Source organism: Alosa alosa, chromosome 18 (assembly GCF_017589495.1).
Source record: "Alosa alosa isolate M-15738 ecotype Scorff River chromosome 18, AALO_Geno_1.1, whole genome shotgun sequence".
NCBI lineage: Eukaryota > Metazoa > Chordata > Actinopteri > Clupeiformes > Clupeidae > Alosa > Alosa alosa.
In genome coordinates this window covers 21,750,369-21,864,675 of record NC_063206.1, presented here as the reverse complement: position 1 = coordinate 21,864,675, position 114,307 = coordinate 21,750,369, and the positions used below count along the sequence as shown (strand labels likewise).

At 41.8% G+C, this 114,307-nt stretch overlaps 3 protein-coding genes and 1 long non-coding RNA gene across 8 annotated transcripts in view; 3 read left to right on the top strand and 1 right to left on the bottom strand.

Moving 5' to 3' along the window:
* lrrc1 (leucine rich repeat containing 1) overlaps positions 1–24,787 on the top strand; it is a 35,829-nt gene extending 11,042 nt beyond the window's left edge. The window contains exons 3-14 of one of the 2 annotated variants that reach the window (XM_048269620.1): positions 255–333; positions 1,317–1,406; positions 8,192–8,248; positions 8,512–8,575; positions 8,867–8,941; positions 9,651–9,792; positions 11,811–11,929; positions 12,991–13,074; positions 17,353–17,468; positions 18,852–19,024; positions 22,664–22,803; positions 23,167–24,787. In XM_048269620.1, the coding sequence (XP_048125577.1) occupies positions 255–333; positions 1,317–1,406; positions 8,192–8,248; positions 8,512–8,575; positions 8,867–8,941; positions 9,651–9,792; positions 11,811–11,929; positions 12,991–13,074; positions 17,353–17,468; positions 18,852–19,024; positions 22,664–22,803; positions 23,167–23,325 (1,298 nt within the window). In that variant the 3' untranslated portion in view covers positions 23,326–24,787. Of the gene's footprint in view, positions 1–254; positions 334–1,316; positions 1,407–8,191; positions 8,249–8,511; positions 8,576–8,866; positions 8,942–9,647; positions 9,793–11,810; positions 11,930–12,990; positions 13,075–17,352; positions 17,469–18,851; positions 19,025–22,663; positions 22,804–23,166 lie in introns of both variants that reach the window. The other variant, XM_048269619.1, reaches the window with a different exon arrangement.
* A 3,321-nt stretch (positions 24,788–28,108) lies between these two features.
* LOC125311278 (tyrosine-protein phosphatase non-receptor type 13) lies at positions 28,109–31,830 on the top strand. Its single transcript, XM_048269175.1, has 7 exons — positions 28,109–28,351; positions 28,533–28,754; positions 29,404–29,493; positions 29,840–29,917; positions 30,546–30,866; positions 30,981–31,079; positions 31,642–31,830. Exons 1-7 carry the CDS (start codon positions 28,109–28,111, stop codon positions 31,792–31,794), a joined length of 1,206 nt encoding a protein of 401 aa, XP_048125132.1. The 3' UTR covers positions 31,795–31,830.
* An 8,205-nt stretch (positions 31,831–40,035) lies between these two features.
* Positions 40,036–71,194, top strand: LOC125311536 (muscular LMNA-interacting protein). Of its 4 annotated transcripts, none has more exons than XM_048269699.1 (12): positions 40,036–40,282; positions 44,724–44,849; positions 45,789–45,929; positions 46,601–48,184; positions 48,726–48,797; positions 49,502–49,582; positions 49,693–49,779; positions 49,897–49,956; positions 51,100–51,150; positions 56,933–56,977; positions 57,179–57,307; positions 70,600–71,194. In XM_048269699.1, the coding sequence occupies exons 1-12, from the start codon at positions 40,247–40,249 to the stop codon at positions 70,810–70,812; spliced, it is 2,625 nt and encodes an 874-aa protein (XP_048125656.1). In that variant the 5' UTR covers positions 40,036–40,246; the 3' UTR covers positions 70,813–71,194. The 4 variants fall into 4 exon arrangements, with proteins under 4 accessions (XP_048125656.1, XP_048125657.1, XP_048125658.1 ...); XM_048269701.1 differs by lacking the exon at positions 40,036–40,282 and adding an exon at positions 43,454–44,315; XM_048269698.1 differs by lacking the exon at positions 40,036–40,282 and adding an exon at positions 43,454–44,386.
* Positions 71,195–97,730: 26,536 nt separating this feature from the next.
* LOC125311987 lies at positions 97,731–102,250 on the bottom strand. The gene is made up of 3 exons (XR_007196547.1): positions 102,190–102,250; positions 100,678–100,730; positions 97,731–97,845 (listed from the first exon to the last, which is right to left on the bottom strand). It is a non-coding gene; the product is annotated as an uncharacterized LOC125311987 (long non-coding RNA).
* Between the last annotated feature and the right edge of the window lie 12,057 nt (positions 102,251–114,307).

The window sequence follows — 114,307 nt, the reverse complement described above, 5'->3', positions numbered from 1 at the left end:
CTCAATCTTGTTTTCTCTGCCACCGGAAGTGCCTTATGAATGCACATGTTTGTTTATGCAGTTGAAAGGGTCTATAGCCTTGTCTTTTGTCTGATGTTGTTTTTTGTTTGTTTGTTTGTTTATTTATTTATTTATTTGTTTATTTATTTGTTTCACCTTATTACAGTTCAACCCATCTCTGTCGTGAATAGTCATGGGTGCTGTGTTGGTGTGCCATCCTAACGTGATTGCTGTTTTTGCTTCTTGGCACACAGACATCATGGAAATCCCTGAAAGCATTTCATACTGTAAAGCTCTCCAAGTAGCTGACTTCAGTGGAAACCCACTAACAAGGTAATTAACAAGAAATATCATGCTGCTGTCGCTGTTGTTGTTATTTGTTGTTGTGGTGGTTGCATATGTAAACATGCAACATTCTGACCAATTATACTTGGGTTGCTTCCAGACCCTGAATAATTTGTAACCCTTGACGAAGTTGAGCTTTCAGTTTTTCAGTTAAACTTGCCCGTTTTCTGTGGGGCTTAAAGTTGTGGTTTGTTGGTGGCTGGCCTGGTACTGTCATGGTGACTATAACTAGGGACAGAATTGCTTCATACTTAATAAAATACCCCTCTAATAAAACACATTCCTCTGTTTTAGATTTTGTGCAATATGTTAATGTTTGTCCTTATCCATGCAAGAATCTTTATACAAAGAAATGCTAAATCAACCTTTCCCCTTAGTTGTTTTAACTGGCATTCTAATAGAATTAAAATGCTTAGTGGGTCACCCTTAATGCATTTTTTTTTTCATTGAATTTACGGTGCCCCAATTTGTATGTGGGTTTTCCCATAAATGTTAGTCATTGCTGAGCGTGACCTTGTCTCTGTGGTCTACTTAACCCATCCAGTAGCGTAAGGCTTCAGTCTGATTGGCATTATGATTACTTAATGATATGCATGCTTTCAGACGTGCCAGTCAGAACTCACAGAGACTTGGAAATGGCGCCACGCCTGACTAAACATGTACAAGCACACGTTCTGCACATACACACATACCCACATGCATACGCCCTGCTATTAATGGGCTCAAGATAAAGACTAGTAGGATTTGGGGACTTGCAAAATATCATCCTCTCTTTTGGTCAACAAAGAATTAAAAGCTCATGCGAGTCTGCCAGGAATGTGTGTTATTTACATTAAGTCACTCAGTATCAAGTTTACAAACTGATTTTGAGCTGTGAAATTGGTCTCCTGTCTCATTATGTGTGTGTGTGTGGGGGTGGGGGGGTGCAGCCATTTGAAATAAGCATTGGGACTTCTGTTCTTCTTTTGCAGATTGCCAGAAAGTTTTCCAGAGTTGAGGAATTTAACTTGCCTCTCCATCAATGATATTTCTTTGCAGACCTTGCCAGAAAACATAGGAAAGTAAGTTTGCTTTTGCTCTCACTCTCTGTCTCCTCTTTCCCATGGCTGATTCTGATTGCCTATGCTGGAAGAATTACTGTAATAATGCTCATGTGAAATTGCAGGAAATGTTTTCAAAATCATTTCTAAATTTCCGCTGCGTCAGAAGAACTAGTATAGCGTCATCAGTGTGGTATGCTACCAGAGTAGTTCAGCTAATCAGGGTCTTTTGAGGGTTGCAAAAATGGCTCCCTTTCTGAAACTCATAAGTAGGCTTTCTGCCGTTGTCATTAGTTGCATTTGTATTTTAGTCGCAGGAGTTGCTCTCGGCTGTCTCATGCTGCCGTTCACACACAGTTTCACTCGTTGCAGTTTCAGGTCAACAACAGCCGTTGCTCCAGCATGACTGTACCTGCCTTTGTCCCAGAACGTGTACAGAATCTCCCCTCTGTTTACGGATTGCCACGTTGCCATTTTTGTCAGTGCCAGTTCTCTTCTTTCTCGAATGCTCTCTGCGTAGCGCGTCAAACCCGTGAAGGGCTGTGAACGGCGGTGGCGGACGTTGTCCACTTGTCTGTCAGTCTGTTTTCCTTCTCTCTCTCCCCTCCTTCCTCTTTGTGTGATTTGTCGACCCTGTTCATTTCCTCTTCAATTTCCTCCTTGCTCTTTGTCCTGACTTTGTGTTGTGACCAGTGTTGGGTACAGGCTGCTCGTCCCAGGCCACGGATAGATAAGATAGAAACTAACGCCGAACGCAGAGCTGACTACCAGGCCAGGGGCCTGTAATTTGTTGCTAAACAGGAGATTTAGTCTTGCTGCTAATGGGTTTATGTACAGATGGACATATGGCTTTGCTTCATATTTTTCACCACTGCCTGTGTAAAAAGAAGGTTAGTGTTTGGTGAACAGCAGTGTAGGTTGGCATGTTATGATTGTTTTGAATCTGGATAGGTCTCGACTTGACATGCTTGATAACAACAGCAGGTCTGCACTATTGGCTGATTGGCTAGCTTAAAAATGATGAACATGGGGCTGATGAGAGAATTTCAGCTGATTTTCACAGAACAAAAAGGTGCTTCCATGTCCATGCCTCCATGTGTCTGGAGGTGGTGAGGAAATAAGTATAAGTATATATACTCTTTTGGTCCCGTGAGGGAAATTTGGTCTCTGCATTTATCCCAATCTGTGAATTAGTGAAACACACTTAGCACACAGTGAACCACACAGTGAACCACACAGTGAGGTGAAGCACACACTAAGGGCTATGATATGGTCCCGCGTCTGCGTCCTGCGCATGTGGCACTGTTGAGCGCTTGATGAGAATTGCGTCATTTTTTTGCATCGCGCCACGCTTTTGAGGCTTAATCGAAAGTTAAGACCGCTAGCCACTTTTAACGCTAGACTGCACATGTGTAAAACGGAACTGCTGTAAACACTCCCCTCCAGTAGGTGGACCACATAGAAGAACAACACTTAAAACTAGAGACAAACCTAGACAGAAGAAGACTTGTTTGGTTACCATAACAACGATGGAGCAGAGCGCCTGTCCTCGCACAGCTTGCCTGGCTATCGAGTTATGTGAAACACCACGACATGGAGTCAACTTCGACCGATGTAAAGCCAAAATCCACAGATACAGATTCTTTAACATTATCTTTATTCTTCAACATTATCTATTAACGGTTACTTTACCATCTATGGTGTAGAACCCAAAGTATTTCAAGATACCACATTTTAGATGAGTTGGGGACGTAATTGTCCGCTCAGGCTGGCTGTTCTGTGCATTATCTTCCATTTTCGAAACAGGGTGGCTGCATGGGCTCTGGCTCCAGTCATTATTGTGGCTACTGGCTATTATTGGCTTGATTTGGTCATGGGCCCTGGATCATAGAGCACTGGATGAGATGGCAAACAATAAAATAAAAAACAAATCATAGATCGTGTCGATGTTCGAATAAAGTGACAGCCCTACTCCCTGCATAGAGAGCTGACATGACTTTGGATTAAATGCATCTTTAAAAATGAGCGTACTGAACAATGCTGAAATCAAATCGTGAAACCCAGTAACACTTGTTGATCGAGATGCATTCTCGCCTGTTCCTCATTATCACCTACTCCTGAACAATGCTGAACTCAAATCTCGAAACTAGCCTGTCAACACCGGATAATGCGTTATCATAATAATAATTGAAGGAATGTAACCTAGGCTACCTCTCGCTCTAGATGCACCCATTATCACAGTGAGACATTAACACATTATGAACACAAGAGTTAGGCTACTTCAAAACTTTTATTGACATGTCATAATTACAGGTTTTTGGTTCATACTTTTTGGTATGAGGCAGGTGTGAAGACTCAATACAAATTTAATTGAGGACATCTGTACGCACAACTCTTTCTTACCATGGCACTGCTGTGTTTAGAAAAATGTCTTTACTTTGTATCGCACCAACATTGCTGCCCGAGCTGCCCTCACGGCACCAAGTCACTCAGCTATAAGTAGCCTAATAAGCAAGTAAGCTATAAGCAAGTCTCTCAGCTATATTAACAGGTGTGCTGTGTGTGTTTGTGTGGATGATGAATGCAGCGTTGCGATTGACTAACTTATCAAACTTCCCAGCAGACAGGCGAAAGTACTCGTGGTGCTTCTCATCTAACAGCCGCATCTTTTGCACATAAGTGTGGAACACTCCTTCACTAGCTCTTCCTTCGTTCAGTGCTCACACATCCCACCTTCTTCTTTTCTTCAGGCGTTTCAGGCTTCTTTGGTGGTTGTGTCCTACTTTCAGGCTCGACGCACCACCCCAGTTGGTGGGGCAGAGTATCACAGTTAATCCGTGAGGCGCGCAGGCGCTAACCTTAACGATCTAAGCGCATTCAGGACAACAGAAATTGGACTCATGTACTCGTCAAAAATGACGCACGTCTTCGACACGCGCAAATGTGACGGAGGAGTATACCCTTTTCTTTAATCCTGACGCAGTGAGCTGCCTGCTATAGCGACGCTCGGGGAGCAGTGAGGGGTTAGGTGCCTTGCTCAAGGGCATTTCAGCCGCTTCTACTGGTCGGGGATCGAACCGCAACCTCTGGTTACAAGCCCGGCCCTAACCAGTAGGCCACGACTGCCCCAAATGCACTAAACTAAACTGATAAACAACTTGAATTTGCAATGACCAAAGCATAAATCATGTGAATGAACGTAGTTCAGCTAATCAGGGTCTTTTGAGGGTTGCAAAAATGGCTCCCTTTCTGAAACTCATAAGTAGGCTTTCTGCCGTTGTCATTAGTTGCATTTGTATTTTAGTCGCAGGAGTTGCTCTAGGCTGTCTCATGCTGCCGTTCACACACAGTTTCACTCGTTGCAGTTTCAGGTCAACAACAGCCGTTGCTCCAGCATGACTGTACCTGCCTTTGTCCCAGAACGTGTACAGAATCTCCCCTCTGTTTACGGATTGCCACGTTGCCATTTTTGTCAGTGCCAGTTCTCTTCTTTTTCGAATGCTCTCTGCGTAGCGCGTCAAACCCGTGAAGGGCTGTGAGCGGCGGTGGCGGACGTTGTCCACTTGTCTGTCAGTCTGTTTTCCTTCTCTCTCTCCCCTCCTTCCTCTTTGTGTGATTTGTCGACCCTGTTCATTTCCTCTTCAATTTCCTCCTTGCTCTTTGTCCTGACTTTGTGTTGTGACCAGTGTTGGGTACAGGCTGCTCGTCCCAGGCCACGGATAGATAAGATAGAAACTAACGCCCGAACATGAGAGTTGACTACCAGGCCAGGGGCCTGTAATTTGTTGCTAAACAGGAGATTTAGTCTTGCTGCTAATGGGTTTATGTACAGATGGACATATGGCTTTGCTTCATATTTTTCACCACTGCCTGTGTAAAAAGAAGGTTAGTGTTTGGTGAACAGCAGTGTAGGTTGGCATGTTATGATTGTTTTGAATCTGGATAGGTCTCGACTTGACATGCTTGATAACAACAGCAGGTCTGCACTATTGGCTGATTGGCTAGCTTAAAAATGATGAACATGGGGCTGATGAGAGAATTTCAGCTGATTTTCACAGAACAAAAAGGTGCTTCCATGTCCATGCCTCCATGTGTCTGGAGGTGGTGAGGAAATAAGTATAAGTATATATACTCTTTTGGTCCCGTGAGGGAAATTTGGTCTCTGCATTTATCCCAATCTGTGAATTAGTGAAACACACTCAGCACACAGTGAACCACACAGTGAGGTGAAGCACACACTAAGGGCTATGATATGGTCCCGCGTCTGCGTCCTGCGCATGTGGCACTGTTGAGCGCTTGATGAGAATTGCGTCATTTTTACGCCATGCGTCACGTTTTTGAGGCGACCGAAAGTTAAGACCGCGCGTCACTTTAACGCGTAGACTGCACATGTGTAAAACGGAACTGCTGTAAACACTCCCCTCCAGTAGGTGGACCACATAGAAGAACAACACTTAAAACCTAGAGACAAACCTAGACAGAAGAAGACTTGTTTGGTTACCATAACAACGATGGAGCAGAGCGCCTGTCCTCGCACAGCTTGCCTGGCTATCGAGTTATGTGAAACACTACGACATGGAGTCAACTTCGACCGATGTAAAGCCAAAATCCACAGATACAGATTCTTTAACATTATCTTTATTCTTCAACATTATCTATTAACGGTTACTTTACCATCTATGGTGTAGAACCGATTGACTAACTTATCAAACTTCCCAGCAGACAGGCGAAAGTACTCGTGGTGCTTCTCCTCATCTAACAGCCGCATCTTTTGCACATAAGTGTGGAACACTCCTTCACTAGCTCTTCCTTCGTTCAGTGCTCACACATCCCACCTTCTTCTTTTCTTCAGGCGTTTCAGGCTTCTTTGGTGGTTGTGTCCTACTTTCAGGCTCGACGTACCACCCCCAGTTGGTGGGGCAGAGTATCACAGTTAATCCGTAGTGCGCAGGCGCTAACCTTAACGATCTAGCGCGCATTCAGGACAACAGAAATTGGACTCATGTACTCGTCAAAAATGACGCACGTCTTCGACACGCGCAAATGTGACGGAGGAGTATACCCTTTTCTTTAATCCTGACGCAGTGAGCTGCCTGCTATAGCGACGCTCGGGGAGCAGTGAGGGGTTAGGTGCCTTGCTCAAGGGTATTTCAGCCGTTCTACTGGTCGGGGGATCGAACCGGCAACCCTCTGGTTACAAGCCCGAAGCCCTAACCAGTAGGCCACGACTGCCCCAAATGCACTAAACTAAACTGATAAACAACTTGAATTTGCAATGACCAAAGCATAAATCATGTGAATGAACGAGGTGCATTCCAACACTCAATACTCCCAACACCATGAATTTATTTGCACATAAACTGATATCAGCATCACCAGTGGGACAAAATGAGGAAAATGTCAGATATTGATAAAAATCCAATACATCTGCATCAAGTACGTTTTGGTGGAAGAAAACTATCCACTTTAAGATGGCCTTCAGAATCCCCAGAAGCCTTTTAATCTGGAACTGAATCCTGTCATTGACGAGATATTATTTCCCCCCCTCTCAGTTAATCCGTCATCTGCTGCTTCCAGAGTTAGTTTTCATTTGCTTTCCTACCGTTTTGGGCATAATCAAAGACCTGAAAAGCTGCTTTGCGATATTGGTTTACTACAGAAGAGGAGTGTTTAAAGACTTTGCAATCCTTTTTCCCCTGCTGGCCATTTGAAAGAAAAATGTGTCACTATGTTAATACATTCTGCGGTCATCACTATTTATTTCTTTATTTTCCATGCATGTTGTTATCTTAATTATGTTTGCTATCATTTGGTTTACTGATATCGATTGGCCAACACATTTTATTTGCTTGTCCCAGGGAAGCATCTATGCATCTCCAGACTCATGAACAGATTAATTTAAAAAGGCAGCCAAGAATTCAAAGTCTATCTATTATGAACTATAGTGTGGGTTGTGGTGCCATTTAGTTGACTCATCACTGTCTTGCCCATGGTGTTAAATGAGCAAATTGGTTTTGTGTAGTTATTAAATTAAATTAGTTTTTGTTAGACTTTGGACATTGTCTATCAGTCAGATTAGGGCCCAGTATTTAAAGAAATTGGTGATGGCACACTTACTGTACTGTAACTGACTAACTATTTGAAATTTGTGCAAATACATTTGGCTTGTATTTTGTGGAACCGTCTCTGTCAGTAGTATTACTGCTATAGCCAGTGCCCAGTGGTCATCTATATTGAGGTAAGTGGGGATGTTGTCATGTCAAGTCGTTGAGTCACCCGCAGCTTGAAGCAAGGCTCATTTTAACGGAAAAGTGGTTCTAAAACATTACATAATACAATGTGAAAGAAATCCAGGATTTGAACCTAGAAAAATGTTCACCCTTTTCAACTTTCGAGTAAGCTTTGGTTTTCCTCTCTGGTGCCAAAACTGATTGTGGTCTTCTTAAGTGGCCCAAATATGATTAAGCTTGGTTCCTTCCTGTAGCCTAGGTCTTCAGTGGTATGAATAAACAGAAAAGGGCTCGGTCTTTTCCCCCTCCAAACTAATTTACCCAATTTAAATGTGGTGTGGCCTACTTTCACCCTGCGCCAAATGTGTCACTTTTATGAAGCTAACTTTGGAGGTAAATGTTTTAGATAGCATTTCTGTACATGCAAATGAAGGCCTTGTGATGTTGTGGATTTAACAATTCTGTCAAAATGTTATGTTAACTCCATAAACATGGACCAAAACCTTTGCTCATCTAAATAACACAATATCTGATGGCTTCATGTGTACATAACTAACCCATTGCCTTTTTTCACAGCCTTGGTAACTTGATATCACTGGAACTCCGAGAGAATCTGTTGACATATTTACCAGAGTGAGTATGTGATTACTGTCATGTGTCTCTGAGTATGTGTGGACAGGAACATTGTTTTTTTTGTTGTAATGGTCTCCTCAGGCATCTGAGATATGTCTCCAGTCTGAGATGTGCGAGTTTGTCAAGTCTGCATGTGTCCATGATTCCGCAATGTTTTCATGTCGTCCATGTCTTCAGTCATATATCAGATTTGGTTAGGAATTATTAATTGAAAATTGACAAGTTTTTCCAACAACAATTCGCTTTGTGTTTTGCTTATCTAGGTCTCTGTCGCAACTTGGTAAACTTGAAGAACTGGATCTAGGGAACAATGAACTTTATAACTTGGTAAGTCCATTTCCTAAACTCAAATACCGTTTAACAGTCTAACAGGTGAGCCCCCCCCCCCCTTTTACAGTGTCTTTGAAAAGGAAGTCATTTGTTTTCTTGTCCAACAATAAAAATAACAATAATACACCTCTCTGTGTGTGCTTGCTCTGTCTGGAACACCAGGGTACAATGGAATGCGGCTGGGCCTTTTGCATGCGTTCAGCTCCGCATTCCTGTTTGCGTCGGTGCCAGTCACCTGGTTCTGTTGCTCTCTTATACTGACCCTGTCAAACCTCCCCTCCTGTTTAGCCCGAGACAATAGGCTGTCTTGTCAGCCTGAAAGACCTCTGGCTGGATGGGAACCAGTTGGCTGAAATTCCAGCGGTAAGGGATTCCTGAAATGTGTTGCTGCTGAGGTGTGTGTGCGTGTGTGTGTGGGGGCCAGGGTTCATAGTGATGTATGTGGAATGTCATCAGGGCTGATGGCCTTGTGTAATACGTAACTTCTTGTCACCATTTTTTTCTGTTAAAACGTTTTACACGTGTTTTATTCAGATTCAGTAAAAGGTTTATTTTATAATTATAATCTGCTTATATGAGACTCTGGTCTGGTTATGAGCGGCCTCCTAAATCAAACGCGATCTCTGCAGCACTCCTAATATTAAATCACTGTGGCGGTACCTTCATCACTGCTTAGCAACCCAACCAGTATAGTATTGTCTGTAAACTGAAATACTTAACTAAGTCAGGCAATGCAGCTATTTGTGTGAGAGGGATCAATACTCCCCATTAGTAGCTAGAAGAGTGGTATGTATGGCCATGTAACAGGGTGTCGACTATCTGTTGGAGATCTGTTGTGTAATGTATAGTTCACTGATGGCTTTTCACCACATTACAGTGCAAAGTGTTCTCATGGACTACTTTTATATTGTTATTGTAGCCTGTGTGTCCATACAAAGCACATTCTACCGATTGGTCTGTGCATTATTGATAGACTTCAGTAAATTCCTATGCAACAGCCTACACAGACATGGCTGTTCAGAAAAAAACATTATGGGATACAGGAGGACTGTTTGGCTGTTTCCTCTAGGAGATGGGCAGCATGCGGAACCTGCTGTGTCTGGACGTCTCGGAGAACAAGTTAGAGCGCCTCCCGGAGGAGCTGAGCTGCCTGCACTCCCTCACTGACCTGCTGGTGTCCCAGAACCTCATCGATGTGCTGCCAGAAGGCATAGGTCAGTGTGTGTGTGTGTGTGTGTGTGTGTATATGAGTGTTTGTTTATGCATTCTCTCACAAGTGCACAGCATGGTAGTGTAGTGTGGATTGTCATCTCTAGTTTTAATATTGGATTGCGTTGGTGTGTGTGTGTGTGTGTGTGTGTATGTCTGCGCTTTGGAGTGCTGTGTGTTAGTGTGTATTTGTTATTATGAATCCTCTTACATGTCCACAGCATGTGAGTGTGAGTAAGTATGTAAATGGGGGTTTACCCTGACTCACTCACTCAGTCACCAGTTCGCATCAGAAAAGCAGTTGGAAATGATGAAGATGTTGACTGTGTGTGTGTGTGTGTGTGTATATGAGTGTTTGTTTATGCATTCTCTCACAAGTGCACAGCATGGTAGTGTAGTGTGGATTGTCATCTCTAGTTTTAATATTGGATTGCGTTGGTGTGTGTGTGTGTGTGTGTGTGCATGTCTGCGCTTTGGAGTGCTGTGTGTTAGTGTGTATTTGTTATTATGAATCCTCTTACATGTCCACAGCATGTGAGTGTGAGTAAGTATGTAAATGGGGGTTTACCCTGACTCACTCACTCAGTCACCAGTTCGCATCAGAAAAGCAGTTGGAAATGATGAAGATGTTGACTGTGTGTGTGTGTGTGTGTGTGTGTGTGTGTGTGTGTGTTTTCTGTGTGTGTGTGCATCTCCAGCCCCCATTCCCCACCGAACACCATATCTGTGTCCATTTCTTTTATACTGCTCCCAGTGAAGTGTCCACATTTCTGAAACCAAACCAGCAAGGGGAATCCCAGGGTGGAAAGAAAAACATGCCTCTATCAGGCTGTGAATGCAGGAAGTGCACTTGTGTGGTTTGCTAAAACCAGGATCTGCCATGAGGTTTCCGCTACTGAACCAATCAACTCCCAGTATGGAACGCGGCCTTGAGCTGTGATTGACACTAACTTGTCTCTCTGATCCACCTCATCCTGTGTGATTGTGATCTGTCCTCACACAACCCCCTCTGCTCTGCTGCCTGTCTGATATTAACATAATCTGTAATATAAACGGCTGATACGCAGCTTATGCATTTTCTGTATTTGTATTAGTTCTCAGAATTTAGCTCAGTCGAAGGAAAGCACAACTGATTTGCTTTGGGATTTGAGAGACGTGAGAGACAGAAATACGGAGAAATCTCCTACGCTGGAGGAGTCACTGTCCTCCTCCTGCCCAGTCACCGTGTGTGTGTGTGTGTGTGTGTGTGTGTGTGTGTGTGTGTGTGTGTGTGTGTGTGTTTAATTTACACTGACAGTGTGGAATCATCTGTCCTCCCACCCCTCTTAGTGGTGAGAAGGAGCAAGAGAGGCAGGCACAGGTCACTCTGAGTCACAGACGACACAGCATGCATGAACAATGATGGGACGCGTTTGAATTTTTAACATTAAAATGTGATATAATCTCGATTTGTGCATAAGCACTTTTTGAAAACTTGGTCTTTGTCAGTGACCGCGAGTTGATCTAATGGCCATAACCTCAAGCTGTTTTTCCTTTCAGTTAAACAATGTAAGTGGCTATGAATGAACTAATGTCTCTGCTGTGCTGTCACATTCACTTGGAAGCGAACCACACACTGCAAAAACTGTTATAATTTTATATTAACCTAAAACAAATCTAGTTGGTATTGTTTTTAGTAAGATTCTCTTAAACATTTTCTTACCCCATGGACAGATACATTTACTTAGAAGATTTTGGCTTATTTGTATTTAAATAAGTTTATGAGAAAGCTCAAAGTAAGTGTCTTTATACTGAAAACAATACCAACTAGATTTATTTGTTATCTTAATATAAGATTATAACACTTGGTTAGATATCAGTTTTTGTAGTGTATTTGTTGATCTGGAAGCATATTTGTGGATCTGGAAGCATATTTGTGGATCTGTTGTCCTTAGAGTGGCCCTCAGAGTTCTTCTAAACAACAAATGTTGTTTTCTCTTCTCATTGGGTGTTTGTTTGTTGTTTGTGTCGCTCTTGTCCTCAGGCAAACTTGGAAAACTCTCCATACTGAAAGCAGACCAGAACCGACTGATGAAGCTCCCAGAGAGCATTGGCAACTGTGAAAACCTCACCGAACTCGTGCTCACGGAGAACCAGCTACAGGTGAGGCCGCCTTGACTCTCTCCCCCACATGACTTCAGGACTGTGTCTCACAGCCATTTCATCATAAGTCATTAAGTGTCAGTGAACATGACTTGCCTTACTTGTTTAGTAGTAGAAAAAAACTGTCTTTCTGTCTTTCACATTAATCCTACAACTTTTTTTCTTTGTTGTACAACTGAAAGTTTAGTTGTTAGTTTATTAGTTTGGTTTGGTGAATGTTAAGGGCTTTTTTCACTGGTATTAATATCAAGCATGATATTTGAATGATTTGTAATTATGAAAAGTATTTTAAATGACCTAAAAAAAATGAAATCAGATACGATTTTAGTTCAGTTTTCTAATGATTATTATGCCGTATTGTTGGCTGGTGAAATGTCAAAAGATGACCTGGCTGTCATTTAATATGGATATGTTGTATGTGTGATTCCCATAGAACAGCAGCTTGGCTGGATAATATGCCAATGGTGGAATTAATTTGTTAGTACTAATTAGTTCCGAGATTCCTCTGCTGCTTGCCAAAGAATTCCAATCTGCTTTGTTTTTCCGTGTAGACTGAGCCCCCCCAGTCCCTTCTGCTGACGACTCCTGTGCAGAATCGTTAGGGCCTTATTTGATTAAGAGCGCAGACTGATTCATTAGAGAACCAGGAAATGGCATCCACCGACAAAGCGCTCTGGGAGCTCACTCAGAACAGCCGCCGTGAGCAAAACACGATGGCCCAACGTCGACTAGGCTTGTCAGTTATATTGAACTGGGCAGCTGTCCTCTCCCTCTCTCCCTCTCTCCCTCCCCTCTGTGGTCTCCACTTCCTGGTCTCGTTCGTTCGTGAGGCCTGTTAACAGTGGGTGTCCAGAGGAAAGCCCCAGCTGACCTATTAGACCTCTTCATCCTCATCAGTTGCCTAGTAATCCTCAGGGTGTGGGGCGAGCCTTGCAGGCCCTTGTGCTGCGTCCACTGTGAGCATGCGCGTGTCGTTTCTATAGGGGGCTCGCTGTAGAAGGTGTCGTTTCTTTGTGGGCTCATCACGTTCTTAACTCTATCCCCCCCCCCCCTCTTTACAGACTTTGCCCAGAAGTATTGGAAAGCTGAGGAAGCTGTCAAACTTCAACTGTGATCGGAATCGCCTGACTTCGTTGCCCAAAGAGGTATGTGTGTGGATCTTTTGCAGATGTTGTCTATACCTCATGTAAGCCCCTCACCTCATGACCTCTGCTTTGACAACTGTGTGTGTGTGTGTTGGCATAATTGTAATGCAGTCATGCAATTTCATTTCACACAAATCAGACATTTATCACTACGTAGCACTGATCCTTTACAGTTTCTTTTCTGCAAGATTAATATAATCAAGATAAGCGTAGGAGTGCTTTCCCTCGAATTTGTGAGGCAAGTGCAAAGAAACACACAACTTGTTTTGTACATCTCCTTTCTGAAGTTGGCCCGCTATTTTTCAAATCACTTGAGAGATGAGTGGCGGGCATTCGTCCTGTAGCGGCGTGCTGTAATCAAGTCACAACGCCCACCTCTCGGGCATCTGGAGTGGTGTCGGCCATTGTTTGTTCCTGCGTCAGGCACGTGGGATTCAAGGGGAAGCGATGCGCTGCTTCTCTGGAGATATCAGATCAACCCTTGTGCTCGTAAATGTTTTGTTGTTTTGCCTACCATCTGAGATTTCAGTGATATGAAACCACAGACAAGACAGATGGGCTCCAATTTGATGTTGGAAGATTTATTTGGATTTGTAAAACCTGAATTGTTGGCTTTTTGGGCAGATATCAAGCAATCTTCAAACCAAACTCATTTGATGTGTATCGTTTCCTCCTAGTCCTCTGGGCAGCAACAACACCTGTTTATTGGGAGTGGTAGTTGGTGTGTTGGCAGAGAGAGAGAGAGAAGTTTTGAGAGGAAAGTTCCAGAACACAAGAGTCCTAGTTGTTTAGGTAATACCATCTGAAGGGAGGTCTGTAGAATGACAACCGACCCCCCCCTCCTCCTCCTCCCCCAGAAAACATCCATGATGCTTGACCATGTCCCATATGGAGCTGTTTAACAAGCGTCCTTAAGACCTGAAAAATACATTTAAATATAATATAAATGTAAATCCGGTTTATAGGCCAAATATACTTGCGTATACAAGGAATTTGGTCTCTGCATTTATCCCATCTGTGAATTAGTGAACACACAGTGAGGTGAAGCACACAATGAGCACACAGTTAGGTGAAGCACACTCTAACCCAGAGCAGTGAGCTGCCTTGCTACAGTAGCGCTCGGGGAGCTGCCTTGCTCAAGGGCACTTCAGCCATGGATGAACTGATGACTTTATACTAGAGGTCCCATTAACCGTGTTGAAGTCATGTTTTATTTAGTTTATATTATTTACATAAGACAGGGGTGACCAACTCGCCTTTAGAGCCATGTAGTACTAATCCCTATAACTGGGGGTTATATTGTTACATAAAGTAAAACAGTTGTATGAAAGTCTTGTATCTCTACATAAAAGAAGATGCAGTTTTTCTTTTTTTAACAAAGTTATTGTTCACGTGAGTCATCTTTGTAGACTATGCATGTTGTGCAGGACCAAACGAAGGAGTTAGTTCTGTGCTCTGCCTCTGCAGAATAACAACCCTGACCTTTGGCAATCCGCAGATACTTTAATCCAGAATGATTTACTGCATACAACACATGCCTTTGTGTGTGTGTGTGTGTGTGTTTCTCTGTCTTCCTGTGAAGGAGAACATCTAGAACAGATACTTTGTCACGTCAGTTTTTGTTTGATTTGTAAATCTAGTTGAGTATATTAGATCAAGCTATTTTCAAGTTCCAAGTGGTTTTCAGAGTGCTCAGTTTGTGTTGTTTGTCATTGAGCTTCAGATAATGGCAAACAGCTGGGGGTCTTTAGCTAGAACACAGTGGTTGTGTGTGTGTGTGTGTGTGTGTGTGTGTGTTTGTGATGGTGCAATCCATTTATCCAATGTGCTCGTTTTACGAGTAGTAAGAAAGTTACGCACAATTACACGATGGCACGCCCCCCTAAGCTTGTCTGACGAAAATCGATCTTGTACAAGTCAAAGTACTCCCAGTTCACGGCGAGTTCTTACGACAAGAAAGTTACGTCATTTCACAAGTTACGAGTTGTCACAAGCTGTCAGCATGTACAAATGGAACGCACGATAAGTGTAAATGAGTGAGAGAAAGAAAGATACAGTCAGTGTACAGACAAAAAGGGACACAGTTAAGTCCATGAGAGGGGATAGTGTTTTTGGTCCCCTGGTTGGTCTTTCCAGTTCAGTGGTAATTCCTTTAGTGCCCTCTCTGTGCCAGCTTTTGACTGTGATTGCGATCAAGGCTACCTTGCTTTGTGCTGGTGCCGTGGCACTAACGACTGTACTTTGGTATTAGCTTTGCATTGAAGCAATAATCGAGCCATACCCTGAAGGTTAACAAGTAGCCTATGAAATTAATCGTCTTTCTGAAAATGATGAAGGTCAAACATTGAAGGGTTGGTCTGAAATAGATTATGTTTTGGTAGCCTTGAGGTATTTCAATTGGTATTTTACGTGTCTGTTCCCTCGTTCAATCCAAAGCGTGTTTTTCCTTCAGTTTCTTGAGTGTTGCACCAGTGAAGGAGAGAGAACAGACTGTGGTTAAAGCATAATCTGAAAGGCTCTTTTCACACGGACACACAGTGCCTTTGTGTCGGATGTGCCGAAGGCCCTGTCTGTGAGTGAGGGAAGACCTCACACTCCACACAGTCTCCAAAGTGACCTAAACTCAGTAGCCACTGTCTAAGCCGCTGTAAGACAGAGCAGAAAGACCCTTGGAGGAAGTGCAGTTGTCACAGGCTGGCTACACCAGGCACGTAAATGAAGCGCCCCGTTTGCGGAGTGTATGATGCAACAATAAGCTTCCACTATAATCAGTGGAACTGGCTACACCAAACGTGAAATGAGGAGCGTGCACTTGAAAAAATTAGACCAGTCTTCTAAATGTTTACACTGCGTGAACAGAAAGCTTCAGTTATGTCAGTTATGTAGCCTGCCTATCAGAGTTCACGTTTACAACCATTTCCCGCCTATTAACCAAGGTCCATACATTGATTTTACAAAATGTCTTCAGCTATGGCGTTAATACACAGGGGTGGGGTATACATGGGAATCAATGTATTTCTTCTCTTCACGCAATCCGATATATTGGACTATTGGACTACAGGTGCAGCCAATACATGGTTATGTTTTGTTTTGTTTTATTTTCATTAAGCACTGTCCTGCGATTTATATGCAATGCAGCTAATACCTACACACACACACACTACCTTACTACCTAGCAAATTGAAAGGTGTGCATCTGTATTATAAGTCACTTTGGAAATATAAACTAAATGTATTTTCATGATAACATGTGGAGGATGTTTTGAGTTGGGTATATCAGAGAGCCTAAACAGCTTTGTCGTGATTTTAAAGCATCTGTGAATCTTCTGGCTAAGCTTTATGGCCATATGTTCACAAAGTCATGTGAGCGTTTGTGTCATTTGTTTCTGTGTTACACATCTTTTGGGGGTCACCTTTGGCAGATTCCATTGAATGACTCGTCAGTATTCTTCTCCAACTCTGTCAGCGCCTTTTGGTGTTTATGTCCTCCTCCAGCATGACACTAATTCCACTCCCCCACGTCACCCTCCACTGCTCTCTTGTTTATTTGTTCATTATCAATTTGTTTTTGTTGTTTTGGTGGTGTTTGTATTTGTTGTTTGTTTCTCTTGGATCACTGCTGTTTTCTGGTTTCTGGGAACCGTGGCTTGTAAGCAGTTGTGTTTTTCCCCCATTCAACACCTTTTATCTAACATGTATTGATCCTGTGTAAAACGGAGGTAGTCTCTTTCTGTGTGTATGACGGTGTGACCGTGTCGGGGTGCTTCCCTGTCTAATGCGATGTTGATTGCTGTCTGGACTCTCCCAGGCCATTAGCATTGCTTTATACCACAACTAATTGCCCCTAATGTCAGCCTCACGGTCATTGTCAAGCCCATATTGATGCCCGGTCAACCTGGCACCCTAGATAAGTGGTTACGGATGCAGTTTTGCTAAGTCTATTTGGGCTAAATGTTTTCAGTTTATGCCTCTATACATACCGTATTTTCCGGACTATACGTTTCCTCTTCATGACACATTTTTTGACTGGTGCAACTTATACACCGGTGCGCCTTATAGTCCGGAAAATACGGTATATATATTTATGTATTTATTTAATGCCATAACTAATCTACTCATTTAGTCAGTCGTCATTTACTTGCTTGTCACACCAATTCATTCATTATTGAGTCACTCATTTTTTATTTTATTTTATTTCTTCTGCTTGCACTCTGCACACTGCATGTAGGCTAATGCTTTGAAATGTTTTTTTGTCTTGTGTTCTTTTCTCTTTTGGCAGATTGGTGGCTGCAGCAGCTTGAATGTCCTGTGTGTGCGTGAAAATCAATTGAAACACATTCCCTCCGAGCTGTCGCAGGCTACTGAGCTGCACGTATTTGATGTGTCTGGAAACAGGTGGGACGCCACAGATACTGATTAAACCACCCGTCCGCAATGTCGCCCCAACCCACTGTCCACACCCCCACCCACCCAATCACAACTTTCATCCAGGGTCGACAAACCAGGCCTGGGTTTCCCCCTGAGCTCATTTGCAGAGATCATTTCCTGACAGTCCGGGGTATTCTGAGGGGAAGTTGATAACGCACCCTAGAGACTCTGCTGATTGTAGTGGAAATGATGCTGTCTTGATGCCAGGGGTTGATCTGCCATATGTGACCTAAGGCCTGGCCGGCTGGCAAATCCCTGTCGCGCCGCGGTATTGTGTTACGCCATGTATCAAGGCTTACCTGAGCTGCCCATTTGGAATGCAGAATAGTGTTTACACACAAAGGCTTTTGCTTTTGAGTCTTATAAAGGCGATTAGTAAAATCTGAAAAGACTAGTTACAAGTTCTACAGTTGTACTTTGGAATGGACACTGGGGGGGATGAGAAGTGGGCCTTGTCTAGTCTGACACGCTTTATGGGAAAAAGAGCTTTGTGTCAGAGACCTCCACGACTAACACACACACACAGGGAGAATGAGATGCGTCGCTGGAAGGGTATACAAGGCGTTGCTTTGTTCTCATGTGTTTGTAATGGGTTGACGCTTTAAGAATGAGAGCGTTTTTGCTGGGAGGACTTGTGCTCTGATGACAGAGAGACTGCCTGATGGGGTGGCTGTCTCTGCTCAGCCTTTATGCCAGCTCAAGGTGATTTTGTGTTAGGGAAGCCATGAGAGTGTTTGAAAGTTCTGCAGTTTGATCATAATAAATACTGGAATACTGGGATATTCATTGGGTTGGATTAGTGTATTATGCAAAAATGAACAAATAGGCTGCAAATGCACTGTCAGTAGTGCAGCCATGAAAAGAATGTAAATCTCCTCTGACATTGTGAAAAATACACCAATATCACCCTGGACCACATTGCTGCTGAGACAATGGAAATTGGATACTTTGTTTGCATAATGATATTTTAAAAGTTGAAAAAGTTTTGGTTGCTAGAATATGGGACTATTGGTTTGCATGTTTGGTTTACTGTGATAGAGTATGAATACTGTGATACTTTGGCGTCTACATTATATGAGTCAATGTTGCGTTCGCATGTCTACACAGTATATTTATACAGTTAGCAAACAGAAGTAAAAGTCAGCGGTCTGCATCCTGGTATATGGTCTATGAGATTTTGGTAACCCTACCCTGACTCATGTTCAATCTGTGCCATCCATTCTTTCTCTCTTTCTCTCTGTCTTGTTCTCTCTCACATACTCTGTCTCCCTCCCTCTCTTTTTCTCTCTCTCTCTCTCTCTCTCTCTCTCTCTCTCTCTCTCTCTCTCTCGGCGTCTCTCGCCCCTGCAGGCTGGCCTACCTACCCCTGTCCCTGACCACGCTGCGCCTCAAAGCGCTGTGGCTGTCTGAGAACCAGTCCCAGCCGCTGCTCACCTTCCAGACGGACGTGGACCCCGAGTCCGGGGAGAAGGTGCTCACCTGCGTGCTTCTTCCGCAGCAGCCTTGCGAGCCCGACAACAAAGGTAAGACGCCCCACCTGACCCCACCGCCACTCCGCCTGCTTAACTGGCCCCACAGCGCCATAAGGAAGGCCAGGACTCTTTGCTAATTCCAGTGCTACCTGTCTTGCACTTGTATCTCCCCGTTTATTTGGAAGTCACTGTAGATAAAAGAGCTGTCTGAATATAGTAAAAATAATCATTAGTATACTCCTCTTAGGCTGTACACATGTGGTTCAGTTATTACATTCTTTACTGTATGGCTCAGTTTTGCCCTGCCGTAGACAATAGTGACTTCCGCGTCTGTGAAAAAAGGCTCTTCAAAAAAGGTAAGGCCCTCTACTGGATCGGTCCTGTTGGTGGCACTGTTGGCGTTTGGCCCTGCTGCGTGTGTAGCGGCCGAGTTCGTTCCCCTCATTGTAATGGATTTCCAGCCTTCCATGCAGCGATGGCACCCTCCGCTTGCCCTCCCTCCCGCTGGCCTTGTTGTGATTCTTTGTTTGGCTTCTTGTTTAATGGATTCCGCTTAATACCAGGAAGCAGTTGGAGGGGCTCTTCAGGATGTCGCCCTCTCCAAGCAACAAGGTCTGCCTGTTAAGCGGTCTTTTTATGAGGAAGTTGAGGCGTGCGGTGGGGCTGGAGAAGCCAACAAGAAACAGCCTCACATAATAAACTTCACAGACACACTCTTCCCTTCCCTACCAGGATGTACAAGGACAAGGATGTGTCGGGACAATGCAAGTGAGGATAGCAGCAGGCCTAAATAGTCAGATCAAGTAAAGTAGGGGGAGGCCGCTTTATGCAAGAATTCACTTTTATTTGCACAAACAATGTGCAAGGACAAGAATGTAGGCATGTCATGAACAAGGTCACGATGTGCTGTGAGTTTTTTTTTGAAAGAAGGACATCGCAGAGTATTGTGTGGTGTGTGTAATTCATAATGTGTCAGGATGTGTAGTTCAGATGTAATTCTTTAAGCAGTGGATCTCAAACCTTGTCTGTCATTCACCATTTGGGAGGGGGGTTAAGCCCCATCTGGCCCTCATCGCCCCAACAAAATCAATTTAAAAATGTCAAGTGTCTTTGTGATTTGTTGGCGCTCATGCTGCCTGCTGCCAGCGGTTGGTTTCAGACATAAAACACACACAGATATTATGGTATATACGATATTTTCTTTTCGCCTGGTTTTTGGTTAATATCGGTCAGCATTGTCTTTCTCCGCTGGGGCTGAATCACCTGCTATCTTTGTCTTCCATGTCACAAATTTATCCATTCTGTAACGTTATGCCCACTGCTGTCTCTTTGTGAACACCATGGTGTAAAACGTTGTTTATTGTTCCACTGCAGTTAACATGACGCCGTTAAATCATTACTTGGTTCCATGTCAGATTTCCTCCTGGTCCCCTGGATTGGTTTTCATTTATGTGTATAAAGGACTCTTAAGGACCTTGTTTGTGTGTGGCGTTGATAAAAATGGACACAAAGACGACTTTCCTCCCATTCGTTGTGCCCCACCAATGATGACCCTATTCCCTTTCGGTCCCCGTAACACTGACGGACATCGACCTGAGTTCCTGTCGTCAACTGTTTTGCTGTCCCCTTTAGCAGAGTTGCCCAGCAGCCACGGCAAAGACAATCAGTGAAGCAGCGGACAGCTAGCATTAATTTCAACTTAACGTTGCACATAAGTGTAGCCGTAAGTGTAGTGAAGCGTTGTCTAGAGAGCAATCTTCCCCTAAACGCAGGAGAGATTTTGACCTAACTGCACAAGCTCTGAGGCTGCCAAGAGGAGGATGCTCTCCTAAATTATCATATACTAATGACGCCGATAGTCGTCTCCCACTGATTGCAGTGCTTCAAGCCACACTCAGGCAGCTGAGCAGTAATTGCTTCTAAAGCCGCTGTGTGTTTGCTGACGGGGTTCGTTGTAGAGCAGGGGCGCCAAGGCCCAGGTGTGTGTGTGTGTGTGTTGGTGTGCAGCTGATGGTGTACTGTCAAAACGACTCGGCCTCTATCACCCATGCACTTGTGATGCGTTTCTCTCTCACATACACAAACGCACACGCACACGCACATGCACACACGCACACACGCACACACGCGCATGTCCACGGATTGCTCGGCCAAAGAGGCTTAGCAGTGACTGGCCCAGAGCCATTGAAAGCTCGCCGCTCGACGCAGACACATTTGACTCCGGCTGGGTCGCCAAATTCGGTGCCTTATCCAATTGGGATTATAGTAATTATTTTATGCCCCCAGCACCCACAATCCCTCTGACTCCAGGTCAGCATATCAGTTCATCAAGTGCCCAATGAAATGCGAGCCACACTGTTTGTCTGTTGGTATATCTCTTCTCTCACGCCCCTGTAGCCAGGATGTGTTTCTCCGCTGCTGGCAGAGTCATCCGTGACTCCCGCCCCCTTGTGTGAGTGTGAGGCTGTGCGGGGCTTGCAGAGGTCAAGTCAGCGCGGGTAAGATTGGGGGTTGGGGGCAGATAGACTTGCAATAAGCCTGTGAGTAAGCAGGGATTTGAAACTGTGATCTGGCATCCCGCACCCTCTCTTAGCCACTGCCGGCTTGCAGGGTTAGTTAGGGTGATAAAGAGAGGCAAGAGGTGCCTGAGTGCAAGGCCTCTCTCTCTCTCACCCCCCCTTTCTCTTATTCCTCTCACTTATTCCCTCTCTTACCCCCTCCCTCTTGTCTCTCTGTCTCTTTTTAACACATTTCACTCTCTCTCCCTCACACACACACACGTCTCCCACCCTTATTATGGTCTTTATAAACAAATCCAGCCAGGCTTTAAGCCTGTATGCAGTCAGGCGTAGCTTGGTTTGCACTGAGTCCTCATTTGTGACACACACACAGACACACACCCTCGCTCACTCATTGCAGAGCTCTGCATTAAAGCATCCTCAGTGGGGTTTAATGTGGTGGCTAAGCAGGTTGAGATTACTGGTGCCTGGCCTGCCACCCTGACCTGATCCTCTGGGCTGTGGTGTGGTCAGACCTGGATAACCTCATGCCATGCCGTGCCGTGCCGTGCTGGCCTGTGCTCTGCTCTGGCGTGGTGGGTGACTGGCAGGTGTGCTATGTTTAGGTTTAGCTAATCACTCTGTGCTGAACTGGCTGTGTTTTTGTTCAAAGCTGCACCATGCAAGTGTTCGACCATAATATAACAGCTTGGAAGCCATTTTGATGGTAAATGAGCTTATAATATGGAGAATTGATTGTGCACCTAGCATAGCTGGCAGCGCCTCGCAGGCAGAAAACCAGCCTTGACATTTGGCTGACGGCGAGCCGAAGACGTCTTGTGAAAATCATAAAACGTTATCTGGTTAGTAGATATAGCTCTTTGGAGATTGCCTTTGCCTGTGGCTAGTCCTTGGGCTCCAAAACAAATGCACATACACCGGTGTCTAGGGGTAAGGGCTCAAGCCGTGAGAAGTATTTACAACAGCAAGGTAAAATATTCTCTAGGGGTAGTTGTTATGTTGTTTTCAGACATTGTGTTTACAACACAACAACAACACGTTCCATATAAAGCTGTTCTAGACACTCAAAGTGCTTCACAGGTTTAGGCCGTGATGACCTTGTGCTGGGCTGGACTTTGCTAATGTAGACTTGAGTTTGACCTCAGGTTGTGTTTTTTTTTGTCACGCGCAGGCCTGGATAACCTGGCCCGGTGTGGTGGCCTAGAGAGCCTGGTGACCGACGTGGCCGACACCACTTGGGACGATCGAGCTCAGAACAGGATCAGTGCCATCCGCTTCCTGGATGACGATGAGGACGAGGACGATGAAAAGGTGGGTGTGCTGAGTGTATTCTGCGTTGTGCTTGAACACACTCAAGGTTATGACAAAGCAATGCAAGAGATATCGCTGTGTTAGATGAGGATGTGGACATATTTATGAATGGGGGTGCCCTGATGGGGACTGTGAGTTTCATGTCACTCGTGTCAGATGTGTTTTTGATGTCACTTAGAATGTCATTTGGATGTCACTTTGAATGAATGAATGAATGAACGAATGATTGAGGGGCGGTAAATTAATGAATGAGTGAATTAATCAGAGGATACGTGCTTCATTTGAATATCAACTGGCTATTTTGAAGTATGGCCTGATCTGATGTCTTGTGTTTTCCCGATTGTTTTCTGCCCTGCTCTACAGGGAACCTTGCTGCGTCGAGCAACGCCTCACCCTGGCGAGCTGCGGAGCATGAAGAAAGCCGCCGAGAACCTCCGCAACGACATGAACGCTGCCAAAGGCCTGGACTCCAACAAAAACGAGGTCAATAACGCTGCTGACCGCGTGACCACGTCTGTGTGACCTCCTCCTCCTCCTCCTCCTCGCTCGCCTCTTGCTCTTGTGCTCTCCTTACCTCAGAGATGTCTTTTACCTCTTGTGTCTCTTGCCACTACTCCCCCGCAACACGCCACAACTTGCCCCGCCCCCCAATCCTCCCCAATCCCTGCTCGTCCTGCTGGACTCATCATGCCTCCTCCAGCCCCCCCTGCGGATCAGAACGGAGACTTCCATGGCTGTCTCAGCCCCCTCATCACTTCGTCCCATTTGGATTTGGCCACCATGCCTCCACGGTCTATGTGCCTTCTCAAAATGTCCACAGCAATAATCTGCACAGGTGTGCTTCTTTTTTAATGTGTGTGTGTGCGCGTGTTTGTATATTTTAAAAGTCTAGTGCTCTTAATTTTTTGTAGAGATGGTAAATAGGTGCACTATTTAAAGTCTTACCATGCGATAAATGTCAAAAATCTTAAATATATATATATAAAAAAAATAGAATATATATATATATATATATATATATTCTATTTTTTAAGACACTGGGTGGACACTTGATTTTTTTGGGGGGGATGTATAAAACCCAGGCTTTTTTGGACCTACTGATTTAAAAATTATTGTATAGTTATTTGTGAATATTACTTTTATACTTTTGGCAGCTGTGATGGTGTAAATTTTAAAAAGTGTATAGCAGGTTTCTTGATCAAAGGCAGAATTTAACTGTGTACACAAAAGTGGGCACAAAATAACTATTTTGAAAAGAAGAAAAAGTAAAAAACAAAATCCAAAAAAAAAAAATATCTTTATTTTTTAACATCTTCTTTGAAAGTCTTGATGGCCTCAACACTTCTCTTCTGGTTCATTAGTCTTTGTTTCTCTGCTTAGATGTAAATACAGCGTGTGTTCTTAAGGGCTAACAGAACACACTGTGAAATTTCCATTACCACTCACAGCCACTAAAATGGAGGCAAGTGTGAAGGCCGTCTGACTCACTCTCTCATCGCGCCTCTCTATTTTCCTTTAGTTTTTATAATCATGATTGACAGCGGCCACTACATTTTTGCATATGTACTTTATCTCATGTAGAACCGGTACACTAAAGATGGTTTTGTAATAAAATGATGTACATTTTATACTTTGTATAGTTATGATCTCAGAAAATGCTGTTGTCATTAATATAAAATGCACTTTTGCAAGGGTTTCTTACACTTTATCAAAACGGCTTATTCTTATGGTACACTACAGACTTAAATTTTACTTTGTATTTTTAACAGTATACAGGAGTGATTTATGGACATTTTTTTTCTTTTTTTAATGATTGAATTTTTTTTCAATGATCAAGCTGCACAAAGCCAATCTCAAATAAGCACAACCTTTGTGCTTAAAAACTTGGACTTTTAACCACTGATACAATAAAATGGATTTGTAAAACCACAAATTATGATTTTGTTTTTTACTAGGAATCAATAAAAGCCAACGTCTTTCCTTAGGTTATTGTGAATTTTTTTAAAATTAAAACAATAATGTAAATTATATTGTTCCGAGGTAAAATTGGATGCGCTCGTATGTATCCTCTGCAGGAACATAATCAAAACATCATCTCCTGGACCCTCTCATATCTTACTTTGATTCCACTCGGCCTAAGACACTGAGATATCCACTCCCATCTTTTCATCAATCCCATAATAATCTCTGCCAGGACAAGCCCATGGGATATCGGAATGAATAGTATTCCGCTGGCATTACTTGGTTACGTCTGAAGTGTCTGATGAGTTGAAAGGCCATCAGACGACCTCCTGGAACAATCTGGAACGTCCATTCAGCATTGCAGCTTTAGTGTTGTGCTGTGACCTTGCATGCTTTTCAGACCTTTTCTGTTGACCTCTGTGTTGTCTCGTGTGTGAAATGCTCCATGTCAAACGTGTTGTAAAATAATGTATGTACTATGTGGGTGGGTGGGTGGTGAGAGGTTAATGTTAAATGAAACTTTAATGTTTCATGTCACAAATGTGCATAATCTATCCTTTTTGCATTTCCAAGCATTTACAAAGTGATTCTTGTATTTTATACTGTAGAAAGAAAATATGCAGATTGATACAAGAATTGTGATTTATGCACATAGGCATGCTAAGTGTTTTGTATCTGATGACCAATCAGATACAAAACCATTTTTTTTATTATTGATTCAAATAATATTTGTACAAATATTTTGTGACCAGATAAGGACTTTTTGCCTCAAGTATTGAATATATGTCTGTGGATTTTCCAGAAAGTCACTTCAAATGGATTCAGGGATTCAGACTACACACATTATATGCACACTAGTACATGCACAGTATATTACATTATTTAGCATTTTAGTGCCTTGTAAACTATGCAGACTTTTAAAATTCAGACAATTCATTCAGATCGTACTGATGTATGCGCAAGGCTGTAGGCAATTTGGAAATATTGTTTTTATGTGCTGTACCGCCCTACATTTGAAAAGCCAAATCATGCTCACAGAGAGAATGAGTAGACTTTTATCGACTAGTCTCACAAATTGGTGGCCTAATCTTCTATGTAGCACTCTTGCGCTTGGGAGTGCCGGTGGTTGTGTCCCTGAAGGTCTTTTTCTTAAAGGTCTTCTCTCCTATGGATTATTCCAGAAAGTCTTCGAGTGCCTGATGTGTACTTTCTTCTGATTAGTCTCTGAAACATTTAAAAGGAATTAGGGGACCACAGTTAAATATGTTGTCAAGAACAGGAATACCTGAAATACACCTTTGAAATGTCAAGGTAAAATGTCATTGTCATGTTTAACTTTTCAGTTACCTTTTAGCTTTTCCCAAAATGTCACTGCAGTTAAATGCTCTCATTTTCCAAAGCAGATTTAGAATGAGCTCAAAGGCATGTTCAGGAGAGTGGATGCAATTTTGAATTGTGCTCTCCAGTTTTTTAATGAAACCTTTTTAGGTATGGTTTCTTGAGAAGGTAAGTCAAATGCTACATACTTAACTGAAAATATGACTTGTCAAAAGACCGTAGGTGGGTAATGGCTGACTGAATGGGTCAATTTGGTCATGAAACAACTTGACATATTAACAACTCATGATCTGATGTTTTGTAGGACTACATACCCCACTACATGTGAGGTATTCTCAGGAAACAAACCACGGGACCCTCACCCTTCCCTAACGAAAAAGAACTACAGGAATCCTGTAGTATTTTGAGACTATAGAAGTACTAAGACTAGGAACCAGTATAGAGGTTAGATATAGAGAATATTATAGAATATACACTACAGATCTATTCTAGTCTCTTATCTTCTCTTGGTATTAGTTCTTAATTAGTTCCCACACTACTTACATTTTTGTAATCTTAGCTCCTCTAACACCAATATAGAACTATGTTGGCCTACAGAGCCACACAACACTCTTCCATGGCTTGCATTGTATATTGATATACAGTGGCCACACATGGTAAAATGTGGTATTACAAGAGAGCCGACTCAGTGCTAGCCGATTTAGGCTACATGCTAACTTCAGTGGATATCTAAAGAACACAAAGCTTAGGTCTTTTTGCATTTTGACAAACTATAACTGCAGTTTTTTCACAGTACAATGCAGTTATACCGCAATAATATTTCCAAAATCTCCAATAATATGTCAAAAATGTTGTATGTCTGCAGTAAAATACAGTAGGCCTAGGCTATAGTGCAATGCAGTTTTTCATGTCCAAAATATTGCATTTCCTGCATAAGAACTGCAAATACTTCCTCCAAAACTGTAGTTTTGACACTTGAAGTAATGCAGTTATTTTCTGTAGTCTAAGGGATTTTGTAGGCTACCCTTATATCCACCACATCCTGCCAGCCATTTTTGGTGAAAGATGGCTGGTGATCAACCGCAAATGTTTAAATGTACCCTTTATTTATACTGATATGGTAAGTTTAAGTACAGTATACTGTGTAGGACCTAGTCCTGCGTATCACGTAGACTACACGGAGGTAATGTAGGCTATAAACTCCAGGAATTTCATCAGTCCCCAAACTGGCCAGCCTAGTTTTAAACAATCTATTTTTGTAATAATCTGTAGCCTATTATGATTTGACATTTAAAGGCATGTACTTTTTAATGTAGCCTACGATTTTTTTTTTGCTTTGAGTGTCTATTCTATAGTGTTTGATTTTAGAAATTAAAAGGAGACAATACAGATGGAAGTGAATAGAAATAATTATTCCTGCACATGGAGTTGACAAGCAAACAATGTGGCTGACCATGTGGAATTTCTACTGCTCACTGTTGGTCCAGAAGAACATATCTTCCATAAAGTGCACATGCATTTTGCTAGATGAATGACTACACTGATCCATTTAGTCAACTAACTGCACTGTCTTGTATCTTGGAACGATAGCCCTAATTGTTTAGCCTACTTTAGAATGTAAAGGCAAGGGTCAGGATCTAAAACTCTAGGCTACTAAAACTATTTCCTAATGGGCGCGCTTTAATATTTTCCAATCAGTTGAATTTTATTGTGAAGTCACAATTTGTTATCATTTAGGCTAATAGGACCTTCAGACTGATATTGGTTGCCAATAGCGTCATCATGCAGCTCCATAACTCATGTAAAATGTCATAGGCCTACTGCAATTTCGAACTGCAGCGCAGCCGCACTACTTCAGTATAGCAGCTTCCTCCTATCAGGTAGACTAGACACACTCGCTCGCATCATGAAACCGATTTGGCCCAAATATGGCTCATCCATGAAAGGTGGTTCTCCCATGCTTGACTGGAGTTGTTAATTTCTCCCCGCGACCCGATGTGATGTAATGTGTTCTGCCTCACAGGGGGCCAGAGCCGCTAAGACCGCTGTGAGCAGCGGGAACGGTAGCAGCGGCAGCAGTAGCAGCAGCATCGTCAGCCACACCTGGACGCTCCCCAGCCTGCGCTGGGTGACGGGCAAAGAGCCTCAGCAAAGCGCCCTCGCCCTCAACCACAACAGCGTCAGTGACGGCATCAGGGGACGCAACTCCAACCCCGACAAAGACCCGGCAGAGTCCGGCACTGACGAAGTAAGGTTACTCTCTGTAGAAGACAGTGACAGTTTTGTCACTGGCTAGTAGGCAGTTCATTCTCTTTACATTATGTTGATAATGAGGCAGCCAGGGCTTGGTTGTCTAACTCTATTACGTATACCTAAAAAAATCCATAGGCACTGTCAAAACTAACTCTCTCTTGTCCACCACATTCTAGAACATGACTGGTCACTTCTCCGAGGCCAAAGCATCTGGCCGGGGCCTCAGACATCACCGGGGCGAGCTCCACCAGGACAGCAGGAAGCTCCCGAGGTGCCGGGCCATGATGTCAGCCCTCTGTCACCACGGAGACGTGGCCCCAGAGCCCCCTGAGGGCAGCGCCCTTGTGCCTGAAAAGACTGTGTTCAACAAATCATTCATCTCCCAAGTGCCATTAAGAGTAAGGGGCGGGATGTCTTTTTTTTTTTTTACTGCTTTCAGTCAGGAAAGAGAGGAGTTAGATCCCTTGCTCACAGGCCCCCAGACCCTGAAAATACCTCAGGGGCCTCTAGGTCTAGGGTGCTGAAGGATGGTGGTGATACCACTACCAGGGCTTAGCAGAAATTGTGACAGAAGCCTTCCATTAAATATATATAAATCTTGAATCATTTTTTTTTTTTTGAATATGTCAGATAGGGACAGAGATATCTCTTTAAGCCACCTTGACCCCCTAAGGAAAGGATCTAGGTCTGTGCAAGCAATCATCTATCTATAATTTTAGAAATGAAAAGGGCTCTGGACAAAAGGGGAAAGGTAAAGGTAGCAGGCTCTTTTGTTATAGTGCAGGGCTTCAAAGCTGAAAGTAATTTGATACCAGCTCACTAAGCATTCACAGAAGCTCCCTCACAGTAGGATGCTAAGTGGAGCTATTAAGAGATCCACCAAGGAGACAAACACGTATCAAATGTGGTTTCCGTTGGTTCAAAGTTCAGTTCAAAGTTCACAATGGTTCATGTTATGTCTTGTCTGAGCACACGTTGTTCGTGCCTCTTTGGCACGTCTTGGGGTTTGCAAACCAATCACCCTGTGTGTGTCCACTCTCCCTCTAGCTGCAGATCAAAGTAAGCGGGCAGCGCGGAAGCCTGGGCATCAGCATTGCCGGAGGAAAGGGCTCCCTGCCGTACAAGGAGCAAGATGAGGTCAGTCACACCGCCTCCGCCGTTCTGCTTGCCCTGTACACACACAGAGCTCTGCTTTGCCCTCAAGAGGAGGACTGTCCAACTCACTACACCGACATTAGCATTCGAGCTGAAGCCGCACTGATAAAGCACCACGTGCAGTCTAATTCAGAAGATGACAGCTCGCCAAGTGAATTAGCAAGGCCCGGTGCTCTGGCTGGGTTCTGAGAATTTGAATTTCCCCTGCTCCTTTAAAAAGGGCTTGGCCAAAATGAACCATTTCTCAACATCATACCTCTTTCAAGAGTGGGTTTATTTTTCAATTTTTTTCCATTTTTTGTTGGGTTATCTGTTTGTTTACGTTCAGGGCATCTTCATCTCAAGAGTGTCGAAAGGGGGTCCTGCTGAGAGGGCCGGGGTCCACGTAGGAGACCGAGTGCTGGAGGTGGGTGGTAGACAGAGTTCTGAGATGCTTCTGACAGCATTTTTTAACATCAAAGATGCTCATTCCCATGCCTTAAAGCTTGAGGCTTACATAGCAGTGCAGGCATTACATGGATAGCATTCACAAGAAAAGACAGTCGCTTTTGTAAATAATTTTAATTTGACCTGCTTTAATGTCAATCTCATTTGAAAACTTTTAAATCAGCATGGCAATAGTTTCTGTTTTCCACTGTGTTGTTAGTCTCCTTCTGGCCAGTGGAGGGCATTGTGGGACAAAACCATAATCAACCTCTAGCTCTACTCTACTCTAGCTCTACAATCTGACATCAACAGTTTACAAACCAACAAAAGATGTGGTTGTTTATTCCTCTCAGCTTTGTTGAATATCAGTATGTTGCAGCACACAAAAGTTAACTTTTTCTGAAGTAGTTTAGTTCATGCTCATTTGACCTTCTGATATTTATACTTCCCTACTCTCCCTCTTACTCTTGATTAGTGTGTCTGGGGGTCAGTGGGGTCGTTTTCCAATATGGAACTTGGTAGTTCAATCTCACGCTCCTTTTCCCTAGCCGGGTTTGAGCAGCTCTTAGTGCTACTGTGAGAGAATCATGTGGCCCTTGTGCCGGCAGGTCAACGGTCTGGACATGCAGGAGGTCACCCACCACGAGGCGGTCAGCACCCTGAGGAATGCTGGGAGCTGCATCAAGATGAAAGTGCTGAGGTCGCGAGCCCTGCCGCACGAGCCTTGTCCCCCGCCAGAGAACCCTGTTGCTGCCAGGGAGACAGAGCTGAGAATCGTTCGACAGCACGACCCTGGGAACAGCAGTGGAGGTGGAGGTGGAGGCAGCAATCGGCATGTGCCCAAGCAGCCCAAAGTGGAGCCACCGGCAACAGACTACAATCTGAGCAAGAGGATCGAGGCCGTGGTGGTGTGCAATGGAAACGGAGTGGTGAGCAGCTTCCTCTAAGCCATTCATGATGGCTCCTGTGTGTGTGTGTGTGTGTGTGTGTGTGTCCTCAAGGTATTGTAGTCAATGTGTCGGTGAAGAAATATCTTCTTTCAGAACCGGCTCAACACTGAACCTGCCCGTGGTCGAGTCGTGAAGGACGCCGACGCCTCTCTTAAAAGCAATGCCCTGCAGGTCGTGAAAAACACCATGACAGTAAGTGTGGTAACATTTCTCAAACGCTGCGTCTGACACAAGGGATGAGGAGACCCATCTTTAATGATTCTGATGACCTCAATTCCAGCCTGACAAGACAGGCCTTTTAAAGCGTCTAGTTATAAACCACCAATTTCATACTTAGTAGACGCTGTCGTATTTGATGATTGTTGTTTTGTAGTGTTTGTTTGGCTATCTCCATGGGCTTTCTACAAAGAAAATAATCACAAATTCTGAACAGAAAACAGGGTTGTTTCCTTTTGACAATTCAAGCAGTCTGTGCTGTACCTTAGTAGTTATTTATCACAGCCCACTTGAGGGGCAATCTGTAATGTCTTAGGTAACAAAAATATAGTTTTATGCCATAAATCATCCCAGCAGAATTGCCTACATCTGTCCCTTTCCTTTTTTCTACCCTATGATTGACTGGTCCTACAATAAATCTCCTAATCTCTATTTCTCTCCCTCTCCCTCTTTTTCTCTCTCTCTCTCTCTCTCCCTCCCTCTCTGTTGGTCCCCACCACCACCCACACTGCCTGTGAATCACTGACCTCCCTTTCAGATACCCCGGATCATCCTTACGCATCCGTCCACCTCGGACGAGGACGTTGAGCCCCTCACCCCAAGCCCTGATGAGGGGGATTTGGACGACTTTGACGACCCGGACTCTCACCTATCCTCAGACTGTTTGAGCAGCGCCTTCTATCCACCCTGAGTCAGGTGGCGAGTGCGTCGTGTGCTCCTGTCCAGGCGAGCGGAGTCGAGGCCAGGGGGGTGAGCGAGGGATTCACCATCCTCCAGGGGACGTGTGTCCTACCAGCTGCTGTGTTTTTTTTTACTTACTTGTTTTGTATTTTGTATGTGGGCTTAATGCATGTAATGCTGCTTATGGAGGAGTAGGGGATGCTTCCTAATTAGAGGCAAACACAATTAGAGGCAGTTTTGGTTTGTTTGCTCTTTGGTTTATCTGTGACTGTCTGAGCCATGTGCAATAAATGTGAAGACTTATTTGAAACTCTAGAAGACCACCATTTGAAAAGCAATACTACACTAAAACCATTATTGCCATGCTGACACACACACACACACACACACACACACACACACACACACACACACACACAAACACACACACACACACACACACACACACACACACTCTCTCTCTCTCTGTCTCTTTTACACACACACACACACACACTCACTCTCTTTTTCTCTCTCACACACACACATACACACACAGGATTTTGCCCAGTACACATAGGAGTTGCAGCAATGATAATGCAAATGTTGCCCAAACACACCCCTGTCCAATTCATTTAGAATGTATTCTGAATGTCCAGCTGCAGTTTAAGGGATCATTTTGATAGGGCCAAATACATTTTGTGGAGGTTATTGTGCGATATAGCTCACAATGTAATTAGCATATATCAGGAGACTGTGATCCTGATGACCACTGATTGTTCAAGCCTCTCTTGTCCGAAGCAAATTACATCCTGCTTAACTGCTCAAACGCTGCTTGAATTTTCTAAATGTTCACACGGCCTTTGCATAAACCTGTATATTCATTCTCTGCAAGAAATGCATGCTAACCTTCAGCATACTATCTAGACATCATTCACATTCGTAATGAGTTGGTATCTTGCTTTTCGTTGTTCACAAAAAGCATGCAGAATATAGAAGAGAGAGAGAGAGAGTGTGTTAATCGGAAACATTTGAAGCTTGTAATAGCCCATCATGCAATATTGTTCATTAGAGGATATTCATTAGAGGATCTCCACTATAGACTTTTCATTCGCCTGGTAATCCAAGGACACACAGTCACACAGACACACTCTCTTTCAAAAATCTTCATTAAGAATGTCCCCCAGTTTCATTACTATGCTGAAGTTGTACCAGTGACCAGTTAACACTTGCCAAAATCACACCGGAGTAGAACTGAACCACTTTTAATAGACATAAAATTGACTCCGGGCTTTTGTCTACTTATAAAGTATAAAATAAATCACTCATGTTCTTTATCAGAGGTAGAGTGTGACTCATGCCCAGGGCTGTTGAAGCAGACACATTATGGAAAATGTTATTTTATTATTAAATAATTTATTATACGAGTTACTGTGATCTGCCTTGAGTTAAATCATAAATGACAGTGGTGATGTGCTATGTCTGCTTTTCAACACAGCTCTGTAAATCCACAAAGGCATCAGGAAGGCTCTATGTTTTACAACATCAAACTAACATCAAAAGATCATTGTGTGTTGGAGTTTATGCTGTTTGTATATCAAACCAGTTATAAAATAAGTCCTGTGGGGAAATGTTTTTGGAGCTTTGCAATACCACTGAATATACAATATACAGTTTTGTACTCTGTATATATTTTATATATAACATTCTGTCAAGACAAAAACTAGCATATGAAATGATGTTTGAATTAAGCATGAAACAGCTGGCCATTGTGTAATGTTTTAATGGTTATACTCATCATTAAGAATATGTTTGAAACATTACATGCTATTGCTGTGATGAAGATTTTTCAAGGACAAACTAAACAGTGCTTTGGCAATGCATTACTATATGCACAGTACAATAACACTACATACTTCATGCAATTCTCTGTCCTTTCTAACACAGTGTAGACATAATTATGATGACTACTCAATCAGATACAAAATCAGGAAGCAGATGTACAGACTCTTTAAGCTTTTATACCGAAATAATCTGTTGTTTGTGCAATGGTAACTGCTGCATTCAGAAGGTGCAGCAATTAATACCTTGTATGCCTTGTGTTGTTTCTTTGTTTATATTCTGGAAATTCTTACTGTAAATAATATTTCAATAAACATTTCTCCAAATTCTGGTCCAGTAACCAATAATATTCATTTTACAGTAAAAATGACTATCGTGGTTATGTTGGTTGTATTAGCATTATGTTATGCATTTTTAAGTTGTATGCTGCTATGCAAGCATATTCAATAGACATATTCTTATTCAGGCAACTACAAAATAACCTTCAGAAACAGAAAGTTTATTTCTTCATATCTGTAAGCATTAGAGACAATGAACGCATTTCAAATGGCCCTTCAAATTTGCATTTATTCCCTTTGGAGAGACGCTTACTACCATGTGCCTCTTGGCTATTGAATCCATGACCCTGGACCTCTGCACTGTGTTCTTACAAAGCTTTCAGGAACTCAGCTGCCATTCACACTGTTATTTTCAGGTGTTAACAAAAGGAATGGAGAACTTGAGTGGGAAGTGTCCAACCACTCTGAAATTAGACAGCGGGGATGTGTTTGTCACAAGTAGCGGTTCTACTTTTTAAAACAAAGAAATGTAGAATGTGGTGTTTTTTAACAACCATTTGCTGTGACAGATCTGCTGAGGTCACTTTGAAATTGGCAACCAGGCAGACAAGTATAAAACATCTTGAGAAGAGATGGTCTACGCTTGCAAAGTCGGCTCTGTTCCATTTACATTTACATTTACATTTATTCATCCAGCAGACACTTTTTCCAAAGCGACTTACAAATGTCATTTATATAACATGGGCATTGTTGCATTGTCCCCTGAGCAACTCGGGGTTAAGTGTCTTGCTCAAGGGCACAACGGTGAAGGCCGGGAATTTAACTGACTGCAAGGTAACCATGGTTGCTTTGAGGAGGGACACATTCTTATTGCATGTATCTGATCTGGTGTGGCAGGGCTGTGGCAATGCACATGATATACTGTATGGAGTTTGCAGATGAGTTCTAAGCAAATACTGTATATGTCACCTAAATCAAAAGATTCTATGTTTTCTTGCTCTCTCGCTTTCATATACACTCTCTCAGACACAGAACATAATCCAACATTTGTCAAACAATGTACCGGTATGTTCAAAGGGGTCTTCCCTATGTTCCCTGGGTCCTATGTTCCCCGCTCAGGTTAGGGTTAGGGGTCCTATGTTCCCTGCTCGGGTTAGGGTTAGGGGTCCTATGTTCCCTGGTCACATACAAAGCGGGGAACATACAGTGTAGGTACGCTCCCTGTTCAAATGGGTATTGTTGCATTGCTGTATTGTTGCAAATGTGTGAAAACAGTGCATCGCCATCTTGCTCATCAGTATACCTTGACTTCATCTACAGTGAAAGCTTGCCACTGTCCACCTTGGTAACTGTTGAGACACTGGCTATTCTTCACAAATAGAATTGACAGAGCACTATTGATTCCTCAAATTGGCAATTTGGCAAATTGACAATTCCGGTCTCAAGTTGAACTCCTTCACTCGCTTTCTCTCTCACACAAGATAGACAGCCACAGATGGCTATATTTGCTCTCACAGAGTTTGTTTGCTTTTCTGAGTTGCTAGAATGCCTTTCTTATTGGCATGTTGAGCCAATTTGGAAGGGCAAATATTTTAAACAAGTACCGTACTAAAACCCTTCACCATTCAAGGAATACCTTGCATTTTGCAGGAATGCCTTGCATTTGTTGTGCCTGCTGAATCTGGAATTAGCATAGCAATCTGAAGGAGAGACCCCTTTCTACTGACAAAGCAAGGTTAGTGATGTTTACAGTAATGCAACCTTGACTTATTCTCAGAGGGTATCTTTGGTCTCTTAAGTATCAGATAAGTCATTTATTTGTGAAACTAAGGTAAATATGAATAAATGAACAAATATTGAATGACAAAGAAGAAATGACACCATGTTGGGGATCCCACTGAGAGTAAACCATAATACCTTCACTCCTATAGTGCCCTTCAGCTTTTGTCATGCGGGAATGAACAACAACAACCAGCAACAGCAGCTATAAAAACAATGAGGCTGCTTCTGTGGAAGAGAAAATAATTAAAGCAACACCAAAGCACTTTTCTCTTGTCGCACGCACGCTATTCGTTAATCCAGCATCGGCTTTGGACATAACGATGTCCACAGTCAAGGTAGAGTATGTTGCATGATTTTATGAAAGTATGATGTATTGCGACATCAGCAGCAAGTCAAATTTGTAGTTTCTTATGTCTCATTCCAAACTACAGATCCGCTACCCGATCTGGCAAACTTGCATAGTGCGGTTATATCCGATAGAGGGTCGTGAAGCGAATGCAGATGTGCCGTTCACCCTGTTATGAGTTGATGAACCACTGAAACGATTTTGGAAACAGTATTTTAAGGTACAAAAAACTCTTTGGTGTTGCTTTAAGGCGTAGCGGCTGAATTGGACCCAGGGAGCTCTCATGCTGGTTGTTGCATTGGTATTGACAAGGGCTGTGTATTGCTGCAGAGCTGTTAGAGGGGTGGGGGTGATGGCAAGTAGAGGCAGGCAGGGACGGCTGGGGGTGGTGGTGGCGGCGGTGGCCGCGGCGGTGGCTGCGTGTTGGTGTATGGACAAGGGCAGCTGTGAGGGAAATGTAGAATGTGACGCGCACCAAGGATTAGCCAACAGCCCGTCTACCAGTCAGCTTTCACACACACACACACACAAACACACACACACACACACACACATATGAGTGTGTGTTTGTGTGTGAGAGAGTGTGTTTAGTCAGATTTATTTATTTTTTGTCCAATTTTCCGTCAAGGATTCCCGGGACACTGAAAGACTGGGGTAGACGAAACTTGGTGGGCATGTAACCCCACATGGATACACATGGACGTTTTTCGTTTTGATCTGTAGCCCCCCCGCTGGACTGCACCCCCCGAAAGGAGGGTAGGGCAGACACAGTTTTCTGTGAATATCTCGAGAACCGTAAGGTTTAGGAGGACCATTTTTTTTGTATGTTGATCTCAAGGGGCCATGTCAACCCATTCCATAACCACTCATTTCATGTATAGCGCCACCTAGTTAAACACAAAAAAGTAAAAATGAGGTGTTGTAATCGCAGGTATCTGTGACCTAACATAGTCAAAACTGCATGAAATTGGAAAAGTAGGATCATTATGACATCCTTTGAATGCACACCAAGTTTCGTGGAATTCCGTTCATGGGGGGCCACACAATGAATTAATTTATGTTACTATACACCAACTGGCCTGTAGGTGGCCGAAGACAGTTTTCTGTGAATATCTCGAGAACCGTAGGGCCTAGGAGGTCCACCTTTTTTTTGTATGTTGGTCTTAAGGGGACATGTCAACCCATCCCATTACCACTTATTTCATGTATAGCGCCACCTAGTTAAAAATTAAAAAGCAAAAAATTAGGTGTTTTCATCACAATATCTCTGGCTGACATGGTCAAAACTGCACAAAATTGAAAGTGTAGGATCATTATGACACCCTCCGAATGCATGCCAAGTTTTGTGAACTTTCGTTCATGGGGGGCCTTACAATAAAATAATTTATGTGTACATTTAGTGACCGTACACCAACAAGGATTCCCGGGACACTGAAAGACCGGGGTACACGAAACTTGATGGGCATGTAACCCCACATGGATAGCATGGAACCATCGAAAGGAGGGTAGGGCAGACACAGTTTTCTGTGAATATCTTGAGAACCGTAGGGCCTAGGATGACCAATTTTTTCCGTATGTTTGCCTCCAGGGGTCATGTTAACCCATTCCATGTGCACACATGTGCATAAACAGATACACTGCCTTTACACACATACATTCACAGTAATCATACATTATGACACATACTCACACAGTAGACATATATGTACGCATGCATGCACATGCACAAACACACATACACAGGCAAACACACAAGCACGCACACACACACACACACACATAAACATAAACATGTACACGCACACATGCACACAATTCAAGAATTTCTCAGAATTATGAACAGGCAAGATTGGGGTGGGGTTGTATAAAATGAATTTTACATGTGAAATCTATGAACTAATCATGTTTTGGTACTTGTTGTCTAGCAGATACCACTGAGAATTGAGTGTGGATAATGCGATTTAGTGAGACAGTTAGAATCATATAGGCCTTTCAGCGTGATTTATTTTTGTGGAAAAAATGTGCTGGACTGGGCGGCGGTCATATTTTGTACCGCTCTGCGGTACATCTAGTTTATTTTGGAACAGCGGAATTCTCATTATACACTGGGTGCCTTTTTTTAGGAAACACAACACATCTATAAATGTGTACGTTCACCCCACTGTCTGCAGACATTCCCCTGGGGATGCCATATGCATGTTTTAAATATTTGTGGCAGACGTAAACCTGCGGACAGAACGTACCTTTCAAATGAAAGAGATGGGTGCACACACAGCTAAACAACATCTGAGGTACGCCTCCAGCAGTAATACATGATCAGACACGATAGCGCCTGCTGCATTATTTTTTTTTTTAAGAGAGCGCTTGTGTACTGTTTAAAATCAACACATCAGGCACACATTTATAACGAACGTCATCAAACATTTATATCCATGCAGCAAACAAGACATCTCAGGTTTAGAGAAAATACATCTCAGCCAAGACACATCAAGAGACATGGAACAGCAAGTAGATACAATCATTTCTGAATTGAGGTTACCGCAGAAGATACCTTAATCAGTCAAATCATTTTCATCAATTTATGATCAATTCATCAAATCAATTTATGCACCCAGTGAGTTAGGATTATATAGTGATGAAAACCTATTATCGTAGACCATAGGTTCTCAAAGTGCGGCCCGGAGGCCAATGGTGGCCCGCGGAAACATTTCTGGCGGCCCGAGATAACATCTGATAACATCTGTAAAACTGTACAACTGTACTGTGTGCTTTGAAAAGAATGAATCTACGTTTAGTGGTGTTTCGTGGCCGTCAGGTTTTCCTGTGGTGCTTTGGTAGCTGGAATTGGCCCTGAATAAGGCTTATGCTGATAAGAAGCAAGGCACACCGAGACTGTTTGTTCTAAATAAGTTTGTACTTGAAATTGACTGCAACCAGAACTGTTATATCCCAAATTTGTCTGTTGAGCGTAGAGAACCCCAGGGATTGTGTGTGCATTGCATTTTTTCCTTAAGATTTTCACAAGTTTTGCCAGGTTTAGCCCTCAGTTATGAATTAAAATGTGTTTAATGCAATATAAACTGTAGAGATGCAACCTGGTCATTAAAATGATTACAAATGGGATTTTTTCATCTAAAATGGATTTCTCAGACTAAATGTCCATTCTTACACTGACCCCCTGGATGTAAAGTTTAATGGCGAAGGCTAGTCTTACAAGCCGTACAAATAAAGTCAGCAAGAAATCTCATTGGCATACCGAAGAAAACAAGAGCTAAGTATGCCACTCACACTGACCTTATACAATTTTAATAGGGGAAATAATTTGAGGAATGACCTTTAACTGAGTATGCATGACCATTTGTTCAAATATTCCTTTCTACTGAACTGACTGCTTGAGTCCGAAGGCTAGACCAGCTAAAGGGGTTTAAGAAAGAATGCATGACTCACTCATATCTATTGTCTATTTTTGACAGCATGGGGGTTCCAATCAACAAAGTTTAAACAGAGAGAGAGAAAGCAGATGATTAGTAAATTAATTCGTAATTAAATGTAATTAAAATTAAATTATTTTTTCCCCCTGAACAGAATAGATTGAACAATGTATGCTGGATGAATGCTAGAACACTTTACATTACACAAGCATTACATTTGCTATTATTTAGCAATGTAAACGATGAACCAAACATGGCTATTAACTGTTGATGAGAGAGGAGAAAAAAACATTGAAATGTATGCATTTATGTTGTGTGAAAGTAAATGTTTTTGTTTGAGCTGTTGCTTCATGGTGTAGTGGCATCCAAAGCATGTGCTTTCTCTGAAAGACAAAAATATGTCCTGGCATTTTTCCAACACCTCTGATTTCTAGCTTCGATGCCCCCCCCCCCCCCCCCCCCACCACCACCACCACCACTCACACACACCAAACTGCAGCCTTGCAACATGAGCAGTGGCAAAATCTCAAACATACTGTCTTCAGCCACACAAAATGACTGCCAGTAGAGGGAAGCCTCAATGTCGGTAATTGCGCAGTCATTGTTTTTATCGGTGCCATGTAGGCTGGCTTCCATCACCATGCTATTTGTGGGTTTGAGTATCTATAAATGGCAGTGAGCTCTACAGCCTACTGCCACCACTGCAGCATGTCGGATCTCATCTGAAGTAGCTGAGAAGTATGCGATTCCCAGTAAGAGCGCACAAAAGTTGTTTAGCTCCATAAGATTACCCCAGGGGAAGATATGGACCTGGAACATATCAATGGCAGCCTGAACAAGGTAAGAGAGCTGTGATTTTGTTGAAAAGGGCAAAGTCAAGAACAGCTGACGTGTGTTCCTGACGTGAAGACAGATGGGAGGCAGATTAGACAGAAGGCCATGGCCCATGACCCATCATGTAGTGTAGTATAATTCTGAGGGGAATGCGATGGAAAGGTTTAAATAGAATATGATTTGTTCACTTTTGTCTGGGGAGACAAAAAGGATCTGGTGAATAATTGGAATTAAATTATTGAACTATCCTGAACAAATGTCACTTTCATGCTAATTGCATTATGTAATATAATTAAAATGTAAAATATTACATTTATATTTTCTAAACCTCATAGGACCATAATAGCCTCTGATTTGTGGATACAATTATTCACTTAAATGTGTTTAAATACTTAAATACAATTAGGCCTACTTCAGTTTTTTATTTATCCTAATAAATAAGTGTTTAAATACTTAAATACAATGTTTTAATCCTAAAACCAGTGATAATTAAATACATAAGTTGAGTACCACTACCAAAGCATGCAGTCAATCCTTGCTATGTATCTAATACTCTGAAAAGTAAAAAGTAGTGTGTAGACAGTAAAATAGATGTAAAAATTAGTAGGCATACAGTTAAGACATACTAAACAATGATAAGAACAGATATGACTAAAGCAGCTCAACAATCAGTTTAATCAAAGTTTACTGCAGTAAAAGTTATACCAGTCAAATGCCATTGGTTGCATTTAAAAATAAACTTAATTGAACTCAAGAAATATTTATTTTTATTCAGATCAAAGCTCGCTTTGGAGTTGTGTATATTTTCAGGCCAGGCTTGTATTTAGGATATCCTTACAAGTCGGATGGAGAGGCACACCCACTCCAAGCCTCAAACCACTAAGGACCTACAATCATGCCTTGTGGTTGGAGTCATTTATTATTATTGGCCTGAGGTTTGGGGGCTTCTGAGCAGCACTGGCAATCATGAATTCAAAAACATTCAGGCACTTTGTTAACCTTCTCCACACACACACACACACACACACACACACACACACACAGATACAAACGCTCATTCAATCACTCTCATTAAACCAAGAGTGCTACTTACTGTAGACCTCCGCTGTAAACTCTTGAGATATATCTGAGAATCTGTAAACAACAGCTGTCACATTTTATTTATGTACAGTGTGTTAAATGAGTGCTCTCTCTCTACAGCACTGAATGATACACCAGCTGAAAATAACACATTCATATTGAAATGATAGCACTCAGTGAAACGTCATCCGTTATTGAGTGAAAGTCATGAATTGAGACTGAGTGAAATAGCGGCCGTCATGGGTGGTGGTAATCTGATCTGGGAGGACGGTATGACCTTGGCAACGTCCACAGCAATTAAATCACCATAGACAGCTTTTACTGGGAAGGAGGAAATGCCACCGGTAACCTTTAAGCAGACGTGTGTGTTTGTTTGTTTGTAGTTTGTTTACATCTCCTTCTGTCACTGTAGTTACAAAAGAAACAGCCAGAGAAGAGCCAACAAACTATTTTTATTCTAGACTCACACTAAGAGTTACTCAGTTAAAAGCAATGTTTCTGTACTATTGATGATAGTAATGATTCTGTTCTATTTATATACATATATTTATTTTTTATATATATTTTGTTTTTTGCCCCCCAGAGGTTGAATTTTAATGATATGTGTGGTCATTCTCATTGAGTTTTATTGAATAGTATTTGCCGGCATTCCCATTGAGTTTTATTGATTGGTTTTGGTATCAGGCAGATTAGGTTAAGGGTTAAGGCTGCTGTTGGATCACAATGCCTGTCCTTGCTGCCAGTCTACTAGCCCTCCCCTCTCTGTAGCCCCTCTAAAGTCTTTACTGATTATCGCTCTCCATGCCACCTGCCAGGGAAAATAACACATTTCACATTCCAAAGTAGTTTTTCTTTCTGAAATACTATGGAGGCAGGAAGGTTGTGTTTCTTTCTCCAGTCCTTACCCCCCTCTAAAAAAGGCAGCCATGCAAGAAATCAGCTTCACCAGGCTGTCTGAAGTGCCAGCACTGTTTTTGAAAAAGGAAACAAACAACTCTCACCTCCTAGCGGTAATTATTTTCAAATGAGAGATTACTTGACCAACACCACTTGTGTTACATTCCTCACTCAGGACCTAGCAGTATTGAACACCTAGCACAATAATTAACACTCTTAAGAACAGGCAGAGGGCCAGTTGCATTGCCTTCAATCCTCCTGCATTTTTATACGTGTATCAACAATGATTCATGGCTGCTATTTACTTCTCTGCCACCCAGGACGTGTCCCTTAGCCATCTTACTCTTTGCTTGCTTCCCGTTTGTCTATTTTTATCATGCACACAGGCCGCATGGCATAGCATGAGGGCTAAAGGTTAAGGCTCAACTACTGGTTACTGTACACAAATCAGACACACGATTCTTTCAAACAGCAATATTTTGTCAGCGGTCAGATGAATGACTAAGATGTATGCAGACCACCATGGTAGCAACATATAATCTTGTATGGTGGCATATGTTTATTTATTTATTTTAATGTATTTTTACATAGGTAGTCTCATTGATAGAAGTTTGAACAGTATCAACACTGACACTGTCAGATCTCATGTATGTCATGTATAAACCACATACAATATATTCTATTATGGCACACACTGTATGAGGACTACACTGATAAAGTCATCACACTGAACATACCATTGGCCCAATCATACTACGTATGTGGAGTGTTGAGTGGTTGTGGTCAAGCACTCATGTGACTCATATCTCTCCATATGTCAGCCCTACACCGAGCAAACGTTGTGATCTCCATAGATACCTAACATCACAGTTCATTCAAGTGCGGCTGTCTTGGATGAATCTTTCACCAGGGTCAAAGTCGGTCTCTGACTTTACAGATCCCTTTGTCTATCAACAGCAAATGGTCAGTTCTTGTAGTGCTGTATTACTCCGAAGTCAGAACTGCACACATTGCTTTTGTCCGGGTTGCCTTTTGCTTTGTTTGTTCTTGTCCGCTGACAGTGTTTCACCTTCAAAGTGGAAGACTTCTAACCTGACTCTCGCCAGATGTATTTTGTTCCGCCTAACTCCACTCATCCATCTGGGATCGATCCATTGGAGAGGTGTTTCAGAAGGCTGGGCCTTATCAAAAATCCTTGCATATGATTGGATAAGCCACTTGTCCGTCATCTATTGACGTGCTACTTCAACCACTCACATCGAAGCCAACCCGTGATTGACTCAGTGCTCCTTCCCTTCTTCCCTTAATTAAAAAATACGCACTCCAAAAGCCACGGCTGTGTCTTAGAGTGACGGAGCATAGCGCTATCTGTTAAGGTCTTCTTTTCAAGGCAACTGTTTTATCCTAGCTGCAGGGGCTCTGTAGTCGGCTCTGCCCTAGTAGTGTAATTAATACTGTTTTGAGGGAAATCAATTTTGCTTCATTTTATTGTCAGCAGATATCTGTGGGTGCTTACATTTTTGACAGAAGATGATGTAAGATAAACATTTTTCCTTGAAAATGGCATTATGTCAATTTTACATTAAGTTGTTGCCTTGTACACACTCAGAAGATCCTCATTGCTGTCTATTTTTGATGCTACCATGGCTTTATGCCATGCAATGCATTACACAATCACATCTCAAGGCTACTGAGAAAGTCATTTTGTCTGACAAGATCCATTTGTTGTAGAGCGACAGACAGCATTCAGGCAGATGTCCTCGGCCCAGCCTCTCTACCGACAAAAGTTAATTGTCAACTCTCGAAATGTGAACAGGAAAGTTCTGCCCTCTCCCTCCTACATGTTCTCGGACATTGAATAGAGCCACTGTTCCAGAGCATTCCATTTAACATACAGCAACCTCTTAGTGAATTGGGATACCAGACCACATTATACTCATGAGGTTCGTTCAACTCAGCATAAGAGCTGAAGTCTGTTCACTTCACAAGGCAATGTGTTAGGATCTGTCTGAGCGCTTCCTGAAGCGCCGCACAGACATCTGCAAAGCGGATCCTAATTAAGGTACCAGCTCTTCTGTTTAAAACCTTGTTATGCCAGAGAGAGAGAGAAAACTATTTCAACTGCCAGCTACTGTAAGTCACTGTTATGCTGGAAATTATGCATATGTGCAGTTATGGCTAATTAATTCAAGTTAAAACTGCAGTGTTTGTGTTAGGGATCATAATGTTGGTTGAATAGATTATTGCTTAGATTATCTAATTTGGACATCATTTGGTTGATATTTTATCTGATTGTATATCCAGTGTTGTGTCTCAGTGTCAGTGTAATGAGGCCTTTCCCTGAAAATACTGTTCGTGAAAGGCTCCTGACAAGATGAGGGTCAGATCTATTCCTCAGTCAGGTGCCAACTCACTTCCTGTCTAAAAGAAAATATTGATTAAGTTTTTTTTTTTTAAATCCCTGATGTAGGCATCACCTGTAGGCCAAGCAAACCTCACCCCGTTCACCTTTGTGCCAATTCTGGCAAAGCTGCCAACAAAGAGCAGAATCATACTTGTCGGGAGAAAATTACTATCAGCATTTCACCAAAACCAGGTATGGGCTTTTAAAAAGCTGTTGTGTTTACATAGTTTGTAACTTTTTAGCACCCTGTAGTGCAATATTCATCTTTGTATGTATTTGATTTCAGAATCACCAATACAATCCTCCCTTTGTAAGCTTGCCAATATCAGCAATGTTCACAATGTTTTGATAAGTCAATAATCCAGATGTCTGGAGATATATCCTTGTGTGTACTTCCTTTAAAATATACCCTGTTGTTTCTATCTTAATTATTCATGCAACAGAGCTTGCTATAAATGTGGTCTTTGGCACACCTTCTCCGTTGTGTCTAGAATTTTGGTTTGATAATTTTGCTGAAAAATTCCATTTAGTATTCCACTCAAATTCACCATCATAATTCAGAACATGCTCAGTAGAAATTAAATTGGTATGTTCCTGACCTAAAGAAAAAAATGAGAAAGACCCCATTCCTGTGAACTCCTGTGGAGCCCTGTGTGTGGAATGTTATATTCAGGCGTGGTTACCTGGCATCTCTTGAGGTTGTAGCATATTTACTGCTGCTAGAGTACCCCACTCCCCAAACCCACAGTGAGGGGCATCCGACCTCACACTCTCACTCCTGCTCCCTCTGCTGAGCGAAAGGCATCTGCTGAGCGTGAGCTCTTACACAACCTCGATCGGAGTCATGTGTGGGGGCATGTGCAACAAACATGTGGGACAGATTCTCTAAAGGAGGGATGTGGGAGCTGGCTGCAGAGGACATACACACACACACACACACACACATGTAAGCCCATATGCTAACACGCAGGCAAGCCACACTCCCTCCTCAACTCAGAAGGAGCTTGCACGGAACAAAATAGTTTGAGTCCTACAGTTGACTCCCTGATTAGACACTGACAGAGTTTTTCTGAGGTTTTTTTTTTTTTTTTTCGTCCGACTTTCCAACTCCCCACCCCCACCCCTTTCCAGAGTTTAGAGGAACCCATCAAAGACACGTCGTATGAAAATACCATGGACGGGGGTGTTTACAAGGCAGAGTTTGTGTACATAGGAGACTCGGAGGAAAACGAGCCAGCAGACTCCCCTCGAGAAACGACACAGGCGAAAAAGGTGAGTTTTCACCGATAAAGTTTGACTTTCTTTCTGAATCGAGAGGTTACAGAGTTGCAGTTGTTGTTTTGGGGGGTGTGGGGCACTTTGATGCTCAGTCACTGCCTTTGAAATCATCAAATATGACCTCCCACTGTACTGTGAAAGTGAGAGTGGGGAAATAAAAGCTCAAGGAAATCAGACTTCAGAGCCATTTCACCGACCAGTAATCAGCGAAGATGGTGAGACCCACAGCAGGGTCCTTGCTGAGGGATGTTGACAGGCTGTTGAAAGTGAAAGCTCAGGAGTGTGAAACTCAGCTGGCAAAAGCCTTATTTTCTCCCCTCAGGAGAGAGCTCCCACCCTACTGAGCTTCACATTAGTCCTAGGACATACTGTTTGTCTCTGATATGGACCACCATTACAGTGAGGACTATGTATGCAAAGGCAGCCAGGATTGTACAAAAGAGTACTGTTACAAAACAAAATAGCATTTGCTCTTTAAAAGTTACTGAGTAATTTGTTCAGTTAACCTTGGCCCTTTTGAAGGTTTCTTCTCTGTATGTGCTGTTACTGTGCCTGTCAATACATTTTAATTTGACAGGGATAATGCTGTTGAAATGGCTGAGATTCTCTCTCTGCCTGGAGAATGTGCTTAGGTGATCTCATGTCTGTCTCGTGTTTCTTCTCAGCTGAAGGCGTCGTCCGCTGATCTGATCGCTCAAACCCCACCCTTACCCTCACCCTCGCCCTCTCCCTCACCCTCCACCCCTGTCCCCGCTCTCGGGCAGATCTCAATCTGCAACTCCAGTGACTCCAGCCCCGCGTCCCTGCGTGCAGCCATGGAAACCGACCCCAACAAACACGAGGGCTTCTCCTTTCGGCCCGGGCGTCACAGCACGTCTCCAGGCACCAGCGGACGGCTCTATTTCAACCATGAGCCGGAGTCGGATCGAGACGAGTTCTTGAGCCCCGCCACGTCCGTCGACCTGCTGCCTTCGCTGGTGTCGTCGTCACGGGAGTCCATCCTGTCCGAGGGCTGGGACAGGGACAGAAGCTGCCTGGCGTCCCCGGCGCTGTCCTCCCTCAGCCGCGCCTGGTCACCATGCTCGTCCGTGCGCTCTGGCGCCTTCTCCCCAGCGGTGGTCCGATTGACACGCCACTCCCTGGCGCCCGGCGCCAGTCTGGTGCGAATGACTCCCGGCGGCAGCGCCAGCTGCTCATCTTCGCGGGCGGCCAGCCGGGGGCCGTCGCCGTGCCCGTCCGTGTCGCCACATGTCCGACACCGGCCGCCCCCCACGCAGCTCTCGCTGCTGACGGCCATTCTGCGCAAGGGCCGGCTACCCGTGCTGTCAGCCGCCACCGAGAGGCCCTACTCACCCTGCTGGCCAATCAGCCCTGTCCACATGTCCTCATGTCCAGCCTGCAGGGCCGCTGCACGGGTGGGCCCGGTGGTGGGCGGGGGTGTCGGACCACAAGACTCTGAAGCACACACACCCAAGCAGCACAGCTTGTGTCACAGAGAGACGTCCGATCCGAAGAGCCTAAATTCAGTGGGAGAGCCGCAGTTCATTTCACCGTCAGATGGAGTGTTTGGCTCTCAAAAATCTATTTTCAGATCTGAGCCCTTGAAGAGTTACGTCTCTAGTTGGGGCGCCGAGGCATCACGGCTGTCCTCTCCAGCGACGAGGACCAACATGTCGGACAAATCTGCCAGCAATACTCCGCGACGTGTCCTCAAGCCAGTCAACGCCGAGATCCATGTTTCCCCTGCCCCGAGTCCACAGCTATACACATCCTTCTCCCGACTCTCCAATTCGCCCAAACCCAGCTACGCCTCCTGCTGCGCCTCGGAGGGCCCGGGCGTCACGTCGCCGCCGTGCCACAGAGGTACTGCTTGCTCCGCTCAGTCAGAAAACTCTCGACCAGCCTCCGGCTCAGAGAACGATGGCAACGCCACGCGACTTTCCTCCGATAAGCTCTCACCAGCGGCGATCCACGCTCACAGGCTGTCTCCTCTTCCCAGAATCCCCCAGCTCTCATCCCCACGACGCACACCCACCCCGACCCTGACCCCCACCCCCACGTCCACCTCTCTGTCACACGCCCCCTACCGCTCGGCCGCCACCCCAGACCGCTTCACTCTCTCCCCTTCCCCACTGACCCTGAGTCGCGACCTCAGCCCGTCCCCCTCCTTCCCTCCCTCCTCGACGCCCTCGCCCACACCAAAGGGCCGTGTGTCAGTCTCAGCTGACAGGGAGGATAAAAAAAGCCAGGTACCCTGCATGTTGGCATGTGGATTGATTGCACGCCACCTGCATGCCTGAGCTCCACCAGCAGTGCTGAGACGAGGGGAGGGGGTGGGGAGTGTAGGTGAGGGAGGAGATAGCATTCAGAATTCACTCCCTGACTCACACTTATGGGATTGCAATATCAGGTCCTATGCTGCTAAGAGCAATGCTACGCCACCCACACACAAATGTACTTTTGTACTGTTACTTTCAAAAACTATTTCCACATTTCAGTGTTTTACAGGTGCATGAGTTCAAGTGGTAGAGCTCAGGTGGCATTGATACTTGCGTTTTAAACCCATTTATTTATTTACTCTCACTAAAGCGATCCACAGGTGCTCAGGTGAGCAGAATACCCTGCATGTGTCTTTAACGCTCACAAATATCTCAGGGGAAATCAGCCACCACGTTTCTCACATCTCTTTATACTTAGAAAAAGAGAAAAACAGAAAAAAAAACCCCTACAAAGCATGATTGATAATTCCTCTCTGTCTGTGTGTTCTCAACACTGTCTGTGTCTTTTCAGCCATGCAAGATCAAGTCGTCTTATAAAGCACTCGCCGCCATCCCCACAAACACCCTTCTGCTGGAACAGCAGGTGAGCGCCTATCTCCTGTCTGGCTGTACACTGAAAGACAGATCCTAACGCATGCTCTTAATGGCCTCATAATTATACTCAATGCTGACATATTCACTCCATGCATTTTTTTTTTATCATAATGGGCTCCAGGGTCATTATTTTAACTCTAATTTTATACTCAGCCAAGCTGCCCAGCAACAATCAGTGGCCTACTGCTTAATACAGATAGGATACATTGATATGCCAATGCTAAACTATTACTGTCAATGCGGTTTTTGACAGTTTATGTCACCAACCAGGCTTAGACAAAAGTGACTTGATATTCTGACAAGCTGATTAGCCAATTATTTATGTTTTCATCCTTAATTTAAAAAAATAGATGTATACATTCACATGCAAATAAGGATGGGGAAGGAAAAATAAAATAAAAACACAGATAAACACACCACTTCAAAAAAATCAAAACCTGTCAGCATAACAGACTTTGGGAACATTTCAACATATGACATTCTTGAAGTTAAAAGATTAAATATCGTTTTTGACAAATCACAGAAGTGGGCCTCTCCACTAGTCACCCAATTTCATCTTTCCTATAATCAGCCTTCCTCCACTCCTCCTTTCTCATTAAACCCTAAAACACAAACACAGAACAGAACTTTGATCCATTTCCCACTGATTCTCATCCTCTGTATGGCATTCAACTTTAATGCTGTTCTCTTCAGGCCATTGACAATGAGGTTGAAAAGAAAGAGAATTCACTGGATCCGTCTGAGACATTCTCAATGGAGGAGGCTCGAGCTGAGGTAGAGTTATAGTTTTTATTACCCAGCTCAAAATGATGGTCAGTGATCTGTGGCCTATTGCTGCAGAGCAAGGCACCTGTGCTAAGTGTCTGTTACTCTGCTGGGGATAGATGTGCTCGCCTGCCCAGCTGAGGGCCCAGTCCGAGGAGTTGTATGCCGTCATCGACGAAGTCCTGGAAGAGAGCCCCATCCCTTTTGTGAGTTATGCTGATTCATTTTCCCATCCCCTGCTTATTCGCTGTCTCTTTGATGTTTCAAAAGTAGATTGTATAAAAGATTCCCTTTGATTTCACAATAACCACGTTCCTCTCCAGCGGCGGCCTCTCCTCTCCCCCTCCCCGACTACGCGTTGGGAAGAAACCGACTCGGTGAAGGTATGCAATTACTGCAGGTTATAATCTCATTGCGTGTCATGAGCACTGTTATTAGCGACGCAGGCATTTCCATTTTCTCTTTTTCTTTGGCAAATGTTATTTGCAACAATGCCTAAGGTCACCCCACAGCATCATCTGTGGTTGAATGATTCACAGCTTTAAAATGGATGCATTTCACTCTTCTTAGAGAACGTTTACAATGTCAATGTCAAAACAGCATGTTACATAGAGATATTACTCTTTGTAATCTCCATTGCAGCAGATGATCTAACTTGAACATTAGCTAGTTCATTTAATTAGGAACGTGTTTGAACGCGCACTACAGCGAACGAGAGATCGGCAGGTTCCAGCTGGCTTGTCATTGTTGATAATTGATATCTCTTTTTTATAAGAAACTTAAAAGGAAATAATGAACAGTTCCCACTACTGACCATTTAGAAACTGTGAGAGGTCACAGCCATAGGCCATATTTGAGTGGAGCTGGCATAAGATCATTAGAACTAAAGGTGCACGTGAACACAATGCTTAAATTGACAGTTCACCATTTATAAATGAGTTAAACAGCATTAAATTATCATCATTTTTTAATTTTTATTTTTTGCCGATCCCTGGTCTGTCTGGTCTGAGTTGACATGCTCCAGCCTCACCTGTCACTTACCTCAGCCACAGCAATGATAAAACCCAAAGTGCAAAAAGCGGCCAACCAGACAATAATTGCTTAGCTGACAGCTTAGTGCCCCAGTGCACTGACAGCTCAGTGCACTGTGCACCTCTACACACAATCACACAATCCTTGGCCGGTGGACAGACGGTCTGACAAGGGAGTTGTTTGGGTAGGCTACTCCACTCTAGGGCAGGTATTAAGCAGAGAGATGACAGTGCTTCTAATGATGATTTGTGCTTCTACTTCTAATTTTATTGTACTACTGTGCAAAGTCAAACCCCTTAATATTTTCATGGGCTACACGTCACCGTACTGTATACCACACATTTGTTCCTTTGTATTGGTATGGCATAGCCTGCAGAAGGGTTATTGTATTCACTACATAAAAAGTCACTCTTCTTTTTGTTATTCTGTCTTTCACACTGTGTACATGTTTATGTGTGGATGTGTGTCTGTGTGTTTGTGTTTTGCTTGTGTAGAGGTACACGCCAAGATCCTCACCAAGAACTGTGGGAAGGGAAACTAAATATGTGAGTAATTATGGTTTTTATTATAGTGACTGCTGTGTTTTGCCTCTTGGCAGTGTCTTGTAGGAGGTTATGCACCTTCCTTGCCAAGGATGGTTTCCCACCCATATACCATTAGCATTATACCTCATTCTCACCTGGCTGCCAATGTTGATGGTATTAAGTTATTTAACACATAATGATCTTAATATTAAAGGGATATTCCACCGTTTGGGGAATTACACTCATTTTTTCACCTCCCCTTGAGTTAAACAATTGATTTTTACCTTTCTTCAGTTCATCCAGCCGTTCTCTGAGTCTGGCGATACCACTTTTAGCTCCAGCCTAGCATTGATAATTGAACCGAATTAGACCATTAGCATCTCGCCTGCTAGCATCACGTTTAAAAGTGACTAAGAAAACTCAAAATGAAGGTGGAAAAGGAGTGTAATTCCTCAAATGGTGGAATTTCCCTTTAATTTAAAGGTTGTATCAGCGATAGCGGGGATACGTCACTTCTGTTGATGTTCAAACAAAAGAGCTAGCTCGCTACTCCCTCCCCCTCCCTCCCGTGCAATTAAAACTCTCCTAAATGCGCATCTCGTTATTGGTTGAAACACTTTATTTTGCCTTTGAGTGGGTTGCCAACCCTTGTTGGTAGCAATAGAGAATCACAGTCCCGCCCACAGGAGTTTCCGGAAGTAAGAATTCAATGCAATTTCTCCATTGACAATTCGGGTATAAGCCATAAAAACTTAACTGCACATGGTAGACTCAAAACCAGCTACTGCTGTACTAAGCGATTGTATATGGTCATATACACGGGTTTCCCGTTTACCAACAAAACTAGATGCGCGCACAGCCGTGAGGCAGAAGACGCTTGGTGGCCGTCCACAACGTTATAAACTTAACCTAAATAGTCGGCTGCTGTAAGCTACAATCGGATTTTTTTGTATACCCCTGTCATCTCAATGATAATAACATCTCATTTTAGACTATATTTCAAAGTTTGACGTTCATTTGGATTATTAATATAACATCGTATTATGTCATTTTTGGCGAAGACATGCATTCCGTTAGGGATATTGGAACATATTTAACATTCTCTAACCATTGTGATTTCGAATTGGTGCAGTTTTCAGCAGAAAAACTCATTTTATTCTTTTGCTCTTTTGCATTGCTCTATGCTGTTCTGTGGTGCTTTCTGCCTCTTGGTTGCGCACGCATGTTTTCGTGACGTTCCATAGAAATCCATGGATTCACCTTATTCAGCCCCGCCCATTTTTTTAAATTCCATGTTGTCTTTAAACTTCCGGTCGGCTAGCTACGTCTAGTTAGCTTCATTGGGATAACACGGCAGAAGAGTATAGAGAGGCTAACTTACAGAACAGCCGCTCCAATGTCAGTTTTTTCCTAACTTCAGATAGGAAAGCTATATAACAGAAATGTCTTAAGTCACCAAAATCCTAAATAAATGTTCCTAACTTTAGGATGACCCATAATATATGATGCCAGTCATCTCGATAGAGCTCTGCTATCTCAATGTATCGCAATGGATGTACTGCTCAATCGGAAGTTCGGAGACAATGTGGGCAAAGCTAGCGCCCCCATGTTTGCGCGCGGAATAAGGTGAATAGAGGGCGAAAATTCAAGGGGCACTAACCTTGTTTTGAAATAAATGTATTTTAATCGCGATGTCTTGGATAAGTACTTCATTACCCACAATCCTGAACAATCCCACAATCCCACAGTGATGCCTCTGATTGGTGGAAAGGCCGTTATGATCATAGTTTGAAACTTTATCAGCGAAAATTATTGACATAGATGGCGAAAATCTTAATGTGAATAAAAACTTTCTAGACGAACATTGGTACTTGTATCAACAAGGATTGTGGTTTATATATCACACAAACTTAGTCAGGGCCAATACACCATCAAATAGAACACTGTAAATGCTAGTTTAAACACTTAACTTTTCAGGTAGCCGATAGGCTAATCATTAGCCTTTCAGACATTAGAATGTCATTATAATGCTGCTAACATTAATATAATGTTTTAGTGACCTTGTTGTTTCTATGAACATGAATTGTTGTTTAAAGGAAACATCAACTTAGTCGAGGCATAAAAAGCCCTGTATCTCAATAAGTACTTCAACTTTTGAACTAGCTAGCTAGCTGATAGCACATGCAAGCTGGATGCTACCACCGGCTAGCAGCTAGACACTGCAGTAAAATGGTTAGCAAACCGTCCATGCCCCTACATGTTTCACTGTTTCAAGGACGAAATCAAGAGTGTCCAAAGGGGTGAAAAACTTTAAATCGGGTCACATTATTGACTGTTGTGTGTCCGAGGGTTAGCTTGTGGGTTTTGTAAGGGCCAGCATGAGGAACAAGACCTACAAAGTTGTGTGGTGAGTTTTGCAGGGAGGTTGGTAATGCTAGTTAACATTAGCTAGGCTACTGTAGCCTTCATACTATACGAGTCATATCATCAATCATTAACCTAGAAATACTTCTTCGTACATTTAATGAACATTTTGCGTAATAATTCACAGCAAACTGAATATGGTGGTCCAAGAGCAGACCATGCACCGGCCCATGCATCAGGATGGCAGTCAGATACGAAGCACTGCACAATGTTGCTAACGTTAACCGCTTTCACGCACACGATATAAAATACACAATGGCAAATATAACATTCAGTACCAAAACACGATTATTTGCACGATTACTCCTGAAATAACTGCTATTAACTGCACATTCACTTTATAAAAATCACTGTTTGGAGGAAAGGGTTCGCCTGCTGTCGCCGGTTGGAAATGATTTCGCGCTGGTTCGTGCATTGCTTATATATTATCCAGTGAGGCGCGGTGGTTTATGGGATGAGTAGTTCCTTCGCTAGGAAATGAAAATATGTACACAGTCTTGTACCTTTTGACTTTTTTTGGACTTTCTCTTTGTTTTTTCACTCGAAATGATATGTTGTATGCTTATGAGTCAGTCCCGGCGGCATGGGGGGGCTTTGGGGGGCCAGGCCCGTCCTGGAAGTCATCTGTGCCCGCCCTGAACGAGCTTGGCTGCTCCAACCAACCCCAATCCCATAGATTGATTTTGAACACTTATTAAATGTAGGCCTAGCCAATACGTTTGTCAATCTAGCAAGTAGCAAATAAAACTGGTAAAATCTGTATTATTCCGTAGCTAATCAATCAGGAACATTAGGTAAGCCCATCACCTAAATGGAGAGGAGGTTACGTGGCGCAGTCTACTTCACTTCTGCACTAACCCCTGTCATCCGATGACAAATATAGCTTATCGGCTCGCAGGTAGGCTATATCTCATATCGTAGTTAGTAGAAGTATGCCTAGTAGTTTCTGGGTTTGTTTGATAGCGTTAACCTTTACAGTTTTTTTTCTTCTGACCTAGTCGGAGAACAGGGAGCTTACCACTCCAGGGCCGAAGTTATCCGTAAATTCGGGGCTAACTCCCTAACACTCTATCTGAAAGTGGTTAGCAAATGAACGAGGATTTTGGTTTTATCTGCGGATTTATTTTTGCATTATTTTGAATATGACTAGCTCCAGTCTCAACAGCACGTCTACTTTTTCCACACGCATCTCAGTTCTACATAACACACGCATCTCAGTAACACATATCCCCTCGCTTTCTCTCTCTCCATCCCTGCGCACAGGGCTCTCTTAAAGGAGCTGCACCATTTTACAACAATTGCATCTACATTTTCATATTGGAATGTTTTGTCAAGTGTAAGCTTAAACTACCGTGATCAATTTAAGTTCCAGTGCCCCCCCTGGAAAGGTGTAATGCCCGTCCGTGAATTTGTGTCTGCCGCCGGGTCTGTTATGAGTTACTCCGTAGCTGATTAGCCTAAGACATGCTCTAAAACTCTTTAGATACGGATTTTTCCAAAACGTCAATGGGAGAAATGAATGGGAAATTTACTTCCGGAAACTAAGCTCTATCGGAGGAGGGGCGCGATTGTGATGCTCTATTGTTTTTGTGTACAGATCAGAAACACGTTTTTTTGACGGCCTGTGGGGTATACTACGAAGCACATTAGACATATCTAGCCTATGTAGACATATTGAGGCTTGACAAAGCCTTGACTCAGGGGTATACGTTAAGTGATACTACGATTGCAGTTATGTGATATACTTGTCAAACTAGGCTTTCAGCTCAGATCTGTGCGTGTTCTCGGTGATGACGTTGGCCAATCGTGAAACGTGGAGACGCACAAGACCGCCTCTATTTAAAAACAATTACTTCCGTATTCATGAGCGATAGCTTAATCTACACTGCGGTCTTTTTTTGTGTCTAACCTATAACATCAAATAAATCAATTGTCATGAGTTGTTGTATGGTATGCACGTCCATAGTAGGATATTTGCACGCACAGCACTATTAAAGCGCATTCAAGATCCAAAATGTTAGTAGAGGCGGACCACCTGTAAGATATATGACAGAATCCTACACGTGAGATAACTTCGTTTTTAAGACAATTGATTGGTCAGTGTACGGTAGATTACACGATTTGAGCTATAATTTAGCACATAACCTCCTCCCGACCAGGTTTGGTTGACAGCATAAGATACCATGGTGATATAGCGACACTAAAACAGATCCACTTTCGTGTCACAGCATAGCCTGGCTTTGAGCGCAACATACCTCGCTAACCCACTAATCGAGATTCGTAGTACACCCCACTGCTTATGGGGCAGACAGCTAGTGGATCGTTAGGAAAGATTAGATGAAGGCCCAGATGTATTAAGGGCTCCCCACTAATTGTCACATATGTGGAAGGGGGGGTTGGGGGTCCTCCCCCAGAATTATTTTAATTTGTTTGATGTGATTTCCTGTATTCTGGTGCATTTTGGGGATGGCCAATACTAAATTCAATCAGATTCATAGCCTACATCCTGATTTGTTGATATTTAGGCAATGATTCCATGCAAAGGCTTGGGCCCAGTAGGCCCGTGCAGTAATCCATCCCTGTGTGTCAAAGTACACCAAAGAAACTCTTTCAAATTGTGTCAGAATCCAAAAACACTCCTCTGTCTTTCTTTGATGTGCTTGGCTTTTCAAAAACCACAGAGATGGTTAGGACTCCTCTTCCCAGAGGCACTGTGTGACTTTGTAACAGCGCAGCCTATATACCATGTCCTCATTTTGTCTTCAAGCTCTCAGCCCTTTTCTTATGTAAGGGAACACATGTTAATCACTGTGTATCTCCCCTCTTCTACCTCCTTCTGGTACCACTTTCTCCTTCTACCACACTTTGACTACCATAATTTCCCAACTATTAGCCAAGGTTTATTGATTTTGCTAAATTTCTTCAGCTATGATTATTAGCTATGAACATTAATACATGTTTGTTTAACTTGCATAAAAGACTGTCTTGCGGTTTATACACAATGGGGCTAATGCACAGGAAATTACTGTAGTACTAGGCACTCTTATCTTATAATAATGATACTGACAGGTGCAGAAGTAATTCCTAGCTCTCCTCTGCACTGTAGCTTGAATTTCATTCTCCTTCTGTAAGTTGCTTTGGATAAAAGCGTCTGGTAAATGAATAAATGTAAAAGTAAATGGTTCTACCAAAATCCTAATACATAAATGGCATGAAGGAGAAATTACTGAGGATTATAAACTTATAGCAGCAGCACACTACATTCTGTAAGGCCTTGTGTAACGAAGTGCTTAACCTGATGGTGAGATGACTCTTATGCTCTCAAATATTATGTATATGAATATATGCAAAACAACATGAATATGTCTCTACTTTATAGGCAAACTACCATTTGCAATCACCTGGCCTGGGCGAACAGCATGTGGTGAGTGTCCATTTATAGTCCTTTTTATGTGGCAGATGGGTGCAAATGACCTGTAATTTATGACAACACATGCAAATCGACAAAACACTTGCAAATACTGTAGACAAAACACGCTGCAAATTTAAAACACAAAACCAAATTCAGACAACACAGTATTCAAAAATACTGATAAACTGCTCTCTGATGTTGTAATGGTCCCAGACAAAGCCAGGAGTGATCCGTCCAACCTCTGTAACTTCAAGGTTACCCACTGATAACGAAGAGGAAGAGTACATCCCAAATCCTTTCAAGACGTATCAGGACGGTCATCTTAAGAACAACCCAAACAAGGTAAGTCTAATTGTGTGATTGCCTCTGTCAGTGTCATTATGATGCCAGCTGGTGCCAAAGCAGGCTACCAGATAAAAGTAAACAGGTAAAAGTACCAACACGTTTACCTTATTCTTGATTCAGAGCAAGAACCCCCAATTTGCTTTTTAATTTTTTTACAAATTAGACATTGTATTCAAGGCTCTATCAAGATAGAAGTTTGGATTTTTTCGAGATCATTGCTAAGGCACATGATAGACCTTCATTTAGGATTGGCAGGCTTTGCATGTCTGCACTGATGTTGTCAAGTTCCATCTCCCAAAGGAAACAGCAGGAGCTCTAAAACACAGACACACAAATGTCATGGAGCACTATTGGTGTATAACTTGAGGCTTTAAGAGATTCCCTTGGGAGGCAGGAGAGATACGTTCCCAAGTATAATTTCTACATGACTTATCATCAACATGGGAGAAACAGTGGTAACACTTTACTTGGATAGTTAGATAGCATAGAATGAAAAGAACTATTGAGGCAATCATTGTTCAGATACAGTCAAGGAATAAAGGCTTCCAATAGTAGCTTGTATGTTTTGTGAATGAGGAAGGAAATGAGTGAGCTGAATTGAACATTTACCAGTGGCTGCTGTTATTGATTACCGTAAAACTCCAAATAATAGCCCGGGCTTTTATTTTCCCAAATCGCCAAACTGCACCGGCTAGTATTAGAGACAGGCGTCTATATGAGACAGGCCTTTAATTCCCTTTACACAAAAATTTTCCTCTGCAAAGATGGAAAATATTATCAAATTAATTATTTCAAACACACTGAATGTCTACCTAGGGTGATATCAGGTAAAATGGGCCATCAGCTAAAATGGGCCATTTAAGGTTTGGGGGTCCCAGCCCTTCTGGAATTTAGAGCCAGTGACTGCAAAGGATTGTTGTCATAACTGTGCTTGACAAGTAACAGGTGATTTGATTGGTTTATGGTTGCTATGGTGGGCGGGGCAATAGTTAAAATCAAGACTGCACCAGAAAGCTGCATGGTAAGTGGCATATCAAATCTAACTAAACTATTATAAGGATGATAAATCTATAAAAAAAACAAACATGCACATACAAAAACTATGCATAACATCTGTCTTGATGGCATCCACCAGAAATAATGCTGTTAGTTTGGTATATGAACTCATTTTTTGTAAAAGTGATGTTTTTCTTAGCGGCCCAATTTACCTTAACCCACTGAGGTAAAATGGGCCACATGGTTTCAGCTAAAATGGGCCATCCTCTATGTCACTCACAAACACACATACACATGTGTGTGAGGGTGTGTGTGTGTGTGTGTGTGTACACACACCCATGCACATACGCATTCACCCACACTCGCACACCAACCAACACACACACATGCATGGACACAAACACACGCACACACACACACTCACCATGACCCCCCCCCCCCAGTAATAATGGTCGATATTTTATTTACAGTGAGTATGGCAAATGCGAATGAAGTGAGAGGAGAGGAGAGAGGGAGAAGGAAAGAGAGAGGAAATGAGAGGAGGAAGGATGAGAGAGGAGACAAGCAGAGAGGAGAATAATGATATCAATGTTTTAATTTTTAATATATCAGTTACCAGTTTTGTATGATTTTTTGTAATTTGCGCATTTCGTTCAAAATGTGCTGTTCACACACACACACACACACACACACACACACACACACACACACTGATCTGTCACTGATCTATTCACTGATCTGTGCTGTTCCAAAATGGTCTTTTTTAATTGCACATTTGAATATCTGAGTTTGCACCCACACTGTTTTTTTTTTTTTAAATGGCACATATGAATATTGTGTTTTGAAATTAAAATTGATGATAAATTACCATTCCCTTTGCATTTTGACTGGCCGAATGCTACCTGAAACAGCTGGCCCATTTTACCTTAGATGCTGGCCCATTTTACCTGAAACTGCTTATGCTAAAAAAGTTGGCACAATTGATGTTTCAAGAACTGTAGGACCTAAATAATTATATTTTATGACATAATTTCAACACAAAATGATCAAAAACAGTCATTAGTAATCGTAAAAACACTTGGAAAAGGCATAGTATTATATTATTTTCCCAACTGATTTACCAAAAAGTGGCCCAATTTAGCTGATATCACCCTATATGACTAGGCTATCTGATGACAATTACGGATCATCATTCATTTAGTGTTGAGATGTTGTTTATTGAGTGAGATACAGTAAGATCCAAATAGCGGGGATAGCCAGAACAGATGAAACACGTTTTAATTAAACGTAATCTACAAAGAGATCGTATCACACCCAAAGCTCATATTTTGTCACTAGCAAATAGCCTATATCGGTCCTTTGTCAAATACAGTTGCATTATCAGCCCTGACCAAAACTGTTCCGGAATTATTTATGCAAAAGTGGAACGTGCTTAATGTTTCATTCTCCCTCCTTTTTGGCACGAATGAAACAGCATGAGAGAGCATGAACCATATTGTTTCTCCCGTTTTGTATTTGCCAAATTTGACAACAGTCTACATTCAAATCATAGCCTACTTCCAGGCTCGCGGGAATATATTTTTGACCAGGGGTGCTGAAAAACAAAATAATCACGGATGTCCGACGATTTCTCCCCCAGCATATGATTCGAATTTAGACAGCTAAATACGCCATTTCACCGCCGTGTATGAGTAGGTCTAAGAGTGAGAAGTTTTATAATGCCCTGGGCAGCCACCTTCCACTGCAACTATGCGCAGCACTCCGACTCATCAATAAAAACTGTGCGCGCACACAGCAGTCCCATAGAAGCGCACTTGACTTTACATCATTAACCTATTTCAGTAGGTTATATAGCCAGAGAATGTCCGTAGACGGGCTCTGATATAGCCTAGTCTAAGGTAAATTCCTTTTCTGACTTCTTTTCTGACTTCTTTCTCTTGAACGATGACGAAGTCGGACATATAGGCATAGTTCATATTGGGAAAAAAGTAATACAATTTGGAACTCTAGCTTTTCCCCACCGCAGTCTTTTAATGCCATCTAATCATAACGTGCGCAGTCTGCGCCATACTTAAGCCCAAATCACACCCAAGATTCGCAACGAGATGAGCAGCAACTTCATGCAACATTCTAAAACCTTGCAACTGTGACCAGACATGTGAATGCTTTGCGACGGCTTGTAACGACGTGCAACATCTAATTCACACTGCTGTAACCTCCTTTCTGTTTCGTGTCATTGCGAATCTTTAAACAGACGATCTGACGGGTTTTAGAAGATTAAATACAACCCGAAACTAAAAAACAGACCAGGCCTCTACTGGAGACCGGCCTTTACGCAAGCATATTAAATTGTAAGTTTAGGCAAACCGTTTGTGTTACTTATGAGATATAACTTATTATGGTCTGAGCGTTGTATTACGTTTGGCGCTGCTGCTCGCCACTGGCCAATGTGATCCCCAAGGCCAATGTGATCCCCGCCCAATGGTCTGCATTCCTCATGGTCCTTAACCAGTACTACCCTTTGATTAAATGTTAGAGCATCGTAATGGTTGGGACTTGGGAGTCTAATTATGATTGAATAAAAGTGAAGATGAATTCACATAACAAATGCTCCATATCCCCCATCTCATCATCTTCTGATTTTCCTATAGAGATTATTCTCGCAGGTGGAAGTAGGGTTCATTCTTTCTGAATATTAATAATATCATCTCATCTCACCGTGCTCATCAAATATCCACTGTTATTTGGTCTCATTGTGCATTGACACATCAAACATCATCATAACCCCATCATAAACATATACTGGCAGATGATATTCTTCCATTATCACCAGGAGAGAAGAAATACTTTTTCCTGATTAGCTGGTGGGGCGGCTATAGTAAGGGATAATGGACGACACGGCGTTCGGTTCACAGAAATTAATGCACGTTAAAGGTTGTAAAACGGCCCTGAAGCGCTGCAGAGGGGCGTTTAAACCTCGTAAGTGCATTCATTTCTGTTTGCATTTTGTAGATTGCTTTTACAGTAGGCCTAATGCATTTGTCCTTTGGCTCAAGTGCTCTGCACATAGGCCCCAACAGTGGTGCACTCTTTCTACTGCTTTCTACTGTACGTTCGATTACATTAGATTCCATTGTTTTCAATACAACCCCGCACACCAGCGCTGAACTCTGCCGCCGCCACTGTGTCGATTTCAGTGCTATTTTTGTTGCCGCTGCTCAATCAAATCCATTATGTATTGATTGCTCGTCAGTTAAAGATTCCAGTGCTAATGTGGAAGTGACGGAAAGTTTCGGCCCACTCTTGTCGGTGCCTATATACAGTATGGAGCGCTTCAAGCTTTACCATGACACATCGCATTCCTGATACAACATAATAAATGCAGCCTACCAGGGACAACTGTTAGTTGAGGAAACTAAAGCAGTCAGACCCCTTATCCCTACTTTTGGTCAGTAAAGTGAGTGAAAAAGAGTTGTTCATCCAGATGATGATCCACATCTGGAACATAGGCTAACATACTGATATGGTGAGATATGGTGAGACACACACACACACACACACACACCCTACACACACACCCACACACACACACATAAAGATGGACAGACAGATGGATCCGATTTCAATACCCTCTACATCAAGGGCAATAAGGGCACCTGCTCTTACACAAACATTTAGGCATTCACCACAGCAAAATTGAAGGAGCATGTTAGTTATATACTGTGACCCATTAGGTTTCCTTGTTGGTTGTATTCTATTGACTTGCCAGTGTTTTTGCCCTGACAAGAAAGCGCAGATTACAAGAAAATATGCCAGTCTCCATAATGACAGTGTAGACCTCCCCACTCAAAGAGAGCAAGCTTTTAGGGAGCATGTATGGCACTAAAATTGCATTGTTGCACTGACACCCTAAACACTGGTCTTATTGTAAGAGGCTTTTACATGACCCGAGGTATTTTAAATTGTGTAAGGGCATGACAACATGGCGGTCTTGTAAATGGGAGTTTGATTGCAGAAAAGATGCAATTGTGGGGCGATTTTAGCGACTTGGAGGCCCTGGGCAAAGGACAATTTGGCATGGCAATTTGAGTAGGCCTATAGCTCAGTTTTAAGAAACTTAAATGCATGCATGCTTAGCATTTTGTGAAAATAAATCAGTATGGCTACATTGACAAACTCTTATCCATGAGCTGTGTATCCTCTGTATCCTTTTAATATTTACAGATATCTGATATTAAGCACAGCTCAGTTTTAAGAAACTTAAAGGCCAAAGTTGGAGACCATGTTGCTACCATTTCAAAACCTTACTCTGGAAGGGCTAATTGTACAGGGGAATGCATTACACCGTTTTGTTCGGTAAGGTCTGCTGTTTATTCTGACATGGTTTGTCTGATACAGTGCAACTGGAAAGTTTTCAGACCCTTTCAAGTTTTCCACATTTTGTTATGCTTTCACTCATCTTAAAATGGATTCAATTTTTTCTCATCAATCTACTGTACACACCAACACTCCACAAAAAAGCAGGTGTTTGAAGTGTTTTGTAAATTTATAAAAAACTAGATGTACAAATTAAGTAACAGTAGTCTGAAACGTTATTGTTAATGCACAAATTAAGTAACAGTAGTCTGAAACGAAATGCTGTTTTACATCTAACCAGTGGTGCAAATAACTGACATGTCGAAATGGGCCTTGATGAAATGCGTCGCTAGACTGTTCATACACATTTTAACGGGCCAAAGTTGAAGAGCTGTTGTCCGTTATTGTTCGTGCAAATATAGGCTGATTCATGTTCCCTTGCATTGTGTAACTGAGGTCCATGGCTAGTCTGGCTTTCACCAGACCAAGCTCAATCTTTTAAGAAATTAAAAAATAAATAGCGGGCAGATCAGGCTGGGTTCACCCAGGCTAGTCCATAGGCACCCGATATTGTTTAATTTTCCGATTGAGATATCCACGCTCTGGCTATTCTAAATGCAAAAATGCATCAGGGAGTTATGACAAAACTGTAACTAACAAACTAGATCCTAATAGAAAGCTGTTAGCTTCCCTAAGCTACAGGTAGGCTTATAAGGTAGGCCTATTTACAACATAAATTGTCAATAGGCTATGCTGGCGACACAAATAAAATCTCCTTTGAAACCAATGGCTTACGGCTTTACAGTATCAAGCGGACTTAAACTGCCATATCGTGGCGAAAAGTTGTTATAAAATTCACGCAGCTCCATGAGTCAAGGAAAGCGCGAATGAAGTAGCCACTTCTAAATGGGACCCACTACACAGTAGCTTAAGGTGTGTTGCTAAAGCAGCCATAATGAAATGAAGGTGTCATTTTTTGGATACTTCACACACACGCTTTTTTAATTTCACAGACTACAACTACCAAGCTGGAATCAAAGCACATCGATTCCCCTCTCACACCCTGCACGCACTAAATAAACAGGCGTCTCAGTCTCACGCATGTATAGGCAAAACTGTATCAGACCGGTGTAACGTTGGTAAATCTTCCATTGCACAGAAGGATTTTTGTAGCACGTGCAACAAATGACAGTCGAAAGATACAATTACAGTGCTGCTATCAATTTGCTTTATAGTTTTCTACAAATGCAATCAATCAAATTGGCCTCCATCACTCAAGCAACGCAAACGGTAACATGACCTAGGTCCTTATTGATATTATAAGATTAACGTACCTGCAGTAAAAACCAAGAATGTCCGATAAACATCCTCAGATTTATTTCGGCTTCAAGAAGAAATGGGAATTACATTTCATGTGAACATCGTCCTATTAGGGGTGGGCATATCGATCCAAATAACGATAGTATCGATACCAACATTGGTATTGGTATCTGATCGATAACAGTGTGATGGGATCGATACTTTAATTCCAGTTCACTTCCAATATCTCTCAATTTGTTCAAAATGCATTGTTCCTGTTTCACCAAGGGCTAGCCTACAGTCAAGCAAACCATTCCTTTCACATATTGCATGCCCGCTTTGCAATGTTTCGTTGCTGAAATGTTTGTAAATTATTAACAATGGGAATCATAAAATCATTAGCATATTGATGTTTTATTCATGTCATAAATCATAACACACTGTTCGGCCCCTACATAAAAGTATATAAACTGCTTTTAGTTACAAATATCAGTATTGGTATCGGTATCGACAATACTGGCCCTATATTTAATTGGAATCGGATCGAAACCAAATTTTACAGTATCGCACACCACTACGTCCTATCCTTATTAGACGTTCTCTGCGGTAAACTACAGTCCTTGTAGGAAGCGTCCATTGTTTTTCCAACCTACTTTTAACTTCCAACAAAATTACGTCTCACTGAAACGATGCGCCATCTAGTGGACAAATGACTACTTATCGCCAATACTGGAAATGCAGCCATGATGATGATGAATATTTATTTTGGCTTTCTTTTAATCCTACTGAATTTGTAATTATGTATCGGCCGTTCTAATACCGATAGTATGTGGGTGCCTGTGTGTGTGTGCATGTGTATATGTGTGCACCGCCATCTACAGGCCAATGAGTGTACAGTCACTAAATGTACACATCACCTAATTTTTTTTAGACCCCCCCCCCCATGGATGAAATTCTACGAAACTTGGCATACCCCCAGAGAATGCCAGGTCAATCATACACATAAAATTAGGTGCAGTTCTGAACATCTTAACTGAAGATAGGGGCGATTAAAGCAGAATAATTTTCATTTTTTACCGGGGGTGCAAATCACAAATGAGTGATTATGGGCCAGATTGATGTGGGCCCTTGAGACCAACATACCATAAAAGATTCTTCATCCTCAGTGCCACGGTTCAGGTAGTTATTTAGGAAAAACTGCTTTTTTTTGCAGTTCGGGGGGCCCAGCACTGGGGAGGGGGGGGGAGTGGCTCCCAGGGACGAAACAATTTTTTTCCGTAAAAGTCTAGTGGGGCTACATACCCACCAAATTTCATGTGCCCCGGTGGTTCGGTGTCCCGGGTATCGTTGACCAAAAATTCAGGAAGTAGATGACGGAGAAAAAAAAAAAAAAACTTTGACAATCCCTATATGAGCGCCGAGGCGGTCATAATAAAAGACTGAAATATTCCATTTACATATGTATTCAGACCCTTTGTTATGACACTTGCAATTGAGCTCTGGTGCATCCTACTTCTATCAATGGTCCTTGAGATGCTTCTACAACTTGATTGGAGTCCTGTACCTAAATGAATTCCCTGGACATTATTAGGAAAGGCAGACATCTCTTTATATAAGGTCTCATTACATTAATACACAGGATTAGATGTTAAAATCCCTTGTGCCAAAATCCAAGGTAAAAACACATTCAGAAGCCCCTGCTCAAGTTTAACTTTAAAAAGTGTTAAAACCTGTGCCTAAATTAATCCATTGGACATTATTAGGAGAGGCACACATCTCTTTATATAAGGTCTCACAGTTGATGGTGTATGTCAGAGTGAAAACCAAGCCACAATGTCGAGAGAATTGTCCGTAGACCTGCGAGACAGGGTTGTGTGAAGACACAGATCTGGGGAAGGATACAAAACAAATCTGCTGCATTGAAAGTGCCCTAGAGCACTGTAGCCTCCATCATTCCCAAAAGGAAAAGTTTGGAACAACAGTCTTCCTAGATCTGGCCGCTCAGCCAAACTGAGTAATCCGGGACGAAGGGCCTTGGTCAGACAGGAAACCAAGGACCCAATGGTCACTATGAATGAGATCCAGAGTTCCTTTGAGAAGATGAGAAAAGCGTATAAAAGGACCCTGTTTTGCAGGTCTATGGACAATTCTCTCGACCTCGTGGCTTGTTTTCACTCTGACATACACCATCAACTGTGAAAAAAAAAAAAAAGATCAACTCCTTTGTCAGAAAATGGCTCGGAGTCCCACGCTGCTTAAGCAGTGTAGCCTTGTATGGGAAGGGTATTGTAGAGTTGCCAATATCTAGTCTGACAGAGGAATTTAAGTGTGCTAAGGCAAGATTGGAAATGACTCTTACTCAGTCCAAGGACCCAGTGGTGAGGAAAGTTGCACCCACAGTTAATGCAGGGAGGAAGTGGAACCCAGAGCAGGCAGTTAAGCAAGCTCAATCAGCATTGAAGCATAGGGATATAATGGGCCATGTGCAGCACAGGCGGGGGGGTCTAGGGGTGGGTGTAAGTTAACCCTTGTGGAGTAAGGCTTCTGCAGGAGAAAAGAGGAAAATGGTAGTGGAGGAAATGCATAGACAGGAGGAGGCTGTAAGATGTACTAAGGCAGTGTCGCAGGCAAAACAAGGGCAGTGGGTGAACTGGGAAGGGGTGGAAAAAAGACGGATTAAATGGAAAGATCTATGGGGCATGGAAGCTGGTAAGATCAGATTTATGTTAGGTGCTACATATGATGTGCTCCCATCTCCCAAGAATTTAAGTCAATGGTTTGGTGAGGATGATACTTAGTACTAATACTACCAGGTATTGAAATGTGTGGCAGCGGCAATAGAGGATAAAAGGAGAGAAGTCAATTCATTAGCAGCTAGTAAAGGGGTAAGGCAAATTAAGTAAGGCAAATTAAGTAAGGCAAATACTTAATTTAATACTTAAATTAAGTATTTTGGGTATTGGATATTTCAATGTGGTAATATGGTGGCAGCATGGAGGGGAGTGAATGAGGGTGTCGACTTGATAACCTCAATGACATGCCGCATACTATATACTGCTGTTGGATGGGCCATTTGTATTGTGTTTGTGACCATTTGTTGGCGGATTTGTGGGTAGTGTGCTTTTTAAAGTTAAACTTGAGCAGGGGCTTCTGAATGTGTTTTTACCTTGGATTTTGGCACAAGGGATTTTAACATCTAATCCTGTGTATTAATGTAATGAGACCTTATATAAAGAGATGTCTGCCTTTCCTAATAATGTCCAGGGAATTCATTTAGGTACAGGACTCCAATCAAGTTGTAGAAGCATCTCAAGGACCATTGATAGAAGTAGAATGCACCAGAGCTTGATTGCAAGTATCATAACAAAGATGAGTCTGAAACATTACAAAATGTAGAAAACTTAAAAAGGGTCTGAAAACTTTCCAGTTGCACTGTATAGGCCTATAGTTTGTCAGTAGGCCTAATTAAATTTTTTGAAAAACCTAAATTAATTAGTAATCAAGGATCTTTGATTCAACACAGATCCACAGATCTCGCTATGCAGTCATTCTTAAATAAGCGTAGCAGTGGCACATGAGAGCATAGCAGCATTTCTAAATTGTAGCCTAGTGTCAAAAAGTAAAGCGCTATGTAATTGATAATAATTGTAATAATAATAATAATAAAAAACATGAAATACGAAACATGACAAGGCCCTGTGGTGACCGAGGCCCTGGGCAATTGCCCGACCTTGCCCAATGGGTTTGCATGCCTCTGATGTAAAATGAAAATCTGACAACCTAAGTTATCATCAAAGCTTAAAGAGAAACGGTTGGACTTGCTTTTTTCACAATGTCAGTTTAGGAACTGGGAACTTACGAAAAAGCTGCTCCTTTATTTTACTCTATTTTATTTTCACCCAATATCATAGAGCTGTATGTATGTGTAAGGTCATATACTGTAGTAATATTGGGGAGAAAATGTTATAAGCTCACCACATATTTTACTGTTCTTTGTTTATCTTTATGAAATGGAGTTGCCATACTTATTTCCTCCTCTGGTTTAACACCTCACTGTAGCTTTCATCTGCCCCCACAGACAGCCATGATTCACATATCAATCCCCTGCTGTTGTTACCCTGGAGAGCAGAGCAGACTGCTCGCCTGATTGCTTGGGGTGATAAACTTTACTACATCCTCTGATTAAGCTGCTGTCTGCTTCTGGATTTATAGAGACATTTTACATCTATTGGAAGAATGTTCTGTATAAATACCGGTAGTAATACATATTATATAGTTATTATTACCTCCCAACTTGACATATTAAGCATTAAATAGATACTTCCTAATGTGGTATCTATTCAATACTTTACATGTAAAACACACAAATAATGTGTGTATGTACACTACAGTATGTATGTATGTTACCATCTATGGACTTGATTTTCACGTACCATAACAATCATGCTGCTGAGTGGTTTCAGCATGAATTTTAGTTAATAAGCAAAATGGAATCTTGCATTTTAGATAAATGATAATTGACAATAATTAATGACAAAATTACATACAAATGACCTGTCAGTGACAGTGTTAAGTCAACTCTGAATCAACTGAGAATAGTGTTGAATTGGATATGTTGCATTTCTCGGACATCAATTCAGATTCAAAATCATTTCCAAAATGGGGAGCCCCAACACACTGCATTAAATAGAAAGAGAAGAAGGAACGCTTCTCTGGGTTGAAAAATGTTAATAGTCAAACAAATTCAGGGTGCTCTTCAAAAAGGGCCTAAACTAACTTGGCTAAATTGGCTACATGCCAACGCGTTTGAACTATACAGTTTTCATCAGATGAAAACTGTATAGTTGAAATGCGTTTTCTCACACTGCATTAACTATTCTTCCATTTAAGAGCCTGCAAAGCAACAAATTTAATTAGATATGTTGTAAGTCCTCCTGTGAGGCCAGTATGCAGTTAACATGATAATTACAAAGAAATCATGCTTTGTATTGCTATGATACAGTAAACAGTATACTGCCCCCCACCCCCCCTTCAAAAAATACCTTGGAGTGTATTTTTATTGTCTAATATGAATAGTCAAAAGAAGCAATTTGGCACTAAATAAACTTAGTCTGAAGTTCTGAACAGTCCTACCACCAGATCCCGTTCACTAAGCCTTACTGTAAACTAATTATTAGATTATTAGGTCTGCCAATTAGACCTATACTTGTCAACTACCTGCTAATTAGCAAACAAACCACAGCCTTGTGCTAAGACTAATCTAAAATTTACAGCTTTTTACATATGGCCTCTGGATTGTGGGTGGCCCATCTCCTCATACAAGAAGGTATATAGTCTAACAATCCAATCATTTGTTGGACAGTGGCCTGATTATGCACTACTGTGTGAATGAAAAATATTTTTTAATGACAATTAGTGACTGAGAGCTATAATTACCTGTTTACTGCATTAGGATATTCTCAATCACTATCTGATTCTTCATTCTAATTCATTGTTTGGTTCGAGCTGCCGTGCACTTTTCTATTGAAGAGTCTTAATGAAGTCTCCTGAGAGCTGCAGCTGGATTTGTAAGATGTTACGCAACTGCCCACAGGCCCTGCTCAGTAAGTCCCTATCACAGCCATGCTAAGTGTTTGTGGGAGCTTTTATCCCTGAGATGGCTGGTTCTGATTAAACAGATCATTAGGCAGTATGGGAGGTCTGGAGAGGTCTGCTCATATGAACAGTACGTACGCTAATTAAAGAGTGAAACTTATTCATCCTGTACTTTCTTTGTCCATATCTAATGACACTTTGCGTATCTGTGCTCGCAGAGAAACACTTGATAGTTTGTTCTGCTTGTGTTCCTGTAGGACAGTTGTTTGCATGCAGGCGCAGCAAAGCCTTGGCTCTGTTGGATAGTGTTAATGATGCTACTTCATTATAGACCGGTTGGTAGTGGGGGCACCAAAACAAGTGTTGTGTCAGTGTCCAATAAGATGAGGTCTATTAGTTTCACAGATCAGTCTCACAAATTACCATATGCGTTTGAGGACAGCCTAATGGGAACAAATCTGTATGGGATCTATTAGTAGGTTTTGTTTAATTAAAATCTTTGAAATCTTTGAAATAAATTAGAACATTGTGAAGACAGAAAATAATATACAATGTGGATACTTTTACTATGTTAGTAGGAACCATTCCTTATGTTCTTAGAAGAAGAAAAAAACAGTTGTGGATAGCTTTTTTATGGGTGAAATCTGTGTGTTTCAGTGGCATTGTTGTATCACACAGCTAATGTACATTGTTTATGTTTGTAGTATTGATCCCTGATTTCTAGTCCAACAAGCATTTCTCTCACAGTAATGGATGACATTTTGACCGAAAATGTAAAGCATTTTTCTGAGTAAACATGCCACTAGTCAAGGCAGTTTGGTTTCGGGGAATGTCATCTACGGTAAAACCCAACACATGTTGGCAAATTGAATAAGAGGATTAGCATACAAATGCAGCCTGTTCTCTATGAGCTATGACAGTGGCCTTGACCCTGATCTAGCTCAGATAAAGGGGCCAGGTCTGGCCAGGGGCCGCTTCTAAGCGGTGGGGATGAGTGTGTGGTGGAATTGAGTGTCACTAACAACTGAACAACGTGTTTGCAGTATGCCTGCTTACTTCAGGGGGAGCCTGAGGCAGATGGTGGGAGACCTTCAAGCAGCCAGTCCTCTGCCAAAAAAAGCATCTCTTCTGGTGGAATGACGTTCGGCCTGTTACCCCCCAGCCTATGGCTTGCCACGACAGGAGACTCCCAGACTGGGCCGTCAGCACTCACTACCACACTGGCCAAGATGGAGGTGCATGAAACTGACATTTAGGCTGCCTTCAGTTGTTAAGAAATCTAAATGGAAAGCTCTCCTGCAAATGTGATAATTATAAGATCAATGTATTAGCTGACTTGTTACAGAAGCTAAATGTGTTTATACTGAAAAATATGAAGGAGCATAAATGAATACATGTTAACCCTTGCACTGATGCTGCTGGATAAGAATAAACATCATAACATCATAACATCAGCTCAACCAATTATAAATAAATAGCATATTTTATTGAATTGAAGGTGTTGGTTTTTACACAGTAATAAAGTTATTTTGTTTTGTTTACAGTGTTTAGCTACATTTCTACCTTCCACTTGTTGTTTAAAGTGGAAAAAACCTTGTAGCCACAATAAATTTGCGTTACTTAAACTTTAAGCTTAAATGTGGGGTCAAACTGAGTTTGTTTTTACAAGTGGATTTTAAGATGTAGTCTATGCACCTGATCTATGAACATGGTGGGAGTAGTACAATGTCTTGGCTTTAGACCATGCCAGGTGTTTGATGTGAGCAGAGCCTGACTGTGCTATAAGAAACACAGATGATTGAGAGTGGAGTAAAATGTTGGTCACAGGGCTACCTCATCTGTGAGTTTCTGGTTTCCATCCCAAGGCCAACACATCACACATTGGTTGTGGGGAGGTATATGCTGATTTTCACAGATTGCACCACAACCTGCAGGATGCACTACCAAAGGGCATGCCAGATAAAGTCACTTTATCAGTTTATAAAAACATCAATTGAAAGAGAGCTAAAGATCACATCATGAAAAAAACAATACCCTCAAGAGGCATGTGAGCAACTTGGTTGACATTAAAAGAGCAAAGACGACCAACACACACCATACCTGACAACTCCATGGTATCATGGAAACAATAGTGCAGTCCTTGTGTCTCATTACTGAATCTCAAATGCTGGAAGGCAGTCAGGCAAATATCAAGTCAACATACCACTGAATTCACTCTACGGTATATTAGCTGGAGCCTACTGTATTTTGTAAATGAGGTATATGAATGAGGAAGCTAATTCAATAGTCAACTGTAATAACCATACTTTGGCAGGTGGGAATGTTAAGGAGTGAACTGTATTTAGGCCAGTTCAGAAAGTCTAACAGAACTATATCGTCATGGAGGAGTTTTGCTGTAAGATGTTTGTCAGTGAGACCGCAAGCAACAGATTTACAAACACAGAAAGCAAATGACAAAAGGCACCCATTAATCATTTGTTGCTGTGACAAAGCATAATTTTATGACAGTGGAATACTAAATAACAAGTTTCTGATCCTCAACTAACAAATATTTCCAATGATTTGCACCCCTTTTTATTCACCAAATATAAATGACGTCTTTTGTACTGTTAGAAATGTCTTTTCAAAACCCCCAATTTATTATAGAGACCACAGAAATTGGCAGCTCTTTTGAAAATTCCTCTCAGAAAATCAAACCACAGATCTGTTTGTTTTTGTTTACTTGGAGTCTCACACCAAATATAAATGACGTCTTTTGTACTGTTAGAAATGTCTTTTCAAAACCACCAATTTATTATAGAGACCATAGAAATTGGCAGCTCTTTTGAAAATTCCTCTCAGAAAATCAAACCACAGATCTGTTTGTTTTTGTTTACTTGGAGTCTCACTCCTTGCCTCTGTCCTTATAGCCAAGGGGAAGAGTCATAGGTCAAGATAAATGTCAAGTGGAACAGCTGTACATTCCGTGGCCATCAGCCTGACATGACCATGTCTTGAAAAGTGAACTTTATTGTCAATCAACCATGCAACAAGCTGTTGTACAGTGGACAGAAATTGCGTTTCTCCACACTCCATGTGCTGGTTTACAAGTAACAACATTTTTAAAAATACACACACAATCACAACAACAAAGACAGGCAGTTGGTATTGCACGCAGACAAAAAGTACAGACAGACAGGACAAGGTATTGCACAAGTTAGAAGTTAAACATTTGCTCAGTGTATCAGAGATATAAACTGAGGTAGATTAACAAAGGTAAAGTGCAAAGTGCTGACATGAGGTAAAGTGCAAGTGTTCATGATATTTTCTTGAGGGAGTTGAGTAGTCTGATGTCCTGTGGGAAAAAGCCGTTGCTGAGTCTGGGAGTCTTGCACCGCATGCTGCGGTAGCACTTTCCAGATGGCAGAAGGGTGAACAGTTTGTGAGCTGGGTGGGTAGGGTCTTTAATTATACTGGTGGCTCTATTACTGCAGCGGGACGGGTACAGGTCCTGAATGGATGGTTGGGATGTTCTAGTCATCTTCTCAGCTGTCCTCACCACTCTCTGCAGGGCCTTCTGGTTGGCAACAGAGCCATACCAGACTGAGAGGCTGCTGGTAAGGACGCTTTCAATGGCACCCCTATAAAAAGTGGTGAGGGCAGAAGGGGGAAGGTCAACTCTCCTCATCCGGCGCAGGAAGTGGAGGTATTGCTGCGCCCTCTTGACAAAGGAGGTGGTGTTAGTGGATCATGTCAGGTCATCTGTTATGTGCACTCGCAGGAACTTGGTGCTTTTCACAGACTCCACAGCGCTGCCATTGATGGTGAGTGGGGTGTGTGCCTTGTGTTTTTTCCTGTAGTCCACAATTATTTCTTTTGTTTTGTTGATGTTTTGTTTTGTTGAAGGTTATTTTTTTTCCCTTAATTTAACCAGAGGGGGTCATATTGAGACAATAGTCTCTTTTTCAAATGGTCCCTGGCCAAGAAAGGCAACACTAAATAAAAATAGAGAAACCTCATCAACAAAAAGACAAACAAACAGTGGACCAACAACAAACAGAACCATGCACACATAAACAGCAGCAAGCACCAGTTAGTACAGACAAAGAACACAAAAAAAGCAAACAAACAGAGCAAACCACAATTACATAACAATACAACACCACCACACAAACCACACCACATTATACAGCAACATAAAGCACAACACAACACAACACCTAACAAGGACAAAAATGAAACACAGCGACAAACAAAATATAACACAAGAATAGCCTATAACATATAACAACCAAGACATCACAACAAGCAAAAAGCCACAAACAGTAAAAACAAGAGATACAACAGTAGCCTATGCGATTACACTTATAGCTGAAGGTCTCTGATACAGTACATACAATTTAAACTCATTTAGTGAGATAAAAGTGCTTAGCTTCAACTGTTTCTGCAGATCATTCCAGGTTGAAGGGGCATTATAGCGGAAGGCAACTTTATTGTTGTCGCACCGGTCGATGTGCTGATGTACCTCCTCTCTGTAGGCCGAGTCGCCATCGCCACTGATGAGGCCCACCACCACCACCACTGTTGGGTCATCTGCAAACTTGAGGGCTCAGCACACAGCCTCAGGGAGATGTAGATATCCGCAACGGCGTCTGTCAGTTGGTCAGCACATTCCCTGAGCACGCGGCCAGGTGTGTTGTCAGGTCCTGCAGCTTTTCTTGGGTTGACCTTTAGTAGGGTCCTCTGCATGTCAGTTGGATTCTGATGAAGTACCTCGTTGACCAGGCCGGGATGGGCTTTTGTTGGTGTGGTGGTGCTGTTTGCCTCAAACCGGCTGAAGCAGATGTTGAGTTCATTGAGGAAGTCAATGTTTTCCTCGCACAGTGGGGGTGTGGACCTGTAGTCTGTGATTGACTGGATGCCTTGCCACAGGTGCCTGGGGTCTTTGGTGTCTATGAAGTTGGTTTGAATTTTCTGTCCATAGGCACACTTGGCTGCTCTCGTGCATGGTTCAAGGTAGCCCTGGCAGACCTGAGAGCGACTTTGTCCCCGGACTTGAAAGCAACATTCTGTGTTCTCAGGAGCGCATGCAACTGAGAGCAGCACCTGGCATGATCACTTCCAATGACAGCAAATACACAATACAAGTTCTACATATTCAGCTGAAGGCTGCTTCCACTCCGCTGTGATAAGGCCCATAATAGAAGGTCATTCCTGCCCACTCCTATAACAATTTACAACTACTCTGCTGTGTGCTGCTGTATCAAAGAGTAACAAGGTTGTAGCAGCACAGCTGTTACATGTACACTGAAGACAATGAGGCCTTGACTGGAGCTAAGAATGCTTTGTATATCAAATCTATCATGACCAGATTTACCCCATCCAGCAGGTCTCAGGTCAGCTCTTTGCCTCTGATGAAAATTTAGGCAAATTGGCAAAGTTTTGTAAAAGCACTCAGTATTACAATGTAACAACTATATGTAGGTACCCACAAATACATAATGCAAGTACAATGATATTACCTGATAGTACATGTTGTTACACAGGTTGTAGCACTGTACCTAATTAGGTAGGTACACTGTAACAGCGACATTAAAATAAAGTGTTACCCACAGGTATTTTGGTTAGTCACTTTGGAAAAAAAGATCTACCAAATGACTAAACAAGAACTACAATATACTATGTTGCACTATGCATGCCATGACAGTAAAATATATGAAAACTTCATCAACAAAGTTTTTCAGAGAGCCTGAGGCCACCAGCTCCAGTTAAACTGCTGCCATGTTGGGAAGAGATAAGATGAGCGCCCAGGCTTCATGAGTCAGGAACACAGTGTTAATTACAACAGACGCCCCATGGCTTTCCCCAGCAAATGGTCAGATCAGAGTCCTTTAACCCTGAGCGTGGAGGGACAATGGGATGAACTTATCCGGAAGGGAGGGTCAGTACAAAAAAACAAAGTTTCCTGTCAAGACTAGCCTGGATGAACCCAGACGAATCTGCAAGACGAGCACATTTGAATTTGCTCTGCAGATATGACTGGCAGTTCTTCCATTCACAGCTATTTCCAAAATATCTGAAAACCCAGGAATCAAGCACGACCACATATCCAGCATGGGACAGGTATTATGTGATGACAGATAGAGGAGTGTGGAATTAGGAGTTAGGAGCAATATTGAACACACAACCAATATCACTTCACCTTCACCATGTACCAGTTTAAATTTCATTTCACTGCTGAAGCATCCCCAGACAAATTCTCTTTTGGGAAGCAGCTTTGATAACATTTCCCTCACCATCATAACTTACATATACATATACACAGGACTGTAGAGGAGACTAAACACAAGTAAATGCAGTTTATCCACCTCTGACATTTCAGAAATAGAGTTTAGCACCTCTCAAAAAAGTTTATTCACCAATTGCAACTTTTAACAGTGAAAAATGTTACAGTGAAAAATCACACTGTATTATCCACATTCACAGTATGTACAGTACACTCATCAACAGTCTAGGAACCATTTAATACCACTGGTATTGTTATAAACATTGGACAATAACATCCACCATCATCAAACATGTTCTGAATGCCTTTTTTAAAAAATCTGATAGCATGGCACAGTCCACCTTACCGTGATCATATAGTTTAACTACTCTTACCACTACACCCCTGCATATGCCATCCTGAGATAGTTTGTCTCCTTTTCCTTAGCTTTCATTTTAACACATTGAGGACACTTAACTTTACAGTCATTACCATGCAATAAGTGGGTAAAGTATCCTGGTAATCAGTGTTGAATTATGGTAACAGCAATACAATTCATAATGATTAAAAAATGACCTAATAGTTTCTAAACAGTTAATAAGTAGTAATCCACTATTTTTTTGGGCAATAAGTCTGTTACAAAATGGTAATGTCTTGGAGTTTATATGGAAATACCTTGTAGCAATGGTAAAATGTAAAGGTGAGATATTCCACTTAAAGGTGCAGTCAGGGATTACACATGAAGTTATGTTTGTTTGTGTTTATGTTTAGACTTAAATTTATTAGCAGACGTTTTTGTGCAAAAAAATGTACATTATATTTTAACTAAGAACCAAACAAAACACACCAGAGAGATGGCTCACCCCTATCTTCAGCATTCCCAGAGAACCTCCACGCAGGGTTTCATTTTTGTTAGGTGGACAGGCTGCCTCCACTTTGTTTGTTTCCAGTTTTCGGAGCTGCCTACAGAGACCATTTTGTTGTACTCACGGAATGGGCAGCTAGCAGTCGTGAGGAGATGATTGCTGAATGTGACAAAAAGTGTCATGGGCTTGAAATCGTGTAAAATCCCTGACTGCAACTTTAGGTGTTCCCAAGCCATGGCCACTACCTACTGCTACTTGTCACTCTCCCCATATTTACCCACAGGCATTTCTGTATGTGTGCTGGAGTGTGCATATGCCGCATGTATGCACTATGCATACATTATGTACTGTATACTACTGACTGATGTACAGTATGCATGGACATATTACCATTCCATTACTCTTTGACTCTCTCTGCTTCTTTTCCCTTCCTTCCACTCTGATCCCCACTCCCTATTGTTGCACCAGTCTGGCCTCAAGCAGAGAAATTCAATATTCATTTAACACTCAAAGTGCCAAGAGATGCTGTGTAGCATGGAGACTAATGTCCCATATATTGCAATGCTCATTTTTCACGTCTACCTTGTGAAGCTACCACCTACATTTCACATCATTGTTTTCTAAATCCGTTATGCCCACTGACCAGATACTGCACTTTGGCTTTGCAGGGCAGAGTTAACCTCTTGACATCAAACCAAATGTTCAACATACTGTAGACACCAACATCCTTTTTGCTTTTTTAAATATACCTTTTGTATCATTTGTAAGGCTGTGGCATTTGTTTTTATGTTGCACAGTTGATGGTGGTCTGATGATATGAGGTCAACTGATTAGGATAATGGATTTAAATGTTTTTTTTTAATGCTAGGAAATCAAACTGTTTTAGAGAGTGGGTGCGCACATGCCTGACGCGCACATGCCTTTTGGAGCAATTGCAGTGTGCAGACCACACTTCTTCCACAATAAATTAAACTGTCTCATGTTTATCTCATGGATTGAAAAAATCCCACAGATTTTGAGATACATGTAAAGGAAGAAAGCACCTGCTTTCTTCTGCCATAAACTAACTTCAGTTTAAATCAGTTCCTTCTTGTTGGAAGATGACCTCTCATCTGGATCACAATGGCTGTATTCTGTTAAAATGCAACAGTAACCTCCTCCACAAAAATCCTCACACTGGTCCTGGCTCTTTCCTTTTTCTACACAACGTTTCTTCAGCACACAACGTACGGTCTGGTGCTCACATCTGATTAAGCTTCTCACTAAGCTTCAATAGCTTCAATAGCTTCATTATCATTTGAAACCATTTGAGACATGCACCTGCTAACCTGCTCGCAGTCTCCCCACACATGAACTTTGATGAGATTCCTGGTATTTATAGCTTTGGGTAAAGCCTAGGTAGGTTTAAATAGATTAGAGCACAATCCAGGTGACTCCCATCTACCAGCTGGTTGCCAGCTCCACTGATTAATCTCCTTTATAAATTAAGTCGCTAATTAAAAACCCAAATGCCTCTCTCTAAATATTTCTTAAAAGTTTTACTGCCTGTTGAGCAACAGGGGACAGGTTAGACGTGTAATGTATCGTGGAGAGGGATTTGAAAGAGAGGGTGTTGAGTCTTTGAACTACTACCACCTAATGTGACATTGGTGACTTCAACCATACAGTTCAGTCCTCCAGAGAATTGATAGGCCATGGACCGACCCTTCAGACTTGTGAGAGCCCAACGAGTAATCATGAAGAAAAGAATTCAGCTGTGACTCTCGTCTCCTGTGTCTTCCTGGATCTTCTCCCAGCCTTCTTGTCTTGGCCTTTATTTCCTCAGGATATGGTTGGTCACATCAGGAATCTGGCATGAAAGAGCATTCAAATCACAAGCATCTTCCAGTAGCGTTTCACAGACTGGGAGATCTCATCACTCATTTGCTCTTGAAACTGATTAATTATGGAATAATGCCAGGTAATATAGCCTTGTCTAATGCATACTGCATACACAATAGAATAGATCTAAAAAAAACAAACTCATCCATCACTGCAAATTATCATATTATATCTGTCACATCATATCATAGATCATATTTGTCACTCAGTGCAGAGGACAGTCACTCTTGTGCTACTGCTGTGGAACAATGATACAAGTGTATATAATTTACTGTTGCTTCAGATTGATCTTCTGTGGGATTAATAGCCTAACCAATACAGGCTGTTTCTGTGTGTGTTAGATAGGCTATGTCACTCCATGGTAGCCTAGAAATCTAAACGCACCCTAGTCTAGCAACTCTCCGTTGGCTTGTGAGCTCGAAAAATTAAACTTCTATCAGGCCAATCAAATCGTGTATAGAGTCATTAGGGTGGGCTTAACATAATGATTGATGGCAGAGTTACCTTGGTTTGGCTTGAATTCCCTACTACTTGAAAACAAATAAGATAATGTTGCTGTTGGCGAACAGTGTGACACGAGTTAAGCTTTTATTAAGTTGGCAAAAGTTTGAACTAGCCAACTAGCTCCACTGGTGGGAAACGCATGGGACTCATAGCGCTGTCCTATTGCGTGCAGAGAGAATTTGAAAGACCGATTATCCCGCTCCTCGGACTGAGCACTGCGTGCCCTGGCTCGTCAGGCTAGCTCCATGGGCCTTAATGCCTTTAAACCTGTAGAGTGAATATACAGTACCAGATGTACTTCAGTGAGGCACTTTGTTTACATTTCCAAAGAATATGTATACCGGTATTCTGCATGCATCTGAGAGTATTTTCTCAGTAGCCTAGTTAGACAGTCTTAGCCAATATTAGCCGTTTTTGTGTCTCATGGCAGCCGTTTGCATTGACTGACAGCATAATTCAATTCTCACCCATCATGCTAAAGCACTGTGAGGACAGAGCATACTAATTGTGTCCTTTTATGAGGACATTTAGTCATTGTTTTGTTTTTCTTTCTGTGCTTTAATTACATAAGGACTCATTCCCAAATGCCCTTTTAGAATCTAGTAGTCTAGTAGTAGAAGTCTAGCAACAGATACTAAAAAAGATAACAATAAAGATATTTGCAAATATAGACGTTGTTCTTATTTGATTAGTAAACTCTTACACTACTTACTTGCTTACTCAACTTTATGATTAGTTTGATCATGTATGAAGCTTGATGAGTGCATAATCTTTAATCAATGGCTGCAGAGATGGGAAATTATTTTTCTATTCTGGATTTTTTTTTTTTTTCACAACAGAAATGTTCAGGACAGGTTTCCTCTCTTAGTATAATTACAGGCATTCATACTTCACACAATGTATCTTATTACTATCAAACAATCTAAACACTTCAGTAATTTATTTGTCTGAAAAGTACCCAGTTATTAAGGGAAGCTTTTCGAACATTCTGTCAATCACCCAAACATTGATTGGTAAGACAAATAAATGTCTGAAATATTTTTGCCACTGCCTTGGAAAACAAATCAGTAATGTACAAAAAACATCACTAAAACTTTCAGTAAAGCATCAGACTTTAATTTATGGCTTATTAGCCATTGAGGAGATGACACTATTCAATCAGTTTATTCAATCAGTGTTCGTCCTAATTAGGATGAGTTTTGCCACTGTAGAAATGCTGTTGCTTACATCTTAGAGAGTGCTTTCATCTACCTTCTAAAGAATATTCAGGTGACCTTCATTCAGGTGACCTTTTGTGCGTATGAGTGTTCACACCATGACAAGGGCACTTGTTACTTGTTTGCAGCTAACCTAAAAGATGATGGATAATGAAGTTCTTCCAATTAGGTACTCACTTGCTCTGTCCATTCTTATATTCTAGCGGAGACTTGCTGTACATTGCTAATTTCAAAGGCATTTTTATAGCATATGTTATGCTAAAATACTCCTATGTTTATTGAAATAGTTTATTAAATGTGTAAGAAAAACTATAATGGCATCAAAATATAATGTCTTGTAGTAGAGTCTTGTAGTAGAGAGGCACAGGGATATTGTATCTATGTGTTTTTTTACAATAAAATAGCTTTCATTGTAATCTTCGTAATTATTGGGCAGAGCGGTATAGTATCAAATTGGGAAACTGGGGAACATCTAAAAGCATCACATTTCTTATCAATCTACTGCAGGCTTCTTGTGTCATGGAAAAAATGATGTAACAAAAGTGCAACATAAGACATACTGATGTGACAATGCCTACATGGCAGAAAAGAAGGCTTGTAGCTCTTGAAAGATGGTCGGATATGTGCATTTATATTTCATTCACAGCTAATTCAGAAAGTGTCACTAAATTAAACTTTGCCAGCATGTACTTGCAAGGCAGTCAGATGATTTTTGCATTGTTGGTAAGCAACAGTTCAGAAATTCACCAATATATCTAGTATTACTGCTACCTTTTTTACTTTATTAAATTGTAGCTACACATCATGAGCCATCCCTGGCCATTGAATGCCGTGGTAAAATACATTAAAATGCATGCAGTGTGAGTGGGTGTTAGGGAGAAAACCTGTCACTGGTGTAGCCTACACACCAGCAGATCACCACTGTGTTTGCTGTTGCACTGTAACTGGCTGGAAACCATTCCAGTTAGTGCCACTGTTTTAGAATTACAAAATTGACTAGAAAAACATACTCAGGCTCCCGAACAGGGGCGCGTTCCCCAAAACCATAGTTGCTAACTAAGTTAGCAACTTTGTTAGTTGCAATGCAATTCCCCATTGCCAACCAACAAAGTTGTATGGTTTTGGGAAACACGCCCCAGGCTAGCAACCTTGCAAAAGCTTGACCTTTATCTTTGACCCCACTTAAGTGTCAAATCCAAGGGGGCGGTACAGTAGTGTAGTGTAGTGGTTAAGGAACTGGGCTAGCGTGCAGTAGCCTGAAAGTTGTCGGTTCAATTCCCAGCTTCCACCATTGTACCCTTGAGCAAGTTGCTCTGGGGACAATGTGATCCCTTGTGATATAGCTGACATATGTAAGTCACTTTGGTCATGAAGTGTCTGCTAAATGTAATGTTATGTAAAATCAAACTATTGAGTGAGAATGCAAATGGGGCTCTAAAAGATAATTCCCACCATGGTCCTTTAGGGGCTCTGTAGAAACGTGTGCACTCACATTTCCTAATAAAATATTCATGAATGCACTAAAAATGTAAATAACCTGAATAGACAGCTATACAGCTAGTGTCATTGAATTATTAAACATCATAACCATAATAATTATAATCACCTGTATTTATAGAAATATGACAGCTTATTTGCCAATTGCTGCAGGACCTGCTTCAAATGCATCAAATAAAGCCACTGTTCAGGGCTGCATTACCTTCATGACCCTGGTGAAAGAGTGTACTGTGACAATGTACAGACATATATTCATGATGGGCACTCTGTAACAAGGAAATGCACTTCTGTTTGGTCAACAAGTGTATGTGTGATGTCTGTGTAAGTCATTCATCAATCATACTGTATTGTCATTGGTCTGGATTTGTTTAAGTGCCATTGTGAACCTAATTCAAATAGTGTGAGTGAATTGAAATAGCTTGTTCTGTCTTCAATAGACAATCACTTTGTCTTAGAAATGGTTTCCTGTTATGTAATTATTTCCCTAATTCTTTTATTAGTTTTGAGACCCTTTCTGAGTTTGTGAGAAGATGAATTTGTCTCAGATCAGAAAGCATGCTAATTGCACCCTTCAGCTACTAATTGCCAAGAGCAGGGGTGGCACAGCATTTCCTGCTGGAGCTGGAATTCTAGAATGGAAAGGCATTCTAATGTAGATAGCGTATGTAAACAGGTAAAAAAAGGTAAACCTGTACAGGAAAACTCATACAGTTGCATGGTAGGAAGGGATCATGACATTATTCACACTGACAATTACACTGATGGTTCACAACTAACAATACATTCCTACAGGCAACTAAAGCATCAGGCACACAAGGGTCATGGAGCCTGAATGAGGACAATTAAAACATTAACAACACAAACACAACAACCATGAACAGCCAATGCTTACTTGGAACAACCCCCACTGCACCACAATACAAAGATGACTGACAAGTATCCTGTGTGCACACGCACAAAATGTCTTCTATGAAAGATCACAAACATATCTATTATGTTTTTTTTTTTATTACACAGAATGAGATGGCCAAGCCCCCTACAGACCTCGATATGCCTCATTGACATTATGAAGAAGATTGATGACTGTGGGCGGCAGTGGCTCACAAGGTATAGGAGTCCTCCAGCTAACTGGAAGTATGCTGGTTCGAGCCCAACTCCTCCTGACCCTGTCGAAGTGTCCCCGAACAAGAAACTTAATCCAAGTGCCCCCGATGAACAGGTTGGCACTTTGTATGGCAGCCCCCGCCATTGGTATATGGGTGAATGTGACGCATGACAATGTAAAGCGATTTGGGTGCTCGCAGGAGTTGAAAGAAGCGCTATATAAATGCAGTCCATTTAGGACAATTGCCATAATGCATTATGTAATGTTATTGTCACAGGTAGGAGAAAGACCCTTTTCGTTGGTTTTAGACAAATTGGGTACCTCCTTAATGTTAAATAAATACTCTATGAATACTTTATGAAAAAAGGGAATTCCAACATTGTGTTACTTTAAATAACCAACCAACCCAGGCTGTGGAAGAGAATAAGCATTTATTAAACTGGGGAGTCATTTAAATAATTTGGGAAAAAATGTTCAGAAAACAGTATCTGATGGTCTGCCACTGGAAAATACTATGCAACAATGAGGTTATGTAACATTTTTTAGGTTGATTAGAAACCTGTCCTCTTCACACACAGCCTGTGTTATACAAATAAAATCAGCAGTATTCACAGATTTTGAGAATGAGTTAATATGTGCACTTGAACGTGAACGCGGAATAAAAAATAATGATTTCAAGTGATGGGTGATAATTTTATTGAAAGATGAGCTGAGGGCAGTCTAAACTGTATTTATACCAAGAGTGTTGTGGCAACTAGGATTATGCCATATTTAGCACCTCTGAACATTTTTGACCCAAAACAACCACTGCTGTCGTGCTACTCCCATCATGCCATTATAATGTGATTAATTCGCTGGAATGGCATATGAAAGGTACCATCTTTGTCCATATAAGGAGATCCGGTATCTTGAGATTTTTCCTATGGGAAAATAACATGGGGATTTTAAATTTTAAAAGCTTGTTAAGCTCTCGCGGGGACGAAGAAATCGGAAATGCAAACTTTTTCCTCTGCACACGTTTGTCCTCTGCCTTCGAGTGGATACTGTGATTTCCAGTATAGGTCAATACTCAGTCCCTGCCTCAGTCATTGCAAACGCCTCATGCTTAATCCCCTAAGCACACTATGTGGATACTGTTTTAGACTGATTTAGATTGAGTGCTATTTAGTATAATTTGTATTTTAGTATATTCTTTATCTTCTACTGTCCTTATTGCTTAGTTGTGTTTTTTATATTATATACTTTTATTACTTTTTCTGCTGTTAGTGCATGTTGTGTGCTACTGAGACCTTGAATTTCCCCTTGGGGATCAATAAAATATCTATCTATCTATCTATCTATGTATCTATCTATCTATCTATACGGCACACTTTGATTTTTGCTACCCCAGAGCTAACTTGCAATGCAATTTACCATAGGTTGTTAGCTTCAATTAACACCCACATCTCCCTATATGGGAAAAGATGGCAGCTTTGGGTACTTTTTTTAGGCAAACTTCAGAGGTCTACTGATCATCTCCGACAAATGGTCATGGCTCATCTTGTGCTGAATGAAAACATGAAATGGAAATCTGTGGAAGATCCAGGGACACTGTGGTGCCACTAGCTAAATTAAGCATCAAAGTCTTTCAGCACAGAATAGTCACCATGGCCTTTATAACTTGGGAAATCTGTTTCAGTGCCCTTTATAGCAGTCAACCTGGGGGATGTGGTTATTTCTGGGGTCACCAGATTGTGCAAAACAAATTAAACCATCACTTTTCATCAGTTTTGTTTAATATCCATTACAATTTCTAACATACACTCAAATGAACAGCATTGTTGTTCACACTGGGCAGTCTATAATGGCAGTCTGGCCATCAGCAAAATGACAATAGTAATATTGCAGTCTTTGTGGGCTACTTTATATCCTGATGATACAATGTCATCTGTGGCTGTGTTGTTCTATCAGCTGTGTGTAATTTATGGTCAGGAATTGCCGTTATGGACATGATAATGTTGTCCTATGTATTCGTAACACCTATGATAATAAGCTTATGGAGATGGCTTCACAGAAAAAGTAACTTTACTTTTCCCAATCTAAATCTAATCTAAAAGCACTGCAGTAAATGGAGCTTAAATGGAATTGATTATTCTATCTGTGGACAATAAAGTGCAGGGAGCATGCAGGGTGGTGCGCTATAATGCCCCATCATGTAGTTGTGAAAAGTTACCTCAAGGAAAATTCAATAACTTATCTTAATGAGTGCCCCTTAGTGGTGAAAACGTGATGCAATGCCCAATAAACTTTATTCTTGCACTGTTGCACTGTTGAACTTACTTATTTGCACCATCACCGACACTCACTCTCATAGAGCACCTTACCATGCATACAGAATCACAGGCTCAGTCCCTGCCCTGTCACTGCAAGCGCCTCATGCTTAAACATCCTATGTGGATATTTGATTTAGTTTTATTTAGTATATTTAGTCTTTTAGTATTTTTTTCATCTTCTACTGTCTTTATTGTTCAGTGGTGTTTTTTACATTTATATACTTATATTACTATCTATCTATCTATCTATCTATCTATCTATCTAATAAGGAGCCTCTTAAAATGGCCTATACTTGGCGTTCCCTATGTGTGCCCTGCCATAAACAATGGGTGCAATTATGGAATAATCTCTATGCTGCCCCTAGTCCTGCTCCCAAGGGTGCCCTTTCCAGTACAGAATGCTCATATTTTTGCATTGTGTGTGCAACAGAAAGCATAAAGAAGTGAGAAAGTACCGGTACACTCTTAAAATGAATGTGTTGAAAATAACACAAATGGTGTTGTTTTTAACACATCTCTATGTCCAGATAGGGATAACACAATTTATGTTGTTTCTAACACCTTTGTTTTAAGAGTGTAGGTGCTACTCGAGTGGATTTAATGGGATGCAGTGAAAGTAAAGGATGTACTTACTTGCATCAATTTAGTAAAGATTCTTAATGAATGCCCCTCCTATAGTAGAAAAAAATGTGATACATGCCTTTACAAACTTGAGGTTCCTCCCTCTCCAGAGCTTACCTACCAACTTCTGTCTTTAGGTTAGGTTACATTATGTTCAGTTAGCCATGTCAGGGCCGGCCCGAGGCATAAGCGAACTAAGCCGCTGCTTGGGGCCCCCTGGCCACCAGGGGCCCCCCAATCGAGTTTCTTTCTTTTTTTTTACATAATAAATAACGTAAACAAGTGACATCAATGAATGAATAAATGAAACAATTAATAATTTAAAACAAGAAAATTCTGATTTCATGATCAATATCTGCCTACCTCTACTGTGTCTGCCAGCCTTTGAGTCACGCGCATAAACTAGACACCTCGGGTGCATAGACAATTCGTGCAGACACTGCATCAAGTTCAAAAATCGGAAGAGACGGTAATGTTAAGAAAAGTATCCCTCTGGTGCCAAAAACAGTAAGAAGAAAATGACAGAGGAGGAGAAAAACGAGCAAGATACAGGTATGTTTGCATGATTATTTACAGTATGTTTTGTGCTTGAGGCAGCTAGCTAGCTGTCATGATCTAATAATATAAGCCATCACCAGAGCTAAATCCCCGCCATCAACAGAGAAATGTATATATTTATCTAGATGTATTTCAGATGTCAAGGATATTGGGATTGTTTTGGATGTTTAATCAAGCATGTACCCTAGCCATAGGTGGGTTTTGTTGTAAATTAAAGTTAGCTAGCTGACTGAAGTGGACATTAGCACTACAGTAGCTACATGAAAACGTACTGTAGCTGAAGGCAAATGTACCAAAGAGGGATTGTTTCTGATTTCGCACCTGAAAGTGTTGATAGTTTATTACTGTTCTATAATATGTGACAGTGGTAAGTCTTATAGCAACAGCAGACTAAGCCCAGGCTCCCAGTCCCAACCCCAACCCACTGACTAGCGCGACTCTGGGCAATCGTAACGTTCCAGCTTCATAGGCAAAGATGGAACAGTACGTGCGCTCTGCTCTATGATCTTTGGAGAGAGATGGTAGTGTTTGAGAAAATATACCATGTTAGGTGGGGAGACTTCTGTGATGAAAATAGACTTACATTTGATTAAGATAGTGGCAAGTGATGTAGCGGTGCTACCCTAATATTTAGGCTGCAGTAGATCACCATGTTAAGCGTTCACCATACTGCAATTAAGTATACTTTTGATTATGCCTCATTTGCCAATAGAATATGAATTGTTACATGTGGAATTGCTTGTTGATGAGTGTAAGTAATGATAGCAAAATAAACTCATTCTGCTCGATCAAATATGCACTATTTTTTTTTTTTTCAGAGACACTGTTGAAGTACTTTGGAGCACATCTCTACCACTACCTAACTCTACCTCATCAAGTGTCTGCCTCCATGGCTGATGACACAGAAGGTGAGGTTTTCTTGATGGCAAATGGTTACATAGCCTGTTAATATGACATGACACATTTAACATAGTTTTTGTTTTATTTATTTATGTATTTATTTAATTATTGCAGGTTCGTCCACTGCAGAGTTGCAGATACCTGAAAGCCAGGAACGAAGTAGGAATAAGTATCTATTTTTTGGAACATTTTATTTTTGATTATTAATGTTTGTCTATTTTGGTTTTATTTTGTAGTTGAAGATTGCTCATTTAATGCACATTTGCGGATTTGTTCTGCAAATCTGTTGAAAAACAAGTCATTAAACGGATGTACTTGTTTACAACAAATACAAATGCTGTTGTATTTTGTTATTTGTCAATTCAACTTCAGTAAACCACCCTTAGTGCTTCACTTTGAATATGAATGTTTTAAATAAATCTGTAAATAATAAATAAATTAGTACCCTCTAAGATTAAAAGGTGACAGGGTTGGTGTAAATAACAACTAATACATTGGTTTACGAAGCACATGGGGCCAGAAGTCTAGAGTGGAGCCCCAAAACATTTTTGGCATGTGAGCAAGGATGGATTACTGAATGAGCCTACCGAGTCCTTATGCATCTGTGTCCAGGGGGACAGTAGTTCATAATCAGTCACTGTATTAATACATAACCTCACTGTATTAATTTCTAATATGTCATTATAGTGTGAAGTTGTCAATTATCGCCAAGCACAGGTGACTCTGCGTTGTGGGAGGGGGCCCCCAAATCAAATTCTGCTTAGGGCCCCCAAAAGGCTCAGGCCGGCACTGAGCCATGTAGTTTTTGAATTTTAAGCATTTAGTGCCCCATTTGTTTCAGCTGAGTTCTGGTCTCTGTTCAGATGTGTCAGATGCAGAGAATTCCTATCTGACCGTGCTGCTGACAGAGGGTTCACATTTAAAATCAGTGTCAGCTCAAGGCCTAGTGTTTTCATCAACTCATTATACTTCGAAGTCTTCCAAACATCCATTAGACTGACTATTTTCTCAGCCACAGAGGAGTGAATGGTTCTGCTGTGTCCTGCCATTTTACCCTGGGGTAATGGAAACTCCCACCCCTTTCAGTAAGGTCCAAGAACATTCATGTGTGCTCTTAAGAGCTTGCTGTACTTTACTATTGTATTTCATGTCCAGACCCTGCTTCAGTTTCAGTATTTGACACTGCTGTCTGTGTGAGCATACACGTCTCCTTGGCTTTTAGCAAAGATTGTAAATGACACAACACAATGGTCACCAAAGCCTGGTATTGTAGGCCCTTATCATGAAAATTAGTGAGATGATTTTACCCCATAGAATTGTTTTAGAAACATATTTCTAAATCTCTCTTTTGTTGAACACTGGTATTGGTATAGTATTTTTGTTTTCCTGTTTACATTAAGTCCATAGATACAAGGCAAAATAAACAATGAAACACTAGGAGTGGTATGTAGGGCGTTGATGAAAGCCATTTGTGGAACCTGTCTTGCAGAAAAAAAGGTATTCAGCTACTCTGCCCAAGTTATGTCCTTCAGAGTATACTTTCTTACATAACAGATATTCAGGCGGTCTTATAAAGTGGTTCCCATAAATTTGTCTACATGCATACAATGGAAACAACAGTCAGGGGTACTTTGCTTGTCTCCACCAATGACTCATATGTGATGCAACTGGCCAGGGTTGTGTAGTGACTTGCTGTATCTGGGCTTCATCTGATGGGTGACACCCACCCCCATGTCCTTGTTAAATGCAGTGGCATGACAGAACCATTGCGTTGATGTGATATCTTGTCAGCCCAGAATGTTATCAAACAACAGGGGACAACAGCATGGCAACCCACACCAGAGGAGAGGGGTCAATTGAACTCCCTGGTCTGGCTCCAGTTTTCATGATAGGATCTTTGACACAAGAGCCTCTGTTCACAAGGGCGAGATCTCAGTCAGCAAACAGCAATTAATCTATGAATTCAACTGTAAATAGAGTTGGAAAAGAGCAAAAAAGTTATTCACATCGAGTCTTATGACATATTAATGTACAAAGCCAGGTAGCAATTCAAGGTAAAGATATAGCTGCAAGCAGCAATGAATGGGGTCCAAGCAGTTGCAGATCTTGAAGCAGGTCGCACCACACAGTCTTCTCATGTAGCAGTGCGGTGCCTATCACTAGACCTTATTCACTGGGGCACGTGCCTTAGTAAAAGTCTCCAGTGCCCCAGTAAAATTCTAGCGCGGCTCTAGCTGGAAACGGCATTCATGAGCGCATCTCCGTGCCTGCTTTAATCATGACCAGAGCCTGTCACTTACCAGCCAATAAAAAAAAAAGGAATAATGAAAGGGGTCATAATAGCCAATCAGGAGATAGCACCTCTGTAGCTGGGTAAGATTGAACGCAACAACCAATGAAAATCGTTCACATGATTCTTCCGAGTGTTTCGTTATACTGCACACACATACACTGTGGAATCCGCTGGAGCTCGTTACATCACTTTGAGCACAGAGTAAGTCGTCCCCTGTTTAATGTTACAACAAATTCACAACTTGTTTGACAGAAAAAATGACAAGTTGATCGCTGTTAGAGAGTGTTACCCACATAACTAGCATCTGTTTTTCAATGCTTAGCGTCATTGTGGCCTAAATTTAGCAACAGTTTACCAGCTTGTGCTCTCTCACTCACACACACACTCACACCATGCGTAGGCTGCATGCACACATGCGGACAATTAATAAGTAGGCCTATAAGTAATTTATACGTATACTGTAAAGAGAGTCCTGTAAAAGTAGCCTATACTGTTTGTGAAGCTGTACTACTGTAAAACTAAACATAGCCTTCTGATAAACTATTCAGAGATGGACATCAGAAAATTCTTCCTGAACAGAGGCAGAGGGAGAGGAACAGTGAGGAGGATGAGGGAGGTATGATAATTTTGCCCACATTAACGGTAACATTAACATTTATGTTGGTAATAGCCAGTGCTGTGATTTGATCAATGGTTTAATGGCAAACTTAAATAAGGATGTTGCTGGATAGTGGCTGCTGGATGTTGCTGGATAATGGCTGCTACAACAATTGAGGGAGAGAGTGCTGGAGGAGGAGGAGGAGAAGAAGGTCGAAAAGAGGGGAGAAAGAGCACAGGCTGGGCAGTCCAGTACCAGGCAGGGGGAGGAGGAGGAGGAGAGAGACAGGCAAGAAACGGATGAGGACATGATGGGGGCTAGACGTAAAACTATTCAGAGTATGGAGGAGGATATCTGTGACCTAGGGGAGATATGTGATGGTCCAAATCAGGCTAGCCATTTATTTCATATTGCGCGCACAGTTATTATTATTATTTTTTTTTTTTTTTTAATGTATTGGGAGTTGGGGGCCTGTGCCCCAGCAAAGCTCTAGGTCTAGAATCGCCTCTGGTGCCTATGTCAGGAATCAAACGTATGACCCTCAGCCTGCACAGGAGCCGAGAATTACAGCCTTAAACGGCCCTTATCCGTTCCTCATATATTCTCTGTTGGAATTAAACACTACAGATCGCTCGTTTTTTTAGAGGTCATTTCAAAGTCAGAGAATTGATTATGATAGAGGAGACAACTGTGTATTTGGTTACAAGGTAACTTTGTGACCATGCAATGAACTGTCTTTATTCAACAAAGCCAAGGTAAAAATGGCTTTCCCTTCTATGTCTGTTTTAAAGGAGAACTCAAAAACAATCGATTTTACCACTGCGAGAAAAATGGTGTATCCAGGACTTAAATTCCACAGTATTCTCCCTTGCACACCACAGATATACTTATATCTGAGAATATACTGACCTGTTACACCATTGGCGGAGCGAGGGGGTGGCTTCGGGGGGCTCAAGCCCCGAATCTTTTTTCAAAAGCCCCGAATCTTTTTTTTGTATGTGTTTTCAATTTCCAACGATTCTAATTTCTAATTTAACTTCCCCTCAGTTTCTCTATAAATGTTACAAAATGTAGGCTACTATTACTGAGCAAATATCCCTTATTTTCAAAGCCCAATATTGACAGATAATCTGATTTCCCACACGATGAGTTTAGGCAATGCCAGAGCCGAGATGTAGCGGTTTAGGGCCTACGTCATAAACCTGGCAGGAAAGTTCAGAGCGGCGTGGTCAGTTGAAACAGCAAGCCGGTAAGAAAAACTATTGTCAAGACATTAGGCAATTAGGCTACTGTAGCCCGGAATACAAAAATAAACTTCAGAAAGACAGAAAGTTTGTTGTAGGCTACTGTATTCATAGAGTCTCAATGACCGAATCAGTAGAGTAACCTGTCGTCAGTTGAGTTCGTTCAATTCATTTATTGTAGGTTAGTAGCCTAGGCAATTATGAAACGGAGATGTAACGTGGCTACCGGCGGGATTTTGAACTTGCATGTTTCATGCATTTTAGGGCAAAATATACCATGGGATTGATGTGTTCTCCATTTGAGGAACGTAATCAATTGCACGACGTGCACAGACAGCTCAGTCACAGAGCGCATATAGGCCTAGGTTAGGCTACTTTCACTTTTAATTAATTACGTAAAAGATGCTTCATACCAAAACAGCATATCAAACATTATCAAATGTATCATGACGTGTTGTCACAAAGACTTACTCCAATTAGAAAATCAAAACCAAAATCATGTAAGTGTGAGTGTTCTCTCATTGATGCCTGTAGGCCTATAAGGAAAATGCAATTTGAGTTTGTAAAATGTATCCCCCCCCCCCAACTAAATTAGTCCCCCTATGTGAAGCACTGAAGGGGGGAATCTCCCCCCCCCCCCCCATTAAAAAAAAAATGAATGTTATGCCCTGGATTAAACATAGCTTCATGTGTTCCACTGAACATTATAATTATAATTATTAATTTAATAAGTGGGTTCACAATGTGTGGGGCTGTGCTAAACCTGACCATAAGGCTACTTTGGCCAGAGTTCAAAGTAAAAATGTATTGAGACAAGGTAGCATCCCATCAGGGTTATCTCAGCATAGTATACTAGCCTATAATATACAAACCATAACTCATAAAAAATGCTTAATTAACTTAGTGCATGCTGATCAGATAGGCTATGCCTATTGACCTCTCTTGAAAGACCCAAAGTGCCAGTCAGATATACCTTGAGTCTCACACTTTTTAAAGTCTCAATGTGTCCATTAGTTTACACAGAATTCACTAGAAGTCATTATTTAAGGGGTTATTTTTCAAAATGTTCTGCTGGGGGAATGCCCCCGGACCCCCTAGCCTTCCTGTGTGTGACACTGGGCTAAGCCCCCAATGCTTCAAATGTCTGGCTCCACCCCTGTGTTACACAATCCTGGATACAGCTGATTACATACTAAGTTTGCAGTAGGGGTTAAGTCATTTAGAGACCTCAGACCAGCCTCAGACAAGTCCAGGAAGTGACGTCAATTCTGGAAATTGTCAAATCTGGAAAGTACATAATTTACTTTACTCTTTATGGAGAATACAGCGGGAAAAAACGTGTTTTCTTTTACAGTTCATGGAAAAAATAGTCACATTAGGTAGAAGCTTTTTATTATTAATTCACATTTATTTATTAAATAATCGATCGCGACTGACTGTCCACGTGATCTGCAAGAGTCAGCTGGGAGGAGCTTGTGACTCACGCATAGGGACTCACGTCAGATATTGCATGAAATTTTGGTTTATGGCTATGGGTTAAATGTCCTTATTCATTAACATGAACATGATGACTGACGAAATAAATGACTATGATTATAGGCATTTAACAAGTTATCATTATATCACATCAAGTAAGTGTTTTCTGTAGGCTAGGCTACTGTGTGACATGCTTTACACTACAGCATAAAAATCAACAATAGACTATCAACATGTTTGCAGTATCACTGTTGCAGATATATTGTATATTTTTGGACATTTCAACATAAGGAAGCAGCATGAGGAAACTTGTCATTTTTCTGCCTTATTTTCTAACTATTTTATGAGTCTGCAGTATCACCGAGTACAGCTGTTACAAGAGGGTCTGGCGTCCCTTTGTTATGATGCACTTCCTGCGACGGTCACTCGTCTCTTAATGACTTAACTCCCTCTCCAAGTTTGGGGTCTCTGCATGTCCCGGCCGTATCCTCAATTGTGTAACTGGAGCCATTAGTTGTCATGGTGAATAATCCCTGGGGATGCTAGAACAACATGAGGGCATTATAAGTCATCCAAAAACAAACACTGATCATCTTTACCTTTACAGGACTGCAATCTGTAAACTAACGCTGTAATCAGTATTGATACAATCATGGTGATTCACAAGGTAGCAATGCTGTTCTGCAATCCAGTATTGGTTTAGTGCCAGACAGCAAACATTTGCCTTCAATCCACAATGGTCTCCTCTTCCAAATTCAGATGTGAGGTTGCAGTCTTCCAAATGGTAGTCATGTCACATCAAGAGAAGAAAGTTTTGATGATGATTAGTTCATGAGGAAATTTACAGTAACCACTTAAAACAAAATGGGGAACACTCCTAAAATTAGTCTTGGAAATGTTAGCTCTTTAGTCTTCAACCAGCATTTTATTTCCGGTGGAGGGTTAGCTGTGTTGTAACGGCATCTTCTGTCATATTCTGCTCCTTACATCTTCACTCCGAAACTGAATATCTTGTTTGCCCAATAATAACAATTTTAACACAGGCATAAATGCTTCTACATTGTAACATGCTGATTCACTACGTGCCACACCGGGTCCATGTAAACACAAATTACATTAACAACAACTGCGGCTCCACTGGCTTCACAGCTGGCACAAGGAACATAAACTACTGATTATAGGGGCCCAAGGCGAGAGAGGGCCCTTGAGGAGTCTGGAATATATTTTATTTTACCTGGGTTGAGGAACATGGGGGGCCCATCAGGACTGCCAGGGCCTAGGATCTTGTGCTACGCCCCTTGCTGGCACCACCAGAAAAAAATGAGCTGGCTTAAGTGTGTTCTGTGCATATAGTCCATTGGCACAAATGTAGCTTGTAGCTTAGACCTAGCATGGGCTTGTAGACACACACTTAAACTTACCTGAATAATTGCAGTACAAGCCATAGTCCCTCTATGTTCTTACATAGTCGTGGTGGATCTTTGGGAAGAAATTGAGACTGATTAGCCTGGCGGGCCATCCTATATCATTGAAATGTATAGTCTGGAATCGAATCATTCACCTGCTTAATCCAAGGGGCGGGCAGAGAATTGTCTTTCAAACTGCCTAGGCATGCAATAGGCCAGCCTTCGACCATATCCATTATCCGGTCGGCAAATACATCCTTCTTCGAAAGAATGACTTAAGTGCATTGTGTTGCTCTACTTTCAAAGAAAAGCACAAGTCCAACTCCTCCAAAGTTGGCGCCAACGCCCGATTCAAACAACTGCTCTTAGTTCGCCATAGCCACCTTCCTTGTTGTTCACCGTCGCAGGATGTCGTTATCCTGTTAAGCCCGCTTTAAGACTCTCTAACGAAATAGAGCGCTGTGATTGGAGAACATCCACGGTGTTAAGCCAATAGAAATTCCTATGGTTCGATACTAGACGTACAGGCTGAGCAAATTAATTTGCCGCCACTAGGGTGCGTCTAGATTTCTAGGCTAGAGACTGATTAGAAATCCATGTTGATTTAGAATACCTATAGGCTGGCAGTTATACTCCTATGGAGACTTATTATGTCTTGCGCAAGCGCAGAACGTTCACTGAAGTCCGGGGTCGCTTCTGTGTGTTCCAAGCATGAGATGGGAGCCGACTGGTCAGTCCGACTGCCTTTTCTGACGCCGGTCAGCCGTCGGGTTGGTGTGTCAGGGAGAGCCTTTATGGACACTGAATTATGCCTACCTTGCTTTTATTTGAACAAGCCAGCTACATCCATGTTGTTGGGTGGGATCTGAGAAGATACAGTAGATTATCATTAAGACCAATAAGAAATCAGTGTTGATGTTAAGCTGCTGTTATAAAACAAGCATAATATACCTACAAAACCCACACTACCTTTACATTGTGTGTTCAGTAGGCATTTCGGTTACCTTAAGGTCCCACCATACTCTACAATGTTACAATGTAACATTAACTCAACTAACTAAGACTAAATGCAGTTACATTTATTCATACGAATACAATATAATAGCAGAGGAAACAAAGGCGTTAAAAACGTAGCAGTATGCAAACTTACCGCAACAAGCCATCTTTGAATCTCTTGCGCTATCCACGCGCGATTTGCTGTCGTTCTGAATTCAACGTGGTTTTTGGTGTGCTTGCAATGTTCGAATAAGTGATTCTTGAGATTAGGGACAAAACATGTCCGACAGATAAAACAATGTTTTGGGGTAAAAATATGAACAATATTAAAGCTGCAGTTGGCAATGCCCCTCCCCCACTACCACCGAGCACCCTCTCATCGAGTTTGTGCTCATCAGTGTGCACCTGACTGCACCAGACTGTAATTGACAGTCAGATCTCACACAGCCCTGCTCTAATTGGACAAGAAGAACCGGGAGCTGTGGAGTTTTGCAAAACAAATAACAGGCTCAAGGTGGAGGTAGAAGTGCGGGTTTTTTCTAAAACCAGCTGATTTATGTTGTTCTGTCGGAGCATAGTGTTGGTTTCAGTGAAAATGATCAAAAAAATCTTGCCAAACTGCAAGGCTGAAGTGCCCTTGAGCAAGGCACCTAACCCCTCACTGCTCCCCGAGCGCCGCTGTAGCAAGCAGCTCACTGCGTCGGGATTAGTGTGTGCTTCACCTCCCCAGCCAACATTTGTATATGGGGCCCATGTGGGTACCATATGTGTTGCCAATATGGGTCCAAGATGGGATTGTCCGCGGGTTCCATAGTGGCCCCATGTCATTTGCCCACATGGGCTCTATGCAGGATTTACACTGGGTTTTATTTGGGTCCCAACTGGGCAACATACACTGGACCCTTCTGGAACCCAGCCTTAAATTCTACCTGGGTCCTACATGGGTACCTCATGGGTTGAAATATGGGTTTTTTTGTGGGATTGTCCGCGGTTTCCAAAGTGGCCCCATGTCATTTGCCCACATGGGCTCTATGCAGGATTACACTGGGTTTAATCTGGGTCCCAACTGGGCAATATACACTGGGCCCTTCTGGAACCCAGCCTTAAATTCTACCTGGGTCCTACATGGGTACCGCATGGGTTGAAATATGGGTTTTTTTGTGGGATTGTCCACGGGTTCCTTAGTGGCCCCATGTAATTTGCCCACATGGGCTCCATGCAGGATTACAATGGGTTTTATTTGGGTACCAACTGGGCAACATACGCTGGACCCTTCTGGAGCCCAGCTTTAAATTCTACCTGGGTTCTACATGGGTACCATATGGGTTGAAATATGGGTTTTTTTGTGGGATTGTCCGCGGTTTCCAAAGTGGCCCCATGTCCTTTACCCAAATGGGCTCCATGCAGGATTACACTGGGTTTAATCTGGGTCCCAACTGGGCAATATACACTGGACCCTTCTGGAACCCAGCCTTAAATTCTACCTGGGTCCTACATGGGTACCGCATGGGTTGAAATATGGGTTTTTTTGTGGGATTGTCCGCGGTTTCCAAAGTGGCCCCATGTAATTTGCCCACATGGGCTCCATGCAGGATTACAATGGGTTTTATTTGGGTCCCAACTGGGCAACATACGCTGGACCCTTCTGGAGCCCAGCTTTAAATTCTACCTGGGTTCTACATGGGTACCATATGGGTTGAAATATGGGTTATTTTGTGGGATTGTCCATGGGTTTCAAAGTGGCCCCATGTAATTTACCCACATGGGTTCCATGCAGGATTACACTGGGTTTTATGTGGGTACCAAATGGGCAACAAACAATGGACCCATCTGGGGCCCCAGCCTTAAATTCTACCTGGGTTCTACATGGGTACTACATGATTTAAATAATGGGGTATAGGAGGGATGAATCGCAGGTTCTAAAGTGGCCCCATGCCATTTGTCCACATGGGCTTCAGGCAGGATTACAATGGGTTTTATGTGGCTCCAAACTGGGCAATAAATGCCAGACCCATCCGTGCCCCACCTTAATATTCTGTCTAGGTTCTACACATTGGCCAAATGGGTTGCATGCAAGATTATAGTCATTAAGTAGGGCAAAGCTGGGCAATGTATACATGATCTTGGTCCTATCTTCAATGTCATATGGCTCCAACATTTACAATAAAATATAATTAAAATCCCAATGTTTACAACATACACTATAAATACCAATCCAAAACCAGACCCATTTGTAATTCACTAGAAAATAATATTAGTCACTTCCAGGGGCTATGGCTCTAAGGTCCCACCAAAACAGCAGAAAAAGCAGCCTAATTTTCTTTTTCTGCATTTAATAATAATCATTTAATAAATTACAACACAGAGAACATCAACATCAACACAGAGAACAACAACAAGAACTGGTTACAAACAGCAAATTGAAATTGAAATTGAATTGAATTAAATCACTTTGCCACTCTGGCTGCCCTCAGCCCTCCCCTGTCCCTTGCCCCAGTAAACCATTTCCCTAACGACCGTTCAGCCTCCTCTGATTTGTAGTGCTGGTAAGGGGGTTGTTCTTGAGGGCCTCTGTAAAATAAAATTATATTTAAGATTAAATGCTTGGATATGAGTATTTGTCATTATCAGACAGGAAATCAACATACTGAAATATACATTTCACATAATTCCATGTTTAATTTTTTTGAGGATGCATTTCGAAAAAAGCAACAAGCCCATCAAAATGAATTAGATCAATTCAATTCAGATGCTTTCTACTGACTACTAATTGCAAAATTATTTAGTTCATGAGCCAGTTGGGCCAATGTAGTGTTGCCGCGCTTCAAAGTCAATATTTTTACTGTTTGTAATCAGTACTTTTTGGTTGGACCACCTGGTATTTTGGGGGTTATATTAATGTACTGAAAATATGTTTAAATTACACAGGTTTTGTAGATTAAATTGAGGCATTACACATGTGGATTGAAATAGCTAGAAGAAATTCTAATACAAGACAATATACATGTCACATCATTGACCATTGACCCAATTACAATATAATAATTATAATTTAATGTTAATCTGTTTTTGTATTTTGTGCATCTCTTTGGATAATAGGTCTGACAAGTATCATAAACATGTTTCAAGAACAATATGTTTAACTTCATACATTGTAACATTTACTGTAGGCTGAACCTGCTCCCCTCAAGAGGTGTATTACCGAGACAAATTAGCTTTCCATGGGCTATTGACAGTCAGTTTTGTAATGCTTCACATTGCACTTACTGGATTAGTATCAGTTCAATACAGAGCTTCTAATGATTTGAAATTTCACCGAAAACAGTAGGCAACTCTATGCTGTATTGTTGTGCTAATGTTAGCATTAGCTTGTCTAGAGCTTGCTAGCTTTGCCTAGCACAGTGATTGGCCTTATCATCAATAAATGGGGCGATTGCTCTGTACTAATAAGATCAAGCCAGGCAGAGATTATAAATATGTGTATCATCTTAAAGTGTAATTCTGGAGAAAATTGAATCCAGGGTCATTTTTTCTGCATGAAAAAGGTCAAATAAGTCGTCCAAAGACATTTTTTTATTTAGAGTTTTGGGGTGGGGGCATACATTTTACAAACCAAAATCATATTTTCCTTATTACAGGCATCAATGAGAGAACAACACTTAAAGGGATATTCCACCATTTGGGGAATTACACTCAGTAATAATCAAGGAACAACATGGGCGCAGCAGCACAATGATATCATGCAGCACCTGAAAATAGTTCCCGTAGGCTAACTTCTAGCAACAAGGTTGAGCTGCAGCAGACAAATTGGTTAGTGACTGGATTATTACGCCTGAATGAGAGTATAGTTCCATGTCAAATCAGCCTAGAAAATTGCCACGTTTCATTTTCAATTAGTCTTATTACAGGTTCTAACTTGAGAAGAGACCCGTTTTAAATAGGAAAATTACTGGAAATCTTAGTCACTTTTAAAGGTGATGCTAGCAGGCGAGATGCTAATGGTCTAATCCGATTCAATGATCTATGCCAGGCTGGAGCTGTGGTATCCACATACTCAGAGAACGGCTGAATGAACTTGAGAAAGGTAAAAATCAATTGTTTAACTCAAGGGGAGGTGGACAATGAGTGTAATTCTCCAAATGGTGGAATATCCCTTTAACATAGTCTTTACTTACATGATTTTGGTTTTAATTTTCTAATAGGAATAAGTGTTTGTGACAACATGTCATGATAAATTTGATTATGTTTGATCGCTATTTTATTATGAAGCATCTTTCACGTACTGAATGCACACTCTAGAAAGTGAAAACTCTAGAAATGAAAGTAGGCCTACTATATGCTCCGTGTCTGTGGCTGTCTGTACATGTCCGCAATCGATTAGCCTACGTTCCTCAAATGGAAAACACATCCATGTTCCCTCGCGTCTCCTGGCCACTCTATGTAATCCTTCTGTGTTTGCAAAATTCTTGACAGTTCTTAAATGTATACAAAATAAAAAACTGAAATATTCCATTTATATCAGTATTCACACCTTTTGTTATGACACTTGCCATTGAGCTCTGGTGCATCCTACTTCTATCAATGGTCCTTGAGATGCTTCTACAACTTGATTCAAGTCCACCTGTGCCTAAATGAATTCACTGGATATTAGGCACACATCTCTTTATATAAGGTCTCACAGTTGATGTATGTCAGAGTAAAAACCAAGCCACGAGGTCGAGAGAATTGTCCATAGACCTGCGAGACAGGGTTGTGTGAAGACACAGATCTGGGGAAGGGTACAAGAAAATGTCTGCGTCTTTACACAACCCTGTCTCGCAGGTCTACGGACAATTCTCTCGACCTCGTGGCTTGGTTTTCACTCTGACATACACCATCAACTGTGAGACCTTACAGTATATAAAGAGATGTGTGCCTCTCCTAATAATGTCCAGTGAATTCATTTAGGCATAGGTGGACTTGAATCAAGTTGTAGAAGCATCTCAAGGACCATTGATAGAAGTAGGATGCAAGGATAGTAGGATGGAAAGTGTTATGTCATATGTAAATGGTATATTTTAGTCTTTCATTCTTTTTTATACATTTGCAAAACACTCCAAACACTAGTTTTTTGGTGGGGTGTTGGAGTATTGTGTGTAGATTGATAAGAAAAAAATAAATAATTTAATCAATTTTAAGATGAGTCTGAAACATAACAAAATGTGGAAAAAGTGTAGCGCTGTGAATACTTTACGTATGCACTGTATGTAGATCAGATACTGTATTGACAGTGACTGATATCTCAATCTGGCAACCAATGAGAGGCTTGTCTAGCGATTAAAAGGAACACTTGCCAATGTTTTGAAAGTGAACATTCTCTGACAATCCTACATAGCTACTTAAATGAAATTGACACTTACTTACTTGGGAGGGACAGAAAAATGCTTTCCAGTATGATCTGGAGATTAAACAGTAGCCTATAGGAAAGGGCAGCACATTCATTTTCTTTCAACAAATACTGCATGCTATATCATCAACTAGAAAATCATTATTTATTTTTCAATTAAGAAGTACACTTTCAGGAATAATTGTGTACTGGGCAATAGTAGGGAAAGTATTTAAGATTTTTGGTTTGAATAAAAATAGCAGTTTTAACTACAATACAAGTTCAAATACAACTACAATACAAGTTATTTTTTTTTATGTCTGAGCCAAATTCAGACAAGAGGTGTTTACATGATTACATTTAGGTTAGGGTTTTCATTTTTTTTTTTTTTTTTTATCAAAGATCAGATTTAATTTAGTAGTTTGACATGGTAGGAATAGCATACAAAATGTTTGGACAACAAAAATAAAAGCCATAATCAAAGACCAATGATAAAACAGTTTAAAATGATCGAAAGACAAGTGCAGTATGAGATAAAGTTTGATATGGTCAATATCTGGAATTTAGCAATAGGCTATAGTCGTGGATCATAATATATAGGCCTATAAAATGATGGGATAACTAACCTAGCAAATATGTTTAATATTAATTATGAGTAGAAGCTACAGCTACAGCTTTATTCAAGAACACCATTGCAGCCTACAGAGCAAGTTTTTTTTTATGTGCATTTGATAAGGTCTGCTCTTTAGTCCAACATAATTTGTTGGTGTGCAGATGGATGCAGAACTGCAATGTAGGCTGATATAGTGAATGATTGAGTTGCATGTAAATTCAAAGTAAATTTGATCGCGAACCGTTCATCAGAGTGACGAGCAAGAGGCACCATTGTAAAGCTTAAATCGTGTAGTTTCGTTTGATTTTCGTTTAGTCTTGAATGTGCTGTGAGGGAATGTGCATAAGTGTACACAAATATTTCCATGTACATGACTAATGCATCTTGTCTGCCTGCCTTGCCTAAAGGATACTGCTAGACCTGCCAACTCTCTATCAAAACGTAAGGGGGCCAGATAAGACTACAACATTCGTTACCTCCATTTCTCTGGCTAGCCTTCCACTAGCCTACTTTCAGGCATGCACGGGCATGCATAGTTCAATTAAATCTGGCTCATGAAACGAAATGCAATTTAGAAGGCTCTTGAGTGTATTCTGCCACACATACAATTGTTATTTAGAAGAAGAATGTTGCAGCAAGTAGCCTAGAAGCTCATCTATCTAATCTGATGAAAAGTGCTGCCTTCCCTAACGCAGCTGTAAAACCTCACGTTAGAAATTATCATGCAAGATCCGAAATACTTATGCTACCATTTAAACTCAAACTAGCTGTGATGTCCATTGACTTACCTTAATAGCTCATGAAGTAGACCTAGTAAGGCTAGCAAGAGTTCATAATAGCAAATTGTGTAATTTAAATTATCAGAACACAGTCGAAAATGTTGTACATAAGCTAATACTTTTTACACAACTTATCAATGAATCACAATTGTACTTACCTATGGAAGCTTTCGACGATGAACGTTAGGAGTGAGCCCAGGTAGAACAAGTCAATCTCCCCAAGATATCACTATGATAACGTTGATAACGTCAACTGATACGTTGGGTGACGTCGACATTCAAAGCAGAGCCCACCCCGAAACATGATTGAATAAAATAACTATGATAGTCAGGTGAACTATCATAGTTATTTTAGTTCACACAGGTGAACAGCCTGTACATTTGTCAATGAAAAATAAATAAAAAATAAAGCTAATTACACTATAAACCTAGATTTTCTAAAATCTAGGTTTATACACGTAGGCCTATGTACTAGAACTCTGGGCATTCTGCATTCTGCATGTAGTATGGAATCAGTGGTCAACTTTAAATTTTTAGATATGCTAGTTGTAGTAGTTTAGGCTAATAATAATAATAATAATAGGCTATGTGTTTAAGTGGTCTTTGGGGACACAGCGGGTATGGAGAGGCAGTTGTGACATAGGTTGTTTTGAAAGGCCCTGTCTCCAGAGAAATAGGAAACTGTTAAACTCTACAGGATGAGGATGGTGTTTGTCATCAGCAATGAGGGGATTGATGGTGATATTGATGACAGCAGGTGGGCTCTGAAACCTTATTGGACGGGTTCAAAGAGCTCATGGTTGGACATGTAGTGCTGGAGTTGGGCAGCCACTGCTCTTTCCAGGTTTAGACTCAAGAAAGGGGAGGTTGGAGATTAGGTGGTAGTTGGGTCCGCTGAGAGTATGATAGCTGGGTAGTTGATGAATTTGAATAGAGGGTAGGAAGACAGGCCTTTAACAGGGTGGGCTTGGTCCAGGTAAGAGGTCTTGATGTTGGCCGCGTGTTCCATGAGCTGTGATGTGACCTCTTTGATTAGCCTTTTTTAGACCAGTGTTTCTCAACCTCTGGGTCGGGACTCAAATTTGTGTTGCGTGAAGTTCTGAAAGGGTTGCAAGAGTCAATAACCTGAACCTTAGGCATGATTAGCTTTCAGCCTTTGTCTTAGGGTCACAAGTGGTAGGCTATGTTTAAATTTGGGTCACAGAGCAAAAAAGGTTGAGAACCACTGTTTTAGACCAGGGCAGTGCTATAATGAGCAGTTCAAATTGCTCCAGCGTTAGGTGCTGTTACTACAGTTGAATGTTCGATTCAATGATATAACCATTTTAAGTCTAACTCGTCAGTATTTATGGTCACACTGTATTGGTGTTCTGTAGACCAAGGTTGAAGAGGGAAATGGAGAGGTGCACAAGGCCTACCTGGTGTCAAATATTGTGTGGCTTGCTGTGAGACCCTTTGAAGCACCCCCAATCTCTGAACTGCACAATGTTTTAAGTCTAGATTAAAAATATTTCTACAGAGCCTGCTTTCCCGTACATGTAATGGAAGGCCATTCCACAAGAAGGAAAGGCAATTGCTCTCTGAACAACAGATGTTTCATGAAATGAATTGAATGTTTATAGACCAGCATCAAAAGAGTGCAGTGGCAGTACAGCACCCTCAGTTCACATATTAAGTCAGCCCTTGCTTGTAGAGTGTGCACTATGCAGGGTTAAAAAAGTATTAAAATTAGCACCTACTCTACAACTGGCCAAATGCAGGTAAAAATCTGCATTGGCCAGTAAAATCTGATGGTAATTTTGATACCATAGATTTAATAGAGACCTAGTACCCAATTGTTGATTTCCCATTAATGACCCACATGGCACCAACATGGGAAGCCCACATGGGTTTATCCCAGTTTGCCCATGTCTAACCCAAACATTAAATAGAAATGGGCCCCATATGTGTTGCCCATTCTGAGCCCATATATTGGTTTCACATTAATTACCCATTTGAGACCCATTTGGATTGCCCACGTGGGTTTATCCAGGTTTGCCCATATCCAACCCAAGTGGCTAACCCTAATGGGCATCATATGTGTTGCCCAGCCTGAACCCAATTGTTGATTTCCCATTAATGACCGACATGGCACCGACGTGGGAAGCCCACAAGGGTTTGTCCAGGTTTGCCCATGTCGGAACCAAGCATTCAACACAAATGGGCCCCATTTGTGTTCCCCATTCTGAGCCCATATATTGGTTTCATATTAATTACCCATTTAGGACCTATATGGATTAACTGTGTGGGTTTGTCCAGGTTTGCCCATATCCAACCGGAGTGGTTAACCCAAATGGGATCCATATGTGTTGCCCATTATAAGTCCATATATTGGTTTCACATTAATTACCCACGTAGGGCCCAAATGAACTGCCCACGTGATATTGTCTAGGTTCGCCAATATCCAACCCGAGTGGCTAAACCTAATGGGCCCCATATGTGTTTCCCAGTCTGAACCCAATTGTTGATTTCCCATTAATGACCCACATGACACCAACATAGGGAGCCCACATGGGTTTATCCCAGTTTGCCCATGTCTAAACCCAAACATTAAGTACAACTGGGCCCCATTTGTGTTGCCCATTCTGAGACCATATATTGGTTTCACATTAATTACCCATCTAGGACCCATATGGATTGCAAACGTGGGTTTGTCCAGGTTTGCCCATATCCAACCCGAGTGGTTTACCCAAATGGGATCCATATGTGTTGCCCATTCTAAGTCCATATATTGGTTTCACATTAATTACCCACGTAGGGCCCAAATGAACTGCCCACGTGATATTGTCTAGTTTTGCCCATATGTGATTCCCATTACAGACCATAGTAGGACGCATATTGGGAGCCCACATGGATTTATCCCAGTTTGCCCATGTCTAACCCAAACATTAAATACAACTGGGCCCCATTTGTGTTGCCCATTCTGAGACCATATATTGGGTTCACAATAATTACCCATCTAGGACCCATATTTATTGCCCACATGGGTTTGTCCAGGTTTGCCCATATCCAACCCGAGTGGTTTACCCAAATGGGCCCCATTTGTGTTCCCCATTCTGAGCCCACATTTTGGTTTCATATTAATTACCCATTTAGGACCTATATGGATTAACCGTGTAGGTTTGTCCAGATTTGCCCATATCCAACCCGAGTGGTTAACCCTAATGGGCTCCATATGTGTTGGCCATTCTGAGCCCACATATTGGTTTCACATTAATTACCCATGTAGGGCCCAAATGGACTGCCCATGTGATATTGTCCGGTTTTGCCCATATCGAACCCGAGCCATGAACCCTAATGGGCCCCATATGTGTTGCCCAGCCTGAACCCAATTGTTGATTTCCCATTAATAACCCACATAGCACCGACGTGGGAAGCCCACAAGGGTTTATCCAGGTTTGCCCATGTCTAACCCAAACATCAAATACGACTGGGCTCCATATGTGTTTCCCGTTCTAAGCCCATATATTGGTTTCACATTGTTTACCCATGTAGGGCCCAAATGAACTGCCCATGTGATGTTGTCCAGGTTTGCCAATATCCAACCCGAGTGGCTAACCCTAATGGGCCCCATATGTGTTGCCCAGCATGAACGCAATTGTTGATTTCCCATTAATAACCCACACAGCACCGACATGGGAAGCCCACAAGGGTTTATCCAGGTTTGCCCATGTATAACTCAAACATCAAATACGACTGGGCCCCATTTGTGTTGCCCATTCTGAGACCATATATTGAGTTCACATGAATTACCCATCTAGGACCCATATTTATTGCTCACGTGGGTTTGTCCAGGTTGGCCTATATCCAACCCGAGTGGTTTACTCTAATGGGCTCAATATGTGTTGCCCATTCTTAGCTCATATATTGGGTTCACATTAATTACCCATCTAGGACCCATATGGATTGCCAACGTGGGTTTGTCCAGGTTTGCCCTTATCCAACCCGAGTGGTTTACCCAAATGGGATCCATATGTGTTGCCCATTATAAGTCCATATATTGGTTTCACATTAATTACCCACGTAGGGCCCAAATGAACTGCCCACGTGATATTGTCTAGGTTCGCCAATATCCAACCCGAGTGGCTAAACCTAATGGGCCCCATATGTGTTTCCCAGTCTGAACCCAATTGTTGATTTCCCATTAATGACCCACATGACACCAACATAGGGAGCCCACATGGGTTTATCCCAGTTTGCCCATGTCTAAACCCAAACATTAAGTACAACTGGGCCCCATTTGTGTTGCCCATTCTGAGACCATATATTGGTTTCACATTAATTACCCATCTAGGACCCATATGGATTGCAAACGTGGGTTTGTCCAGGTTTGCCCATATCCAACCCGAGTGGTTTACCCAAATGGGATCCATATGTGTTGCCCATTCTAAGTCCATATATTGGTTTCACATTAATTACCCACGTAGGGCCCAAATGAACTGCCCACGTGATTTTGTCTAGTTTTGCCCATATCCAACCCGAGTGGCTAACCCTAATGGGCCCCATTTGTGTTTCCCAGTCTGAACCCAATTGTTGATTTCCCATTAAAGGCCCACATGACACCAACATAGGGAGCCCACATGGGTTTATCCCAGTTTGCCCATGTCTAACCCAAACATTAAGTACAACTGGGCCCCATTTGTGTTGCCCATTCTGAGACCATATATTGGGTTCACATTAATTACCCATCTAGGACCCATATTTATTGTCCACATGGGTTTGTCCAGGTTCGCCAATATCCAACCCGAGTGGCTAAACCTAATGGGCCCCATATGTGTTTCCCAGTCTGAACCCAATTGTTGATTTCCCATTAATGACCCACATGACACCAACATAGGGAGCCCACATGGGTTTATCCCAGTTTGCCCATGTCTAAACCCAAACATTAAGTACAACTGGGCCCCATTTGTGTTGCCCATTCTGAGACCATATATTGGTTTCACATTAATTACCCATCTAGGACCCATATGGATTGCAAACGTGGGTTTGTCCAGGTTTGCCCATATCCAACCCGAGTGGTTTACCCAAATGGGATCCATATGTGTTGCCCATTCTAAGTCCATATATTGGTTTCACATTAATTACCCACGTAGGGCCCAAATGAACTGCCCACGTGATATTGTCTAGTTTTGCCCATATCCAACCCGAGTGGCTAACCCTAATGGGCCCCATTTGTGTTTCCCAGTCTGAACCCAATTGTTGATTTCCCATTAAAGGCCCACATGACACCAACATAGGGAGCCCACATGGGTTTATCCCAGTTTGCCCATGTCTAACCCAAACATTAAGTACAACTGGGCCCCATTTGTGTTGCCCATTCTGAGACCATATATTGGGTTCACATTAATTACCCATCTAGGACCCATATTTATTGTCCACATGGGTTTGTCCAGGTTTGCCCATATCCAACCCAAGTGGCTAACCCTAATGGGCCCCATATGTGTTGCCCAGCATGAACGCAATTGTTGATTTCCCATTAATAACCCACACAGCACCGACGTGGGAAGCCCACAAGGGTTTATCCAGGTTTGCCCATGTGTAACTCAAACATTAAATACGACTGGGCCCCATTTGTGTTGCCCATTCTTAGCTCATATATTGGTTTCACATGAATTACCCATCTAGGACCCATATGGATTGCCCACATGGGTTTGTCCAGGTTTGCCCATATACAACCCGAGTGGTTTACCCAAATGGGATCCATATGTGTTGCCCATTCTAAGCCCATATATTGGTTTCACATTAATTACCCATGTAGAGTCCAAATGAACTGCCCACGTAATATTGTCTAGGTTTGCCCATATCCAACCCGAGTGGCTAACCCTAACGGGCCCCATATGTGTTTCCCAGTCTGAACCCAATTGTTGATTTCCCATTAATGACCCACATGACACCAACATATGGAGCCCACATGGGTTTATCCCAGTTTGCCCATGACTAACCCAAACATTAAATACAACTGGGCCCCATTTGTGTTGCCCATTCTGAGACCATATATTGGGTTCACATTAATTACCCATCTAGGACCCATATTTATTGCCCACATGGGTTTGTCCAGGTTGGCCTATATCCAACCCGAGTGGTTTACCCTAATGGGCTTTATATGTGTTGCACATTCTGAGCCCATATATTTGTTTCACATTAATTACCCATTTGGGACCCATATGGATTGCCCACATGGGTTTATCCTGGTTTGCCCATATTTAACCCAAACATTAAATACCAATGGGGCCCATATGTGTTGCCCATTCTGAGCCCATATATGGGATTCCCATTACAGACCATAGTTGGACTCATATTGGGAGCCCACATGGGTTAGACCAGGTTTGACAATGTCTAACCCAAGTGGTAATCCCTCCTGGGACCCATTTGTGTTGCCCATGCCGAGCCCATATAAATGCTTTCCTACTATTTACCCGACCAGGACCTACATGGGTAGCCCACATGGGTTAGCCCACATGGGCCCTTCTTGGCTAACCCATATGGGCCCCTTGAAAAATGCCCACCTCTAGCCCATGCCCACCTGGTACCCATGTAGCCCATGTAGAACCCATGTGGGCCCCAGATATACATGTTGGCTGGGTCACTGTGTGTTCACTGGTTGCTGAGTGTTTCACTAATTCACAGATTGGGATAAATGCAGAGACCAAATTTCCCTCATGGAATCAAAAGAGTATATATACTTACTTATACTATATACTTACTTATACTTCATGTTGCCTCATAAAAAGTTTCCAGAAGCAGATTGCCTCATTTCAACATACCTTAAAAAGATCTAAAAGTAATGTAAAATGTATCATAATGATTATAATGTATAGTAAATAATTTCATCAGTATCAAAAGTTAGAAGATGTTTTAATTGTGTCAATTGAACTTGTGTCCAGAGTTTTGGTCAACAGACTTTTTTTATAATGAAAAAAATAAGGAATAATTGTGGGCAGCTAAAACACAGAGGACCCCTTTAGCACTTCCTACCAGGGGCGGAGTGGGGCAATGAACATCCTCCGGGAAAATTCTGACTGCACCGGCCCGGCCCGAAACCCCCCACACACACGCACACACATCAATAGCACAAACAAAATATATGTCAATTTAAAATACTAATAGGCTACGTATAGGCTACATTTGGAGAAAGGAACTGGATAGTGCTACAGTAATGCAATACAACAAGCCAATCAACCACAAACCAGGCACTTTCAATAAATGTGTAAGGAACTATAGATATTTAAGTGCAGTATAAAAACAGCTTTGTGGGTGGATAGAAATTTCAAGCATCATGCAAGGACATGTATCTGGGTATCATAGCACTACTATAGTTGCCTGTATAAATTTAAAAAAGGAAGTAGGCCTAGCCTACAGACAATGCCAACCTAATAACACAGGTAATTAAATAATTGGAAAACCAGGAACTTTGAATAGGTTTGTAGAGAGAACTATTAAAGTAGGCCTATATAGGCTTACATAGACAGTTCCAACGAGTTCCACACACCATTTATCAGCCTGAGTGGCACTAATTAGTCATTAGGCTAGGCCTACATATCAACATAAGACTAGCTTGTGCTAGTTTCCGCCTAGCAATAACGTAAATTCTTTAGCTCCGCTAACCCTTCTCTCTGCCTTCCATCAATGTGTAAAACAACACCGGTACCGGCTCGCCACAGTTAGTTTGACATTATCTCAAGTCTCGTGTGAGAGAATGTGACAAACAACGTGTGTGACAACCAACCCTGTTCTTCCCATTAATATAGCATGTCTGTTATTGGAATTGAAACAATCCCAGGACAGGTTATGTAGGTTACAACTGTAGTAGAATATCACTTAAATTTATTTTGGCCTCTTTGACAACCAGATGTCTAGGCTTCACACAATGGTATTATTGTGAATTCTCTGAAGTTCAAAAGTGTCACTCAATAAGCCCATGTCTAAAGCACTTCATAAGGCATTAATTTTATAGTGTTGAATTTATAAAAAAAATAGTACAGTAGGCTAGCACTCAGATGCAATGGATTGTATTTAAAAATGTGTGTGTGTGTATTTGTGTGTGTGTGTGTGTGTATGTGTGGAGTGAGGTTAGGGGAGGAGGGGTGAGCAGGCTTCAGCGCCCTGCTCCACTCAGCAGTAACGGCAATTATTGAAAAGTCAACCATCTAACTTATGGGCAGGTATGCTCCTAAAAACAGGTGTATACAGGTGTTGGTGGCCCGTATCATATAGTCCTGCGGGAATAAACACTCAGATACACCCATTGCTAGGTTTGCTGTATTCGGACAATTGCGGATGTTTGCAAGCCCGTGTTACAAAGATATCAAGGAATCGGAATACCTCTGCCACTCATTAGGATAGACGGCCGTTTACTTTGTCCTGATACTCCCAACCCGGATACACCACTTTTCACGCAGTGTACCTAGCTTGAGTTGCTGCAGCCAGGCAGCTACAGTACTACACTTTGGGGGCATGTTTGTGAGGCCCCATGTTCATACCTCCAGAGTGTAGCGCTCTAACTGCCTGGCTGCAGCAACTTGAGCTAGATAAAAATGATTGTTTTTCGTTTTTTTCGTACAGCTGATCTTATTTAGTTAATTTAAAGACCTATGTGTAACAGAATTAATTTTCTTTTAACCATTGTTCAGAATACCGAGCTTAGGTTGGAATTCAAACTGGCGACCTCTAAAATGGGACGATGAAGGGCTATATATACAACCTGTACCACAGAGAGTTGTTGATAACACCTGAAAACTTCTCATGTTTTTTTGCATACAATTTCATGGAATGATGTTGTGTGAGGCTGGGACCATTACAGCCCACGATATTGGCCACGAAGTGAAAATGGACAACTTCCTTGACATCTGTTGTTATATCTGTAACTTTGAAATGGAGCCACCAATCAAACATCTGAGAAAAAGTAATTTTTGTCAGCACTATCTGTAGATTTTCTTAGTAAAATTGGTGTGAGAAATTTAGTGAGAATTATAGCACAATCTATTCTTGTATCTGAGTAGTGAGTGGAATTTCCAACCTGCCTTCCCATTTCTCGAGTTTATAGCCCATATTTTTTTCTTTCTTTCTGCTCAACCACTTTTACTGGAGAAGAACAAGAAGGAGAAGAAAAAGAAAAATCTGAACAAAATATAAACAAAACAATAGGGTTCCAGAAGCTACTCTGTTATTCAAAATACCACTCAATTTAATTGCATATACCTTAGGTTTAAATAAAAGAATTATTGTGAATAATTATATATTATTGAATAATTATTGATTATTGGGGGCCAAGTAGCGAAGCTGCGAAGGCACCCATTGTGTTTCTACGTTTTCCTATTATTATTCCGCCATGGAAGTCAATGGCAGCCCATAGAACCGTCTGGTCAAAAGTTGTGAAATTTGGCACACTGATTGGGGACAGTCCAATAATGAATTGAACCAAGTTTCCTGCCGGCACCTTGAGTGCTCTAGTGCCACCAACAGGCCAAAGTTGGATGTGCGTTCACGCATGTAACTTTTGACCCGTATGCCCAATTGTCAATAATCGTTGGAATCCTTAGACCAAGCTGAGCTCAACGCACCCTATGACGTTAATTTCCGCCATGATGGATTTTCCGCCATATTGGATTGGATAGTTTGTCCGATTTTCACGAAATTTAGTACATATGATCTTCAGACCAAGCAGCACAAAAGTTATCCCTTTTCGTCTTTGGAACTAAAACCGTTCTCCCATAACAGCCAATCGAAATTTGTGGCGAAGCCGCCAAACAGGAAGTGAGCTCATTTCTCCGCAACCATTTCATGTATCATAACCAAACTTAGTACGTGGACTCATAACCACATCAGGAGGATGTTCAAAAACTTTGGTGACCTTTCACCTCTAGGGGGCGCTGCAATTAGGAAAAATGTGTTTTGGCCTGTAGCTGCTGTTGTGTTTGGAATTAAAATGTGCTAGTGGGGTCTGTTAATACTGTTGGAGGTCCATAGGCTGACCCATGCCAAATTGTGATGTCATCGTAATTAATTCCGCCGCCATATTGGATTTAATCAAAAACACCTAAAAGTTTTCACAGGTCACAAAGTTTGTCTGATTTTCACAAAACTTGGTGCAGATGATCTTCAGACCAAGGCTCAAAATGTATCCCTTTTTGTCTTCAAATCTAAAACCGTTCTCCCGTAACAGCCAATTAAAATTGTCGGCAAAGCTGCCAAACAGGAAGTGAAGTGATATCTCAGCAAAGCTTTCACGTATCAAAACCAAACTAGGTACATGGGGTCAGGACCAAATAAGGAGGAGGCTCAATAAATATCATGACTTTTGACCTATAGGTGGCGCTATAATTAGCAAAATTACCTTTTGGCCTGTAACGGGTCTTGTGTTTGGAATTAAAACTTACTAATGGTGATTGTTAATGCTGTGGGAGGTCCTAAGTCCGATCACCAATTAGGAGGAGGCTCAAGAAATTTGGTAAATTTTGACCACTGTGTGGCGCTATAATCACAGGAAGTAGGCTCATATCTCAGCAATGCTTACACATATCTAAACCAAACTTGGTACATGGACTTGAGACCCCATCCTGAGGATGCACAATACATTTGGAGTCTTTTGACCACTAGGAGGGCGCTATAATCACAGGAAGTAGGCTCATATCTCAGCAATGCTTTCATATATGGAAACCAAACTTGGTATATGGTCTTGGGACCCAATCGTGAGGACACACAATACATTTGGTGATCTTCGACCACTACGGGGGCGCTAGAGATACAGGAAATTAGCTCATATCTCAGTAACGCCTTTACGTATCAAAACCAAACTTGGTACATGGACTCGGGACCCGATCCTGAGGACGCACAATGCATTTGGTGTACTTTGACCACTAGGGGCGCTATAATTAGGAAGACTTTCTCGTGTTGACACCAAACTTGGTACGTTGATTCGTGAACACATCCTAAGGACCCACAATACATTTGGTGACATTTGACCACTAGGGGCAGTATGATTAGCACTTTCACCTATCGCAACCAAACTTAGTATGTGGACTTGGGACTACATCCTGAGGACGCACAATGAATTTGGTGTGCTTTGACCACTAGGGGCGCTATATTTATTAACACTTTCACTAATTGAAACTGAACTTGGTATGTGGAGTCATGACCCCATATTAAGACTGCACAATTATTTTGGTGACCTTTAACCACTAGGAGTGCTATAATTATCAACACTTTCACTGATTTATACCAAACTTGGTATGTGGTCTTAGGAGTACATCTTAAGGACACACAATAAATTCGGTGACCTTTGAATCCAGTCCAGTCCAATCCAATCCAATCAACTCCATTCCAATATAACACAACACAGTCAAGTCCAGTCCAATCCAATCCAATCCAATCCCAACTCCTGCTCAACTGCTTATCTGCTTGGCCCCCTCATTGCTGCTTGCAGCTATATTTTCTTATTAATTCTCCAATATTTTTGCCTGGTTTATTTTTATGAAGAGATGTATGGAATATGATAACTGGAAGTCCGAAGACCTATTTGGTGTGGTGGTGGTTGGACAGAAATCCCTCAAAATCCATATGCCCTAACAATGGCTCACAGCCACAGCTGTGTACGCTGTGACAAAACTGAGCAGAACCCTCTGCTTGAGTACCTAATTACTGTGACACCAGATGTCTGACTTATAGCAGTCATGCCACTTGACTAAAACTCACACTTATACCCTGCGACAGACAGACATACAAAACTTTTCTTTGGTCTCCTCTAATTACTGTTGTATTAGACATTCTCTGCAAGTCAGTTCTAGAGGAAAAACTTGTTTGGAAGAGATTGAGGTGTGTTTGTAATGATGTTACATCATTGAGTAAGTAACATCCCACATCCCTTGACATTCCAGTCAAACTAGCAGATAGTCAAAATGGACATCCCCTGCACTGAAACCCTCAAGAGATGCCCAGGGCCCATAACAGCCCATAGCCAGAAAATTCAAGTTACTTGGAGACAGCTGCTAATATCTGCACATTGACTGGCAAGTCGGTGACCATGGCAACCAGAGGACAAATCTACTCCAGCCCCTTGAGAGCAGAGGTCTGGGAGATGGGGAAAAACCCCCAGGTTAGTAATGTGGTCCACATAGATGCAAGAGGATGCCTTCTCTAAGCCATCTTAATCACTTCCCCTATCCGGTCGGCCATTCTGTTCCAGCAGACTACAAGTCCGAGCCAAAGCACCAAATGTGAAAAAGTCACCATGTTGTCATT

What these genes read in the sequence shown, in the direction of transcription:
- LOC125311278 (XM_048269175.1), top strand. Translation starts at nt 28,109, where the DNA reads ATGTGTTCTGCCTCACAGGGGGCCAGAGCCGCTAAGACCGCTGTGAGC. An exon ending in CGTACAAGGAGCAAGATGAG is followed by an intron (nt 29,494 to 29,839) that starts GTCAGTCACACC and finishes GTTTACGTTCAG; the next exon opens with GGCATCTTCATCTCAAGAGT. An exon ending in TAGGAGACCGAGTGCTGGAG is followed by an intron (nt 29,918 to 30,545) that starts GTGGGTGGTAGA and finishes TTGTGCCGGCAG; the next exon opens with GTCAACGGTCTGGACATGCA.
- LOC125311536 (XM_048269698.1), top strand. Translation starts at nt 44,345, where the DNA reads ATGCCAGAGAGAGAGAGAAAACTATTTCAACTGCCAGCTACT. An exon ending in CAGCATTTCACCAAAACCAG is followed by an intron (nt 44,850 to 45,788) that starts GTATGGGCTTTT and finishes ACCCCTTTCCAG; the next exon opens with AGTTTAGAGGAACCCATCAA. An exon ending in TGGAGGAGGCTCGAGCTGAG is followed by an intron (nt 49,583 to 49,692) that starts GTAGAGTTATAG and finishes TGCTGGGGATAG; the next exon opens with ATGTGCTCGCCTGCCCAGCT.